At 36.7% G+C, this 111688-nt stretch overlaps 3 protein-coding genes and 1 pseudogene across 15 annotated transcripts; 2 read left to right on the forward strand and 2 right to left on the reverse strand.

Annotated features, from left to right (window-relative positions):
* Positions 1–7796: 7796 nt before the first annotated feature.
* LOC109447186 (guanine nucleotide-binding protein G(I)/G(S)/G(O) subunit gamma-5) lies at positions 7797–8013 on the reverse strand (annotated as a pseudogene).
* An 8308-nt stretch (positions 8014–16321) lies between these two features.
* Positions 16322–34739, forward strand: ABRAXAS1 (abraxas 1, BRCA1 A complex subunit). Of its 2 annotated transcripts, none has more exons than XM_019731318.2 (9): positions 16322–16453; positions 18354–18444; positions 20177–20213; positions 22668–22734; positions 24032–24225; positions 24978–25097; positions 25842–25926; positions 28195–28309; positions 28689–34739. In XM_019731318.2, the coding sequence occupies exons 1-9, from the start codon at positions 16367–16369 to the stop codon at positions 29120–29122; spliced, it is 1230 nt and encodes a 409-aa protein (XP_019586877.2). In that variant the 5' UTR covers positions 16322–16366; the 3' UTR covers positions 29123–34739. The 2 variants fall into 2 exon arrangements, with proteins under 2 accessions (XP_019586877.2, XP_019586878.2); XM_019731319.2 differs by having other exon boundaries at positions 16327–16453; positions 18358–18444.
* On the reverse strand, positions 31249–35835 carry MRPS18C (mitochondrial ribosomal protein S18C). Of its 2 annotated transcripts, XM_019731320.2 has the most exons (6): positions 35605–35825; positions 34763–34815; positions 33112–33195; positions 32032–32089; positions 31449–31508; positions 31249–31364 (listed from the first exon to the last, which is right to left on the reverse strand). In XM_019731320.2, the coding sequence occupies exons 1-6, from the start codon at positions 35702–35704 to the stop codon at positions 31288–31290; spliced, it is 432 nt and encodes a 143-aa protein (XP_019586879.2). In that variant the 5' UTR covers positions 35705–35825; the 3' UTR covers positions 31249–31287. The 2 variants fall into 2 exon arrangements, with proteins under 2 accessions (XP_019586879.2, XP_019586881.2); XM_019731322.2 differs by lacking the exon at positions 33112–33195 and having other exon boundaries at positions 35605–35835.
* A 28-nt stretch (positions 35836–35863) lies between these two features.
* Positions 35864–86157, forward strand: HELQ (helicase, POLQ like). 11 transcript variants are annotated; one of them, XM_074324035.1, is made up of 19 exons: positions 35864–36297; positions 37386–38100; positions 40060–40238; positions 40799–40999; positions 41418–41490; positions 44470–44567; positions 45710–45808; positions 47075–47220; positions 50607–50846; positions 54003–54144; positions 54499–54603; positions 61806–62064; positions 63305–63462; positions 64438–64536; positions 72529–72702; positions 75318–75431; positions 76304–76438; positions 79824–79899; positions 84389–86152. In XM_074324035.1, exons 1-19 carry the CDS (start codon positions 36112–36114, stop codon positions 84481–84483), a joined length of 3294 nt encoding a protein of 1097 aa, XP_074180136.1. In that variant the 5' UTR covers positions 35864–36111; the 3' UTR covers positions 84484–86152. The 11 variants fall into 11 exon arrangements, 10 of the variants coding, with proteins under 10 accessions (XP_074180136.1, XP_074180150.1, XP_074180156.1 ...); XM_074324049.1 differs by lacking the exon at positions 84389–86152 and adding an exon at positions 82417–84381; XM_074324055.1 differs by lacking the exon at positions 79824–79899.
* The last annotated feature ends 25531 nt before the right edge of the window (positions 86158–111688 follow it).

Consider the following 111688-nt stretch of genomic DNA (forward strand, 5'->3'; position numbering starts at 1 on the left):
ATTCGGCCATACACAGGTTGAGGCTCTAGGTTTGGTTTTCAGAAATCTTGGCCCATGGCTATAGAAGATAAGGGTTTATTGCAAAGCAGATATAGAAGCTTTCAGATCATTTATGTGGAGCTCAACCTGAGACTCTGAAGCCCTGAGTTTCCCCTTTCCTTTCCCTACGACTGAAGTGCAGTAAAGGCAACCGGCCAACCTTATTATAGTTCTCAGTTTGACTAAAACATTCTAAAATAGCAAATACTTGGTCACCCAGAAACTTGCCTTCTATTGATATTGATTAGGAGTATCCAATGACCATATTTTGCATATCTCTTACCACCTCCTGACATGGACTACCAGTGCCCTCTTTGTCACTGAAAATAAAGGCATTGGTGCCTTTAAGTCTAATCAGATTAGAACACCAACTCCAAAAATCTCATCCTTAAGATTCTGTTCCTCTATTAACCACTTCTGCTACCACAGTCTCTGTCAGGGTTAAGCCAGAGAAGCAGAGCAGCGAAAGATATATATTAAGAGATTATCTGCATGGAATCATTTATGCACTTGTATCTGAAATCCACAGGGCAAGATATCAGGAAGGGCAGCCTGAAACTCTCAGGCACAAGAAGCGACAGTCCACAGGTGCAATTTCTTCTTCAGAGAAGTCTCTCAGCTCTGCTTTTAAGGCTTTTGGAAACTCATTGACTCAGGTCCATGCAGGTTATCTAGAATAATCTCCCTTACTTAAAGTCAACGGACTGTGGACTTTAATCACATCTATAAAATAACTTCACAGCAACACCTAGATTAGTGTTTGATTGAGCAACTGAGTACTGTAGTCTGGACAAGTGCACACATCAGAAAGACCATCAATCACGTGTGAGAGAATAAGGGTAGGAAAGGAAAAGAACAACTTAGTATTATTATAAAATGAGTTGCAATGTCATGCACCCTCTGAAAGGGTCTCAAGACCTCCAGGAGTCCCGGGACTATACTTTGAGAACTACTGACCTATATAAAAGGTCTGCGTAAAAGTATTTCTCAAAAAAAAATAATAATAATAATAGTGCATGGAGGCACATTATTTATGGTAGTTGCCTAATACCTCATGCCTCATACCTCACGCCTCATTTAACTTACGTGAATTAAATTGTATAACTAAAAAAATAAAAAGAGCAAAAATGAAATGGTGGCCATTCCACTCAGGGAACATTTTGAGATGGGGAACAGAAATCTGCTTTTCCTTCTAGAGGTCTCAGTTGTTTTTTTTAGAAAATTTAATAGATTGCCCACATATTAAATATCCACACTAAAATTAGAATTTCTGGATTCTCTTATAATTAGGCAGCACTGAGCTCACATTCCTATAGGATATAACCTCTCCAATGTACTCTGTCTCCCTCCATCCCTCTTGTGGTCTTTTGTCATCACTATAGCATTGATGTATTTTTTATAGGAGAATAGTTACGAGGAAAATGACATGTACTTTGTACTTAAGTACTTATCAAAACTTTCCTTAATCCCAACCTGCTTCCTCATTTTTATTACCAGCCCACACTCTTTCAATAATATTCGGCTGTGAATGTAGATAAACCTCAGCAAGCCCCAGTTAGTCAGAATTTCTTCTACCAGAAATTCTATTACCCCATCACCACCAATACTTTAGATTTTCAGTATTCCTAAGAACTGGACTTTATGAAAAAGTAAGTTTTCTTTTTCTTTTCTCTTTTTTCTCCCCTTCCTTCCCTCCTTCCTTCCTTCCTTCTGTCCTTCCTTCCTTTACTTTTTATTTTTGTTAAAAAGATTAGAATAGGAGTCTGATGGCCAAGTTCCCTGTGTCGCCAGGACAGTACTAAGACAACAGACCCCACCACACAGTTTGGCACCTCTAGGGAAGGAGAGAGAGATGATGACAAAGGAGAATCAATTGGAGGATAATAAAAATGTTGGCAAAAATGTTCATTAGGGAACTGCTCACTTAGGGAGGGTCTTCTTCCTCAGGTAGTTGCAATCACTTTATCCCCAGTAATGTCTACTTTTACATAATTTACCAATCTTCCCAAAATATTTCTCCAATTTTGGAATAATCTTTACATTATTATAATAACCAATAAAACCGTTAACAGATTGTTTAAACTGACTTTATATTCAAATTTTCTGGATAATAGCAACATTTTGCTCAGATGCTGATACTATATCTAACCTTCTGACCTTACCTGAAAGTGGGCAAAGTCTTTACCTCTCTAGTGAAAGTAATGCACATATCTACACAAACACACACACACACACACACACACACACACGTGTGCGCATCTATATGTCTTGGTGGTTTGTGATTCCAGGCATGATTTCATCATTTATACTTTTCTAATGGTATAATCAATCACACACCAAAATTCATTCATGATTGGAAAACTTGTCATAGAGAATGATTTTCTGTCTACTGTCCTTAAAATATTCACTTTTCAGGGAAAATGAAAAAAAAACTTTTAAAAATAAAAAATTTTAAAGAGCAAATGCAGCTCTGAATTGTATATTAGGACAAGTGGTAATAAGTGGAAACTGGGATTTTAAGCATTATTTAGAGGCATACCTTCCCTTCAGTAAAGCAGAATAAAAATAAGAAGATTAATAGTTAAAGAGAACAGTCAAATTTATCCCAGGATTAGTTTTGAACTCTTTCATTCTGCAAGTTCATAAGTTAAAAACCTTTCCAAGTCAGGAGACTTGCCTTTATTTAATGGATTGCTGTCACCACCCTGTAATATATAGTGCTAAAGTTCACTTCATTTTGAGCAGAGAGCAAGTAGCTGACAACAACAATTAAAAAGAAAACAACCTGCTGACTAATTAGTAGCTTCAGTGTACTCTGGCCTCTGTAAAAAATAAAATCTCTTCAACTACGATGATGACGATTATAGCACACTCCTACTATTCTTTGTTTGTCCCCTCCCAGTAACTCCTCCCTGAAGTCCTGAGGAAAAACACTCCCTTCCTCAAACCAAGGTTTAGCTGAGCAAAGCTTGAAATATGTAATGGTGTCAAGTACTTCCCAGAGTGATTTTTAGGCTTCAGTTATTTCCACTATTCTTTTTGTTTTTTTAACAAACAAAAACTTTTTTGTTTTACTTACATTGAAATCCATCAGGTATTGTTCTCAGTAGAAGAAAACCAACAACATTTTGGGTGGAACCTCAACATAAATGCAAAGAAAACTGGTAACCCAACCTTGTCCATGAATAAATAGTCGGGTCCCTGGAACCACAGGGGACACAGATATGCTTTGGGGATCCATAAGTGCTCTGTGAGTAAGTATACTCTTTAAATTCAATATTACTTAAGTTAGAGTATTTAGATTTCTTAAGTTAGAATAGAGTACATCTCTTTAGAAATCTAACAATTCTCTGGGTTGAGCATCCCAGGAAGTTGGCGATATGGTTCAGAATCTGAGGAACTTTAAGCTAGAGGAAATGATCTTTGGAGCCAGGAAAATCCCAGGCTGAGTCTGTCACTGAAGACCTTACAAAACAGATGGTTCACCTACATATGTGCATTGAATGAATAAAGAACATCAGCTTTCTTACTGTCGACTGAAGTCTCAGCCTCTTAGATTTTCCTATCGACCTACCTTTACAAAAGTGTGTCTGGAGGACCTTTTCTCTGTGACCCCTCCCTGGAAAACACTGATCCAGTGTCCCCAGCACTCCGAAAGCCAAAGTCATGCAGGTGACTCCTCAGCAGAGATTCTGCAAGATTACCTAGGAATGAGCTACCCTAATGAGGCAGATTCCTTCTATAAAATTCCTATGGGGTTAGAGAAGGTGAGACAGAGTATAAAAAAGAATGGGAACCCACTATTTTCTTAGTGTGATCATCACCATTTGAGATAGCTAACATGGCCCTTGCTTTTAAGATCAAAGAACTTCATTTGGTCAAGCTTTTGTGACCAATTTATGCTAATCAAATTCACAGAAGACTGAGTTATAAATCAAAATGCCACGTGCCATATGTGATATTGTATATATTTTTCTAGTGACCAGAACATCTTTAAAATATTGTGCCTCCTTCTTCACTGTGCCTAAGGAATCGAAGGCCAAATTCACAAACAAAGGAAATGAGAGCAGGGAGCTGTACAGTGTCAAGGGTTCTTTCATCCAGGGCCAGGAGAAAGCTGGAGCAGGATGACTGCTGTGTGGCTAAAGGATTAGTGGCCACCACATGATAGTTGCCCAGGTCAGTCTCTCTGCCTTCTCTCTTTTCCCTGATTCTACCTGGAATCCCTGCCTTCCTTCTTTAAACAGGTTTCTACATAGTCAGTGAGATCACAGGTTCCTTTTGTGTTAATCATATTCTGGTCATTCTGGGAAATTTACTCTAGTCACCTTCGTGGGTGTTTTTTATGTCTCTTCAGTACACACATTTACTAGTCTTTTTGCTGATGGGGTTTTTTCACTAAAAATGACTCATTATGCAGTTTCATTCATCCCCTTAAATCATTTTTGGAAAAATGTGAGAAGAAGTTATTAAGAAAAAAAATGATGAGCAAGGAAATAAATATATACGTTATTCTAATTCTCCAAGAATGTTCTTATTTCCAAATTCTGGTGACTCAGGAATGTCTTACTCCATATTCTATATAATGTAATACTTAATAAGCAAATATATAGGACATACTATGTATATGCCAGATATTTTGATACATTTTGGGGATTGAAAGAAGAATAAAATTATGTAGTGCATGTGAAGAAATTAACCAAAGAAGCCCATAAATTCAGAATAACCTAGAATGAATCCACTTTTGCCCCTTCCAATCCATTTTTCTCTCTGCTATTGGAGCAATCATTTTGAAAGCAAGCATTGGTGCATTTTGGTTTATTCAGCCGTATAGTCATCTGTAAGATCCCAACAATCCAGGATAGATTGGTGTGCCAAGCCCAGTCCCATTTCTCGTTACTGTCTCTTCTAGAATGGTGAAGACTCTGTGTGCTCTGCTTTGGGAAAAATGTCTGGGACAAGGAATTCTTGAATAAGTCCACACCCACCTCCCCAAGGGTAAGCCTCTTTTGCTGTACCATGCACTCCAGGATTAAATAAACTCAAGAAATGTTTCTCACCACAGAAGCTAATGAGTCTCGTGTAGTAATGATTCAACTGTACACAACTATTTAGACTCCAAACATAGCACTGATTAAGGCTTATGTCAAAAACACCTACATTCTTATTTTTCTTTCAGTTTTCTCCTAAAAACAAAGGGTAAGTAAATACTTGTTTCACATTTGTGTAATTTAAAGGGTCCCTTTAGGTGATTTCCCAGAACAAAAAAACAATTCACACTTGACTCAAAATAAGATTCCAAAATACATTTCAGTTTTCTCTCTCAGCTCAAGTAACCCCTATCCCAAGTTTTGGTCAGAGATTCCAGACAAGGTGTTCCTTTGGCTGGGCATTCATACTTTCCCCACCACTTTTCTTCTCAAGAATTTAGGTCCTTGAGAAGACATTCCCTGATCCCAACACTAGGGGGAGTAAGTACCTTAGTTATCCTTGCTTCTAGCTTTTTATATTTTTCCTACAAGGTGTTTATCAGAATTGTAATTGTCATCATAGAAGAGATTATGTCTTTAATGTTTCTGTTTCCAACTAGATTATAAATTCCATCAGAGGAGACACTATATCTGTTTTGTTATTCAATGTACCTTCAGTAGCTAGCATGGTACCTGAATTAAAGCAGATATTCAATAGTTGTGAATTCATGAATACAAGGAAAGTATAAGGCAGGATTCCTGCCCTCCAAGAACTCAGTCTTCCTAAGAAAAGAAAAAAAAAGAAAAAAAGAACTCCAAGAAACACCTAACTATGCCCAGTAGTCAATAATTTAAAACCGAAATGTTTCATTCCACAAATATTTACTGAATGTCAACTTTGATCTAGGCTCTCTTCTAGGGATTGAAAATAAAATGGGGGGGGAGCAGATAAGCAATCTCTACTCATATGAAGCTCACATTGTGGCAAATTGGTTAATATTCATTTTTTTTCATTCTACAGGAATAAAAGTAACTTTCTACAATCGAGAAGGATTCAAAGAGAGACAGGAACTCTAATAGGTGGGATGGGGAGAGAAGACATGAAAGGGATTGCTATGGTCTGAGTATTTATGTGCCCCCCCACCACAAAATTTATATTTTGAAATTCTAATCCCCAGGTGATGGTATTAAGAGGTGGGGCCTTTGTGAGCTGATTAAGTCATGAGAGCACAGCCCTCAAGATTGAGAATAGCACCCTTATAAAAGAGATTCCAGAAAGTCAGCTCACCCTTCCATGTGAGTTTATGGTAAGAAGAAACCCTCATCACACATCAAATCTGTCAGTGTCGTGATCCTGGGTTTTTCAGCATGTAAAACTATGAGGAATGAATGTTTACTGTTAATAAGCCACCTTGTTTATGGTAGTTTTGTTATGGCAACCTGAACACACTAAAACAGAGATATAAAAAAAATAAAGTTCAGTAGAGAAAGAGCATAATCTTGGTGGGAAGTGGAGAAAAGTTTAGGGCAGTGGATTAGACAAGGAGGCATTTGTGGGGTTTTTTTTTGACAATTATAATTTATTTATTGAGGGCCTTCTATGTTAGGGAGGCTATCTCCTTGTATTCTTTTTACAATCTTCTAAGGTAGCCATTACTACTCATGCTTCCAAAATAATAATTAAAAAAATTAATAGTCAACAGCATAGAATAACCTGTCCAAAGTCAGATAACCAATACATGACAATTTGAGTATTTCCTGAAAGGTCTCACAGGTTGATTCTAAATGTTCTAAAATACTCTGAAAGAAAATGGCAATGTCCCTATAACCTCCCATTCTTTAATTGTCATGGGACACTTCAGAAATGATTGAAGTGTTCCGTTTGTTGTTGTTTTACTTTCAGGTGTACAAAGCAACGTAATAGTTAGAAGTTTACACCCCTCATAAAGTGATAACCCACCCCCCAAGCTACTAACCCTCTGATGTCTTATGTAGCTGTTACAATACCATTGACTATCTTCCCTATGTTGTACTCCACATCCCATGACTATGTATACCTATATATTTGACATTCCATACTATAGTTGACATTCAATATTATTCTACCTCAGCTCTTCAGGTGTACAGCGTATTGGTCAGGCATCTACACAGTCTATGACGTGATCCCCCTAATAAATCCAGTGCCCATCTGGCACCAACATGATCTTTATAACATTGTTGACGACAAGGGGGCTTTTAAGCAGCAAAGTAGTCTTCTCTTTTAGAAAACGTACTGAATTGCTAGGACTGCCTCAACAAAGTACAGCAGACTGGGCGGCTTAAACAGAAATTCCTTATCTCACAGTTCTGGAGCCTGGAAGTCCAAACTCAGCAGGGCAGGGCTCGTTCTTTCTGAGGGACGTGAGGGAAAATCTATTCTGTGCCTCTTTTCTAGCTCCTGGTAGTTCGTCTGCAGCCTGCGTTTCTTGGCTTGCAGCTGCATTACCCCATCTCTGCTTTCATGTTCAGGTGGTATTCTCCCCTGGTGTATGTCTTTTTTTTTTTTTTAATACTAAGTAATTTATTGTATGCTGCAACCAGTAAATATAAAATAATTTCCCTTATGAAATAGAAATTCATGAAAATTCAGAGAGGTAGATTTTAAGGATTGGCAAAAGCAGAAGTTTGTATATAGTATGGCACATGTTATAGGCAGAAGCTTTTTGTACAGGCATCAGATGTAACTCTCCTTTCAGTTTTCACTGGTCCATGAAAAGTGGTTTACAAAACCTCCAAAGATTAGTTTCACTACAAAAAGGAACAGACTTTCTAGGGTCGAAAGGGATTTGTACTTGAAGATACTCCAGTCAGCAGAGAGTCATGTTGAGATTTCTGCAGACAGAATTGTTTCAAATCTGCAGCTGCCTGGGAAACCTTCAGGCGGTTGAGCCCGCAACTGTTGAACTACTTTCCTCATAGCGGTGACGCTGAAGGAACCAGACACGCGCACGCGAGAGCCGGCAGGTTAGTCGGTTTGTAGGTCGGCGGGTCCTGGGTCCGCGGGGCCAGTCCGCGGGACAGCGAGGCGAGGCTGTGCGTGTCTCTTTACGTGGCATTCTTTTATAAGAACACCAGTCATACTGGAGTAGGGGCCCACCCTATGAGGTAACTTCACTTTCCTCGTCTCTAAAGCTTGGGTAATGAAAGCACTTCTTTTATAATCTCCTGTAAAGCAATGGTTTCCAAACCTGAAGACTATCAGAACCACCTTTTTCAAACATGCCAATGTTTGGGCCTCATCTCTGATGATTCTGATTCATTAACTCTATCTTGAGGCCTCGGAAGCAGTCTAAAAAGGAGCTCCAGAGGTGATGGGGGACAGAGATGGTAGGGAGACATGTTACTGCATACCTACCTGATAAAATTTGTATCATATGATGGTATACATTATTTTAAAATAGTAAACCAAATCTAAATGAAATAAATATAAATTTTAAGTGATTTATAAGATTGTAGTTTGGGAAGAGGTTCCCAGTGATGTGGGAACCTCTTGGCAGTATGCCTCTCACACAGTGAGCACTTTAAAACATCTATGGTTATGAATTATATATTGTATTTAAATGCATTTTTATAAAAACAAAGATTTGCATTTGTTTTCTCCCTACTTCATTTACTCATCAGTTTTGGTATATCTGTAGTATGAAATGGGTTCCCAGGAATGGAATTTGAATTTATGACATTCCATCTCTAACAAATAAGGATTGGAGAACTGCAAAAACTCTCAGCGTGAGCACTGCATTCAAATTCCTGCAGTAGGAAACTTGACTCAGCTTTTAACACAGCTTCTAGCAGCCTAAGGCGTGTCCCTGGGAAACTCCTGCCCCCTATTGAGTTACTGTCTAGAAAAGCTCAGGCTGTCCAAAGAATTTACTGTTTGTTCTAACAATCCCTGATGATAAGCCCCTGACTTCTCTTTCCTACAGCATTTCCTTAAAAAAGACCTGTAAATCCTTCCTCTGTCCCATTGAGATGTTTGTGTATTTCCTACAACTTAGGAAATGTCTTTTCTTTAGAATCTGAAGGCCATTCCTTTGAAATGTAATCATTGGGAAGGATAGGCCTCTATCTCCCAGTCTCTGTGGGAGGGTAGAAACCGAACTTCAGCTAATTCCAAACTAGCAGACACAGCTGGCCTGGTTACATGTACACTCACCAACCTTTTGTAATTTTTCACTTCCCTGGCTTTAATTGAGCCACCCTCCTTACGCCCTCCTTCTCCCTTTAAAGCACCCAGTGAGCTCTGCACAAATTAGAATGCAGCTCAACTCTTTCCACTGTCAATAGTTACTGAATAAAATCTATTATCACTGTTTTAATTAATGTCTGGTTTTGTTTATCTCTGATACCTTGACCTTAAGTTAGAAGTCAAAGGTTAAATGTAAATCATGAATTAAAACAACTAGTGTTACTAATGTAAAATAGTGTTGGTTATGACGAAGACTGATTTGTCCAGGCCTACTTAAGCTCCCCAGGGATTGCACTTAAAATCTTAACTCCCTTGGTGGATCTAAGTTCTGACCAGCTTTCCTAGCATTTCCGAGGATTTTCCAATGCCTGATATATTTCCCGTGTATAAGGCAACTTCTCTCTCAGTCACCTCTTTATTCTTTTTGGCTTAGTGGAAAGGGCATGGCGCTGGGAGTCAGGACCCCAGAGTTTCTGTTCTGACTATGCTTTAAATTAGTATTTACAGTTCATAGCAGCATCATTAGTCAAGATATAGAAATACCCTAAATGTCCATCAAAGGATGAATGGATAAAGAAAATGTGAGCTACACACACACACACACACACACACACACACACACACACACACGACTATTATTCAGCCTTAAAAAAAGAAGGAAATCCTGCCATTTGTGACAACATGGATCAAACTGGAGAACATTATGGTAAGTAAAGTAAGCCCGGTATAGAAAGACGAATACTGTAATGATCTATATAGTTGAACTCATAGAAGCACAGGGTAGAATGGTGACTGACAAGGGTTGGAGAGTGGAGAAAATGGGAAGATGTTAGTCAAAGGGTATAAATATAGTTATGCAAGGTGAATAAGTTCTGGAGACCTAATGTGCAACATGGTGACCATAGTTAATAATACTGTATTGTATACTTGACATTGCCGTAGAAGGTATATTTTAAGTATTCTCAACACACACACAAAGGTAACTATGTGGGATGATGGATATTTTAACTAGCTTGATTGTCATGATCATTGCACAATGCATTCATACATCAGAACATCAAGTTATATACTATAAATATATACAATTATACATTGCTACTTGTCAATCATACCCCCAATAAAGCTGAAAAAGAAGACAAAAAAATTTGATGGCTCTAAATAAATATGGAGCATATAAAATAATATTTTAAAAATTACTACTTACAAACTTGGATGGTTTAATTAATTGCTCTGGGCTTCAGTTTCTGTGTCAGTAAAATGAGAAGAATTGACCAAATGATGTCCAAGATTCCCTTTGACTCATATTGTTTGATGCCTGCAACAAGGAGAAATGCTTGGTAAATCTATTTTTAGCATAAAATAAATAAGTTCAAAGACTTTAGAACAAACCACCCCCAAATATGCTGCTTTGGCACATTGATTATTTTGAGCTGAAGACATTTGAAAAACAGCAGAGACAGGAGAGCATTCTGACTTCTCTCTTTCTACCAAAAAGCAGATAATAAAATTTCCCGTGAGAAAGATGCCCTCCCTGTACCAGGAAGAGAACCAACTTTTAGTTCTATTGACTTTTCTCTATTGTTTTTCTGTTTTCTATTTCATTTATCTGTGCTCTAATCTTCATGATTTCCTTCTTTCTACCAACTTTGGGTTTAACACATTCTTCTTTCTCTAGTTCCCTAAATTATAAAGTTAGGTTGTTGATTTCAGATCTTTCTTGGTTTTTTTTGTTTGTTTGTTTTTTGTGTGTGTGTTTTTTTTTGTAATGGAACTGTTTATAGCTATAAATTTCCCCCTTAGCACCACTTTCAATGTGTCCCATAAGTTTTGTTATGTTGGGTTTTCATTTTCATTCATCTCTAAGTGATTTCCTTTGTGATTTCTTCTTTGATTGGTTGTTTAAAAGTATGTCGTTTAATTTCCACAATTTTGTGAAATTTTCCTGCTTTTCTTGTTACTGATTGCTAACTGCATAGCACTGTGGTTAGCGAAGATATTTTGCATGATATCTATCTTTTTAAATCTTTTGAGACTTAATTGTAGCCTAACATATGGCCTATCCTGGAAAAATGTCCCATGTGAACTTGAGAATGTTTATTCTGCTGTTATTGGGTAGAGGGTTGTGTATGTCTGTTAGATCTAGTTGGTTTATTGTGTTAAGCCCTGTATTTCCTTACTTATATTCTGTCTAATTGTTTCATCTGTTATTGTGAGTGGGGTATTGAAGTCTCCAGCTATTACTGTAGAACTGTCTATTTCTCCCTTAAATTCTGTCAGTTTTTGTTTCATGTATTTTAATCGTCTGTCATTAAGCGTGTAAATGTTTATAATTGTTATATCTTCTTGCTGTATTGAACATTTTATTAATATATAAGGCCCTTTGTCTCTTATAACCTTTTTTTGAATTAAAGTCTATTTGGCTGATTTTTGTACAGTCACCTCTGCTCTCTTTTGTTTACTATTTGCATGTACTATCTTTTTCCATCCTGGCTCCTGTAAACTGTGTGCAAGCTACTCCAAGCACATCTGGCTGCCACTGGGCTAGAAACAGGGATGGGTAGCTGCTACTGTACTAAGAGCTGAAATTGACTGAAATTAACTCCAGATAGATAGTGTCAGAACTGAATTGAATTGTAGGACACCCAGCTGGTATCAGAGAATTGCTTGATATGTGGAAAACCCACACATCTGGTGACAGAAGTATTGTGTAGTAACAATATAAAAGGAGAAACACATAGAAGAGAGTGTTTTGTCTATATATGTAAATATTATGGGCTGAATTGTGTCCCTCAAATTCATATGTTAAATTCCTAACCTCCAGTACGTCAGAATGTGACTGTATTTAGAGAGTGGTAATTGAAGTTAAGCAAAGTCATTAGGATAGACCCTAATCTAATATGACTGGTGTCCCTATAAGAAGAAGAAACTAGAACACAGATACACAGATGAAGGACAATGTAAAGAAATAGGAAGAAGACAGCCATTTTAAGCCAAGGAGAGAGGTCTCAGAAAAAAAAAACAATTCTGCTGATACCCCCCTAGAATGGTGAGAAATAAATTTCTATTGTTTAAACCACCCAGTCTGTGGTATTTTGTTATGCCAGCCATAGCAAACTAACACAGCTAGAAAGCATCTTCCCACAAGAGAATGTGTTTGAGTTTAAGAAATGTATTTAAGACCTAAAATGTTTCATTCTAGTGTGTTCTAAGGCTGACTTCTATTGGTGTCTCTTCTTACATCTCCTGGTGGTTATGTCAAGGAAGGGTATGTCTGGTAATGTTCCTTTTGGAAGTGTATCTCATACTTGTTGAACATTTACTGTGAAAATGATATTTTGAAAATACTTGACAATATTTGAATGTACCAAAGAGGAATCTGTCATAGTAGGGATCAAAGCTTCATGAGCCTTCCTATAAAAATTTCACGTGGTGGGAGTTTATGGGGACTTTGAGGTAGAGACTGTGTTATCGTTACACTGGGGTAGAACTCTAGGTGAAGGGAGATTATGCTTTTTAGAAAATTTAGACTTTTTAATTTTATAATAAATAATCTCATTTTATCTTCTGAGAACTTGGGGAATGATATGGACAGTGACATTTCTGATTCATGAAATTATCTTGCATAGTTCCTTGAATATTTCACGTGTAAAATGCGGGTTTGTTTGTTTTTTTACATAGATCATATTAAAGGGATTCCTGAGGTTGGAAAAACAAAATCCACACTTTTTTTTAAAGTAAAGTTTAGAGCATGACAAGGAAAAGTTTCAATCTGGCCAGAAAACTTACAAATTATTATTCAAACATATTCAAAGCTTTGCAATTTGGGTAACTGAGGGAAATCTATTTGTAAATTTTTAAAGTACTTCTTGAAGTGGAGATTCCAGAGTTGCTTTATTTTTCAGGTTTTTCTGAGTTATATACTAATTATAGACAGATAAGGCAAAGTAAAAACGGGTAAAATTCTTTTCATCAATACTTCAGTATTATTTGAACCAATTTGTCCCTATCATTGTGGGTTATTCTACACAGCATTTAGTTGTCCTGTTTCTTAAGTTTCCTTTCATCTAGAATAGTTCCTCAGTCTCTATGTTTCATGACATTGACATTCATGGAGTACAGGGCAGTTATTTTATAAAATGACCGTCAGTGTGAGTTTGTCTGATGTTTCCTCATGAGAAAATTCAGCTTATGCAAGAATATCACAGAACTAATGTTGTGGTCTTCTCAGAGCACTATATCAGGAGGAATCTGATGCCCACTTGTTTCTTCACTGGTGACGTTAACCTTCATTATATGGTTAAGGTGGTGTTTATGAAGTTATTTTTCCTCCTGTCATTCATAAATATCTTTTGGGGAGATACTTGGAGACTACATAAATAGCCCGTTACTAAAACATTACACACTAGTTTTAGCATCCATTGCCTGTATTGATTATTATGGTAATAATGATAGTTACCAAAAGAGATTTCTTCTACATTCATTAGTTGATATTCTACTGTAAGGAAGAGTTTTCTCTTACCCCATTTACTCATTTATTCATGCATTTATATCAGTATGGACTCAAAGATTCCTATTTTATTCAATGGGACAAAATCCATTACTACTGTTGTTTATTTGATACTTAGATTGCCTAAGATTTGGTCAGTATCAGCCCCTTCCATGTCAAGTTGATATGTTTACATCATTCTTTGAACCCATCTTTACTTTCTGGCACCAAAAAATTATTTCTAAAAAGTCTTCCTAAAACAATTCTGTTGTTTGTATGGATCCAGTATTCAGGCTTTTGGTAATCAATCTCTGTTATGGTTCCATTCAGCCAATGGCATTAGTCCACTAGTCTTAATTAGTAATTGCCTCCTATTCAAGAATAATGGTTATTATCATAAAACAGGGAAGTCTTCCTAAACATGATACCTTAGACAGAAAGATTAAGGACATGAATAAAAGTTTTAAATACAAAGTTTTAAAGCTTCTGTATTAAAAATAATTGCCTTAAACACAATTAAAAGTTAAAAACAATCTAGGGGGAAAAAGGCACTTTCAATATTTGACAGACAAAAGGTTAACACTTTTAATATATACTTTTAAATCAATAAGACATAAAAAGGGGAAAATATATAAATTGAGGTAATTCACAAGAGAATAAATACAAATGACCAAAAAATATGTCTCAGCTTCATGAACAAGCCAAGTAGTACCAATTACATCAAATGAAATTATCCCAAAGAAAATTTGTGATCCATAACATTGGCAAAGATTCTGTTTAATGACATTTCATTTTTTCAAGGCACACATTTCTTATGGAATTGTAAATTAAAATAGCTTTACTATAGGGCAATTAGATGATATAAATTAAAAGCCTTGGTAGGTTTTGGTTTTATGGTAGGTTTTAGATAGAGGATATGTCCCCTAGTCAGATATAAAATCTATTCCCTTAAAGCATTCAGATAAAGGAGACACGACCTCTTCACCTAAATCCTGTTTAAACATTACAAATTTCATTCAAACTTTTACCTTAATCCTATTATTAATTCTTACACATTTCTATGGTCACGCAAACAGGTGTTGATACAGTGCATGAGACTCCTCTGTCAAGGAAGCTCAGAAACTTCTCTTCTTTATCCTCTTACCACTTTACTCCTGTGCATTAGGTTTTGGGTCCTCACCCAGGGAACCAGGGCCTTTTGTCAGTTCTTTATCTCCATTAATCTCACTATGGCTCTAGACCAGGGGTGTCCAAACTTTTTTCAACGTTTTTTACCAAGGGCCATATGCGGTAAAATACACAAACAGCTGGGCCACTCACTCAAGGTGAAGTACGTATTACCTCACCTGGTTAAGTAAACTAAATGTATTTTTGGAATTTGCTGCGGGCCAATTAACAATGGATTGCAGACCGCAGTTGGCCCGAGGGCCACAGTTTTGACACCCCTGTGACAATCCCAGGTTAGATTTCTCATTGTATTCTTTACTTTCCAGTTTTTAAAATTCCTCCAAACTGGGGTCAATAAAGCAGGACTTGTCTGGGGCATTTTAATGTTGGAGGACGAGTAAGGGGTCCATTGGCCCTTCCAAGCTTTGACAGTGCTGTATGAAGACCATTTTTCAACCCCATCAATATTTGTTTTATTCATCACTTAAGCTAGGCTAAGCTACAAAGTTTCGAAAGTTGGGTGTATTAAATGCATTTTTGCCCTAACATATTTTCAATTTACAACGGTTTTATCTGGATGTAACTCCATCGTTAAGTCGAGGAGCATCTGCAGTCTGATACTTTGCTGTCTTTCAATCATTTAAAAACCATAGTTTTGCATATCGTGTGTGGATAATTGTCAAGCTCTGGTTTTCCCACTCTTACCATTTATATCAAGTGATTCAACACAGTATGGTTATACCTTTCATTAAACTGTTAGAACAATGTTTAAAATCTATGTATTCTTTAAATTAATCTGAATCCTTAATTTTCTAAAAGCAAACACTGAAAGAAACCCAACTCCTCTCCTGCTCCCCCCACCACCATGGAATATCGCTGGAGAGTTCTAGAAGAGAATCGCTGAAACTGCTATAACTAGTATGCTAGTAGTTTCAGTGGGTAAAAGGCAGCATCATCCAGTTTGGAAACCATATTAAAATGTCACTAAGCCATACTTCTGTCAGCAATGTTCATTTTTGATTTTTGCACTTATGCTACGGATCCCTTAGCAGCAGCTGGCCATCGAAGCGCGCTCCTTGCCCTCCGCAGAAATGCCCAACGCCGAGTGTAGTTTAGAGCCAAGTGGTCAGGGAAGTCAGGGAGGCAACGGGAAAAACAAGCCTCGAGACACACGGCCAGCCCCGGCCGCCACAGCCGCCTAGACGCGCCCATCCCACCAGAGAGGTCCAGTACCTCCGCGGCCTAGTACCTCCGCGGCCTGTGCGCTGGCGCGGGCCCCGCCTCCTCGCTCGGCCCCGCCTCCTCGCTCGGCCCCGCCTCCTCGCTCGGCCCCGCCTCCTCGCTCGGCCCCGCCTCCTCGCTCGGCCCCGCCTCCTCGCTCGGCCCCGCCTCCTCGCTCGGCCCCGCCTTTGCCGGTGATAGCTTGGGATCCTGCACGTCCCGCCCCGCCCCCTCGTGCGTCGCAGCGGCGGCCAAAGTATGGAGGGTGAGAGTACGTCGGCGGTGCTCTCTGGCTTTGTGCTCGGCGCGCTGTCCTTCCAGCACCTCAATACGGACTCGGACACGGTGAGCCGAGGGGCGGGGCGGGATCCTGCTTCGCCTTGAAAGAGGCCCCGTGTCGGTTACCTCCCCGCCGCTGCTGCCCGGGACCCCGCCTGCGAGCTCCGCGCCGCAGCGCCGGCCTCAGTCCTCCGGGCTCTGCCTCCTCCTGCTCCTGGACGGCAAGAGATGTGCCTCCCGCCCGCTAAATCTTTTCCAGGCTTAGCCCTCCCTCTTCTGACCAGTGTTTATTTACGTGTCCCTACCCGGCTATCCCACTCTCCCCCATTTCTTTCAACAGTCCCCCTTTTTTTCTGGTTCAACTTGACTGTGAAAGGATAGAAAGTTCACCCAGCGTTCTCCCGCTATCGCTGTAAAGTTAGCGAGTTAACTTTCCGTTTTTCCTAACTACCGACAGACGTTTTCAAAGACAACTGAATTTTTTATACAGACCAGCTACTGTGCATGTTTGTCAAAATGGTGGGGTGTAAGGGAATAAGAGATGTTGCATCCAGTGGCTGTTTTCTGGGAAACTTCTGTGAATGAAAAAGCTTAATTTGGTCTCAGATATCTGACTTTTGTTTGCATTGATATTAAATTGTACGGTCTCACCTAGTTCCTTTTCTGATGCTTTCAGTTATAATTTTCCTCAAATACTAGATACTTAAATGCTTATTTCATATTAATTGCCCAGGTTTAAAACCTCTGGATAGTGAAATAGTTTTTTAAATACAGTGCCTATTTTATACTTTTATTTTTATGAAATTTTAAAAAACACTGTAAAATTTTGAGCCCAAGTAGTGTCTTAGAGTAAATGCTTAGTAACTTGCTAATATAGTTTAGAGAATACCGTTCTGAACAAAGTCTAGTTATTTAACCTTGTAGATTAACACCTAGCAAAGAGCAAATATATGACAATTTAAAATGTATGTAGCTGTGGAAATTATTTTGCAATGTCTTAGTGTAAATAGAAACAGAATGGGACCTTAAGTCCTCTGTAGCTTAAAATGTTAGCCCTTGGAAAGTACCTACTTACTTTTAGGCCCTTGTTTCTTAGATCTTTTTCCTAAGGTCTTTAAAGAGTGATTTTCTGAATAGTTTTACTTGCATTGTCCCTGCTTCTTTTCTCAGGGTTTGTCTAGAACACGACAGTATAGAGTTCTGGATTGTTCCTCCTTGATTCCAATAAAGACATTGTGAAAACATTCCTTTTGTGCTCCTCTTTTAATGAAATGGGAAAAAAAATTCTTATTTATAGAGATGACAAGATCTTCATTGTCAAGCACAATGGGTCTTTAAATGTGCCAAGAGAAATAACTAAATTCTCCACAATTCAAAGAAATCACCACTGTTGTGGCAAAATGCATGTATTTTTAAAAGAATCAGGACTCACAGCTCCCCTTTTGGAAAGCAGGCTCTGATACTGAATTCCAAATCTTTAATATTTTGCACAATTTTTAATCTAAAAACATCGATCATTGTGTCATTTCATAGCTCAGAAGCCTCCACTGGCTCCCAGAAGTACATGTCATTAATTCAGAGTCCTTGGCTAGTCACTCAGGATGTTCCATTATTGGTGTTATTCCTACCTGTCTATGATTTTCTTACAAAAGGGAGCCTTTAGTTCCAAGACAAACTGTTCTGCTCCTGGTTCCTCAAGTATCAGGTTCTCATTTCTGGCTTTAAGCCTCTTATGCTTCCAGGTGTGCTAAAATAACAGTGATATTTCCGATCTCTTTTACTCAGTTTTATTTAACTGTTCATTGTCTCCCACCTAACATGGTAGTGCACCTGGTCTTTCTTTTCTGTGCCCCCAGGGTAGCACATACTGTATACATTGTAAAATACTTGAGAACTATTGGTTAGTTAAGTGACTAAATAATTCTACCAGTGTATTCCATATACTTACTGCTTCTTTTATCCATAGGAAGGTTTTCTCCTTGGGGAAGTGAAAGGTGAAGCCAAGAATAGCATTACTGATTCCCAAATGGATGATGTTGAAGTTATTTATACAATTGGTGAGTCACTTATTTCTATGTCTCCTAGTTTTGATGGTTTATGCTGAAAGGGATAAGCATACGTTACTTTTAAAATGTTAGAAAAAGAAAATACAAATTTTTTAAAAGCAGATTTTCAAATTCTCAAAATTCTCAAAATTATGGTCATGGCGTAGTCTAAAGCAGGAAACAGCATGGGACATAAGCAGGTAAGATTATTGTGGGGAAATGAGGATGAAACAGCTCCTACATAGATTCAAATGGCAGGAAGATGACCCAGCAAAAGAAGAAGGAACCAATAAGAAGGAACCAAAACCAAGAAAAAAAGATAAAAGTTTGGACAAAAACACTGAATGCTGCAGAAAGTTAGAAGATGAGAACTAAAAAAACTTAGTGATTACATAATTAAAAATCTTATGTAATTTCTGGAGTGTATGGGGAAAAGACCAGACTGCAAGGGTTTGAGGAATGTGTGGTGAAGCAGCTGTAGCTGGTGGCAGCTGTTCTTTCAGGGGAAAAAAAGGAAAAGGGAGCTTTAAAATATAGGGAGTTTTCTGATTAACATATACAGTTCTTTCTACGCATATTTTCACAAAATTAGTGGTGTACTTTATTAATATTTGGCATCATGACATGTTGTAACATGACTATTTTCCCATGTCAAATAATCCTCTAAATATCCATTTTTACAACTGCATTGTATTCTTTATGGCTTTACTTAATCTTATGGCTCTATGTAATTTCGGCCGTCCTTTAAGTAAATCATAATCAGATTTATTTCCAATAGTTCATTATATAAGTTATACTATAGTGAACATCCTTGTACGTAAATATTTTTCTACGTCTATTACAGAAATTTTCCTGGGAATGGTATTACAATGTCAAAGGGTATGAACATTTTTAAGGTTCTTGATCTGTAGGGCAAATTGCTTTCCAGAAAGATTATATCAGTTTATACTCACACTATTTAGATGCCATTTTTTGTTTGCCACTTTAAAAGGTTAAAAATGAAAGTACGTGTGTGTGTATATATATATATATATATATATATATGTATATCCGTATATACATTTATGTATATAGATTACATATATACATAAATGTATACACATATACATTTATATATGTATAAATGTAAGATATATGTGTAAATATGTAAACTCACTGATTAGTCTCCTGTTGCAACCACTTTTGGTTTCATGAGTATTATTTTTACTCATTTACAATGTCTAAAGAGGATGATTGATCACTCTTCTATTTAGATGTATTTCTATTGACAAGAGAATAAAACTCACCTCTTAAAAGATGTTGGGGATTTTTTTCTTGATAGTCTATAGTTAACATTGATAAATCCTTTGTGAAACTACTTGGAATAACAAGATGATCCAATTAACAGTTCTTTTAATCAACTGAGTGACATTAGAGCACCACCTTTTTAGAACTCAATGAAAATATAGCAACTTTGAATTTATCTTTTGTGTTGTCTTTGTTAGACCTTTAGAAAGAATATAGCATTCTAGGTAAGAGTGAGGATCTGGGTTTGAATAATGGCCCTATGGCTGGCTTGGGAATGGCCACTTATTCTCTGTGCCTGTTACCTCATCATTAAATGGAAGAAATGATATCATCTGTCTCATAGGTTTGTTGTGAGGATTAAATGAGATTATGGTAAAGTACTTCATGGCATGAAATGCTCAATATGTTATTCAAATGGCAATTAATGTAATCATAACTAAAAATTCTTTTCTTCCAGACATTCAGAAATATATTCCATGCTATCAGCTTTTCAGGTGAGTAGTAGAGCAAGTAAATGATCCACTGTGAAAATTATTCTCTGTAAATGAAGTAACTTTTAAAACTAACAAAATATCTTAGTTACCAGTTATACATGATGGTACTGATTAAAATGAAAAGACTGTTCTTTAAATATATGAAAATTCATTTGTTCGTTTTAACTGTCTAATAATTCTTTCTCTGTAAATATATACTTGCTTTAGTTGATCTCCACAGCCTTTCCCAGGTACCAGTTATCTTGAGGATTGTTTTCCTTCTCACACCCACTCACCTCGTTGCGAACTATAAACTCAGTGACACATTCTCATATATCCATAGCAGCTCTTTTTCCTACCCTTTATTCCAGCTTATGATCTGTTTCTTCACTTACCATATTTTTTAATGTTATCTTTTGCCCATTAATTGGTTAGATTCTTTAACCTACTTCCTGTTGCTTTTCTAGGATGAAAATTTGTGCTTTTAGTCCTGCAGATAGTAGTAGTACTGTTAGCCCTAATATAAGCTTTGCTATTTTAAAAAACTTTTTATTGAGGTATTTAAAATCTATTATTACATACATACAGAAAAGTACACAAATACATGAAGTTTCTTAAGTAAACAGCTGTAACCACAACATGGTGGTTTTAATGAAATAGCTTTATGATTTATATAAACTGTACAGGAAAAATCAGATTATTGCATAGTCACATTGTATGTACACATCACTAAGGTTGTGTAAGTTGCAGTGGAGCCAATGGTTAGGGTGAGAAAGATCTGTGGTAAGGGATGATAGAAATACAGGTTGTGTAGTCTTAAACTACTGTACCAAGAAGAGGAACAGCTCCTATAGTGCCGATATACAATGGACATACAAAATATTTGTTGATGATTAAGGGATTCTTGGTGGAGACTCATAAAAAGTACTTCCTTGAAGGGACTCTGGACCAGCAAAGGATTAAGAGAAAGTAAAAAAAAAAAGAAAAAAGTGATTCAATGTCTTCTGGTAACTACCTTAAATAATTAGACCAATTTAATAGTCTTAAAGCTAAGGAAACAATCTGATCCAGTGATGAGAAACCCATGCCTCAGCCTTTTACCTTTATAAAATTAAGGGGTTGGGAGGTGGTCATAAGGAGAACCACCTGAAATGGCTCTCTTTCAAAAAGTTTTCTACACACTTCATTTTCCCTTAACAACAAAATAATAGGCTGAAAAATTTCATGATGTAACCAATGCCACAGAGCTGGTTAATGGTAGAAGAATCAGGATTTCTTGTGTTCTAATCCAGTAGCATATCACATTGTTTTTTCTTTGTTTTAAATAACATAGGTGATCATGTTAAAAACAGAGTCTTGTAATACCATACTTCTTGGAGTCCAAGCTGGATAAGTTTTAATATCCAGTTTTATGTTCTAATACAGAGGGAGACAAAGTATAGCCCCATGGCCTATTTTTATATGGCACATAGCACTCTATCTATGAATAGTTAATATAATTTTTAAGGGTTGTAAAAAAAAAAAAAAAAAAAGGAATATGCAACAGAGACTATGTGTCCAGGAAAGACTGAAATATTCACTTTCTGGCCCTTTGCAGAAAAAGTTTGCCAACCCTACTCTAATATATTGCTTCTCAGTTTTCCACAAAAATACACTGGCTTACCTCAGGAAGTTCCTGGAAAACAGTCCATTGAAGCCTAAAACTTAAAGCCACTTAAAAAAAATGCAATTTAACATGAATTCTATTGCACAATATATCTACTTCTATATTAAAATGCCCCCTCTTCCCAGAAACCTCACGTTTATTTCAGTTAATGTTAAAGGAGGAAAATATTGCTTGCAATCCTTGTTATTGGAAGGGAAAAAAGGGGCAGTAAACACTTTAGAATCTTTTTGAATTATCTTTTCATTCTCCCTGAGTCTTTTGACATTCCAACTACAGAACAAAGACCACTAAACTAAATCAGTACCTATTTCTTGCTCCCCCACCCCCTGCACTCAAAACCCCCGAAACCAACCAACTCCTAAAACACTTCTCTTCATGTGATGCAAGTATGGCTTTTGGATAAATTGTGTTTTTATTATTATGCTTCATTTCATATATTATTTTGTATGTAGCAATATATTTTTTTTAATTTTTACTAAGTAAATTGTGAATGAATTGTGAACTGGCTATGTACCTGTATTCAATGAGTAGTTTTTGTTTTAGGTTTTGAAAAAATGTGGTGCCTAAACTTGTCTCTTGAAGCTTCTTCACTCCTTTTCCTTTTTCACTGCTTATGGACCTCATATTTCTGCCACTCTTAACTCTGTTAATTTGAGAGCTTTCTCTATTTATTTTAGAACTTCATCTGACAGGCAAGTAGGTATACGGGTTTTGGTTGGGTAGTTGGGTTAGTGACTAAAATTAAAGGTGCTGATAAAATCCTTCATATTTTAGCTTATTTGAAATGCCTTTAATTTTGGCTTTTACAGCTTTTACAATTCTTCTGGTGAGTTAAATGAGCAAGCTCTGAAGAAAATACTATCAAGTGTCAAAAAGGTATTCCCTGATTAACTTTGTCTTTTATTTTCTTGGTATTATAAGTATTACTTTCAGTTCCTAAAAATATATTTTGACAGAACTTTTAAGCAGCATTTATCCTATAAAGCAGATGAGGAAAGGCTTGTTCTTTCCAGAAATTTAAAGGGGTTACTCTGAAAGCAAATTAGTCATTAAAAGTATTAATCGCGTTCTCATCCTTCCTTTGACTGTCCTAATTGATCTCTTCCTCTTCTACAGTCCCACCATACCCTTTCCCAGAACCATTTATTCTAGCACTTAGTCCCTGACTGTGTTTACTTAGCCATTTACAAGTTTTTATAGTGCAAGAACGGTGTCCTATACCAACACCTAATTTGGATCCTCCATAGCATACTTGCTGTTTAGTTAAAATTTGTTGAATGATCAAAATAGATTTATTTTCTTCCCAAAATACAAAATATTTTCTGGGTATTTTTTTCCCTCTTAAAACTTTTTGATCTCTGAGTTGACAAGTGAATTCAGTAAAAGAATTTTCTTTCAAAAAATCCTTTGTTGAAAATGCTTGAGCTTTTCCCCTAATTATATTTAGGTATTTTAAAATGTACCTGCAAAATGTTTTGGTTTTAAAAAGAAGTAATTTTAATTTCCTCAAATTAAATGAGCAAATATAAAACTTACTTGCTGAAACCGTCACAGACAGATCTTTAAGCATAGTTGTTTTTCTTTTTTATACTTACTAAGTTTTCAGCAAATGAGGTCTATTTTTCCAGTTTAAAAAGTAAAGGTTTAGCAATACAACACATTTGGTTAGCATGTTAACAGTTTACAAAACCCTTTCACATAATCTTATTCAATATCGAAACCAACTCTGGGGGGATAAGTGACACTCCCATATAAATATCAAATTTGAAAGCTACTGGGTTCAGCTTACTTATTTTCAAACCAAGTATCCATGCAGGAAATTAACTTGTTTTCATTGATATTTTCTTCACTTAAATTTTTACCAAAGATTAAGATTTTATGATAGCAAATGTCATAAAGAAACTAAAGTTAGTTAAAAATCTTTTTTTTTCTCTATACTGAGTAAAATTGTTCCCCTGTAACTGAATAGAAAATAATTTAACTACAGGTCAGTTTTCATATTTTACAAAAATGTAAAGTATATGTTTAAGTGTATGCTTTGTTTACATATACTTAAAATCTTGCTAAATACTAATAAAGCCATTTTTTTAAGGCTGTCAATTTTATTGACAGTAAAACAATAATTATAACCATTAAGGTATACTCCTGACATTTTTTCTGCATTTTCTTTCAGGATGTGGTTGGTTGGTATAAATTCCGACGTCATTCAGACCAGATCATGACATTTAGAGAGAGACTGCTTCACAAAAACTTACAGAAACATCTTTCAAGCCAGGAACTTGTATTTCTGCTGTTAACACCGAGTGTAACAACAGAAAGCTGCTCTACTCATCGGTTGGAGCATGCCTTATATAAACCTCAGAAAGGGTAAATGTTGGCCAGGCACTGGCTATCTTCAGCTAATAGAAAAATTATACCCAGTATTTTTATAGTACTTTTTGCAGCTTATCATTTTCATATATTGTTGCATTAGATTGTCATATCAATGCTCTGAAGTCTGTCTTACCATCTGTTCTTGATTTATGGGAAAGTGTAAGTCAGATAAGGAAATTAGAAGTCCAGTATGGAATGTTGACTTGTTTCTGGCACCAAGGGTTTTCTGTTATTTACCATAAGGTGGAAAAAAATGTGTGCTTTAGATATTAATTGCTAACGGATATAATGGAGAACTTAAGCCTGGGTATTTGAACAGCTTTTCTATAACCTCTGCAAGGAAGCAAGGTAGTTCTTAATGATCTACCAATGTGAGTTAACAGGACTCCCCAAAGTTTGTATCAACATTTCCATGGAGTATGAGAATTAAGTTAAAAGAGTACCAACTAAGGTTAATTTTATTATTTATGGAAGATAGGATAAATCTCAACAGGCTTATTTTCATATGTGCCAATCAGTTAAAATAGCCGTTAAAGTTTTTTTTTGTCCTACATAATTATCTTACACGATGTACATTTCACAACTTTTAAAAGCTATTTTCCTCAAGTCAGTAAATTCTATCTTGGGTCAGTAGTAAGGAATGGGTTGTTTTTTCATCTTGTAAGGGAAAGGTAGTCTATACTAATAAGTAGATGCTAATTTTTCACTTTATTCTAAATCCATGTTTTCAAATTTTATTTCTTCAGACTTTTTCATAGGATACCTTTAGTGGTGGCCAATCTGGGCATGTCTGAACAACTGGGTTATAAAACTGTATCAGGTTCCTGTATGTCCGCTGGTTTTAGCCGAGCAGTAAAAACACACAGGTGAGATTCCTCAGTTGCTTCCCCACTAAACTGAATCCTATTCATTTTTTGAAATTAATTTTTTTGTTATACAACAGAATAAAAAGGAAAATTGACTAATGACCACGTCACTCAAATAAACCAGACTGTTTCTACTTTCTCCATTTTTCCTTCTAGCATTTGTCCATTTATAAAAAGTAAAAAGGGGGTTGTTGCATATCCTGCATATTTTAACATATTTTATAAGAATAAGTAGCTAGCCTCAAAATGATTTTCTAAGGCAGCAGTTCAGATTAAAGGCATGAAATTCACTGGATATTAAATAAAGACAAAAAAAGGCCTTTAGCCAAGACTCACGCGTACTATAAGCTGCTGATCTTTTTGTGGTCGTTAGGGAATAATATCAGAAATAACATTGGTTCTACAGGTACTTACTAGCGTGTGAACTTTATGAGAAAAGGGACTAGATTTTATTTGGTTCTGTGTTCCCATAGTACTTAACAGTGTCTTACAGAAATTTACCACCACATTTCATTGATTCTAAGATGCAGTTTTAAATTGATCTCAAATTGGGATGTTTTACAAACCATGCCTTAGCATTCTTTCATGATATATAAAATAATATTGCCTCTTTCAATCAATGATGACTTAAAATCAATGAAATATGATGTATGATTCTTCTGTTGCTCAACCACAAAGGAGTTTTTCATCGTATCATTAAATGAGTTCTGTATACTTGCCTGAGGAAATTGTAATTTTTTACAGCCCTGAATTTTTTGAAGAAGATGGATCTTTAAAGGAGGTACACAAGATAAATGAGATGTATGCTTCTTTACAAGAGGAGTTAAAGGTAAGGTAACTTATCCGACACTTAAAGACCACTTCCAGAGTTCATACCAAATTGATCACTGAAATTTTTTAGGGATAACATGATTAGATTTATATTTTAGTTTATTTTAGCTTCAGTAAAAAGACTTCAATCTCAGTGGCCTGTAAATACAAGTTTAGTCTCACATTATATCTTGTCTGCAGCTCTGCTGCCATTCTACATGTCATCTTCATTCTAGGATCCAGACTGAAGGAGCAGCCTTTATGTGGGATAGGCTCTTCTCACAACAAAAGGAAAAAAGAACAAGAAAGCTAATGAAAATTCACAGTAGCCCCTAAATCTGCTGAGCTGGCATATGACTTCCACTCATATTTCAATGGCCAAAGGACATCACATGACATTAGGCAAGGATATGTAATCCTCTTACAAGATGAAAAGAAGCAAATATTTTGGAACAAAACAATCTACCACAGTACCCAGTTCTATCTTACTGGGGAAGGTCAGGTCCATTGAGAAGTAGACATCAAGATAAGGATTGGACAAGTAAGAGATTAGGCCTGAGAAGGATAAAGGGGAAGGAGCACCTGAATTAGGAGACGGAAGGGAAGACGATTGGATATGTAGGAAATGCTTTAGACTGTAGGGCCAGAAAAGTTTCAGCCAGACTGATGGTAAGTCTTGGAGCAAAGCTGTCCAATAGAAATGGACTTATAATAATAACCTCCAGTGTGCTCATTGACTAAGAGCAGCCTAGGGGAAGCCTGGCCTATACACAGACACAGTAGTGGACCCCAGAAGATGGTAGCTGGGGCTGTCAGTCAACTCTGCTTCCTTCCTTCAAACGGGGATCTGAGTAGTGTATGCTTATGGTCACCACACTCGTCAGTGTAGCACACTAAGAGAAATGAGGTTAATAGGTTTTACACGCTACTAATATGAATACAGGAATTTTAGAAAATAAAACATCCAGAATCCCACCATTGTAACATAACCATTTGCACTTTGCCATATTCTCCAGTGTTTCCCTAATATATATGTCCTTTTACATAGTTGACAGTCATGGGGGCATATAAATTTGTGCCATGATTTTTATTTGTTATTATTAAACATATTTCATGTTGTTACATATTCTTTTGTTCTTTTTAACAGCAGTGTATATCACAGAGTAGTATATTAGAACTCTTATTTTAAAAGTACCAACTTGGGCTAAAATAGAAAATGTAGAGGTATGTTACAGGAACTGTCGGCAGGAGGCAGCTAAGCTCCAGGAAGGAATTGGAACCAGGAGCTGGAGTGCCATCAGAATTCTTTTTCCCTTTGTGTGTGCATATTGGTTTCCTTCATAGTATCAATAGATCTGTCTATGTATTCATCCACTAGCCAATGAGAGAATGGCCAGCCCACAGCTCGTGCATTTAGATCTCTTCAAGAGCTTCGGGTTTGCCAATTTGCTATGTAGTATGTCTGCTTTGGTCAGCTAAGGTGAAGTTGGTGAAGGGATTACTGGTGAACTCTTATGACAGCGTGAACAATAGAAATGAGCTGAGCAGACATCCTAAAAAGTATCCACAATAATTGACTATAACAACCTACCATGTTTCCCCGAAAATAAGACCTAGCCGGACAATCAGCTCTAAGGCGTCTTTTGGAGCAAAAATATTATTTTTTGCTCGAAAAGATGCATTAGAGCTGCTTGTCCAGCTAGGTCTTATTTTCGGGGAAACACGATATTACCCTATAATTGGATAGTTACTTTTGATTTGCTATACTAACATCCTATATAAATAGTTTTGATACATACCCAAAGTGAAATCACTGAGTCAAAGGGTGTTAGTACTTCAAACTGATGACACATGTGGCTAGTCTGCTTTTCAAAAGTAGTTTCTTTTACAGGAATTAAATGAAATTCCTGTATGAAAATTCTTTCATAACAGTAAAATGTAGTCACTTTTTTTTAATGTTCAATGTTTGCAGTAACTATGCACCTCTCAAAATAGTACAGTATTCTTTGTTTCAAGATGAGTTAAATATTTATTTCTCTGTGTTATCAAGGAAATAACTAGTATGATAAAGCTATGTATAATGTGCAGTTAATATAGCTGGAAAGCATTTTATAACCTATAAAGCACCATATAGGTGCTTGTTGAGTTCCTCCAAAAATAGCAAAATTAAAATTTTTATAGAGGCAATATTTGATATTATGTACCATGAAGAATTTTATATTATTTGTGAACCTAGACTGTAGTACACAACTTGGAATTTTATCCATGCCCTTATTTTATTTTGCAGAGTATATGCAAAAAAGTAGAACACAGTGAGCAAGCAGTAGAGAAACTACTAAAGGATGTAAACAGATTAAAACAAGAAATTAAAAAAAGAAAACATGCACAGATTCAGGCAGCACGTAAGTAAAAAATTCATACATCACTACTTTCTTTGCTTAAAAAATTCTGATTTGAATTATAGATGAGCCAGCTGCACTAGCTGATGAATTTGTCCACTTTAAGATTAGAAGTAATTGTTTTATTAATACTCTTAAATCCCACTGAACAAAGAACATGGTAGTATTATAGCTATACTATATTGTTGATATTGAAGAATATAACTTAGTTTTCTCAGAATGTTGTGGTATATGAGTTGGAATTTGGGATTATGCATGTCATTTTTCTCACTTTAGATAATTTGTTAAAATTGTTAGTGTTTTTGACTCAACTTTACTAATAGATTATAAAAGCTTTGTTGAACAAATATTGTATGTTGAACTGTTATTTTATTTTGTTTAGGAGAGAAGAATGTCCAAAAAGACCCTCAGGAGAACATTTTTCTTTGCCAAGCTTTACAGACCTTTTTTCCAGACTGTGAATTTCTTCATTCATGTGTTATCTCCTTGAAAAACAGGCATATTTCTAAAAGTAGGTGTAATACCAACCACCACCTCAATGTGGTAGACAACCTGACCTTAATGATAGAATACACTGACATTCCTGAAGCTAGTCCAGCTAGTAGTGCACTGCAGATGCTGAAGCGTAAAGCTTTAGATACAGATGACAGGTGGCAATTCAAGAAGTCACGGCTGTTAGAGACACAAAACAAGCCATCTAAAACAGATATTGAAAGTAGTAACCAAGAAAAAGCATCCAGGAGCAGCCCAGAAACAGATGAAGAGATTGAAACAATGAAGGGTTCTGGTGAATATCCACAGTCTCCTACATTTTGAACCTTTTAGCTCCAAAGATTTTTGATTCGCTGAAGGATAAAAACCATTGTTTTTGCTATGTTCAGCCTACATAAAAAAGTTCTAGTACATTTATTTTATAAAGTACTTCTAAAAATATCAGATGCTTTTATTTTAAAACCAAAACCTTTTTTTGCTCCTTTTACTCAACTGTTGAGGGAAAAGCTTAACTAGATATTTTAAACTTGTACAGCATTCTTTAGAATTGGGAAAGACTAGCCTTATTTTCAGAAAAGAAAGAAGTCTAAAGTCAGTATGAAAATGTATTTAATTTTTTTTGAGTCATTACAATTCCTACTCCTTGTTATGATAAATAGTACATTATGGCTAGGGTTGCCAGATGCTAAACATCTAATTAACCTCCTACTCCCAAACTTACTCAGTTGTCCTAACCACACCTAATTTAACAACTAATTTTTTAAAGCTATTTTTGTTGTCGTTCCAAAGCATTTAGTTTTTATTGCAACAGGAACTTTCTTTTTAATGATGATTCTTCATCAATACAATAACAAATACAACTAACAGGTTAGGGTACAAAATAGCTGGCAATGCAGAACTCAACAGGTAGGAGAGTCACGGGCTTCAGTACAATTTTTAGGAACGATGTAAAACCCATTTGGTTAAGTGGAGGTTGGTTAAGTGGAGGTTGGCTAAAAGAGCTTTTGCTGTATTTCTTGTATTTGTCTTTTCTGTAATAGAATTTTCCATGAAGTGTACATATCACACGAAACCTTCATATTTCACTCACTGGATGAAATGCTGAACACACACTTTGACCACTGCTCTTCCATCTGTTATTTCCTAAGTGATAGAGCAAATTCAGAGCCAGCATCAAACTATTATCTGTGTGTTAACATGCATTAGTTACACAGTGGGGTGCATATGAATCCCACATAATACCAGGGATGATTTGTGCAAATAATGAGTTTCTGCTGGGATTCTTACTAGTTACATAAGAAGCACTGTGGTATTAGACAAAGAGCAGAAGGAGAGGAAATAGGTTGTCAGTCTAAACCCTAATTTTCAAATAACCCCAAACATCACCAGAGCACATAGAACTTACTACATAATGACTATATGTAACCAACAAACGAAAACGGTACACAGGCTAAACTAGGAATGGCAGAAGCAATAAGCAGCCAACATATGCAAATGTCTTCTCTACATAATAGCTTGGGATTTTTCAAAGATGCTTACCTACTTACTCAAACTGAAGTCATGCCTTCCATATAAAGTTCAATTTGCTAAAATGCTATAGAGGTACAAAAATATTTAGCTCATACTTTTTGAGCATAATGATCCATCTCCTTTGAAGAAATCAATACTAAACTTTCAATTATAGGAAGCTAGTTCAGGTTATTAGTGCACAGCTGAACTTCCATGATTGAGTTTGATGCCCAACTTTCAGGTATTCAATAAAAAGGAGGAAAAGAGTCCTTATAGGACATTTCCCCCAGTTTCCATCTTTTGGCAGTTTTATCACTGGAGTAAGATAAGATGACATAATAGATTGCCTATGGATCAGTTTATTTAAAGTATATTACCAGTTTCAGGACAGATAAGGTCCTGTGACAGCACCACTCTCCATCCAGTATAACATTTCTACAAAGAAGACCCACAATCGTAGCAAGGAATACCTTATTTGCTAGTTAGAAAATCTCCCTGAGCAGTTTCAAGTTCATAGCCTATCTTGTAGATTTTTACATTATACAAGCATTCCACTTTCCTGCATCCATGTCCCTAAAATACCATTTATAGAACAGTCTGTACCTAAAGTTAAATCCCAATACAAGTCACCCAATATTTTATATCCCACTATCAGTGGTCTATTATTGTATGGCCTATTAGTGGACTAGATGTAAGTGACAATCCTACAGCACCAATTTTTACATTCATCTATGTAAAATGTAATGAGTGTCAACATTTCAAATAATCTGGTTTTATTTCATGAACATTCAGTGGTATGGATAAGAAACACTTCTTTTTCACTCCTGAAACACTCTCTTCATAAGATTTCATATTAAGAATTAAAAACTTTATGGTTTGATAATATTCAGTCTATTAATTTTCTAAAGGTTGTTAAATCTTACAATTTGAGTCAGCAACGATTTATTGTAAAAATAAGTTTATTGATAACATTAGATAATTTACTCCCGATATCTGATGTTACAAACTTTAGGGTCTTTGAGATACACGGGATCCTTGTATGTAACTGGCATAAAACCTGTAAAGAGATAATTAAAGTTCTTAACAAAAGATAATGAGCAAAATTTTGATTAGCCCAAATCAGTTTTTCAAATGCTCTTACCCATTATTTGAGCTCTCTTAATCGCTTTTGTGATTTCTTTTTGTTTCTTCCCACAAAGCCCTACAAAAGAAAAGGCTTTCTTATTCATAAAAAGTGTCAGTATTTAAAATGCATAACAGTTGTCTAAGTCAAGGAACAGATGGCAAACCTGTAAAGAGCCAGACAGTAAATATTTTAAGCTTTGCAGGCCATACAGTTTGTTATAACTTCTCCACCGTTTTAGCTCACAAAGCAACCAACCATAGACACTAGCTACATAAACTATTTGCAAAAGTAAGGGGCAGATCCAATTTGGCTTATGGGCAATAGGCCCCTGTTTAAATAACAGTCTAGGTATGACTACAGGATACTCCAAAATAGCAACACAATTTTTTTAAGGCCAAGTTTTGTACATGTCATCTTATAGTTAGTTACCTCTAAGCATAAGACATGCAAAATACCCCTTTTGGCCTGAGATCCTTCCATAAATACTAAGCTTTCTAACTGATGTATAGCACAATTTGAAAATTTGCCGGTTTTAGTAAATAACAGATTTACATAATTCTTATCTATGTTTAAGTTGCTATAAGGGAGAACACAATACCTGTTAGGTGCCTTCCATAAATGCATCCAGTAAATGGAGAAATAAACTGGGACAAAAGCTGAGTTTTATTTGGAGAGGAAAAAAAAATTTGTATGAATTTGTTATTCAATCTTGACTGAATAAATTTCAAAAAAGCATACCTTATATGTCACCTTCAAGTTATGTAAAGGTTTATTAATGAATTTCAGACAAACTTCATAAAATATGAATAAAAATACTGAACTATGTTCATCTTATTAATAGGTCATCTTTTTTAAATAACTAATTATTAGAGTTAACATCTCTTATCCAGAGCATTCAAAAAGTCTATACAACAGATTAATGAGCATATTCTTTCAGTGCTAAAGCTATTGACTTTTTCAGAGGTACTTTTCTAAAATACTGCTGCTTACAAGGTACTAAACATTTCATCTAACATGATAGGCTATCACATAATACCAGACTACACTGAGGTCCTCAAGAGGTACAGGTACATCGGGCCATTTGCTATAATTTATGCTTTATTAATTTAAATTCTTTAGCATTTTCCAGGTGCCAGGCAGTGTTCTTGGCACTATACATAATCCTAATATGTTGCATTTTAAAATTTCTTGGTTTTTCTCCCTCTATGGCAGTTATCACTTTATACTAGTGTCAAAATACTTAACCCCAACATCATTCTCTACCCCAGATTTGCCACTTAATTCACTGAGTGCTGGACAACCAATAAAATTACATTTGAAGCAATGATACTGGTGAATTACAGCGATCAACTTTACCAGAGGAGCTTTTCCAAACTACTCAACTCCAGCAACAGAATTATGGCCATAGTGAGCTACTGTTAAGACAGTGGAGCAGAGAGAAAAGAGGAAGAAATGCTGAGCTGAAATAATAGTAAATGAGGGAGAACCAAGGGGCTCTTATTAGAATAAAGATGCCTTATACAAAGAAGTATAACCAGCTTTGAAATTATGAAGTTGCTCAAACAGTTGCCCCTACACAAAATCTGTTATAAAACTGACTTGATTCTCTTTAATTAGGACTAGTAACGAAGCAGAATCCTAAAATCAAGTATCACAGTGAAGTAAAACCAGATCTCACCTGCACATTCTTATAATCTACACGTTTTCCACATAAGATACACTTTTTAAGAGGTTCCTTATAAGGATTTTCCATTGGAGTGGGCTAGAATAAAGTTTAAAAAAATATGATAATATAGTTTAATGTGTTAATTTTGAATTAAATCCTAGATTTAAACATTTAAATCTATCCCAAGAATTAATCATACCTTTCTTACTGTGAAAAGGAATAAATACAAAAGCTTGGCTTATAAAGGAAAAATCAAGTAATTCTGAAAAGGATTCACCATTATAAATATTTCAGTGTGCTTGTCCATATTTTGTATGAGTTCTTTATTTTGTTTTCGTTTGACTAGGGAGGAATTAAGTCATGAAGGATTCTGGGATAAAATACAATCTTTGGAGAAAAAAGGGTTTATGGGAGAACAACATTCAAATCTGCAATAGATGATTCTCTCAAATGTTTTGTGCAGACTGTAGGTGACTAAAAATTCTTAACTTAGATTTAAATTAAGAAAAACATAGCACAACAGATATCATATGTAATGCTTAAATTAATATAATCCCTAAATCCACCCCCATATTTCTCTCAAATGTTTTACCACTATTTAGACAGTAAGACAATGCCCCAATGGCTTACTGTAAATACATAGTGCTTTGACTATAATTTTATAGCTCCCAGACTGCTTTATAAGTTTGTGTCAGCCTTTTTGTTTCTTTCTTCACTACTGCCTCTAATGCTTCTGTCACAATTCCTTCCTCCTACAATTAGTATAAGCATTTCCATATAGAGATTCTTAATGTAGAAATGGCTTTGAAGTCCTTGAACTCTTATAGTTGTATGTAAAATTTCAAATGAGTGGAACTGTGTCCTTTTTCTGAGAGCGCCCATAGTTTTCATTAGAGTCTCAGTGGGGTTTATGACCCAAAAAGGCACACAGTTCCTTTACTCTCTTGAACTATGGTGTGAATTAGATGACCAAGACAGATGGCTGAGAGGGACTAGGAGTTCTTTTGTTTTTTCCAACTCATCAAAGTTTCTTTATCCAATTTACATTCAGCTCACATGTAATGACTATATTCCTTCCTTATACTTTACTAAGAAGTGCTTTGTATGGTCTGACTGGTGTCAAATTATCTTTTGCAATGTAGCAAGAAAACCTATACTGCCTAAGTCCAATGCTGATACTTAAAACCGATTAAAAATACATCTACAGGTGAGAAGAAACTATTTAATGTCCTGGTATAAAACTTTCATTTTAATCCCTCATTTATTAAGACAGTCTCCCCTCCCCCCCACCCAAAAAATGATGAATGAGACAAAGAATTTGAAATGGGGAAGAGAGCCAACCTATAGAGGTAAGCTTTGTTGGATTATCTGCAATTAATCCATCCACCTTAACTACCTGATTAAATTCCCAAAGCACATATCCTTCAATTTAAGATCTAGGAAGAAAAATATGGTATTATAGGAGCTATGCTTCTTGCTAGGAATCTAGAAATGCTCTTACTTCAAAACTCAAGTGACTACTCATCAATGAATTATAATTTTCAAACTCAGACTAATGATTATTGTTCTGTCCTCCAGTTGAACTGTATTCAAATAGATAAAATATAAGAATTTGGTCATATTTGCACATGTCTTATAAAAAGGAAGAAAAAAAAATTCTTACCAGGTCCTCATTGCTGGTTACCTGTTTATATTGTGAACAACTTCTCCACAGCACTGCAATTAAACAGAAACAGCAACAAGCCAATTCTTTTTGTTAGGTACTCGAGTAGCTGAAGAAATTGTTTTTAAGGAGGCAAGATGAGTCAAGGGACACAATATAAAAGACAAATTTTATATTATACTCACATTGACTGGATAAAAACTTTTCGATTTGAGACAGAGTTAGGCTTAATATTGATGTGCCTTCCAGGGCTTTGGGAAAGGCACATACACTTTCCTCACCCATACAACTTTTCACCCCTCCCCCTTTTCCGAAATTTATTTTCCCTTCACTCCATGGTTAGAGACACTTTTAATGTGAATACTTAGGGGAGAAGCAACAGAAAGGCATTCGTTGTACCAAAGGGGAAATGAGTAACAGAACCCCTACAGAGAGTAGTTATCGATAGAGAAGCATACAGAACATGAAAATGCAGAAATGATAAATTTGAGGGCCTATGTCACAATTTCGCCCAGCTTTGGGACCCCAGACCTCTGGAATTCAACGGTGGATGACTCTGCAAATGTCCCTTCCTTACCAAGTTTACCCGGACGGAGATCTTAGGCAAATAAGTCCCTTCTCCTCGTATATTAAAAAGAAAAAAATACTGGGGAAAAAATCTCACTTCCCTTTCAGCTTTAAAATACTAGTCATGGGCCATTACAGATTCCCATCTATCTCGAAGACACACTTAAATCGCCTAGAAACCGGCGTCGTTTCGTTAACTTGGCGATTCCACCGACCTATTATGGTTAAGGCAACGGCTGCAATGCTAAAACTAGCATAGGATATGGAGACTTTACCCGCGTGATTTCCGGGATTTGGGATGCAGACAGTAGCCGTTACGAAGAGGGTCAACTTTTTCCTCCCTAGACCACTGCCAACAGCAACCAGAGCGGCCATGGTTCTTCGCTCCTTTTCCTAAATCGTCCCCACAAGTCCCTTCCGGTGCTCCTCCCCCGTTAGCCCGAGAGCTCCACTCAAAGGTTCCGCAAGCAAACCGGGGGTACTCCGGGCGGCTCGTGTAGGTGGGGTTTTCAATGTGCCTGCGCAGCACGTTCACGTTCTCACCTTCACTACGCCGCAAGCCCGCGACACTTAGGATTGGATGAGAAGAAGGCGGGCTCCTGCGCCTGGTCTCCGCTTCCGGTCCGAGAGCAATTAACTTGGTGTTTCCCAAAGGTGGATGGAGAGGCGAGCGGTTTTTTCTCCTTTTACTGCTGGCGCCCTGTCCTCCACTCACCCCTCCACTGGGGTTTGGCGGCTGGGTCCCGGGGGACGGCTTTCGGGCAGGGCCCTTGGCCCCTGCCATGGATGAAGGTGGTTCCCGCATCCGCCGGCGAGTGTGTGTCCACAAAAGGAACCGGCGTAGTCTAGAGATCATTTTTGCCGCCCCCACCGCGGCCGAGCTCATGCCGCGCGATGACGAAGAGGAGGAGGAGGAGATGGTGGCTGGGAGCCCGCGGCGGAAAACGGGGGGCGTGCAGCCAGTCGAGGTACAGCCCCATCAGCTCTCAAGTTCCCCCGAGTTCCCGGTTCCATTTGCCACCTTTGGGCAATGTACAAACCCAGGTCTCCTAGTGCGCGTAGCCACTGAAAGAGTGGGAGACCGAACTATAGAAGGCATGGTACTTGAAACTACAAAGTTTTGGCCTTTCGCTTCTCGGATGCAAACAGTTTACCAGTTACTCACTAGTCTTCATGTGCTTACCCTGGCTTTGTTACCACTGTGAATTCTCACTTGAGGGGTATTGTTTGGTTATCCTCGTTTTTATATAGGTATGAAACATAGATCCGAGACATAAAAGTTGTACGTGCAGCAAGGAAGTGGCATGACTGAGCCGCAAAGTTAGAGTTCGAAGTTATTGCTGCTTCTGCTGTACTAATAAAATCTACCATTTACTTGTTGCACACTCATTATTGGCTGGGTACTTGAAGCTATTTACATTATCTAGATTTTACAACTAAGTAAAATCTCAGGTCCTAAGTAGTAGTTTTCTTAGCTACTCAGGTCCTAAGTAGTCAAGAAACTACACTTCTCACTCCACATCTTGTGTTTTTAATCACTGACTATGTTGCTATCTCCAAATTTACAACTCTTCTGTTTAGCAGACCACCCTAAGTCAGTGTGCAGATTCCCTCTCAAGTCCAGATTCCGAGGAACAGAATCTCTTTGGAGTGCCCAGTAGTACAAGCATGTTTTTGTCACCGGTCACTCTGTAGGATGGAGTCTGGGAGGGGAAGGATAGTGCAGTTATCAGAACTTACAGTGAGATGACATCTCAATGGTTGCCTATCAGTCTTGCTACTGCTTTAAGGATTTAGCACTAGCTTAAGAATTAGGATCCCAGCATCACCATACACGAGGAGTGTAATTTTAGGCAAATCACGGTATTACCCTCTCTGAGCCTCCATTTCTTCATCCGAAAATGCAGATAATAGTATCTATTTTATAGGATGATTTACATTTAGGTTTATGATCTATATGTGGCCATTTAATTATATGCCTGGTATAGTTCTAGGCTGAAACTTTTATCCTTAATGAAGCTATAATTGACTGTAAATATTTTTGTTTTCTTTCCAGAATAATGATAGCGAAGAGGACATGTTTGGTGACTATGATAGTTTTGCTGAAAACTCGTTTTTAGCTCAAGTTGATGACCTGGAACAAAAATATATGCAACTTCCTGAAAACAGGAACCATGATACAGATTTTGCCACTGAAAATCTTTGCTCAGAAAGCAGCGAACAGAAACGCAGCATTACTACTGTGGGCAGCTTTACTGAATTAAAAACAGATGAGCACACAAAGAACCAGAGTGGGCATGAAGATGTCTCTGTTGAACGTGGAGCCGATCTTTTGTGTGAATTCCCTTCTTCACAGGTTTTATACTTTGAAAATTTGCAGAACTCTTCAAATGATTTTGGAGATCAGTCTGCTAAAGAGAGGAATTGGAACACATCCTCTCACAAGACGGTGAATGAGGAATTGCCCCATAATAGCATAGAGCAATTCCAGCAAATTGATCAGGCGTCTTCTCAAGTCAGAACTAGTTCAAATGTGAATAGGAGAAAAAGTCTTAAAGATCATCTAAAACGTACCATGACTGGAAATGCCAAGGCCCAAACACCAATATTTTCTAGGACTAAACAGCTCAAAGAGACTCTCCTATCTGAAGAAATTAATGTTGCTAAGAAAACAATTGAGTCATCATCAGATGACCTTGGTCCTTTTTATTCATTACCCAGCAGAGTGAGAGACCTTTATGCTCAGTTCAAGGGAATTGAAAAACTATATGGTAATGCTTTTTGCTGTAATTAAAAAAACTTTACCTTCATTAACATAGTATTAGTGCAAAGCAATAGAAAGCAGATACTTCCATGGTCATGCATCTTATCTTAAAAACAAATCAAAATGTCAGTCCTCTCTCCACCTATCCCTATCCGGCTACTACTGAACCTCTTTCCTTCCCTTTGTGGTCACACTTCTCAAACCTTGCTATCTCCCTTTTCTCACTCAAATAATTCCCAGCCCACTCCAATGCTGGGTTCTGTGCTCTCAGTTGAGATTAAATGACTGGAGTGTCTAAACCCAATGATGCTTTTAGTTCTAATCATCTTACCTGATTTCTCAGTAGCTGGCAGAATTGACCAGACCCTTTTATTGGGGAAGGGGAACAGGACTTTATTGGGGAACAGTGTGTACTTCCAGGCCTTTTTTCCAAGTCAAGTTGTTGTCCTTTCAATCTTAGTTGTGGAGGTTGCCGTTCAGCTTCAAGTTGTCCTTTCAATCTTCGTTGTGGAGGGCGCAGCTCAACTCCAGGTCCAGTTGCCATTTCTAGTTGCAGGGGGCATAGCCCACCATCCCTTGCGGGAGTTGAAACCGGCAACCTTGTGGTTGAGAGCCCGTTCTCCAACCAACTGAGCCATCCGGGAGCTCAGCGGCAGCTCAGCTCAAGGTGCCGTGTTCAATCTTAGTTGCAGGGGGCGGAGCGCACCATCCCTTGCTGGACTCGAGGAGTTTAACTGACAACCTTGTGGTTGAGTGGCCCATGTGGGAATCAAACCGGCAGCCTTCAGAGTTAGCATGGAGCTCTAACTGCCTGAGCCACTGGGCCGGCCCGACCAGACCCATTTTGAAACACTTGTTTCTTGACTTCTTGATACTCCACGCCTGTGTTTTTTGATTGTCTTGCTGCTCCTCAGTTTTCTTAGCTGGTGTTTCCTTGCTGGCTCTGTCTTCTCTACCGAAACTTGACTTCAAATTCCTTTGACTACGAGATGTCTGAAGTGAAATACGTCAGTAGTACTAATACCATTGATTAAAACTAAATATATTTAAAGACAGCTGAAGTTAAGATTTAAGTACAAAGAATACTGATAACAATGTATCGTGTAAGGTTTTTTTAAAAATCCTGGGTTCTTGCATATATTTCAAATATGTGTCATTTTGGACAAAGAAGGGACAGTTTTTGCCTTTCTGGAGGATCAGCCTATCAACCAATCACTTCATACGTATTTCTGAAATTCGTTTGTTAGTATCTTACGAATCATATGAAAACATGGGTTCTCATCTCAGGGAAAGGACGATCAGGTTGGAGAAGTAGGACTACAGGAAACAAAGTCTAATATAAGACTACAAGAGATTAATTCTAAATTGTGAGGTTTATAGTTTAAGAGCTAATGAATGGTGTGGATTGCTCTTGAAGTAGATGTTAACTTTCTGCCCTGTGCTTTTCTCCCAGCACCTTTTTCGTTTAATCTGCATCTCCTACCAGAATGAGTACCCTGAGGGCAGGGTTCTAACTCATCTTTTTATCTGTAACTAGTGCTATGCCTGGTACACTGGTATGTTCTCAACTACTGGAGGTTGTCGGCTTAGTTATGAATTCTGGCCTTGTCACTTAAACACAAGTTTAGCACTCTGAGCCTTCGTTCCGGATTTGTTAAAAAGGGATGATGATAAAAATAATAGTTGTCTTGCAAGCTATATTCTGTGTCAAGGACATGCCAAATTATACTTTAGTAGTAAGTAGTAGCTTTGAAGCATGAACTTTGGTAAATAACAATTTTTTAAGTTTTTACCTGTAAATCTGGCTTAATGACATGATGTGTGCTACTTTTCATTGAGCTAAAGCAATGGTTCTCAAAGTGCAGTTCTTGGACTTTGAAGGATTTTTCCTTCTTAGAAAACTTTCTTGAGATTGAAATTGTAGAAGGGGAAAATAATGTTTGTTGTTGTTTTTTTAATTCTACAGAATGGCAGCATACTTGTTTAACATTGAATTCTGTGCAAGAAAGAAAAAATTTAATATATTCCTTGCCAACGAGTGGTGGAAAAACCCTCGTGGCTGAAATTTTAATGCTACAAGAACTGCTTTGCCGGCACAAAGATGTTTTAATGATCCTACCATATGTGGCAATTGTCCAAGAAAAGGTGTGATTGTTTTTTTTAACAGGTGGTATTTGCTAATGTTATTTTGATGTTAAGATATAAAAAGTAGGATAAATATAACAACTTTATTGCCTGAAAAGAGGTACCTCTATTAATGATGCAGAATTAATATTTTTAGAATGTACAAAAGCAGTATGGAGGTACGTAACTGAAAATTTCTTCTGATACTGATTACCTATTGCAGAAAAAGGTATTTTTTCCTAAACTGGTAGATTAAACTCCATTATAAATGTACTATTGATATTTAGTTTGGTTTCAATTATTTCATCAAAGTAAATGAGTTATTCTGATTTTTTTTTACATCTGAGGAGACAGTTGAGTTATATTTTCTCATTATGTAGTTTAGAAGTTGTGTTCATTTTGCAGAGATCAACACATTAGTTCTGGCATTTCTTAGATATATATGTCTTATTTGTGATCTTGTTCCCACTGATTGGTGTTAAACACAGTTTTAGATTTTTTGAATCCCTGTGTGCACTTAATATTTAGAGTTCTTATTTATCTGGGATTTTTTTGTTTCTTTGTTTCGACTAATATTCTAGATTTCAGGTTTGTCAAGTTTTGGTATAGAACTGGGTTTCTTTGTTGAAGAATATGCAGGAAGCAAAGGCAAATTTCCTCCAATTAAAAGAAGGGAAAAGAAATCACTATATATTGCCACTATTGAAAAAGGACACGGTCTGGTCAACTCGTTGATTGAAACTGGAAGGATTAGCAGTCTGGGTCTGGTTGTTGTTGATGAGGTGGGTTGCTACCTTTATAACTTGCCAACATTTTTATTATACTAGCATTATTATGTGGATCTGCTTACTACCTCTATGAGAATAAATCATATATTTTAATACATAGACAGTACAGATGAAAACATTTCATGCTTGGTAATCTTAAAGTCAGTTTTGGGTCAAGTGTTTCTTGAGTAGTAAATATGTGTGTGTGTATTCAATTTTATAACAGTATTTATGAATTTCAGATGTGTCAAGATATTGCCCCCCCCAATCTCATTAACTTAAAATACAAGTGAAATAATGTTTATATATTCTAGTTGCTATATCCAAAGTACTTAAGAGTTATAAAGATTACTTCATTTCATAAAATTTATGCACGTTTGATATAGGCAATGTATGCAGATTTACTTTTTTTCCTTTTTTTTTTAATCTGAAGTTGCACATGATTGGTGAAGGAAGCCGTGGGGCTGTACTGGAAATGACCCTAGCAAAAATACTCTACACTAGTAGTAAGTATTTTTTTTTAACATGGTCACTAATTGATTTATAATCAAGAGACCTATAAAAGACAATTCTACCACTAGCTAGATTTTGTAACTTAGAGTAAGATACTTAAACTTTCTGCCTTAGATTTTTTGTTTCTAAGGTAAGCTTATAAATGTTTGTTAGAAGAATGAAAGAATGAGGATAATTGTGAAGCTAAATGAAATTAACACTCGACGACGTCCCTGTCATTATCCTTCACTTACTAGGTATGTGTGCTTAGGCAGGTGACTCAACCTCTCTGTTTCTTCATCTGTAAAATGGTCCTGACTTGATGGGATTGTTGTGAGGGTTTTATGAATTAACTCATGAGAAGCATTCAGCAGTGCCTGGTACGTGGCACTGAATAAGAGTTTGTTGCTACTGCCACCATCAATATCGTCATCATCATCATACCAATCATGCAGGATATTCAAATAGTCATTTTAAGGAACTATTTTTTAACATCAGACATGCTTTAAAAGTACATGAAATACTCTAAATGTTTTCTCTACTATTTAATGATATACTATTACAATAACTTAGCTTATATATGCAAAAATTATTTAAAGGTCAAATCTTAAGAATTATTTAAAAATTTTTAATAGCAAAGGCACTTAGACATATTTTAGCACTTTATAATCATTCATTCAAAAAATATTTACTGAGTGTGTGCCAGGCACTACTTTAAGTGCCAGGATGCAGCAGTGAATAAAATAAAGTGACTGCCTTCATCAAACATTTTAGTGAAAGTTTAGTGAACAGAGAATAAGCAGATAAACAAGAAGATATATGATGTATCAGATGGTGACAAGTTCTTTGGAAAAATACAAAGCAGGGATAGAGAGGAGAATGATCACCTATTTATCAAATCTAGTATGTGCTGACTGTTCTTGTCTCAACTTTTCTTCAGCATTTGACTGTTTATCATTCTTTTTCCCTTCGGGTGCTGCAACATCATTCTATCTTGGTTTCCCTATTATCTCTGTAAGAGGGATCATATGTTAGCATGGAAAAATAGCATAGCATAATGGCTGAGGATAGACTGTGGAAGTAGATTCAAATGCTGGCTCACTCTTAACTATGTACATGACCTTGGGCAAGTTATTGTAACTGCTTCTTTCCTTATGTCTCAAAAATGGATGATAGTAGTAGGACCTTCCTCACTGAATTGCTGTGAAGATGGCATGAGTTAATCTATGTCAAGAATCTAGCATAGTACCTACACGTAGTGGACATGTGTTTGCTATTGCTGTATACTTCTTTGTCTCACTATCACCAGTGCCTTACACTTAATAGATACTTAAATGAAATGAATCTCTCTAGTTTTTCCTTCTTGTCTCCTTTGTGACACCTTGTTCTAAGCATGCTCATTATGTACATTGTTGTTACCATAGATTCATCTTAGCCTCTTCTCTGGTTTCCTACTTTATACAGTTTCTGCTAATTCTCATCCACGCTCATGACTTCAAGTGTTTCCTGTGTGCAGATGGCTCCTGGTCTCTATTTCCAGCTTACAGTTCTCTTCTGAATAATATCATCTGCAAATTGGACACTCGACTTGAATATCCTGTGAACAGCTCAGTCACCATGTCCAAGTCTAACTCTTTTCCTTCAAACCCATTCTTCAGTCTGAATTCCCTGCCACCATTTGCCTGCCAGCCAAGCCAGAATCTTACAGTCTTCACTCTTGCATATTCTGTCGGCAACCAAATCCTATCTGGGCTACCTCATAAATACATTTTTAAATTCTCTCCCTCCTGTCCCTTTCTAACTACTAAATCTTTAGCTCAGTACCTCATCCTTTCTTACCTAGATCACCACAGAAATGAAGAAATCAACAAGCTCTTTCATCTGCCTTCACTCATGATCACTGCCCTCTCTCCGACCAAATCTATCTTATCTAGTGCAGTTAGAATATTTCCCAAACGCAAATTCCATTACCGTGTTTCCCCGAAAATAAGACCTAACTGGATAATCAGCTCTAATGCGTCTTTTGGAGCAAAAATTAATGTAAGACCTGGTATATTATATTAATTTATACCCAGTCATGTAGTAAAATAAGACCGGGTCTTATATTATGCTGTATACTGTACATTAATTTTTGCTCCAAAAGATGCATTAGAGCTTATTGTCCAGCTAGATCTTATTCCCAGGGAAACACGGTAGTTTATTTTACTATTTACAGTCCTTTCACAGCTTCCCTTTGTTTCTGCATAAATCCCAAATTTCTAAGGACAGCCTTTCTTTATTTGGCCCTATGCTCACCTCTTCAGCTTTATAGTCTACCCTCATGGAGTGAGAAGGGACAACACTTACTTCTCTTTCAGATAATATCTTGAGTGATAAAATTTCAAGACAAAAGACAGCAACAATGAAAAAGCATTTGCTAAGAAGGCTCCTTTGTTCTTTGATTCAATAGCTAAGTCTGTAGAAAGCAGCAATTATGTATTTTGCCTAAGAAGTCATGCAGCTTCATGAATGTTACTCCACCTTTATTTTAAAATAAAGAAAAATTAACCTGATAGCAAGATCCCATAAAGGAGTTTTCATGTGGCAAGAGCTCAGGACCCATTCAGCCCTGCATCCTACACTGTACATCTCTATATAACTGTACCTGTGGAACCTGTCGTAACTCTTCATAACGATGGTCCAGAGAGCAACAAGCATATTTATAATCATTGTTGTTTAGAAGTCTTAATAAAGATGCTACTTCTTGCCAAGTTTGAAATTTATATAATTCTAAATAGTAACTTACAGGATATAAGGAAGTTTTCATTCTTTGATTTCTAGATTAATGCTCTCATAATATGCTTGCATTTTTCTTACCTCCTCCCACCTTTCTCAAATCACTCAGAAAGAATTTAGAACACAAAAAGGTTGCTAAAATTACTATGATATACTAAAATTACTATGATATACTAAGTAACAAATTTTTCTCAATACTTTGTTTTTTTTTCTTTTAGAAACAACTCAAATTATTGGTATGAGTGCAACGTTAAACAATGTTGAAGATCTACAGAAGTTCCTTCAAGCAGAATATTACACCGATCAATTCAGACCAGTATGTACCTGAGGTTTGCACTGTATTGATTTGTTATGTATCATCTTACTTAGAAACAAAAGTAGCAAATGTACCATGTAAAAAAATTCTATGGAGTGGTGAAGAGCCATAATTCCACTCACCACTGTGGCTATATGCTAATAAGAGTTTCTGTATAGAGAATGTAAACTCTGTGGGGTCAGGGATCTTGCCTTGGGTCACAACTATATCGGTAGCACCTAGAACAGTGCCTGGCCCATCGGCCTTTAGTGAATGTTTATTGAATGAAATTTTCCAGACCCACTCTGTTTTTCCACTTCTTATTCTCTGAGGTGAAATTTTCCATTCAATCAAAATTTAGTGACTTACGTTTTGAGTTATTGGCACATTAAAAAAGTTATCTTAAAGTTAAAATATTTATGCTTTGGTAATTGTAATGCTTTTAAAATAAGTTTAGACTTAATGTGGATTTAAATTTAAACTCCCCAATGATAGCATTCCCAAAATTCTCAAAGAAAATAAATAAATGTATCTGTCTACAGTATTAGTATGCATGTTCTCTCTGTAGATGTATTTGTTGAAATGATTTTTGAGAATCACCAAATTTTAATTTGAAAGTTGATGTTTTTACGTTTATGTCAAATATGAAAAATCTTAAGGATACTTTCTAACCTTAATTGTCAAATTAGACACTATTCTTTTAAAAATATGAACTATATTTACAAACACTTTTTGTCTACAGATACTTAAATTAAAAATAATATGATGGTACTTAGAATGAAAACTGGTGACTAATAAAACAGTTTTAGGTCTTGAGGAATAATACAGGTAACTCAATAAAAGATAAAGAGTGTAAATACTTAACTCATTTGTACTTCTTGTGAAAAATAAGAAAGTGTATGGCTTCCATTTAGATATTGTGGCTATTCAATTCAAAAGTACTTTTTTAAAGGATATTCATCTGTTTTCATTTAAGGGAGAAAAGAGGTTTAAAATAAAAGAAATGGTAAAGAAAATACTTTTAATTAAAGCATGTTTACATACCTTAAAAAAACTAAAATTTTTGTGTAGGTGTCCTTTTTTACAACATATTTTATAAAATTTATAACTCTGGGTAAAGGATTTATATGTGTTATTAATTGCAAATGTCCTTTTAATTCAAGGTTGAATTAAAAGAGTATCTGAAAATAAATGATGCAATATATGAGGTTGACAGCAAAGCTGAGAATGGCATAACTTTTTCACGTCTCCTTAATTATAAGGTAACAGTAATAACCCTTGAACCCGAGGTTCCCAGACTTTGTGCCCAAGTGCATTGGGGCACATAGAAGATTCACATGGGTGCCATGGAATTGTTTAGATTTTTGAGAGAAACCTCTCATGTTTGACATCGGTTGGACACCACACAAACTACTGGTTCATGGGAATTTCCAGTTCAACTACATTCCTTTCTATGACATAATACTTTGTGAAGTAGGGTTTTTTGTGTTTTTTTTTTTTGCTGTTACTGTAAGCAAATACCATGTGAAAATCAATGTGGGACAGGAAATGAGGGTAACTATGTCCAGTCTTAATTCCAAGGTTTGAAAGACTGCAGTGCCCAGCTATACATACATCTCATTAGTGGGCTGTTGTGGTTATTTAAGAATGAAATAAAAACATTTTTCATTCAATTGAGGTATATTACTTATGCAGACAGCTACCTAGTTGTGAGGAAATATGCACTTATTAAATTGTTTAGACCTAACTCCCCAATAAATAAAACTGTTAGTTCTTTTGGCCTTGGGACTCCATGAACCAAAAAAATTTTGGGACCTCTCCCTAAAATGTTATTCGTTTGTCAAGAACGGCAAAAACAAACATTTGTGGGCTGTGTAATTCAGATATTGGTGTGTGCAAATGTTAACATCTACTATGTTAATATTTTGTGACATGGAAGATATTAAAAAGGACAGAAAGGGATTTTACAACACTTTTAGAATTCTACAACACTTTTCTAATTCTAATTCATAGTTTCAGAAAGTTGGAGGAAGTGAGATTTTAAATACATTTTTCTTCATGTTCTTTGAGTTCCTTGTGTCTGCTTGGTAAGTATATTTCTTATTTTTGAAACTACGTCTTGTAGTATGATTGAATATATGTTTTTTAAAACTATTAGTGATAGTCAAAGGTATATCTTATTTACACAGCCCTTTGACTATTATTAGGATCAATCTGTGTTTCTCTCTGTGGTCTTTTTTGTACTGCTTTGGTGGAGATGGGCATGTAGTGAAGTTATTAATAACATTACGTATTTTCACTTCTTTAATTTAAAGCTAAATATACCTAACGAAATCCTAATAACCGAATAGAACAGTAAGACTTAACATTTTGATGTTTAGTATAGGTTTAATTTTTTTTTAAATGATCAGATGCATTAAATCAGAAATTTAAAAGTATGGATGATTTGCTTACTTTTCAAAGCACACTGGTTAAACGACAGGCTTTTATGGTTGCTAACTACCTTGTTGCTACATCTTGTTGTGCAGTATTCTGATACTCTGAAAAAGATGGATCCTGATCGATTGGTAGCATTGGTGACAGAAGTTATTCCCAACTATTCCTGCTTAGTTTTTTGTCCCACTAAGAAGAACTGTGAAAACGTAGCAGAAATGATATGCAAATTTTTAAGCAAGTATGTTTATCTTTTAAAAGTATTCTGTTCTACTTTTGTCATCATATACATGCTGTGTATTCTGTTTATTTAACAAGCACTAATTACTTCTTGCAGAGCATTATATTACATTGTTATACTAGATTCTAAAGGCCTTAACCTTGAAGAAAGTTTAACAGTGAAAGTCACACATGTGAAATAGCCAGAGAAAATTTCTAAGGCTACATGTAAGAAAATGCTAATATAATGGCTTAGATCAATGGTTCTCCACATTGGCAGCACAGTGAATCAGGGCTTTTAAAAATGCCAGTGCCCAAGCTACATCCTAGACAAATCGGAATCTGTGGGAGTGGGACCCAAGCTTCATTCTGTGAAGCTCCCTAGGCAAATCCAGCCTGCATCCAAGGTCAACCACTGGCTTAGATGGTCAAAGGACTAATCATTGGGGATAAATCATATCTTCAGCTTAATTTTCTATTTAATTAAATATTGTTGCCATACAACACTTAAGTTGTATGGACATTTGAATTGAATTTCCTAAGTAATTTAGAAATATATTGATTTGTAATTTTATACTATTTTAATATTGGCTCAGATAAGTATAACATTATTTTAAGTATGAACAGTTCAGTTTTTCCTGCACCTATTTGTCCCATGTGTAGTTTTATCATTTTTTTTCAGACTTCGTTTTGACCCCTTAGCCAGTCCTATATCACTATTCATAGACCATTACCCTGGATTCTATCTAGTCATCTTCCACCTCCCCCCCAATTCTGCTGTCATGGATTGATCTAAAATGGAGTTAAATTAATGTCTAACTGTTACATTGTTTTGTACACCTGAAACTAATAAAAAGTAATAATAATAAAATAGAGTTAAATTTATTGAATTAGCATAAAGACACAGATATTTGGGATAAAATGTAGGAGTTTCCCATTTTAGTAACTAATAGTGTACCTTTACAGTGATGATGTTGATTACAAAAGCCTAAGGAAATTAAATTATCACTGAATATTCTCAGTAAATTGCTCATTTTCTTAGAATAATTTAAGATAATATAACACTGTCTAAGTTATATGGAAATTTTCAGACTAACAGTTGACTGGAAGAGATGAGATTTATAAGTTATACCCTTGGTTTATTTTGCTTTTTGATTATACCGTGTTTCCCCGAAAATAAGACCTAGCCAGACCATCAGCTCTACTGCGTCTTTTGGAGCAAAAATTAATATAAGACCCGGTCTTATATTATATTATGTTAGATAAAACCCAGTCTTATATTATAGTAAAATAAGACAAGGTCTTATACTAATTTTTACTCCAAAAGACACATTAGAGCTGATGGTCTGGTTACATCTTATTTTTGGGGAAACACGATAGTAGTTTATTTGGGTCATAAATGTTTGTGTTTAATATTGAAGCATTTAAAAATGTTGTTCTCCAGAACCCTTAGTTAATAAATTGTAATGGATACTTAATACTTTTTTAAAGAGATAGGAGTTAATACTTTCTTTCCAAAGGAAAATTTTCTCTAAGATATATTTTCCATATTACTTGCTGCTTTTGTAAGCTGAATGTTCTGAGTATAGTGTAGTCCTTGTTTTGTGACTGTTGACTAAAATGCTGAGTCATATTTAGAGAACACCTTTTTTATATTATTCTGTAATTTACATGTAGATGAGTAAAATCTAGGGCTAAATGGGTTCTGATCTCAGTGGCTTTAAAACATGATTTCTTGAAAGTGCTGGGATATCAGCTTGTATCTTAATTATTTTGCCTCCTTATCATAAATTTTGTGGGAAGCAGGTACAATAAAATCACATGGGGAGTAGAATATGGCTTTATGTCTATTTAAATACAAAGACCAAAGCAGATTTTTCTGAAGTGATTGTATCAGTCTCAAGAATATTATCTTTTTTGTAGCTGTTACTCCCTTTGACTTTTAGTCAAGAATTTCTTTTAAACACTATTTGCTGACAACTGCCAAAGTTCTGGTCACACCACTTTCCTAAAAATCTCCCTAAAAATGATACCTTAGTGCTTCTTAGCCTAGAATTCAGGCTCATATATGACTCAGCTTACTTTTCCATCCTTATTTCTTCTACTCTTCATTCACCCTGCAGTGCATTCAATCTGAACTCCTTCTCTTCTTTGTGCCTTGGACTTCCCATTTTTGTGCTTCAGATCATGCTTTACCCTCTACCAAGCTATACTGCCCTGAATCTTCATTGTCACCTCTCTAACACCTGTTCTTCAAGACCAGCTCAGATCCCAAGCTCCCACGAAAACCCTTCTCCATACAACCACATCTTATCTGGTCACTTCTAAATAATGTCGCCCTTCTCTAAAATTCTATGGTGATTATCCATATTCTCATTGCATATAAGACTTAATTCCTTGAGAAGGGTTCATCCTATATGCGTACATCCCTTTCAGGACCTTGTACACTGGCTGGGAAATCGTAAAAGAAAGTCTATTGCTCCCTTACTCAGCTGTCAATTCTGATTCTTGCACTGATGAGTCTTGACCACTTTCTTCCCAATTCTTCATTGTTCTTTTGTCTCCTTGCCTCCCATTTCTCAACTCCTTATGAAATTATTGGCCTTCTTTGGTGAACACCAGCCAGAGCTCTATTCTTTCCGTGAAGTAGACCAAAACAACGGAAGGCGGTGTGTGTCATATCCTGGACGATGTTTGTTTGCTACTGGTACTCAGAAGGTGTTGCTTTACACTCAATTGGTAATTAGTTATAGTCTTTCTTTTTTTTTTCTAAATAGAATTTAAAATAGGTGCTTCTTGATACAGAGACATAATAGAATATTATTGAGGCTTCTAAATTACTAGTGTTTAGACAGTCTTTTACAGATAATACATATGATTTAATAATATGTATGTTTCTATCTTAAGAGAAGAACATTTATGATTTAAAATAAAATCATCTTCAATAAAGATATATGATCTAGTAAAAAAAATAATTGTAACATCTAGAGTGGGGGTCTAAACCTGGTGTCCATGGATTCATAGGAAGTGCAGGAATGAACTTTGGGAAGTCCACGGACCCTCTGAAATTAAAGTGTTTATTTATGTGAGTATTTGTTTCTTTTCCTGAGCTTTAATCAAATTTTCAGTGCTCTGTGATCCACAGAAAGGTTGAGAGAGACTCCCTAATAGTTAATGAAATCAGAATCAAAATTCTAAGGACTTTTTATGTACTTATATTGATAACATTAATACTTTTTTTTTAATTAAAGTTTATTGGGGTGACAATTCTTAGTAAAGTTACGTAAAGTTCAGGTGTACAATTCTGTAACATTTTTTAAAAGAATGTTTACATGCATGTACTAATAATGATATGCACTTTGCTACTGTAAGATCAGGGTTCATAATTCTAACAGATCTTTTTCCTAGGGAATATCTGAAACACAGGGAGAAAGAAAAACAGGAGTTGATTAAGAACTTGAAGAATATCAACAGTGGCAACTTGTGTCCTATTTTAAAACGCACAATCCCACTAGGAATTGCTTATCACCATAGTGGTTTGACAAGTGATGAAAAGAAGCTCTTGGAGGAGGCCTATTCCACAGGAGTTCTCTGCCTTTTAACCTGCACTTCTACCCTAGCAGCAGGTGTTAACCTACCAGCTCGAAGGTGAGATGAGACATAAGGAACTGTTGGCGAGGTTCCAAACCTCAATTTCTAGCTTGCAAGGAGTTTTGTTGATTTATTCTTTCTCAGTAGTGGGTGAGAATTTATCAGGTATTTTTTTCAGTATTTGCTGAGTTGATTGTTGGTTTATTTCCTTGATATTTTTATGAAAAATAACATAGTAGATTTCCTGGTATTAGAATCCCTTCTTTATTGTGTGTTCTCTCTATCTGGTTTTCATGTCAGGGTTTATTATCAGACTTGTGTAGAAACAGTTAGGAAGCTTTCCACCTTTATAAAAATCATCTGAAAGAGTTTATTTGACTAGGGCTTTCCTTGAAAATTTAGGGAACTCATCCATAAAGACTTTTGAGTCTAGTATCATTTTTTTGAATAATAGATCCTGGATTACCTTCTCAGTTGTTATCAAAGCTATAAGCCTGCATAATTGATTTCTGTTCTTTATAATTTGTGGCAGTTTTTCAAATAAATGGTCAATTTTTATAAATCATCCATGAGTGTTAAAAAAAAGACATGTATTTTCTGTTTGGTGTGCAGTTTTCTGTGTCTCAATGAGATCACTGCTATTAATCATGCCATCAGCTCCTATTTTCTTATTACTTGTGATTCCTTGATCTGTCAATTTCAGAGGTGTGTTAGTCTCTCACTGTAATTATGAAGTTGTCAGTTTCTCGTTTTTGCATTTCTAGACATTTTTGCTTTGTATTTCAAAACTAGGTATACAAAGGTTTACTCCAAATATTGCTGAATTATATCTTCTATTAATATAATAAGTCCTTGTTTTTCTACTTTAGTGATTTTACTTGGAATACTAGGACTTTTTTTTGCCAAATACATCTTTTCCATTCTTTTATTTTCAGCCTCTGTCACTGATTAATTTTCCATTTTCCAGACAATTGGAGGGAGAGAAATAGGAAGTTACATATCCTATCTCTCTTATTCCAATTGTTACTCTTAAATTTTTTGTTGTTTAAATGGACACTTTTTTATATCCATAGGCAATAAAATCCCATAGCTTTTCCAGGACCCATCAGCCCCAAGTCAAGTAGTTGTTTCAATCTAGTTGTGGAGAGCCCCAGCTCACAGTGGCCCATGTGGGGATCGAACCGGTAACACCTGGCCACCCCACTCTTAAAATTTTAACAATTGTAACCAAACATGTTTTTTATCATTGTAGAATTAATCAATAATTATATTCTTCCCTGAGCATAAGAGTCTTAGCATTTGTATATCCTCCTACACTGCCTCATATATATATGTTGCAATTACCTAGAATCTTAGTTCCAGGTTTTTAATTTTCTTTCATCTTATAATCAATAACTGTTTAAACTAACCTGTGTATTATACTTGTGGTTTTTTTTGCTTACCCACTACCTCTTGTATCACACATCTTCTGTGATTCATTTTTTATTTTGCCATTCTTGAGTAATTATTGTTTAAATGCTGCATTAGGGATAAAAATTTTTTGAGTCTTTGCATAGCAGAAGATGTCTTTATTTTCACCTCATACCTTAACACCTTGCTAGGAAAATAATTCAATTTTTTTTCCTTTGGGGACTTGATAGTATTGTTTTATGTCTTTCAAGAGCCAGTGTTGCTCAGTTTTGTTTTTGCATAGGTTTGCTGTTTTTTCTTCTCCAGAAGCTTTTAGACTTTTCTCTTCAACCTTAAAATGTCATCATAGTGTATAATAGTAATTGCAGCTATTACACTCCCTCCCCCATGTCATAACAGCTTTACATGCATTGGCTTAATAGAGCCTCACAACAACTTTGTAAGGAAGGTCATATTTTATTAATCACATTTTATAGAAGGGAGAACTGAGACACTGAACAATTAAAATAACTTGCCCAACTTCGCACCCAACAAATGAGTTTCAAAGCCAAGGTTTGAACCTGGGAAACTAATTCTACAATCCCAACTGTTCCAATTTAGCTACTTTTCATACATAGGGCTTAACACTTGGGATATGCTTTCAATTTCAAGTTTTATGCCTTTCTTCATCTTAAAGTATTTGTTTGGGTTATTTCTTTTATTATTTCTTTCCTGCCATTATCTCTGTTCTCTGCTCTTGTAACTTCATGTAGACAGAGTTGGAACTTCTTAGATTGAACTTTTGTATCTCTTTTCTTACACATTTTTCAGTCTCTGAGCTATGTAATTTCTTCAACTATACCTTTGATATAACGAAATCAGTTTTCAGTTGTATCCCATTGACTGTGTGCATTCATTATTCAATTCTTCTATTGAATTTTTGGAATGAATTTAAGTTTTTTTCTTAATTTCGAAGAACTGTCTTTTATTGCTTTTTTTTTTATAGGAGTCTGCTCTCATATTGTGAATACAATACCCTCTAGAATTCTCTGTGGATACTAATTAGAATTTTTTTAAGTTCATTTCTGTTCCCTGTGTTATCTGTTTCTGTCAGACATTTTTTTTTTATGTTCTTGTTGTTTTTCTGTTATGTCTTTAGTTATCTTCAAGTGTTTGGTGATCTTGGCTGTCCAGTGAGATTTATAAATAAAGGAATAGGTTGATCAGTGTGGGTAAATGACAGGTTTTTTTTCTCACCTTTGAACAGGAAAACTGGATACAGACTTATATATACATGAGCAGGATTGAAATCACCATATTTGTCGGTCAAAAACACTTGAAATCTGCAATTTTATATAATGGACAATAATACAAATACGAGTACATAAACAAATAGATATGTGTTGCTGGTGCATGATTAGATGTTTCATTTGTGGAATATAAAATCAGAAATCTTTGGAAACTATTGCTATAATGGATTGGTCCTAAACTTTGCAGCTAGGCAGACTTAAGTTCAAATCATGGTGCTGGTAATTACTAATTTTGTGAGTTGAGATGAACCACTTGTCTGTTCTTTAGTTAGCCGCTTGGTAAAAAACTAAAATTTGATTTAAGAGAATATTATTACAAAGAGTTTTGTAAGAATGATAGATAATGTACATAAAGAACGTAGAACATCATAGATTCTTGGTGAATAGTAGCTACCTATTATTTTAAGTTACTATGTCATTAAATTTAATATTACATAGATATAATAAAATTAAGAATTTAAAAAATAGGTGCTGTTGTTATAATCACTTTTAATTAATTTTATCAATTCCATAGAGTTATTTTGAGAGCCCCCTATGTTGCTAAGGACTTTTTAAAGAGGAATCAATATAAACAGATGATTGGTAGAGCTGGCCGTGCTGGAATAGACTCTACTGGGGAGAGTATCCTTATATTGCAAGAAAAAGACAAGCAACAGGTAATACTCAATCTGGTTGTTGGTTGGTGGTTTTGTCTTCTTTCTTAGGTCTTTGGTCTAGCCCTTTTATGAGCTCATCTTTTAAAAATTCATTCTTAATATTCCTTTAAATAATATTTCCTTCTCTATGATTAAGAAATAGAATAGTTTGAATACTTTTGTATTTCAGACAAACAATGAAAAGTGTTATCCTGTTTATCTTCCATTTTCACGAACACATTTGCTAAATTCCTTATTTTGTCTTTGTGTTTGTCTCCCTCTGCCTACGCAAGATCTACGCAAAATACAAAATTTTATATAAAACACCATTTTTTTATAACAACACAAAACATAATACTGCTTTAACTTTTATAGGTATTGGAATTAATAAGCAGACCGTTGGAAAACTGTTATAGCCATCTTGTTCAAGAACCCTCCAAAGGAATCCAAACTTTGTTTCTCTCTTTGATTGGTTTAAAGGTATTTTTTAATATTTTTAAATCTTATTACTGTTACATGAGATAACAGAGGTTAAAAAATTGTGAAAACTGAAAAAATATTTAAAAATTGTAAATGTTAATTTCTAACCTAATGTGGAAAAGAACAGTCTGACATAAATCTGAATCTGGATTTATATGTGCATTTTTAATCTTCGAGTTATAAGGAATATGAGAAATCATCAAATCGTAACTGGGCCTCATCTAGAAGAAAGAGACTTTGGTGGATACCATGGGGAGACAAGGAGCTGTAAAGACGTGGTTCTGATGTGTAATGATCCATAATCTCTGCCCTTGATGAAGAATAAGGTTCACCTATCGTCTCATGAACATTCTAGGATATTATAAATATTTGTGAGATCAGTGTAGCCTTTATCAGGCAGAAAATTAAAAAAAAAAAAATAGGAAAACTTGCTTTTTCCTAAGATTAGAAATTAGCTCTCTTTTTTAGGTTACGCTTGAGTTAAACTTCTTTTTTAAGATTATTCTTAAGTAAAATTTAACTTTGTGCCCAAGGTCACCCTGCCACAAAGTGGCAAAGCCAGTTTGAATTCAGCTTTGTCTAACTACAAAACCAGTGCTCTTAACCTTTCATGCAGCCTACCTTCATTAACCCGAACAGTTTAAGTGAAAACACAAAAGGTGATTGATAAATAAAAGATATCATGAGAAAAGTTTTGATTACCTTGCAAATGAATGATTTATAACATCCCCTAGCAATTTGGAAGACTGAAAGGCTATGAGGAAGCAGAGGAATTAGTGTTGGATATTGAAGGTGACAGAGGTTTTAGATAAGCAGAGGGAAGGAATAAGTCATTCCAGGTGCTGCAAATAGAATGAAAGATGTGTCCCGGCCCCAGCTCTGTCTCTTATTACCCGGGGTAAGTTACTAACTCTGTCTTCAACCTCACTCAGTTGCCTGATCTGGAAAATGGGGATAACAGCATGCAGAAGTATTGCAATTGTGGTAACCCATGTGTAATGTAATAAAGACCTACAATAGGAGGGTTGCCAAGGAATTAATGAAGGAGGGAGAGAGATCATGAAGATCAAGTCTTCCACATTTATGTATTGGATAAAGTAACAGATTCAGAGAATTAGTGATAAGTTGAAGGTCGTTCAGTGAGTTATGGTTTAGATGAGACTATAATTCAGTTTCTTGCCTTGTCGGCCTACATTGTTTCCAGTGTGTCCTTGTGTATGTGGAACATTCACCAAGTGCAGATGAAACTTCAACAAAGTAGACCATATTCTGGGCCATAAAACGAGTCTGAATACATTTAGGACTGAAACCATATAGAGGATGGTATCTAATGACAACAGAATTGTAGTACATCAATAAGATACAAGAGAAATACCCAAATATTCGGAAACTAAATAGCATACTTTGACTGTGGTCAAAGTGAAAATCACAAGGGACATTACAAAATATTTTGAGTGTAATAAAAATGAAAATAAATATATCAAAATTAGTGGCATGTGGCTGAAGAACCGCTTAAGGGGACATTTACAGGCTTTAAATACTTACTAGAATATAAGAAATATCCAAAGTCAGTGATCTAAGTTTCACCTTAGGAAGCTAAAAACAAAACAAACAAAACCCCAAAGTAAGTAGAAAGAAGGAAATAGTACAAATAAAAGCAGAAATCAATGAAATAAAAAATAGACAAATGAGAAAAAAATTAATTAAACCACAAGCTAGTTCTTTGAAAAGGTCAGTAAGATTATTGGTTGAATTGATCAGGAGGAAAAGAGAGAACACATAAATTACCAATATCTGTAATGAAAGGAGGGTCATTACTAAAGATCCTAGAGATAGTAATAGGATAGTAAGGGATTATCCTTGAATAACTGTCCTTGAAAAGTGAATTCAACAATTTAGATGAAATGGGGAAAATTCTTGAAGGACACAGTTCCCAAATTGACTGACGTAGAAAATCTAAAAAATCCTGTATCAAAGAAATTGAATTTGTAATTAAAACCTTCCCGCAAAGAAAACTCCAGGCCCAACTGACTTCACTGGTGATTTCTGTCAAATATTTAAGGAAGGAATAATACCAATCATACACATATTCTTCCAGAAATTAGAGGACAAGGGAAGGAACACTGTTCATCTTATGAGACCAGCATAATTACTCTGATAACAAAACCAGGCAAAGATATTGCAAGAATTTCTCTGGTAAACATAGATGCAAAAATCGTTATCAAAGTATTAGTAATCCAGCAATACATTATAAAAACAATATATCATGATCAATTTGAGTTTATTTCAGTCATGCAAAACGATGCAAAGTTGGTTTAACATTCAAAATTCAATCTGTAATTACCCAGAATTCAACATTCATTCATGATGAAAACTCAGCATACTAGGAGTAGAAGAGAACTTCTTCAACCTGATAAAGAGTATTTATTTAAAAAACAACAACACAAAAAAACCTACAGGTAACATCACATTTAATGGTGAAAGGCTACATGTTTTCCGCCTAAGATCAGGAAAAGAAAAAATGTCTGCTCTCACCTAACTAGTCAACATATGTTAGAAGTTGTGGCCAGTACAATACGAAAAGGAATAAAAATAAAGACATACAGATAGGAAAGGAAGAAGTAAAGCTATCTTATTTGCTATAATAACATTAAGTTCAAGCAAAATCCAAAAGACTGTACAGAAAAACTAGAGTATAATTAGCAGTGTCACAGGACACGGTCAATGTACCAAATGCAACTGTATTTCTATAAACTCACTACAGTATAATTGGGAAAACATTTCTATTTATAATACCATCAAAAAACATGGAACACTTAGGGATATATTTAACTAATAGGTGTCAGATCTGCACACTGAAAACGATAAAACACTGCTAAGAGAAATTAAAGAGGACTTAAATGGAGAGAGACACTATGTTCATGAATTGGAGCCCTCAGTTTTGTTCAGATGTACTTCTTGCCAAATTGGTCTATAAATTCAGTGCAATCACAATACAGATCTCAACAAGAGTAGAAATTGCAGGCCAATACTAGAATTTATTTGGATATGCAAAGGAATAGAATAACCAAAAATAATTTTGTAAATGAAGAACAAAGTTAGAGATTTCACACTACTTGACTGTAAAACTTACTGTAAAATTTCAGTCATTAAGACATCGTGGTATTGGTGCAAGAATAGACATACAGTGAGTCCACATCAGTGAGTCCAGAATTAGACCCACATATGTATGATCAATTAATTTTCGACAAAGGTGCCAAGATATTTAAAAGAGAAAAAGGATAATTTGAAACTGTGCAAAATCTGGCACTCCTCTTGCATCCCTGCATGGTGTGCAATGCCTTTCCTCTCTAAGGGGAACTGTGAGTACTTTGAGCATTTTTGTTGTTTTGTTTTGTTTTGTTTTGTTTTGTTTTGTTTTGTTTTGAGAGGCATTAACCTCTGTATTGCTATTCAGTCACCTTTGTAAATTAAGACTCAGGCTTAGCCAAGTATTAGCGTTTCTGAACTCAGCCAAGTCTGAAGACAACAGATTTTTATTATGTTTTCCAAGAATTTGATCATTTCACTTATAAAAGGCGTACCCATGCAATTTCTAGTGCATATCCTGGTGACATTTCTCATGGTTAAGATGATGTTATTTTTGCCAGAGGAATTAATAACATATCTATCTAAAGGATGAGTCGACAACACACATAAAACCCACATGTACCTAAATAATTGAAATTATTCTTATGTTCCTAATGAGAATGATTGCTGCTACTGTGCAAAAATGCTTCATTGTGAACACTGAAAAAATTACATATTTCTTTAATAAGGAGCAGCTTCGTGAACCAATGTATGCAGATACGGTTTAAGGAAATTAAATACCTATAATTACATTTCTCTACACTGGAAATGATCAACTTAATTATCACCATAAGTTGAAAATATCCATACTTCTGCAACAATATACTAAGGTAACATCAATGGCTGTTGATGGAGGATGAAATATGAAAATAAATAATAAACATTTAACCCCTCCCACCCCAAAAAAGAAAAAGGACAATTTTTTTTCAATAAATGGTGCTGGCACAACAAGCTAACCATATGGAACAGAAAAATTAACCTCTACTCTTCTACTGTCCAAAAAAATTAATTCAAAGTGGATCACTGACCTAAACTTAAATGCTGAAAAAGAAGCTTCTAGAAGAAAATATAGGAGAAGAAATTGTGTTACCTTGGGTTAGGCAAAGATTTCTTATATGGGAAACAAAAAACATGAACCATGGAAGAAAAATAATTAAATAGGCTTCATCATAATTTAAAAACTCGCTTCAAAAAACACTGATAAAATAAGTGAAAAGGCTGGGAAAATATTCATAATGCATACATCTGACATACATAGTATATATATCATGAGTTAGGACTGAGCTAAAGGCAATGGAATTGAGAAGGAGTGGGGAATTCACTTAAAACTAGATCATAACAGAGAGACTGTGGGAACTAGACCACACAGGTTTGGTTTTTATGGGCCTGGTAACAATGCAAGATTGCAGAGCACAATAGTTTCATTTAAATTCTGTTTTAACAATTGGTGTACAGTAGCAAGAAGTCCAGGCAGCAGTCGGATCAGATGAGCAGGTAGGCAGCTCTTCCAAGCCTGTGCATAGGAGACAACTCAAGCTCCTGGGCCCAGTCCTGAGGAGATCAAGCCATCAGGGTTACTTCTACAGCTCGGGGTAAGGATTCACACCAGGGCTGTAGTTGGGGAAGGAGGCTGGAATATAGATGGAGCAGAGAACCAAGAAAATCTGCAGTTAGAGTTGATGCAGAAGCCAAGTCCTTTGGACAGAAACAACCAGGTGGTATAGAAGTGAGGGGCAAGAAAAGCAAGATCTGTGATTTGGGCGATGTGAGGTCAGGAGGCAGAAGGATAGAAGTGAGCATCCCTGGAGGGCTAGGTCCATGCTTTGGTGGAAGAGAAGGAAATTCCAAGAATTAGTAAAACAGCAGCCGTTGGGGCCATAGCATTCAGGGAGCGTCCAATTTTCGTTTATTTATCACAGCGGTGTTTCAGACACCCTGCTAGACACTTTATATGTTTTATCTCTGACCTTTGCATACCTTTGAATTAAGTAATAGAACTCTCCTTTTAGAAAAAAAGAATCTGAGGCAAAGAGAGGTAGGTTGTGCAGTCTGCTTTCCATCCTGTCTCTGCACGTGCACACGCTGGTCCGTGCTCCTGCAATCTGGTGCCTGGATCAGTTATTGTCTCCTGCCAGGTCTCCTTGCATTCATTCACTCTACCCTGCCTTCCCACGTCCCCTCCAAGTAATTCTTCTCCTAGATCTGCTCAGACTAAAATCTGCATGTGTGACCCCTTTCTGCTTAATATTTGTCAGCGGTTGTTTCCCATTGCTTTTAGGATTAAGCCCAAATTCCTCATCCTGCTCTACCACAATAGATTTGGCCTCTGCCTCCTCGTCTCTCATCAGCATTCTCACACCCTGCCCTCCAGACATACTGGCCTTCTGTTTTCATTTCTCAAACATACTATGCCCTCTCCTAGCCCAGGGCTCCCTATCCCTGGGACCCGCCCATCTTACCTCTCCATCTCCAGTTTCACTCTCACCCACAACTTCATCTAGTTAATTCCCACTGAACCTTCAGATTTTCACTGAACCATCACTTCTTCAGGGAAATCTCCCTGTGCCTCTGAATCCATTCAGTCTATTGTATGCTTTGTAGAACCACACTCCTTTCCTTTAATTAAACACCTATGAATTTGTAATTGTATTCTTGTTAGTACAGTTATTTGGCCAATAACTTTAGCTCACTGGAATGTAAACCCTGAAAGCAGGGTCCACACTTATTTTCCTTTATCACTGAATCCCAGTGCCTGGCATGTGGTTGGCACTCGGTATATACTTGAATTAATTAATGGATTGGCTTTGGAGTTGGGCATGGGTGAACTCGCAGGTTAGGGCCATAGTGGAGAATCCAGCTTTGAGACGCTATGGTGGCCAGAGGCAGAGTCTGGTCCAGTGGGTTTAAATCACTGTCTGAAAGTTTTTCACAGAGTGGGCAGAAGAGTAACATGATAGTAGCTAGAAGGATGAAGTAGATGTTTGTTTGTTTTCACCCCCCAGTGTTAACTGTAATTAACCAAGTAGAAAACAGTATAAAAACTAAGTATATTGATAATTTACAAACTGAATATCAGTTCTTGAATACCTAAAAAGTGAAATTTTAGCCCAATAGCATACTATATTAAAGAATGATTTGTATTAAAAGGAGAAGCAGTAGGAAATGTGTATACTCCATAATATTTTTTGTTATCCCTTATGTTGGTTTAATATGAAATGACTACTTAAGTTTTCCAGTTGAAATATCCCAATTGTGAGAGAAATATGCTTACCGATTGGCTGTATTTTAGTGTACTGATGATTTCATTGAAATTGGCTAATACAAAATTATTCTAATTCAGTCATCTCTGCATATGTATACCAAATGGAAAAAGAATAAAAAAGAGAATAAACAAAAAAGAAAGAAAAAGAATACCAAATGGAGGGATAATTATTACTTATGATTGCCATTATATGTTTGAAATAGTAAATGAGGGGAAGAGAAAAAGGCATAAAAGCAGAAAAAGGAAATGGGAATGAGAGAGACAGAGAGGTAGAAAACTGCTATTTATTTTTAGGTAATATATCGGGGAAAGTATTGCCTGATCCTGTTTCAGTGGAGACTTTCAGTTGTGTTTTCCATGTGTGTGTGTGGTTTTTTTTTTAATACCATTTTTAGAACTAAGGAATGCTATCACAGGTGGCTGGAAAGGGGTGAAGGGAAGATTTCTGAAGGAGGCATAGTGGGAATTAGTGATAATTGGTTAAGGAGTAAGCAGTGCACAGCTTTGGAGACACTGTGAAAAATTGTTCAAAAACCTAAGGAATTTTTAAATGAAAAATGTGTAGACGTTTTCACAAAAAGTATGAATACGATAACTATGATAACTGTCTTCCCCCTTAAAATGTTTTTTCTTCATTTTAAAATGCTGTTATCAAATTACGTTTATATATGCAACTATGTAGATTTTATACTAACTTTTTTGTTTAAATAGCTTTGAGGTATAGAAAAGAATCATCATCTTGATTAATGTACATTCAAAATGATGTCTTGAATTAAGGAAAATGCTCCAATCGTGTCCTGAATTGTTTCAGATTGCAACAAATCTTGGTGACATATATCGCTTTATGAGTGGTACATTTTTGGGTGTTCAGCAAAAGATTTTGTTGAAAGAAAAAAGTCTCTGGGAAATAACTGTTGAATCACTTCGATACTTGACAGAAAAAGGACTCCTACAAAAAGACACTATTTTGACAGAAAATGGACTTATACAAAAAGATGTTATTTGTAAATCTGAAGAAGAGTTCCAATATAGTTTTCATATTACAAAGTTGGGAAAAGCTTCTTTCAAGGGTGAGCGTTTACCTAATTGTCATTATTAGTCTGAGGAAATACGCTGGAAAAAATAGAAATTAAATTATTCTGTTACTTTAAATTGGATTTGTATTTCATATTAATAACATTAATCTTATTTTATAAACTCTAGACTACTTCAACTTTAAAAAGATGAAAAATGTTTTTAATTACAAATAATTTAGAATACTGCAAAAGTATGTAGAGAAAAAGATGTTCATCCCTCCTTCACACTCCCCTCCCTCAGCAATCACACAAAGTTTAATATCCTACCAAGAATAGCAGTTTGGTTTATATCTTTCCAGATGTTTTCTGTACATTTCATTTCAATGCATAACACATACATATAGAGAGGTTTAAGATTTTTTTTAAGCTTTTTTTAAAAAAACATTTTTTTTTATTAGTTTCAGGTGCACAAAACAATGTAATAGACATTTATCATCTAGGCTTTTGTTTTTAAATAATCATTTATATTATTCTTGAACTTGCTTTATTTATTTTTTTTTTCTTAATAAATCACAATAGAGATTGCTCCATGACAGGGAATAGTTTCTTTCTTAATGGCTACATCATCATTTATTTAATGAAAAATAATACATGTCTGTTGCTAAAAAAATCCTTAGAACTCAGAATTACGTAAAGGAAAATCCAATACTCCTGTCCCGTTTCCACTTTCCCAGCAGCTACCACTGTTAACCATTTGATATAGTATTAATATATATCCTTCCATATATTTGTGTGTGCATATGCACATAGTTTATTATTTTAAATGGAATCATAGCATAAGTATGTTTTAGCAGCTTGCTCTTCTCATGTATAAAATATCATGAACATCTTAACATGTCAATCTCTTTCCATCTATTTCATTTTTTCTAGTACTTTAGTCATCCATAATATGGGTACCTTATTTTATTTAACCGTTCCCCTATTAGTGGGCATTTGCACTGTCTCTGATTATTCTCCAGTGTAAACAAGGCTGCATGGGCATCTCTATTCATGTATTTTTGGACATGTGTGGAAATGTTTCGCTGGATTAACTTCTCCAAAATAGAGTAGTTGGGTCAGAAGGTAAATGTTGATACTGTCAAAATGACCTACAAAATAGCTGTGCTAAATTACATAATAAAAGATTTTGAAGACTTTTTGCTATATTTAGGTAACTTATAAACAAGACTTTCTTTAAAATCACCTCTTTCCCCCTTTGGTAACTATGAAAAATGGAATTATATCTTTCTTTTAGGAACTATAGATTTGGCTTATTGTGACATTCTCTACAAAGACTTGAAGAAAGGTCTTGAAGGCCTTGTGCTTGAAAGCCTTCTTCATCTAATTTACCTAACCACTCCCTATGATATGGCTTCTCAGTGTGACCCTGATTGGATGATATACTTCAGACAGGTGAGAATATAAGATTCTTCAGTACAGGCTACTTAGTCTATTAATGATGGTGGGATTTTTGTCAAGTGATTATTTACTCTTATTCCTATTAAAATATAGTATATGAAATTGGGCCTTTAGTTCTTTCCGTTTTTAAAATAATAATATGACAATAGCATTTTTGGTTTGTGTAACTTAAATATTACTTTTCCATTAAGTATAAACATGTTCATTATCAAAAAATATAAAGGTACAAAAAAGAAAAATGGGATCCTTGGTCCCATTCCCCCAAAGATAGTTACCGTTCTGATTTTTGTAACCACTACATTTTGTAGTACCTAGAATATAAAGAAAACTGTAAAGGCCATCTCTGATGATTGGGAGTTGAATTACATGAAAGCTCTATCAGAGCCAAGCATGATGATACACCAAACCTAGTAATATTAATACCTGAAAAGGAATATCAGTTTTATTGCCCGTAGCAGGGTGGAACTGGCCCTTCTTGTTATAAAAGCAAGTGTTAGAGTTTAGTCTATTATGATTTTACTGTGAACGGAGAGATGCATAAACACATAGTAGGAAAAAGCAGTATGCAGCTTTTAATTGCAAGAAATTAACTTTTTTAAATATCATATTTTTAAATTATTACTGTAAGTTTTCTTACGTAATACTGTATAACGCAGTTACTTTCAGAAGCTTTCTCTCTTCTCCCTCTCCACAGACATCTCCAATATTAAACATAATCACAGTCAATGGAAACCATACTCTCTGGTCACAGTACTTGTGACCATATCTTTGAGTAATTCTACTAAAGTATGTTATATTTTAGTAATATTTTTTAAATTCTCAATATTTGTAAATAAAATTTGTTGTTTTTTCATATCCTTTAAAATCATGAAAATGTGATATCACAGGAAATACTAGATTTGGTTCATATGGCAGTTTTTTTAAAGTTACTATTTGATTTTTCTGTATATTTATTATTTTTCTATATAGTTTAACCAGCTCAGCCCAGCAGAACAAAATGCAGCTAATCTTATTGGAGTCTCGGAAAACTATATTGGGAAAAAAGCATCAGGTCAAGCTATCAAGAAGGTACCATAGTCTTGTTTTCCTTCCTGAATAACTAAGTTCATTTAACAAAATTAATGCTGTTGTATCATCTCCTTTGTTGACCTTTTTTGTTTAATTTTTTCTTTAAATTAATTCCCATTTTACTACTTAAAACATCTGAGGACCAGAAATTTGGGAATTTTTAAAAACAGTGTTGATTTCTGGGTGGGGTGATGGCTTTTTATTTGTACCTTTGTATTTCTGAAATATTCTGTCATGCACATCTAAGGCTTTTATTGTAGGAAGAGGTAAACCTTATTAATCTATTTTTCTTCTGCTACTTATGATGTACGTTATAAAAATTGTAAAATGTTTCATCATATTATGTAATCCTGAAATAAGTTCAATTCAAGGGAGAAAAAGATATATATACATATTTTTTTAATTAAAGTTTATTGGGTGGGTGATGAACACACAATGGGATTTATAGATGATGTAATACAGAATTGTACACCTGAAATCTATGTAATTTTACTAACAATTGTCACCCCAATAAATTTAATAAAATAAAAAAATAAAAAGTTTATTGGGGTGACAATTGTTAGTAAAGTTATATAGATTTCAGGTATACAATTCTGTAATACATCATCTATATATCACATTGTGTGTTCACCACCCAGAGTCAGTTCTCTTTCCATCACCATGTATTGGATCACCTTTACCCTCATCTCTCCGCTTACCCTCTGGTAACCACTAAACTATTGTCTGTGTCTGAGAGTTTTTGTTTCTCATTTCCTTGTCTTGTTCTTTTGTTGTTTTGGGTTTATATACCACATATCAGTGAAATCATATGGTTCTCTGCTTTTTCTGTCTGACTTATTTCGCTTAGCATTCTAATCTAAAGATCCATCCATGTTGTCACAAATGGTCCTGTTTCATATTTTTACCACTGAATAGTATTCCATTGTGTATATATACCACAACTTCCATTTCTTTTAAAAATGTCCTATAGTTTTCCGTATATAGGTCTTTTATGTCCTTGGTTAAGTTTATTCCCAGGTATTTTGTTCTGTCTGTTGCAATTGCAAAAGCAATTGTGTTTTTTATTTCTTTTTCTGAGATTTCATTGTTAGTATATAGGAATGCAATAGACTTGTATGTTGATTTTGTAGCGGCAACTTTACTGTATTTGTTTATTGTTTCTAGTAGCTTTTTTTGGAGTCTTTAGGGTTTTCTATATATAGCATCATGTCATCTGCAAAGAGTGACAATTTAACTTCTTCATTCCAATTTGGATGCCTTTTATTTCTTTCTCTTGCCTGATTGCTCTGGCGAGGACTTCCAACACTATGTTGAAAAGCAGAGGTGATAGGGGACAGCCCTGTCGTTCCTGAACGCCCAGCAAAGGGCTTCAGTTTTTCACCATTAATTATGATACTAGCTGAGGTGTTTGTCACATATGGCCTTTATTATGTTAAGGTATTTTCCCTCTATACCTATTTTATTATGCATTTTAATCATAAATGGATGTTGTATCTTGTCAAATGCTTTTTCTGCATCTATTGATGTAATCATACAATTTTTGTCCTTTATTTTGTTTATATGGTATCACATTGATGGATTTGCGTATGTTGAACCATGCTTGTGCCCCTGGAATGAATCCACTTGGTCATGGTGTATAATCTTTTTAATGCATTGTTGCATTCGATTTGCTAGAATTTTGTTTAGGATTTTTGCGTCTGTATTAATCAGAAGTGTTGGTCTGTAATTTTCTTTTTTTGTGTTATCCATACTTGTTTTGGTATCAGGGTAATGTTGACCGTATAAAATGAGTTAGGGAATATTGTCTCTTCTTCAGTTTTTTGAAAGAGTTTGAGTAGGACTGATATTAGATCCTCTTTGAATGTTTGGTAGAATTCACTAGTGAAGCCATTTTGTCCCAACTTATGCTTTTGGGAAGGTTTCAGATGACTGATTCAATTTCCTTACTGGTGATCAGTCTATTTAGATTTTCCAGTTCTTCATGATTCAGCCTAGGAAGGCTATATTTTTCTAATAACTTTTCCGTTTCTTCTAGGTTATTGAATTTGGTGTCATATAGTCCTTCATAGTATTCTTGGATGATCCTTTGTATTTCTGTGGCATCCATGGTAATTTCCCCTTTTTCATTTCTGATTTTGTTTATTTGTGCCTTTTCTCTTTTTATCAGTAAGTGTAGCCAAGGGTTTGTCAATTTTATTAATCTTTTCAAAGAGTCAGCTCTGTCACATTAATTTTTTCTATTCTCTTTTTGTTTTCTATTTCATTTAGTTCTGCCTGATTTTTATTATTTACTTTCTTCTGCTGACCTTTGGTATCATTTATTCTTCTTTTTCTAGTTCTTTAAGGTGTAATGTGAGGTTATTTATGTGGGATTTTTCTTGTTTCTTGAGATAGGCCTGTAATGATATAAATTTCCCTCTTAAAACTGCTTTTGCTGCATCCCAAAAATTTTGGTAGGATGTATTTTCATTCTCATTTGTTTCTATGTATGTTTTGATCTCTCCTCTTAACTTCTTCTTTGACCCAGTTGTTCTTTAAAAGTATGTTATTTAATATCCACATATTTGTGGTTTTCCTGCTTACTTTTTGCAGTTGATATCCAATGTCTAAGCCTTGTGATCAGAGAATATGCTTGGTATGATTTCAATCTTCTTAAATTTGCTGAGGCTAGTTTTATGTGCCAATATATGGTCTATCCTTGTACACTAGAAAAGAGTCTGTAGTCTGGTGTTCTAAGATGAAGTGCTCTATTAATGTCAGTTGTGTCTATTTCATCTAATGTGTCATTTAGGGCTGCTATTTCTTTATTTATTTTCTGTTTGGATGATCTATACATAGTTGTCAATGATGTAGGTCCCAGCCCTACATCAATTGTGTTTTGGTCAATTGTTTCCTTTGGTTCTGTTAGTAGTTGCTTGGTATATTTCAGTGCTCCCTGATTGGGGGCATAAATATTGATGACATGTAGTACATGTCTTCTTGTTGTATAATCCCCTTTATGATTATGAAATGTCCATCTTTGTCTCTTGTTACCTTTTTTATCCTGAAGACTTTTTCATCTGATATCAGTATAGCTAAACCTGCTTTTCTCTGGATACCATTTGCTTGGAGTGTCAATTTCCACCCTTTCACTTTGAGTCTATGTTTGTCCTTATAGCTGAGATGTGTCTGTTGGAGGCAGCATTTGGTTGGATTTAGTTTTTTGATCCAATCTGCTACTCTGTGCCTTTTTATTGGTGAGTTCAGTCCATTTACATTTAGGGTGATTATTGATATATAAGGATTTCCTATCATTCTGTCTTTGGTTTTCTGGTAGGACTGTGTCTCTATTCTTTCTTTGTCTCTTTGTTGTTGTCTGTTATTTCTGTGTGGTGGTATTCTATGATTTTTCCCTCTGTTTATTCTTTTATTATGTTATATATTTCAGTTCTGGATGTTTTTTGAGTGGTTACCATTAAGTTTATGTAAAAGAAAGTTTCATATTTAGAGTATTCTATTTTCTTCAGCATGCTTACCTTCTCCATTCGCTTATGCCAGTTCAGACCTTTACTCTCCCCCCTTTTATGTTTTTGTTGTGACAGATTATCTCTATTTATGCTGGTTGAATAGCCTCTTTCAGTATTTCTTGTAGTGCAGGTCATGTGTTAGAAAATTCCCTCAGCTTCTGTGTGTCTGGAAAGGTCTTCATGCCTCCTTCATATCTAAAGGATATCTTCGCTGGATATATTATTCTTGGCTCATAATTTCTCTCTTTCAATAGTTTGAATGTTTGAGTCCACTCCCTCCTGGCTTTAGAGTTTCTGCTGAAAAATCTGATGATAACCTAATGGGCTTTCCTTTGTTAACGTCTTCTTTTCCTTGGCTGCCTTGAAGATTCTTTCTTTGTGTTTGATTTTAGACAGCTTCGATACAATGTACCTTGGAGAAGGCCTGTTGGAATTGAGGTAATTAGGTGTTCTATCTGCTTCTTGGATTCGAGGATCCAGTTCTTTCCACAAATTTGGGAAGTTCTTGTCGACTATTTGTTTGAATATACTCTGTGTTCCTTTCTCCCTTTCTTCTCCTTCTGGTATGCCCATTATTCTTATATTGCTCTTTCTGATATGTCAGAAAGTTCTTCTGGAGTTCTTTCATTTCTTTCAACTCTTAAGTCTCTCTCTTCTTCGACCTGTGTCATTTCCAGATTTCTGTCTTCGATGTCACTGATTCTTTCCTCCATCTGGTCAAATCTATTACCTACGTTGGCTATTTCATTCTTCATTTCTTTTATCGAGTTCATAATCTCCAGAAGTTCTATTTGGTTCTTTTTAAAAACTTCAATCTCTTTGATAAAATGTTCATTTTGTTTTTTGATTGTGTTTCTGAGTTCATTAAATTGTCTGTCTGTGTTTTCTTGCATCTCGTTTAGTTTTTTCAGAACTGTAATCTTGAATTATCTGTCATTTAAGTCGCATGTTTCTATGTCTTTAAGTTCATTTTCTGGAGACTTTTCATTTTCTTTCTGAACTCCCTTGTTACCTTGGTTATTCATGGCAATCAGTGAATTATTATTTCTCTACCTAGGCACCTACAGGAGTGGGTTCTGCAACAGGTTGGTAGGAAGAGGTCTTTCCTTTGCTTTCCAGTAGGTGTTGGTAGAATGTTTATTTTCTTTCCAACTGTAGCCTTTTATTCTCTATCACGCTGTAGTGTTATATTTTCACTGCACTGTTCTGGTTTCTTACACAATGGGGGGATTCCCTGGAAGGTGGTCTTCTCCTCTGTGAGTAGGTTGCCTGTGTCTCGGCACCACCTCCATAGGGGGATGTGGAGAGCTGCTGAAGTTTTAAAGCTCTTTCTGTACCAGATTCAGGTCTGTGTGTTTCAGTGGCTCTATTTACTCCTGCAGGGATCCACCCAGATAGGTAGGGGTGGTGGCAGAGTGGGTCGTGAGAGGTGGTGCAGAGCAATGGCGGCGACGACCACCACAGCCAGTCCTGCACCCAAGGCTTCATCCCCTTTGCAGGAACCAGTTGGGCTGCAAGTCCGTGTCTGCAGACCACAGTTCTCAGAACTGCAAATATTCTGTCTTTTTGATCTGACACTGCTGCTGTTCCACTTCTAGCACTGGGCATGTGGGGGCGGGGCGAGCTCTGAGAGGGTGGGAGTACCCAGCTATGCTCCATGCCTAAGCCTTCTATCCTCTGCTTGGCGGTGAGGGCTTAAACTGCCATTTTCACCCTTCTTCCCTCAGTCTTTGCTCTGAGGTCTCTGCCATGAGCGTCGGGTTCAGCGTATTATATGCTGATCCCTCAGACCGGACTGTGGGCCATAAGGGGAGTGCTAGCAGTCCGAATTGTTCCCTCTTCCGCAACTGCAGTAGCTCCGGAATGCAGGGAGCTCAGAGTTCCGAGCTCCAGTCTGCATCCTGCACCCTCCAGGCCCGTGTAGCTATACTTTCCGCTTCCCTCCTCCCCTGCTTGCCCAATTTGCCCACCTTTAGATGATTTCAGTTGCACGACTCTTAGTCTTGCCCGTCTGCTGCGCAAGGAGTCCTTTGTGGAATTATAGCTGTTCAATTTCTTGTAAATTCCAGAGGAGAGTTCAAGAGGCTCACTTCACACTGCCATTTCTATTACGTTTCCAATTTTTTTTTCTAGAAACTTTTTATTAGGCGTTCTGCTTGGTATCAGGGATTCTAAGATAGGAGGGGTTTGGGGGTTTTATTGTGCTGTTTGTTGTCCTCAAAGAACTCCCAGTCTAGTACTTGACATACACAAAGCATTCTAGAAGGTTGAAGTGGAGAGGTTAATACTCTTTTGTGTGATATCTTATATTTTGGTTTTTTAACGTTCAGTCAATAAGCATGAAGCAAGTGTCTAATGTATACACTAACACTAAGAGAAGTGGACATAATTCTTTGGTTAACATGCCTTAAAATTCCTTAAGTTAATATCATTTTCCTCCTCATAATTCCTTTTTTTTCATTTCTAATTTTCTTTGGTAATCTAATCTTCATTGAAACCTAATTATCTTACCTACTATTTCCCCCTATATCTTTTAAACTTGCATACATATTACTGATTCCATTTTGAAAAATGGAAGATAGTGTTTACTTTCATTTGAATTTGAATGGTGCAACTGTCCCATGATTGCTATATCACAGTTATCAATATCTATATTCAGCATTCATGTTATCACAATATTTAGAATGGGTCTTTTACCTCAGAAATGGCTATGCTGTTTAGGCCTTCAAAATGCTGAATAAAAATATTTCTTAAAACAAACTTTTTATATCAAACTCTAAAATATAAAATATAACCAAAATCATATTTTTAAAAAAATCGTATTAATTTGGAACTCATTACGAAATAATAAACACTTATAAAATCTTATTAGAATAATGCATCTTTTTAAACTTGAATCAGAATTTAGTTTTGTTACATTTTGTGAAATATAGTCAATAAATGTTTGTTCAGTTGATAGTTAAATATTTAAAATAGTATGATCATGAATTTATCTTAACTACAAATGTCACTAGTTTAATGTTTGGAAGTATCTTTTTTTGTAATTCTAGAGAACATGATATTTACTTAAAATCTAATTGATTTATCCACGTTGAAAATGACCCCCCACCTTTTCTTTAAACATTTCTTGTAAAAGATCTTGAAATTGGCATAAAGCATCTTATCTTACCATGTAATGTAATTATGTCATTTTTCTTGGCTTAGAAAATACATTCTAAGCAAAGTCTACCTTGACTTAAAAATTAAGGTACACTAAAATGGGGAAATTAAAAAGTGATATTTTCCTGCATGTTATTCAACTATCATGCTGTTTAGCTTAATGCTTTTAAAAAGGTAAATCTTAACATGCAGTATCAACATGCAGAAGGATGTAATTCATACATCTTTCAATATGTCAAAGTTCACAAACATTCTTTTACTGTAGTAGAGGATATAATTGTATATTTTATATCTACTTTTTCTCTTTCAAGTGCATCCTTTTTCCCCCTGATTTTAAGCATGAGTACTGAGTTTTTAAGTTAGCTTTATATTAACTATGAAATACTTTACATAAAAAATAGTCACTCGATATCACAGGGAAAAGCAGGTATACATGATAGAAATTGTCAATTACAGGAAGCATTTTTCTCTTTCAGTGTTTTAACTTTGGAAACATTGATTACTTATCATGATCATGTGGAAATCACAGAATCTAATATTTACTCTTTGTTTACAATATAGACAAGCTTATTAACAAATTTATCTAAATAAATGCATTTGTCTAATTTATAATCACATTCATATCACATTCATATGTATAGAAACTATAAATACCACAGGAAATGTAAAGGTCTCCCAACTCCTTCCCTTCCTGTATTCTTTTCCTAGGGCTGCGGTCACAAATTACCACAAACTGGGTGTTTTAAAACAGCCGAAATTTATTTTCTCACAGTTCAGGAGACCAGAAGTCTGCAATCAAGATGTTGGCAGGGTTGGTTCCTTCTGGAGGCTCTGAGGAAGAAACCATCTTGCCTGTCACCTAGCTTTCAGTGGTTGCTGAAATCCTTGGTTTTCCTTTGCTTGTAAATGCCTCCATCTTCATGTTGCCTTCTCATCTGTGTCACTCTGTGTTCTCTCCTTAACTAATTATATCTGCAAAGATCCTATCCCTAAATAAGGTCACATTCACAGGTACCGAGGTTAGGACTTGAACATACCTTTTTCAGGAAGGACACAATTCAACCTTCTACACTCTCTAATAGAAAGAAGTTTAATTTACACTTCTTTAAACAATTTGTCATATTTCTTTCTTATATTTTGAAAAATGATAATCAATATGAATTAATCTAAGGTACTTATGTTAGAACATAGTTTTATTTCTCTGGAATCATTCTCTCCTTGCTCTCCTGTAGTACAACTTCATTCACTTTACCTTTTGTCCAATTTGAATATAATGTACATTTTTAGCAGGTTTAATACATAAATTTATTTTATTGTATCTTTCTAGAAGGTGGACAAGGACATTATCAACAGACTCTACCTGTCCTTTGTTCTTTATACCTTGCTCAAAGAGACCAACATTTGGACCGTGTCTGAAAAATTTAATATGCCTCGAGGATATATACAGAATCTTCTCACTGCAGCTGCCACATTCTCATCTTGTGTGTTACATTTCTGTGAGGTAATTCCATTAAATAGATGATATATGCTTTGTGGATTAATTTTAACTGTTTCTAAACTCATAAACAAGTTGGTATTTTCTCATCATTGATTTATTACATTGTTATAAACCACTCAAAATTTATTTAAAATATATTTTTGTTTTTATCTGCTTACAAAAATACTATATACATACTTACGGTAAAGGTACAAAAATGACAGAATCAACTAAAATATGCAATGAACAAGTAAAAAGCACCTAGTTATCCCTACTTCTTAGAATCACCATTAATAGTTTCAAATATTTGGAATAAACTCTTAAAATGACATTTCTCCATTGATGTAGATTCTGTGTGAGGGTCTTTCTCATGAGTGATAACCATGTGAAGTGTTTGGTTAGTATGTTACCAATATCCAACAGCTACTTTGTAACTACTTAGTACCATGTTCTTTTTTTTTTTTTTTTTTTTTTTAAGATTTTATTGGGGAAGGGGAACAGGACTTTATTGGGGAACAGGGTGCACTTTCAGGACTTTTTCTCCAAGTCAAGTTGTCCTTTCAATGTTAGTTGTGGAGGGTTCTGTTCAGCTTCAAGTTGTTCTTTCAGTCTTAGTTGTGGAGGGCGCAGCTCAGCTCCAGGTCCAGTTGCCATTGCTAGTTGCAGGGGGCACAGCCCACCTTCCCTTGCGGGAGTCGAACCAGCAACCTTGTGGTTGAGAGGACATGCTCCAACCAACTGAGCCATCCGGGAGCTCAGCTGCAGCTCAGCTCAAGGTGCCATGTTCAATTTTAGTTGCAGGGGGCGCTGCCCACCATCCCTTGCGGGACTCGAGGAATTGAACTGGCAACCTTGTGGTGGAGAGCCCACTGGCCCATGTGGGAATCGAACCGGCAGCCTTCAGAGTTAGAAGCACAGTGCTCTAACCGCCTGAGCCACCGGGTCGGCCCAGCACCATGTTCTTTTGATTGCCTCAGTAATTTACCATGTTTGCTTCCAGTGTTAAGCAGCTACTTTAGGTTTCTATAACAAATGTTCATTTTGTAAAATAATTCAAGGAGAAAACTTTATTTTGACCATATGCATTTGGGCATATGGCAAACAAAATTTGTTTGTTTGAGACTTTATGAAAAGAAGCTTTCAGAATTTCCTTAAATAACACAACAAAGCTTACCAGACTTTTCTACTCAGATAATGTTTTGATAAATGTATAAGCCATTTTTGCTGCATTTAAATTTATTATTGGGTGGCAATGTAATCCTTTCCATATTTGTTTCAATACTCAATATTTAAAAAAATTTTTCCCCATGAATTTTATTTTTAAACTTAAAATCTATTTCATATTCTATGTATGTATACAGCAATTAATTCTGTCATATGTACTAATGAGTAAATAATCCAAATACTTGATTTTAGATTAAATGATAATTATTTTAGCAAATTTACCTTTCTAAATATCTCCTATTTCTGCTGATTTTCTAACATTAACTTACATTCCTTAATCACACACTAGCTAAGCAGTAGACAAAAATTATGAGTAATAAGAAGGTAGCCTTTAGAATATATTTTCTTAAGTTTTTTGTTTATTGCTCTTCATATTTAAAGATGCTTTCCCTAATATTCTGTGCTTTTGTTTTAATTAAGGCTATAAGGACTTCAGCCTTGGAGAATAATTCAAGTAAAAGAATCTCGATGTTGAACTTGAAAAACAACTACTATAATTTAATGTTTGATCCTAGAAAAAAATCTATCTGACAACTTGTGCTTTCATGAATGTACTATTTTCAATATTTTAAAGTGTTCTTTCTCTTTAAATATTTGCTAAGTGGTATAAAATAGTACACAATCATATTAAGATGCTTTTAACTACAAGTAACAAAAAAACAAGACGTTTAAACAATAGGAAAAAAGATTATCTTATGTAACAGGAAAGCTAGAGCCAAGGCAGTTCCAGGGGTGATTGCTTCAGTAGTTTTATTCAAGGTTATCTTCTTTTTACTTTGCTGTTTTTAGTGCATGAACTACTTTCCTAGCAGCCACAAAAATGGCTAACTAATGGTATCCCATGCATCACATAGTCTCGCAATGATACTGAAAGTTTATAAAGGGGCTTAAAAAAAATAAACTATTATAGAAAATTTCAAACTTATATAAAAGAAGACAAAACAATATAACAAATACCCATTCACCCTCCCAACTAACAATTACTGACTCATGGCTTCCCGTGTTTTTTTTAAATATTGTTCTGAGCATCATCTTGCACTTGAATCCTTCCATATTTAATATTTTGTCTTCTGGATAGATTCCCAGAGATAAGAATTGTGTTCAGGCATTTGGGAAAGAAAAACTACGCATTCACTTGCTGGTGTTTTGATAAAAATGAATAGAACTCTTCCTATTGACTTTAGTTTTCAGTTTTCAATCTATTTCCTCATCCCAAAACCACTTCATCAAATTCGTCAGAGTCTCTGCCATGTTTCCTCATAATAATTCTGCTTGGAATTATTGTTCAGCACTGGCTTAACCCAAATCCCAGAACTTACATACGGGAACATCCTCTCTGAGCCCCCTACCACGCAAACTAAACTTTGAAATAACTTACCAGATTTAACTTCTGTATATTTCTTTGTGTTCTGCAGGAACTTGAGGAGTTTTGGGTTTACAAAGCCCTTTTGGTAGAACTTACCAAGAAGCTGACTTACTGTGTGAAGGCAGAGCTAATTCCTCTCATGGAAGTGACTGGAGTTTTAGAGGTTAGTAGCTTCCCAGTTTCCCAACTGAGATGATTTCAATTAACTGAAGTCTTGTTACAGGGTACATGACAAAGCAGTCTTATTGCTTATTTGTCATGGCAGTCATTTTTTTTTTTTTTTAATAAATTGCTGCCCTAGCCTCCTAAAAATCCCATATTAATCCAGAAACACAAATATGAAAAAAAATAACAGTGATGACACTTCCCAAGTATATGGTGCTGCCACTCATCCCTAGTATCTCTCCCTTCATCCACAGTTTAGACACAATACTTGTTTAAGGTATTGGTGATTTGATGGTAAGACAGCTTATTTACGTTTTTTAAGAGTGAGAAGAAGGTATCTTCACCTGGTTTTTCAGCTTTCTGTTCTGATCAACCCTTAAGTTAATTCTCTGTTACTCAGTTCTTGAATTTGAAGGAGTTCTGCTTGGGAACACACATGCTCTTCTCTCTCTCCGTGTCCCCCCACCCCACTCCAGTAGATGGTGAGAACATTTTAAGGATATTGGACTAGAACTTTTTGATATGAGTAATGCACCTAGCCTAAGTGCCTTGATGGATTTCTCATTGCTGCTTGCAACACACAGTTGACTTAAGCTGCACCAAAGGCTATTTTTGCAGTCAGATTGGAACCACCCAAATGCCTCTTTTAAAATTCCTCAGGATTCTGATGTGTTATCTTTTCACTTTTACTTTATTTTAGTTTATTCTTCTCTTTCGCATGTGAAATTTTTAATTAAGATTAAGATATTTAATTTATTTAAGATATTTAATTTAAAAAATAAGATATTTAATTTTTTTTAAAAAAAGGTATTTAGTTATTTTTTCCTAATCCCAAATTCTGATCCTACTGATTTTTGTAATACTTTTCAGGGTCGAGCAAAACAGTTATACAATGCAGGTTATAAAAGTCTAACGCACTTAGCTAATGCAAATCCTGAAGTGCTAATAAAAACAATTGATCATTTATCAAGACGGCAGGCCAAGCAAATTGTTTCATCTGCAAAGGTAAGCAAACCATTTTTTAACCTTTATGATATTTTGTAGTGTGATCTCCTTATACCTTAGACATAAAAACAAAAACATTTAATCATAGACACAAAAGACACAATATGTGGATAAAAATAGTGCATCTCTTCTGACACAAGGCTTGCTAAAAAGAGAAAAAGGACCTCCTAAAAAATAGATAATTTCAAGAGTTTATTGAAGTATAGAGAACTCTGAAACTCATTCTCCCTCATCACATCCTCTTCACAAAAGGCATCTCCAACATCTGGTCTTCCCACCTTTGCACACCTTCATTGACAGTAGCTTACAACTTCAAAAATTAGGTAGTTCTATTTTTGGATGCCCTTAGTACTACAAAAAGCATCCCAATACAATGAAACTCAATTTTGCCTTCTTCAAATGTTGACCATTACATGGTAGTACTACCCTCTGGAACTATTCTATCCCTTTGTTCATCATTGTAGTTTTTCTCATGTTTGAAAAACAGCTCTCATTGCCTCCAAGGGTTTCTCTTTTCTGATTCTTTCATCCATGTTAAATCGTCTGTCATTGTCCTACTTACCATTGGCTAGATGCAATCCTGTTTGTCCTTACCCTCCTGCTCCATGTGGGTGAAGCCATTATGCAGCAGTTTGGGATTATTTCCTTCTGGGTTTCAACTATAGTTCCATTCTTTTTTTTTTTTTTTTTTTTTAATTAAATTTATTGCGGTGACAATTGTCAGTAAAATTACATAGATTTCAGGTGCACAATTCTGCATCACATCATCTATAAATCCCATTGTGTGTTCTTCACCCAGATTCAGTTCTCCTTCCATCACCATATATTCGATCCCCCCCACCCTCATCTCCCTATAGTTCCATTCTTGTAGCCTGAAATTGCTTAGCTTTTTTAAAAATTTCATTGTTAACTATTGTCATACACAGATCGGCATTAGCTAAAAAGTAAATTTCCACCTTATTTTTTTGAATGATGCTCACATTGTTTATATTACCTTCACTGATCTTTACAATAATCCTGGGCAGTGGTATGCTTTAACCGTTCTAAAATTATTTTCAACGTATTCTAGAATTCAACAAAATAGATAAATATATTGATGGAAATAGGAGTCAGGTTTTATTTACAGCTCTTTGTCTTTAGTCCGAGTATATATAATTAAAAATGTGTTCAATTGTTACTTTTTAAAAAATCTGCTTCAGTGTGGTTATGTTATTCACTTGAAACACAAATTCTGTTTGTTTTCAACTTCAGTTCTTTACCCCAATCTTCATGGGTTAGGGTTTTTTGTTGTTGTTTTTGAGTATATAAAACATGCACCTATTTTCTTTAGCTTTAAATTCAAATAGTTTTACTAGGATATATCTTCATTTTCTTTTATTTCTGGAAGTTTCCTTAGGTTATAGTTTTAAATATTAGCTCTGATGTTTTGCTTGGTTTTTTTTTTTAAGCAACTCAAGTTATGTGAATGTTGGATTTTTTTTGCCCATCTTCCATTTCAATTTCTCTGACTCTTTTTACTTCTTTCTTTATCTCATTTTCATTATCTGATCGTTTTCCTACTTCTTCTGCCATGACCCTAATTAGGTTTTTATTCAAATCTATGCTTCCTTGGACAACTCATTATTTAGTTTTTATTTCTGATATAATTTTGCCTTTTTCTTCTATTTCCTTTCTGAGCTTATTCAACTTTTGTTTCATTTTTTTTCCTGTTTTTGGTCCATTTCCATTCTTAATTTTTAGACTTCTTATTCAGTATGTGTTTCTTTGAGACTATTTAATTCTATCTGGAGTATCGAGTTACAGTTTTTCTGCTTCACGGTTAGCTTTTCAGGGAAGGAAATTTTTATAAACCAAAGTACTTTTATTGTCATTTCCTATTTTCTTTTTATAGTGTGCTCTTGTATAATGAGAACTGTGTAGGCCTCTGCATCGTAGACAGGGATGGCCACCTGGAGTGGTTTATGAGAAACCTAGTTCAAGAGTCTCTTTTTTGTCAGTACAACAAAAAGTCTAGTTTCTTTAATGGATGGCTTGAGGTGGGAGAGGAATGCAAGGAAGAATTGTATTCTTTGATGATTTTAACTTTCTTTAATTTTCCTACACACTCCTAAAATTTGCCCTCATTGTTTTTTTCTTCACTGCTCAGCTTCCAAAGGGCACCTCTCCCTTTTTACCCGTTCTCTCCCCTTGAAATACTGCCTTCCAAGACTGCCTTCTAGAGTACCACACACTTTAAGTCCCTTTCTATAAACAGTGCTTTAATCTACCAAGATTGTTTTCTCAGTATTTTTGTGCTTAGGGTAGCCTTTCTCTCTCTGGAGGTGATTTTATTTAATCTGAGACCATCTGTTTTCCTCTTCTCCTTTTCATGTAGCTTTTTCTCAACCTCACCTAGATCTCTACAGACTCTTGGATTGGGAGCTTGAGAAATGGTTCCGCTGGAAATTGGTGGATTTTTTTTTAACTCCAAGTAATTTGAGGTTGATGGTATTCTCTGTATTCTAGTAATGCTGACACGTGAGCTTTGTGTGATTTACTTGTTGATCTGTATAGTTTTAGAGGATGTGTTCAGAGATTCATTTCACATGGTCACCATTACCTCAGCTCCTGGAAAGCTTACTGAATTACATTTTAGTCTTTTTTATATATAATGCTATGTAGTGCTATGCTTTATATCAAATTGGTAGAGAGTGGGTTTTTCACTTTGTATCATGATTTTTTTCTTCTATGTGATTTTGCTAAACTTTTTATTGTAAAAATTTGTAAGAGAAGTACAAATACTTCAACCCAATATACATAAAACCCAGCTGCAACAAATACCAACGTTTTTATTTCTGGTTTTTAAAAGAAGGGAAAATCATTATTCAGCAAATATTAATGTACATCTACTATGTGCCATGTTTAGAAATATTTTCTTCGCTCATTATGTTTCTTTTGAAATTAACCATGTTAATTTTAGGAGCTTGAATAAAACTTTTCTTTGAAACAGTGATAGGGTTTTAAAAGATAGCATATTTAATTTTGAGAAATAATAAAATACATATATAAAGAATAATATTTTCAAGAGCTAATTAAATTTTTGCAAAATTGTCTTAGATTTTATAGATTAAAAGTTAATTTTTAAGTGGCTGAGTCTTTAATAATGCAAATCTTTGAGAGTATTACAGCTCCTTTAATTTTGGTACACCAAAAGGAGTGATCAGCTATAATGGCTTTAACTAAATGCTTCAGTTTCATTTACTATAATTTCTTAAGTGACCATTTTTCAATCTCGTTATTACTTTTAATGTCTAGGTTGCTGACGTGTAAGGATTCAGGGTGGTAAAATGTTAGCAGTTCTCTAGCAATGCATAGTTTGGCCTCATGTCTTAATTTTTTATTGTAGATGCTCTTGCATGAAAAAGCAGATGCTCTGCAAGAAGAAGTAGAAGAGCTATTGAGATTGCCTTCTGACTTCCCTGGTATTGTGGCCTCCCCCATTGAAAAAGCATGAAGCTATCTAATGAACGTTCTCATATATGAATTATTTATTGTACATGTGTTTTATTAAAGATTCCATATAATTTATAAATGAAAAAATACATTTTAATTATGCATTCAGAACTATGGATGGTGTTTGAATATTCCTCTCACCCATAATTTCAGTAACTTTCCCAGTAATAATCCATCTTCTTCAAAATCACACATTATTGCTCTGCTCAAAGATCTAGTGTCCACCACAAGATGAAATCCAATTTCCTCAACATCTCTGCAGCCTACGTTTGTAGCCAGATCTTTCATTATTCTCTTACCCATTTCTTTCATCAAACTGGACTATTTGAAATTCCAGAATTTTCCCTGATTTCTAAACCCTTCATTTCCTAACTGCTTTATTCTGTTCCCTAGGCATGGAGAATTACCTTTAAAATGTACCCTATACTCTAAATGTGAACTGAAAATACTCAAATACTGTCTCCTCTATGAAATTGTCCAAAGTTCATTCTCATCCCTGTCCCATACATGGGTTCTTTCCCTCCTGTAAGTATTGTGAGCCCCTCGTTTATGCCCCTGTCTCTTTTCATGCTACTAGTTTGAAGTCTGGAAGGCTGAGACCTTTTTTTTTATCACTTTTGTATGCTACCCAACACCTATTACAGTTCACTGCACAAAGTAGAAACCTCTGTGAAGAAGGAACACTACCCAAATTAACAATTTAAAGATTCTCTTTAAACACAAATATTGCCTCTCTTCCCTCCCTTTTCGGATGTATAGCTCAAATGTAGGTGACTGGTTACCTATAGGAAAAAAGGGTAATAACTAGCAATATTTATCAGTACTGAGCTGATTTAGTTCAGGTTTTACTCACCTGTCTGAGACAGCCATTGGGACTTTGCAAATAGATCCACTAAGTTCTTTGTGACTTGACATTTTAGACCATTATAATGTAGCAGTTGTTTACCTAGTAATTTCTATGTGCCAGGCACTGTTTTAAGTGCTTTATTGACTAATCCTTACAACAACACTATAAGGCAGGTACTAGTATCCCTATTTTACAGATGAGTAAACTGAGACACAGAGAAATGAAAGTAGCTTGCCCAAGGTCATGTGCTAGTTAGTTCCAGGGCAGGGATTCAGTCCCAGGCAGTTTCAAACTAAAGTCTGTGCACTTAACCATTGTACAATATTGTCTTGGTAGAATTTGCCCAATTTATCCCTTCCTAAGTATTCTTTTTCGCCTGGCCTTGATTTTATCCCTAGCATTACATTTCATTCACACCCACCCCTTCATATGAGTCAGAGGAGTCAAAGTATGGCATCCTAATGTCTTAGTAGAACCGTGGGCGTCATTGCAAATATTCCATTTGTTGTAGCTAAAAAGACTGTACAAGAGCAGCTGGCTAGCCTGCTGGCTACTTGGCCCAGCCACTGAGATGTATGCACAATGGTCCATAATCCAGTCTTCAGAGTTTTTTTGAAATCTAGAAACCCCAGTATTACCATGTTTCCCCGAAAATAAGACCTGGCCGGACAATCAGCTCTAATGTGTCTTTTGGAGCAAAAATTAATATAAGACCCGGTATTATTATATTATATTATATTATATTATATTATATTATATTATATTATATTATTATATTATATCATATTATGACCGGGTCTTATATTAATTTTTGCTCCAAAAGATGCATTATAGTTGATAGTCTGGCTAGGTCTTATTTTCACGAAAATAGGGTAGCAGTTTGCCCAAATAAGTAAGGTTGTAAATGAGCCCCGGTTCTTGCAAACCAATTTATAAAAGCCTGTTAATAATCCCAATTTAGGGCCGGCCTGGTGGCTCAGGCGGTTAGAGCTCCATGCTCCTAACTCCGAAGGCTGCTGGTTCGATTCCCACATGGGCCAGTAGGCTCTCAACCACAAGGTTGCCAGTTCAATTCCTCGAGTCCCGCAAGGGATGGTAGCCTGCGCCCCCTGCAACTAGAAATGGCAACTGGACCTGGAGCTGAGCTGCACCCTCCACAACTAAGACTGAAAGGATAACTTGAAGTTGAATGGCACCCTCCACAACTAAGAGTGAAAGAACAACTTGACTTGGAGAAAACTCCTGGAAGTACACACTGTTCCCCAATAAAGTCCTGTTCCCCTTCCCCAATAAAATCTTAAAAAAATAATAAATAAAAATAATCCCAATTTATTAGTTTAAGATTAGAGGTGGCAAGGTTGGGGGTGGTGAGTATCTTTATAGAAATTAGAATAGCTGTGTCTGTAGCCCACGACAGTGTCCCATTGCCCCCAATCAGTGTTTCTCTAGGTCAGTTCAACTGAAAGGCTGTGTCAAGTGTAATGGGGAATTAGCCCTAAAAGATACTAAAATGTAAAGAAAAAAGCAGTTTAGCTCTAGAGAAGAAGAGAAAAGTAGATCAGTGGGAAAAGAGTGGAGAATAAACATATACTCAAATACATGTAAGAATTGAATATATGTATGGTTTTTCTGTTTGAAGTGATGCAAACACAAGGATATCTGGCTTAAACAAAAAGGAATGTTTCATGGCCACATTTTCAAACCACAGCAGCAATAGGACAGCTTCAAGATCAAAGCAAAAAAGAGCTCTCTACTGCCAACTCCAGGTAGAAAAATCTGGGACGGATTCTAATTAGTCTGATTTGTCCTTTGCCTGCTGCTGGGGTTTTGTTTTAGTTTTTTCAGAAAAAGTCGGGGAGAAGGGGTGGCAGGCAGTGGAACTGATGGATAATTCAGTGAATGAGTTTGAACAAATGGCTACCTCATGTTTTAGAAAAATTGAAAACTGAATTTCGAAACTATCTCCTTAAAATTAAAATTTAGGTAAATGAAAAAATTTGAATGTGGAATTTCTGATGGTGTCATCTGACTACACTGAAGCCTCAAGAAAAGTACCTGCAGTTCCTTCATATCCGGCTTCAAAACATTAAAATTTCAGAAATTCCAATGGGATATCAGGTTTCCCCCCCCTTTTTTTTTTCCAAGCTCTGAGCCCTATTTTGCCCATTTCTAGGATGCTTCACCAACCTCTTTCTAATGTCCTAGCTTCTTTTGATTTGCACCATGAGTTTAAGCCTTTCAAACTCCACTGCCCTCTCAATGAATTTCCAAACTGATATTTTTTCAGGAAGGACTAATGTAAACCCTCCTTTGCCTTATGCTTCCATTTATAAGAACCTTCTCACACAAGAATCACTACAGGTTTTGAACTCCATCCCATTATAACAAAAAGTAACACCAAGGGTATGTAAACATTATTACACTTTTAAAAATAATTTCCAGTAATTTATAATCATATTGTTAAATGTTTATTTTCTTTTGTTACTTTCAATGATAAATAGTAAGGATAACGATATACTCCTATTCATTGAGGGCTCACCACATACCAGCACTCTGCTAAACATTTAATGTTTAGCATAATCTGGATGATTCCTTACATCCATCTGAGGTATGCGTTATATTTCACTCTGTTACCAATGAAGAAAATGTGGCTTACCTGGGATTACCCCATTAATGAGTGACAGAGCCCAGATTCACACCTGGATCACATTAATGCCTTTTTTTATTGTGTTTCTTTGCATTACGAGGTTCCTTATGTGTGTTTGGAAAGGAATCAATCAATATGGCAAACTGAGTATATGTACATGTTTCCCCCAAAATAAGACCTAGCCAGACAATCAGCTCGAATGTGTCTTTTGGAGCAAAAATTAATATATAATAATTTTTGCTTATAATAAAATAAGACTGGGTCTTTGATATGATGTGATATGATAGGATATGATATGATATGAAATAAATATAATATAATACCAGGTCTTATTTTACTATCATGTAAGACCAGGTCTTACATTAATTTTTGCTCCAAAAGATGCATTAGAGCTGATTGTCCGGCTAGGTCTTATTTTCGAGAAAACACGGTATTAACCTTTGCTCCTGCCTAAAATCCTATGAAATGATTAAAAATAATAATTTGATGCAGTGAATTAGCATGCTTCATTTCCTTCACTTTTCATTTTTAAATTAGCCTTTTCATCCTTTTCTTCCCAAAACAGTTTCCCAAGTGATATGAGGCCATTTGGAGTACTTGAAGATCTGATCATTGTCTTTCAGAACATAAGCATGTAGCATGTAAAAGTTTTGTTGTTTAGAATTATAACTGTCACTCTGGAGGAAATGAGTGGTTTTGCTCTAGCTGAACGAAATGTATTAGATGACTAAGCCTCCCCAAAATGAGATATGTGCACAGAGATGGCAGTAGAAGTGTAAGGTGCAACTCGGTAGGTCAATATAATTAGACTTGCCAGTTTACAGTTTGATTTATCCTAATATTCAGCTGTTTTCTCTTTGTTTCTCCCCTCACTAATTAACTCCATTTGTTTCCTTTCTCAAAGCAACCCATACCTTACTAATTAACATCCTAACCTGAAAAAAAGTGCTTCTTTAATCTTCAGGCCCCAGGACTCTGATCTCAACTCTCAACTCCGCAGTAGTGATAACTTTCTGCCTGTGGACGGTAAGATTTAAGATAACACTGAGACGGACCTGAGGCCTCTGAAGATGCCAGGGGAGGACATCTCAACTATCAGCCCTGAAGCCTGCTGTCCTTTGTTCTTTCCCATTTACCTGCCTATAAAACCCCTTAATCATTTTGGCTCCGGGAAGGTGGTTTTTTTAGACAGGAGTCTGCCATCTTCCCTAGCTGCTGGCATCTAGAATGAAGGACGCTTTTTCTCCTCACCAACCCCCTTGTCACTCTAGTGTTTTGGACTCTTTGGGCGGCAAGTGACACTGAACCTGAGTTCGGTAACAAGTTCGAAGCTGTAGTCTAAAGTCTGCACTAAAACAAATGAACTTGGTAGCCCACGTTAATACACTGGTGGTATTTGCTGTTTAAAATGTGGTACGTTATGCATTCAAGTGTATGTTTTGTTTCTTCTGAATATTTTAAATAATTTACCTGTTTTTGTTGTTTTAAGAATTTCTGACTCAAAGACAGAGTGTACTCATTTGTATGTGGAATCTAAATAAAACAAAGTCATAGAAACAAGGAGTAGATTGATGGTTGCCGAGGGAGGTGGGGTGTAAATGTTGGTCAAAGGGTATAAACTTCCAGTTATAAGATGAGTAAGTTCTGGGGATCTGTTTACAGCATGGTGACTATAATTAACAGTACTATATTGTATACTTGAAGGTTCATAAGAGAGCAGATCTTAAATTGTATCACCACAGACACAAGAAAGTGATTATGTGAGGTAATAGGTGTTAATCTTATTATGGTAATCATTTTGCAATATATACGAATCATCATTGGTGCACCTTAAACTTACATCTGTTGTATGTTAACATCTCAAAGCTAGAAAAGAAAGGAATTTTAACTCAATGATGTATGATACCTGGTGTGGTAGACAGAATAATTAAAACCTCCCCCCCAAAGAGATCCACCTCCTAATTTCTGGAAACTATAACTGTGTCATGTTACATGGAAGGGGGGAATTAGGGTTGAAGATGGAATTAAGGTTGCCAATCAGCTGACCTTGAGACGGAGAGATTATCCTGAATTATCTGGGTGGGCCCAATGTAATCACAGGGGCGCTTATATGGGAAAGAAGGAGCCTGGAATGTCAAAGTCATGATGTAACATGAGAGACTCAACCAGCCATTGCGGGCTTTGAAGCTGGAAGGGGGCCTATGCCAAGGAATGCAGACATCCTCCCGAAGTTGGAAAATACTAGGTAACTGTCTCACCTGGAGACTCCAGAAAAGAATTCAGCTCTGTTGACGTTTTTAGCCCGTTGAGACCTTGTGATACTTCTGACCTCCAGGACTGTAAAATAATCTACTTGTGTTGTTTTAAGCTACTAAATTTGTGGTAATTTGTCACAACATCAATAGGAAACTGATACATCTGAAGATAGCATGGAACACAATTGGAAAATTACCATTCTGGAGGACCCTTTCTGGATCTAAGCATATGAGCAATCTACATTAAATGTGTTATGCCCATTGAAAGGATTATATTGTATTCCTGAAAATATAAAATACTTTAAATGGGTATAAAGTATATATCCTGATAAAGAGATGCATAAAGCTATGAAAATGTAGGCTAACAGTAATGTGAGTATAAAGAACTAGCTATTATAATGCTACGTGCTAAATAATTTTCCTTTGGAAAAATATATTACTGTGTGATCACACATAAAATTGGGAAAAAAATCCACTGGCAAGAGTCTATTCACTCTGTACAAAGTACAGTAACACTGGTTTGACACTATAAGTTTGTAAGCTCTTTGAGAGTTATAATAACACAATCTACTGCCCATCCTACAAACGATGAAGGAATTCAACATTTTGCTGGAATTTGCCAAAGCCATTTGAAAGCTCACTGAAAATATTTAAATGCATTTTACTGAATAGTTTCAATGTGTTTAAACTGATGAAACAAAAGAGGTGGACTATTTGGTCCTTGTTTCTTTTAGGAGTAGTAAAGCATAAATACATAAACCATGAGCCACCGGTGGGAACACAATGAAACATACTGTACAGAAGATAAATATTTGTAGGCACTGGCAAGTGAGAAGTGGGAGGTGGCGTCTTTGAGAAAGAACAGGTGGAGGAGAATGACCATGAGCTAGGTGCTAAAAGGACAGGAGAATTGGCAATGTCTGAGACAAAGAAGGGGAAGGGTGTTGGGCGGGGAGAGCATGAGAGATGACACAAAGTTTCTCTTCTAGCTGAGGTTACAAACTGAAGGCCAAAAGCCACACCATCTGTATATTTGAGCTTTTAAAGCAGTAATGAGAAATGAAAAAAAGCAGCAGCAAATGGTTTGTGCTGAGCCATCTCTACTTTCTCATCTGGTGTCCCTTGTGATCATTGAACGGCACTTGTGAAACACCTGACAGAGGTATACACATGTGACATGGGCAGAGCCATATGGAGATCAACCTCATCACCTTGGCCTTGTTAGCACTGCAATCTGTCTGTCCAACCCTCCCTGGGGCAGATACAAATGTGGATCTGACCTTTGTCAAAGACAAGCTGAACACTAGTGAAAGTGTTATGGGTAGAATTTCTTCAGCAGTAACCATTGCCCTGGGAAGAGGGTCCAGTGTGAACTGCTGCACTCAACTCTGACTAGTGCAGAGGTGATGGGTGTTTTGAAAGAATGAGGAAAGACGTGAGGGCTCCAACAGAGCCGGGTTGGTCAATTGGTGCTTATCTGGAGGAGAAACCAACTTCTCATCTCTATAGCAGGAGGTGCGGTAGAGGTACAAGTTAGAGCCAGCTGCCTACAGCGAAGGAGGGAGAGCAGGAGGTGTTTCCCTGAATGTTTGCATTTCAGATAGAGGCTCTCAGGTTCCTGAGAAGGCAGTTGTGTGTGGTGGAAGATTCGCATCTCAAAGCAGGGGAGAAAAGGTTTACAACTGCTAAGCTTTTTTTTTTTTTTTTTTTTTTTAAGATTTTATTGGGGAAGGAGAACAGGACTTTATTGGTGAACAGTGTGTACTTCAGGACTTTTTTTCCAAGTCAAGTTGTTGTCCTTTCAATCTTAGTTGTGGAGGGTTCTGTTAAGCTTCAAGTTGTTGTCCTTTCAGTCTTAGTTGTGGAGAGTGCAGCTCAGCTCCAGGTCCAGTTGCTGTTTTCTAGTTGCAGGGGGCGCAGCCCACCATCCCTTGTGGGAGTTGAACCGGCAACCTTGTGGTTGAGAGCCCACTGGCCCATGTGAGAATCGAACCGGCAGCCTTCGGAGTTAGGAGCACAGAGCTCTAACTGCCTGAGCCACCCGGCCGGCCCTACAACTGCTAAGTTTTCTAAAGTAACTGCTCACAGGGGTGGGGAGTGGGGATTATGTGGAGGTGATTCAGGGCCTATCTGTCTAGTACCATGCTTTGGCTGGAACAAATAGTGATTCTCCTGGCACTTTTCTCAGGCAGACACTTTAAGAGTGGATGGGGTCGTACTAGGTGTGCAGCCTTGGGTTGTTAAAAACTGTGTTAGTGTTTGTTAGTGGGGGTTTGAGGAGTGGTGGATGAAACCATTTGTGCTGAGAGTGTGCCATTTTTTTTATAGGCCCAAGTTAAGGCCTGGTTAAAAAGAGGGCTCACCTCGGAGCCTCTCTGAAGTTTGGTCAAGAAGAGAATCTTTGTCACTTTCTAGCATTTGTTTAAAATGCATCCTTTAGCTCACTTTTTAAAATGCCATCACTAAGATTGATGTTTGGTTTCTTCGATCTGTATTATAACACCTATGTTTTGGTCTTTAATTTAATTTTAGTTCTTGGCTTTTTTTCTCAGCATGATCAAGGGGACTAGGAAAAGGGTTTTATGTAAGTTATCCTAGCTCTTTATATATCTCTTAAGTTCATCTTGCACGACTCCTGCAGCAGGAGGAAACCTTTGGAAACTGGGCCGACCTGCAAAGCTTCCTTTACCCATCAGTGGGGCCTGAGCAGGTGCAGTTCAAAATGACCTTAACAGGACTTGAACTTCTACAGGCTGTACTTTAGCTGATCCAGCCTGTGCAGACATACTAAATCCAAATTAAATCTTAATGATGGGGAGACTGCAATGCAGAGAAGCAAGGCTCTAACAGCTGTCTGTAACTGGGTCATGGCCTTCCCCTGTGCCCTGGCTTCCTAGATTTATGCCAGCACCTACTATCATGAATGGCCCTGCTGGCAGAAAGACTCATTTTTGCCCCAACGCTGGACTGAAGGAAGACATGTTCTTGCAGGAGAAGCTGAAAGTCCTTGAGAGAAGTGAAAATGGAAGACGTGAGTCCACACATAGGAAAAGGTAAGAATGACAGGCTGCCTCACTAAAAAGTACCACATGCAGAAGGCAAGCTCAGCAATGGCTGAGTCTGCCCTTCTCTTCCTGGAGGAACCTCAGAGCACAGGTGGAAGCACAGGGCTGAGGGAGATTCGGAGAGGATGCTAAGAGTGCAAAGCTCTTCCACCTCCACTTCCCGGATCCATTTGGGAAGAAAGGAAAGCATGGAGTCTGTGAGTGCTGCGTGATAGTTGTGTGCCAAATTCCCAGCCACGGCTTTGATGACTCACATTAACAAACTGAATTCAGAAGCAAAGCTTTCAGGCAGGGATAGAGCCAAGGCTCAAATTTTCTCCCCAGGATATTGTCTCCTTTTATCTGAATTCTGCTTCTCCCTGAATTTCTTCCATTCTCAGTTAGGCTCCCTCCCCCATGATGGTGGCCAGATGGCTGCCTTCAGGATCCCATCCTCACAGCTAAGAAAACCATTCAAAAAGAATTCTTTTTTCATCCTTTTCAGGGTTGCTAGAAGGATGGATTATGGTGACTGCCACGGCCCTGGATACAAAACAACCCCTTGAGCTACAATGATTTGGGTCATAACCCTCCTTCCCACATCACAAGCACTGAGAAAGGTAACCACGGTGTTGTTACCAAAAACAAAAACGAAGCAGACCGGCTGCTGGGCTGGTACAAACAGATGTCTTCCCCTAAGAGGACTGACTGAAAGTTCCTCTGAGAATAATAGTGTCCAATCCGGCATCAGCCAACATCACTGCCACAGGCATCAGACAAGCCTGGCTCAGGTAGTGGGAACAGAGGGCTGATTGGCATCCCAGCCCAGTTGCGGCTCAACTCTCTGTGTGGGCTATGTGTTCTGATCATTTGTCTATGCCAATGTTTTTCAACAGAGGGTGATTCCCACCCCCATCCTCCTGGGGTCATTTGGTAATGTCTGGACACATTTCAGGTTGTCACAGGTTGGGGGGAATTCCTACTGGTATCTAGTGGGTAGAGGCCAGAGATGCTGCTAAATATCCTGCAATGCACAGGACAGCCCTCACCACCATTATCTGGCCCCCGAAATGTTAACAGCCACAGTTAAAAAATCTACACAATCAGAAATGAGTATGTTTTCTGCTGTTTTGCCTAAAAGGAAAAACTGTATACTTGATATTTACCGTAGTACTTTCTCCCCTCATTCTCTGACACAAATCGAGTACCAGTTGATAGGTTACCCCACAGGATGTTTAAAGGCAAGTAAGAGGCTTAATTCTTCTTGTTTGGAAATAAGGGGCAAGACCCTCCCTCTCCCTTTTCTTTCAGAATTTCTTTCTCTGTCTTTTTCAAATGTATGTAAATCTTTTTAATGGCTAGCTAAGCATTTTGGCCAGTCTTACAACTCCGAAATGTTTCCTAAGGACCTGGGAGCCATTTCTAAGAAATCTAATCATCAAGGTAGATAGCGCCCTGTCCTGTTTCCTGGAAGGAGATGCCTAACTTCAGCTATCACGTGACTTCAACTGGCAAAACCCACCTAATGTCCTGGATTGCATCCACTCAGCTATAAGTGAGTGAGATTTTCTGTCTTTGCCATCTCTTTAGCTGATTGCCTGCGATATACATCACATTCTGGTTTGACGCTTATTCAATTATAAAATTGTTTTCTTTGTAGAGAGGTTTTATGTGTTGTGAAGAGATTTTGTTATTTTGTTTTTATATTCCCCCAACAAAAGCCAATTCATTAGAGTGCTTAAATCCAAAATCTATCGGAGATGTGGACACACGCATTTTTCCATGGTTTCCTATTAAGGCCATTTGACACTAATTTATTTTTATTTTTCCATTCATCTTGATTCAGTTCAACATTAAGTTGTCTGTTGTTTAACTAATCTTATAACTTGTCCTTAACCAAATTATAATAAACATTAGTAATGTTATTTTCAAATAACTTGTATGTGATCTTAAAATCGCCTTTATTTCAAAAGGAAATTTTGCTGTTTCATATTCCTTTCCAAAAAAACGTTCTATTCATTTTTATAAAATTTTTTACTCTCCTATTAATAGGCTTTTTTTTTTTCAGTTACAGTTGACATTCGATATTTATATTAGTTTTAGGTGTGCAGCGTAGTGATCGGGCATTTATATAATTTATGCAGTGATCCCCCAATTAGTCTAGTACACCCCTCCACTGTCATAGTTGTTGCAACTACGACTGTTGTTGCAATTATTGACTATATTTTCTATGCTGTCCTTTATATCCCCCTATTTTGTAACTACAATTTGTACTTTATCCTTTCATCTTTCTCACCCAGCCCTCTAAACCCCTCCATCTAGCAACCATCAGTTTGTTCTCTGTATCTATGAGTCTGTTTCTGTTTTGTTTGTTCATTGTTTTTTGTTCGTTTTGTTTTTAGATTCCACATATAAGTGAAATCATATGGTGTTTGTCTTTCTCAGTCTGACTTATTTCACTTAGCATTATACCCTCTAGGTCCATCCATGCTGTCACTGGAACTATGTTTAATAAAAATAATTCCCATAGCTGAGCCCTAGTAAGAAGTAGTGATTAACTGGGGTATTTTTTGCAAAAAAAAAAAAAGTAAATAAAATAAAATGAGTTCTGCTCTCGCAGATTGCAAAATCCCAGAGGAAATGAGTTACCTTCTGCTCCCTCTATAACTGTGCAAAAAGAAAGGAGTGCTGAATATTTAGTAAATGCCTAAAAAGCAATGTCAAATCTGGATTGAAGGAAAAAAGAAAAACCCAGAAAACAAGAATAATATAGAGGATATTGCCTATCTTGTATTTTTAAGGTTTTTTTAAATAACATTTATTGTGGAAGAAAGAACTTTTTTATTTTAAAACTAATGTTCACTGCTGAAAATTTAGAAAACAAAAAAAGCCCAAAAAGGAAATTTTTAAATGTCCCCACCAGAAATAATGCATGGTGACACTTTGCTATGTATTTTTTCCTTCTGCCCTGGCAAACATACATTTTAACAATATAATTGAATGTCATGTTGCCTATTAGTCCTGCGTAAGGGAGAGAAGGGTTGCTGTGGACATTTGTGGTTCAGATAGAGTTCAGCAGTTGCCAGAAGCTGATGAGAGCAGTGGTGATATCACGCCTTTTTTGGCAGAATCATCCATCCTTGTTCAGATAATGTTCCAGGATGTTGTATTTGTACATAGTCAAGTCATAGCCATAAATGGGGGGGAAAATAGCTCTTTTTCTAAAGCCTTTGTAAGAGAGGAAAAACTTTTTCCTCTACCCTCTTAGATTTAGTGCCTGTAGCCTGTGAATTAAACTAGCAAAAGACAGATAGATTAACAGGAGAAAAAGGTTTATTGGTATATACACATGAGCCAGTAAAAGAAGCAGTTGGCTAGTTAAATGGTGAAAGTTAAAGGCTTATATGTCTAATAGCTTCTATGGGAAGAACAAATACATTTATTTAGGAAAGGGTAATAGATTTTTAGGAGAACAAATGGGAGATAAGAAAGTTTGTCATAATGCTTGTTTATGCAGATGACAGTGGTCTTTCCATGAAACACCCCTGGAGAGGAGATAATATGGTAGTTTATTTTTCTGTTGGTCTCCTGGGAGAAGAAACCACCCCACAGAGAATTTATGGCAGCCTCATTTCTCAGAAGTTTCTGCTTTTAATCAGATAAGGGAAGCTCCAAGAAAGCTTTCGTTCTTTTGAATCTGTTGAATCTCAAATGTTTTCATCTTAAAATAATCTTTATACTAACTCTGGGGATTCCAAGTGGGTCCCCACACCTTCGAAGAAGGAAAAGCAACAAAAAGGATGAAAGCTAACACTTTTTGAATCAGGGCGCTGGGCTGAGTCTTTTACTCATATCAATTCCACTGGGCTCGTTTTTATTAATCCCATCTTACCAGTAGCAAACGAAAGGCTCAGAGTGATACAGGAGAGTTAGCATGTCCCTAGGTAATACAGGGAGGTCCCTGGTAGAATAAACAAAGACAGTCATATCCTAAAACTTCAGGTTTTGAAATCACTCCTTCATTCCAGGACATAATGTAACAAGGCCTTGAGGCTAATCATAAAATTCATTTTAGCCTGACAAATGGAGCAGATCTGACAGATAAGAGTGGGTTATTTCGCTAATTCCTTTAGGATGGGCAAGCAGAACAAACCTGGTAGATGAATTTCATTAGAAGGCACCAGTTCCCTTCTTCAAACAGCTCCCCTTCCCCAAGCAGGCAAGAGAAGGTATAAAAGTAAGAGCTTTTGCCTCAGTCATGGGGCACCCCCCATTCAGGACCCTCTCCTGCTCAGGAGCTGCAACCTCTTCTCCTGTCTCTAATAAACTATCCTCTTTTTAAAACTCTTTGCTTCTCCCTGGTCTGTGTTTCCATTCTTCGGCTTCACAAGACACGATCCCGGCCCACACTCAGAAACTGCCGGCAAATCCAACATCACCTACATCAAGAGGAGTTAAGTAATGGACCCAATAATCTGAACCAAATTGTATTTGAGGATCTAGAACCATTCTACTTTTATTCAACAAACATTTGATGAGAAAATTCAATCTAGCAGATGTTATGCCAGACTCTGAGGACATCATATAATAAATAGCTCCTACCTTCAAGGCATTTGCAGTCTAAGGAAATCAAAGCAGTGATGATTATTGTACAACACAGCAGGTGCTGTGATAGAGACCGGAGCTCTCACACAGGTAGAGGCAGGTGCTGTGCAAGCACAGAGGAGCAACTCTGCATCAGCCAGCTGACTGCCCTTTGGCTGAACCTGGTTCTCCCATGGATCTTATCTGAGCCGTACGTGTTATGGGATGAATTATGTCCTCCAAAGAGATATGTTGAAGTCCTAACCCCAGTACCCAGAAGTAATTAATGAAAATGAGGTCACAGTGGAGTAGTGTGGGCCTTAAGTCTAATATGACTGAAGTCCTTATAAGACACAGGGGAGAGGCCAGAACAAAGGCAGAGATTGGAGTGGTGCATCCACAAGCCAAGGATGGCCCTGCTGACACCTAGATTTCAGACTTCTAGTGTCCAGGATCATAAGATAATGAACTTCTGTTGGTTTAAGCCCCCAGTGGTACTTTGTTCCAGCAGTCCTGGGGAGCAAATACAACAGTATAACATTTGAAAAATAATAATTTGATGATGTCAGTGGTGAGGCTTCTTCCCACTCCCGGTCTTCTCTTTGTGTGGGTGGAGGGAGCTCTGCAATTCTAATTCTCCTGAATATGCCTGGCTCCTCTACCCCTTCACTCATGTGGCTGCTGAGTTTGGGATAAGGAACAGAGCTGGTATCCCAGGTCTGTCTTCTCTCAGTTTCCTCTTTGGAATGATCCTGCCCTCCGAAGGCCTCCATCCTGTTCAGCTCTTTCTTTTTTCTTTTTTCTTTTTAATTGAAGTTTATTGGGGTGACAATTGTTAGTAAAGTTATATAGATTTCAGGTGCACAATTCTGTAATACATCATCTATATATCACATTGTGTGTTCACCACCCAGAGTCAGTTCTCTTTCCATCACTGTATATTGGATCCCCCTTCACCCTCATCTACCACCCCACTCTGTTCAGCTCTTTCATGCTATGAACGTTATTGAGCTGACCTCCCTTTGGGGTGGGCCTTTGGTTGGGTTCCCCAGAAGCAGAATTCATGTTCAGGTGCTTTATTGGGGAGCATTCTCAGGAGAAGCAGAATGAGGGGAGCCGGACAGGAGAGTGGAACAAAGTGAAGCAAGCACGTGGGCTCCCTGCAGCCCAGCTCAGTCTGATCCCATGGAGAAGCTCTGGAGTGCAAACTGCAACACAGAGTTAGTCTCCTTACCCTCCTTCATCAGTCAGCCATTCGACAACTCAGGCGTGGGTGAGAGGGTGGCAGAGCCTCCTGGGCAGGAAAGGTAAGGCAGTACCTATGTGGCTGAGAGCAACTGTCCAGCAAAGGCAGCAACTGTGGGATGTGATGTGCCCCATTCACAGCAGCTGGAGGGTGGGTGCTCCCACTGGCAAAGGGCATCTGTCCCCCTTAACCTTCCCCCGTCCAACAACCACCTGCACCACAGGGAGCCTGCTGTGTCTGGTGCTACTTCTGCCTGGCTCAGCAAATGTGTCTAATCCTGGGGAATGCATAGAAGAACCAGAACCAGAAGGCGAAGCCCCTTCCTCTTGCAGTGTCCTTCTGGAGCCTTCTATTGACAAAGTCTAACAAAGCGTTCGTTGCAAACGAGAAGTGCTTGAAGGGTCTGGCCCATCATCATGGAGCAGATAATAAAGGGTAGATTTTGAGCTGAGCAGCAATACATTGATAACTGGCGCATCTACTAAGATCACGTTTAGACAGTAAACCTTCCTTGCATTTCTTCTTTGTCTCCATGCTTTTGGGGTATTTATAATAGCCACCAAAAAATTAGCAAAAAGCCTGTGCTGCCTCACTCTTTTGCTCAGGCCAGCGGTGCTAGAAGGATGGGCAAGTGTCACAGTGTTCATCCTGCCAGGAAGCTCTGAGCCACTGACAGGACCAGAAGTGGCATGATCGACTGTTAGAAGCAACCCCATTTGGCACAGCCCCGCCCTTTGCAGGGACGGGAGAAAGTAGGGTCAAAGTCAAAGCGCCAGATCTGAGGAAGCTAACATGGTAGTAATACATTTTCCTAAAAAATGTTTATAATTATATTAAAATATATTTGAAAATAAAATTCCCCCCCCAAAAAAAAAAGAATTAGCAAAAGAAAATAGAATTACATCGTATTTTCCAAATGCTGTCTTTTTCATCATCATAAAGAGAACACATTGTCATCATTATCCTCCGGAGACAGAGGAGACTGTGCAAAGTACTGTGTAAGGTTTCGTGCGGATTGACCTCCAAAGTTAATTTCAAATAATGTGCTCAGCCTTAACTTATGGCTTTGGAGCTGAGTGAGCCGTCAGGCACAGAGCACATTTGTACTCCCCAACTGGCAAAAAAATCCGACTTGCTCACCAGTATTACACACTTCCTGTTCCTATATATCAGAAAATAGCTTTATATTACTAGTGTTGCTGGAATTTTTTTAGTGTTTTAATTGTGCATTTACGTGTATCAGAAAAGCTATTCATTTTTCCCTGTGATCAATAAGAAAATGTCCTGAAAGTCAGTAAATGCCTTCATCTTTATGGGGTGGTTTTAGAAATTATGATAATGTTCTTCCAATTCTGGAAACATTACCATTTAGAGGATTAATGATAACTAGTGAAAACTATAATACAGTATATTTAATACAAGATGTTATTGATGTTATTCAATTTATTTATGTCTACTTCTGTGAATGAAACAAAGACTTTAATATATTTGTCAATTTGATGGTATAGCTGTCTGGTGAGTAGATTGGGGAACGTTGTGGAGTGTTTGAATACTAGTGACTTCTCTTAGCCACATCCAATGGCCTGTTCTCAGTCCTCGTTCTGTTTACCTTCTTAAAATGTGCCTAGTTCTGTCAGTCGCTCCCATGCTCTTATTTAGTCCCAGGTGTTGTAAAGACACTGATTGTCTTCTCTGTGCACGACTCCATACCCTCTGTTTGCACCTCTTGCCCCTTTGAGCCGGTATACATCAGATAGTCCTTACTTTCCTCCTCTCCACTATAATCATAGTATTAAAATGCATGTTGCTAGTCATAAGTTCCACATTCCTGCCCCCGCATTACCTTTCCCCAAAGGTTTCCATGAACACCCAATGAAACTCATTTATCTGCAAGCTTATAGCCAGGGCTCTAGGAAAGCTGGACCATGAATCAAAAAACCTGAACTTAATCCCCACATTTACTCATTTCTTGTGTTTGCTCGAGGGCGTCACCTTGCCTCCCTGCACCTCAGTTTCCAAACCTGTAAAATGGGGACCTCCACCCTGCCCTGTGTAAAGCTAACATGAGATTCTGAAAGCATTTTTTTAAGAAAAGAATTCTTCTTTATCAAGATCCTACAAAATGCAGGTATTATTAAGGATATTTTACACTTATTATATCATTTGAGTCTAACAACAACTCTGTAAGATATATATTCTTATTCTTATTTTACAAAATAAGAGAAATGGGGGCTTAGAATACTTAAGTTTCTTGTTCAAGGCCACAAAGCTACTACCAGGACTGAGATTAAAACCTCTGCTTAGTTCTAACGTCCACCTCCGAGCAACAGTCAGGGTTCTTAGTTGCAGGCGACAGAAACTGACACTAACAATTATAGGAGGAGAGTGGAGGTATGCAATATTGGTCTGATGCCTGAGGACCAGACTTGGAAAATCAGCTGGAACCAAGGCAGCTCCAGGGAACAGAAAAAGAAGTATATACACTTTATCTTTTAGCCATGACGCTGGGACGGATGCTGGGACACCTGGCACTGCTGCCATCTCAACAGAACATCACTGCAGTTGCCAAGAAGGACTACTTGTTCCAGATTCAAAATCCCAGGTGAGCATCAGATTGAGGGAGCCTGGCGCATATGACCTGGCCCTGGTCCAAGGGGTGGGAGAGAGGCATCCTCCCATTTCCTTTCCACGAGAGGGAGGGCACTGTGACGTGTCAGGCAGGGACTCTTCCAGTTTCTGCCCACACCTCCTCCCCAATTCACACACACTCACACACACACACACTTTCTTTTCCTCCCTCCTCAGAAGGTGAAGTGTTTGTTCTCTCGTTCAAGACTAATTTTTTAAATCTCTTTTTGAAGCAGATATCTTCTCAGTTTCTCCATCTCGCCTCTGATTTCAGCCTCTCCACTCCTCTTTTCAATCCCCATGAAAAGGAATTCAGATCTCCCCAGTCTCTACCACAGAGACTCACAGAATGGAGCTGCTGGATCCCACCATAAATTCATCATCACCAGCCTTAAATGGGCCCCAGCCCTGCCCAGAAACATACTACGTTTCTCTGATCACCTCCTTCTTCCACTCATCAGAACAGCTATTTCACACCTCCACACTCATCAGATTTCTGAGGGATGGAAGGATCAGTTGCCCTCTAAGGTGGAGAGAAAAGTCTTTCTTACCTGGCTCAGATGCAAAGGGCAAATCATTTCACAAGCCTCAACCACTAGGAGTCAAGCAAAATGGCGTCTGGACCCTGGGGGACAGCAGAAAAGACCAGAGCAAGGATGGAAGTAGTGACAGTCCTAAGCTGCCTCCAGGCAGGCAGACTGAGGGATGAGCCAGCAGAAAACATAAAGAAATATTTTGCTGTTCTTTTAGTTATGGTCTGAACCTATACATAGGTCTTGGGTGCAAAGCAACAGAGTTATATAAAAATACAATTTTAAAAAGGAGACATGATCACACATCAAATGAAAGGAAGGCATAATCGAAAGATGATGTTGGAATAATTAAAAACTTAGAGAAATAAAAACTATGTAGGTTCTCACTTGAATAATACCAAAATATGCTCCAGATACTTTAAAGCTATATAAACAAATAGAACAAAAATTAAGAAAGTATATTTGAAGAATTGAAGGAAGGCTAGGCATATTTGACTACACAAAAAATTTTAAGTCCTATAAGTAAAAATAAAATTAGATTGGGGAAAAAAATATATTTGGTATGAAAAATGCTGAGCGCATGATAGTTGGCAAAGGACATTGTCATGGGCTGAATTGTGTCCCCCTAAATTTATATGTACCTCAGTATGTGACTGTACTTGGAGATAGTGAGTTTAAAGAAGTAATTAAGTTAAAATGGGGTACTTTAGGTGGTTCCTAATCCGATATGACTTGTGTCCTTATAAGAAGAGATTAGGATACTATAGACACAGAGAGAAGACCATGTGAAGACACAGAGAAGGCGGCCATCTGCAAGCCAAGGAGAGAGGCCAAAAGAGAAGCCAACACCTTGATCTTGAACTTCTAGCCTCCAGAATTGTGAGAAAATGAATTTCTGTTTTTCAAGCCACCCAATCTCTAGTACTTTGTTATGACAAAACTAATACAGACATGTATAGATTTCTTACAGAGGAAAGTATAATTATAAACAAAAGTACTCAAATTCAGAAGGGAAATCCTCATAAAAGAAATGACTTTTGAGTTTGGCCCTGAAAAATGAAGAGAATTGTTAATGTCCAATGAGTTTAGAATCAATATTCAGATTTGGTTTGATCATTTTTAAAGAAAAATACTTTATATTTTTCCAAAAATGAGTAAATTTGAAACACCAAATTTAAGTTTGTAATTTTGTATCAAAAGATAAACAGACAACAAGCTAAGCCTTGTTCAAACAGGACTGTGTGTCACACACAATCTAGAAACTGTCTGTATTGCTTTGATAGGGCTTTGTGGTGAGCTAATCTTAGGGTAACAGATGACACATAGATTACCCTGTTTCCCCGAAAATGAGACCTAGCCAATCAGCTCTAATGCGTCTTTTGGAACAAAAAATAATATAAGACCCGGTATTATATATTATATTATACCCTGTATCATATCATATCATATCATATCATATCATATCATATCATATCATATCATATCATATCATATCATTATTATACCCGGTCTTATATTATAGTAAAATAAAACCGGGTCTTATATTAATTTTCGCTCCAAAAGACGCATTAGAACTGATGGTCTGGCTAGGTCTTATTTTCAGGGAAACATGGTAGGTGCATTGAATCTATTTGCATTGAATCACTGTTGCCGTAGCATTTTTGCCGTGATAAGCACTCACGTGTGGCTGCCTCATTGGGATGGCTGTGGTAGACAGTCACGTAGCCACCATCCTGACTCTCTTCTCGGGTGCTGTCGAAAGCTGCAGAGGTGGGAAAACAAAAACCATGCTTTGCTTCCCAAACTTCCTTGCAGCTAGGGTTCTAGACATGAAATAGATGACGCCAATAAGATGCATGCATATCCCTACTGTGTGAACTGGATGTGCTGACTCTCTTTTTACCTCAGGTTCCTTGTCTGTAAAATGGGCCTAATAACAGCATCTGCCTCATAGGGTTGTTATGAGGACTGAGTTAAATCACATAAATTGCTTAGTCTGACATATATAGTTTCAGGAAGTGTTAGCTTTATTACAACTATCGTTGTTGTTATTTTGAAGGTGGAAGTGAGGTGGACGCCATCTTCCTGCTATGTCGCTTTATTCCTCTGGTAGGTACTGTCCTGGCATTTTCTGTATCAGGCCCCTGTGTCTATCATGAGCTTCATGAGTCCAGAGGCAGCTGGTCCTAGATCAAGGCTATGGAAGTGTGTCTTGGAAGTCAGCAGGTCCTGCTTTAGCCTCTGATTCCCTGGTGAGCCAATTCTGCAACATGTTTTTGAGAATCATGCCAGAGATCTAGGCTAGAACCCTCTCTTCCAGCCCCTGCAGCAAGTTTGTAAGTGTTTAATCCCTTTTTAAAAATCCCTTTCTGTATAATATACGTGGCGGGGCATCTGTTTCCTACAACTGAATCCTGGGTGATCCACCCACGTGAGCCCCTTCCTCAGTTTCCCTTCAGTGATTTTCTGCTGGATCAGACTCCAAGAAAGATGGTCTGTCTAGACCAGTTAACTGATCCTGGTGATGACGCCCCATCTCCCGCGGAAGCTCTCATAGCAGAGACGGGGAAAAGGGGGAACTTTTATTTATTGACAGCTGCTCTTTATGTGTTGGGCCCTCCTCTAGAGGCAAGAGACCAATCTTATTCATCCTGTATCCCCAGTATTGGCACAATCTATTATGTGCTCTTAACTGTCTGTAAAAAGATCTGAGCTGTTGAACAGGGTATATTACAGAATCTACAAATCTCCACTGGAAAATAAAAGTTTCTGGGAAAATCCAGGCAACATGACAATGTGCTTATTTCTATGTTCACGTTGATATTTTAGGCTGAGCTTACTGTGCACTGTATTTGCTTTAAGCTGGGAATGGAAACCCTAACACAGTAGAACCTATTAAAACTGTTTAGACCATGATCCTTCTTTCATTTAAGATTACATTACTTTTTTCCTAAATTATTATTATTATTATTATTAAGATTCAGATTCTGTGACTACTATTTAGTAAGAGGCCTTTATTTCTTAGTCAAAGTTTTTTGGGTTACAAGCAAGAGAAACCCAAGCAAAGTAACCTAGAATTATTTATTATATTTATGTCTTTATTATGGGAGGATTTACTATAAAATGCAGGGTCACTTTACAGATTTCAAGGAGAGGATGTGCACTCAAGTTCACAAGGGACTGGAAGCAGAAAGTTGTCAGAAATCAGCGGCTCTGTCTATCCTGTGCTGCCCAGCCCTTGTTTACCTTTGCTTTGCTGCCTCTCTCTCCCTCTATCCCTCTCTCCCCCTGCAGATGGCCCCCTGGGTTGTACAGACGTGTGGTGCAGGCTGACTGTCCCACAGCAGTAGCTTCAGAACTCTGTTCACAGGGCCTCCCGTTTGCATACCAGCGGACACTCTCCCCTATCTCTAAGTCTCAATTTCCCAGACAGGAATGACCAAGTTTAGGTTGCATTCCTATCCTTGGTCCATCAACTGTGGCAGGAAACAGTGGCCATCACACAGTACAAATTTACTGCACAGAATCAACTCTGTGGATGGGTGGGAGGCATGAAGAATAGGCAAATGCCCTGTAGTATGTACGTAACAATATCCCAGGAAACAAATGCTCGCTAACTTTAACGTGAAATTAACATAACTGTTAAACTGCCTGCATTTAGGACTATTATGACCTTCACATTTTAAAAAATGATGCTTTTTGCATATGACTATGTAACCCACATTAGCTCAGAGGTTTTAGAATTTTGCTTATCCAAGTCAATATCATATGGCTACTCTGAGAATAGTTATCAAAATAACTAGAAAGTTAACTAATGAGATAAATAAAAATATAATTCTAGATTTTGCTGGGTGGCTATATCATGCTCGGAATGCAAATTAGGTCATGTGGACGAGGCAGCCATTTATTCAGGCCACCAGGGCACCATTTAAGGAATTATTATTCTGGTAAAGGAAGGTAAATAGGACCCTAATGACTGAAAAACTTTGAGGCTGCTTCCAAAAACTTTAATTTGCACCCAGGGAGTACAAAGGGGAATCTGGTTGGAATAAATAGCCAGATAAATAATGCAAAACTGGAGCATCTGGGCCAAGGTGGAAGCTATATTTGAGAGAGCAGGTACTGATGGAAAGACTTAAAGTGTGTTTTGTAGGAAGGTGACCATAGCAAGTTGATTGACATAGGGCTTTGACATTGGGGAATCGGTATCTAGGGCATATGCCATGTGACTTCATAGATACATGTTTGAGCTTGGGACTGAGGCCCAAAAATGGCAAATAAGAAGTTTGGGTAAGAGAAGTAGGTGCCTACTTTCACTTGGTTCCTGGTATCCCGCTTTCCACAACCTGTTCTCTTTACTACTTATCTAAAGCAAAATGGTTTCCTCCATTGTGCTGACATATATCACCCAAATGCATTTCTTTATGTCCTTATGGGTGGTTTTTGTGCACTGAGAGAAAGTTATTTTCATTTTAAAAATTAGTATTCAAATGATTCAAAACCTAATTATTTCTTGAGCTTTTAAAAAGTAAGTCACAGGGTGTTTTTTTAGATTTTATTAAAAATATAGCTGACGTACAATATTGTATTAGTGTCAGAGGTACACCATAGTTATTTAACATTTATATATCTAAAGAAGTGATCACATAAGTCCAGCAGCCATCTGACACCATACCACACTATCACAATATTATTGACTATATTCCCTATGCTGTACATTACATCCCCATGACTTACTTGTTTTATACCTGGAAATGTGGACCTCTTATTCCCTTTCACCTATTTCTCCCCTTTTTTAATTTTTCAATTACAGTTCACATTCAATATTATTTTAAATCACAGTAATTCTCTTTATAAACCCGGAGAATTTTAACACTCACCTTAAAGAAGGATTTTTTTTTAAAAAAAAGAATTAATTGGGGAGGGGGAACAGGACTTTATTGGGGAACAGTGTATACCTCCAGAACTTCTTTTCCAAGTCAAGTTGTTGTCCTTTCGATCTTAGTTGTGGAGGGCGCTGTTCAGCTTCAAGTTGTTGTCCTTTCAGTCTTTGTTGTGGAGGGCACAGCTCAGCTCCAGGTCCAGTTGCTGTTGCTAGTTGTACGGGCAACCTTGTGGTTGAGAGCCCACTGGCCCATGTGGGAATCAAACCGACAGCCTTCGGAGTTAGGAGCACGGAGCTCCAACAGCCTGAGCCACCAGGCCAGCCCAAAGGAGGATTTTTAAAGTGAGTAGTAGATTCCTTTAAATATTTCCAAACATATTTATACATTTTACATATTTGATTTTCCTTTCAAGTACTGCTTTAACAAGCAAAACCTTCACATTTTCTTAGATAAATTAAAACCTAATAAAATAAACATATAACCCCTCAACTTAAAATCATGAGCTAAATCAATTGCTCAATTTTACATTTAATTGGTAATTACAAAGCTAAAATATTACTCTAATAGGTCAAAATTTTTAAACACTTAAAAATCAAATATATACAGTTTCTTTAACCCAAAAATATTCATGTATAAGTGTGATTTTTTTAAATGCTACTACACTGGATGCTTTGTGAGGTTGAGAGATGCTTACTCACCAAGAAAAGATGTCATTCCATGCACTTTGGGAATTACCGTGTTTCCCAGAAAATAAGACCTAGCCAGACCATCAGCTCTAATGTGTCTTTTGGAGCAAAAATTAATATAAGACCTGGTATTATATTATTATATTATATTATGTTATATTATGCTATATTGTATTATATTAAAGATCCGGTCTTATATTAATTTTTGCTCCAAAAGACACATTAGAGCTAATGGTCCAGCTAGGTCTTATTTTCGGGGAAACACGGTCCCCTCTCAGGTGCTTGAAAGGTTGCTGAACAACCTGATGCTTCAGCCTGGATGTTCGGCCTGGACTTCAGACTTCCAGGCCAGCTTTTCTGACAACCCTGACCTAGGTTGAGTTTCCCTTTATAATTCCTATAGTTTTCTTATGCCATAATTTAAGGAAGGGATAGTCAATAACAGGGCGGATTTATCCATTAAGCAGAGTGGCACAGTGTCTAAGACCGATGGTACTTTTAGGGGCCCACAACATGTTTTAATTTTAATTTCTTCTAAAATCAGAATAAAAATATTAGTATAACAATGATGACTATATAATACCAAATCTGCCTTGGATTATATCCATCTTTATACCAATGCAGTAGTAAAATACAATTTCAAATGTCTTTCCCCCCACCCCCCCAAGACAAACGTGCCCTGGGGCCTCTGAAAGTCATAATAAGACCCTGGTCACTCAGCCCACATTCCCGGGTGTGAGTTCTATCAGGCCCTAATTCTTAAATCAATTTACAGAACTCTGGCACCCGACCTAGACTGGTCCATCATACCAATATATTTTGTACTTCTTTGGTTCTAAATAATTACCATATTTAAATATCTGAATTCACGGAATTCTGCATTCTTTTTTTAAATTTTCACTATCTTGAAGGACATACAACCCTTACATATGTTAAAATGCTACACAATTAAAAATTTGGACAGTCATTATCATAAAGGAAGCTCTTCAAATGGCAAGTAAGAACATAAAATAACATCATTAGTCATCAGAGAAATGAGAATTAAAACCACAATGAGATAGGATTGTATGCCTCATATGGTCACGTAATGGGTACAGTTTTTACAACTGACAGTGTAAGTTCTTGAACAACCAGAACTCTGATACACTCTTCATGGGAGTGTGAAATGGTACTATCACTTGGGGAAAAGTTCTGGCAGTTTCATAATGACCTTATGACCCTGTCATGTGAGAAACATACAAACCTGTAGAGAATTTGTATGAGTTTATTTGAGCAAAATGGATGACATATGCCAGGAAGCAAGATCTCAAATGCTCTGGAAAATGACAGTTTTGTAGCTTACTTTATATATTAGAATCAAAGGAGAGAAGACGAAAGGAAGGTGTGTGAAATCCATTGGTGGTAGGTTAAGAAGGCAGGAGAAAGCATAGTGGGAAAATCTCTAGGATTGGACACAAGACGAAATGGAAAGACACATACTTCTTTTACATTGGTGGGCACAGGATAGTTAATAATTAAAATTGATAGCACGTAGCGATAATATAGGGGGAACAAGATAACAATGTGGGGTCCTGTGATTTCCTGCTCTGATGGTCTTGTGCTCTGATGCTGGAGATTGTGCCTTCAAGTGAGCAGTAGGAAAAGAATTACTCTGACATTTCAAAGGTCTGTTATCCTAGATGCATGAGAACAAAGGACAGAGCTCACTTAAGGTAAAGATCAACCTTTGATAAGGAATGTGAGTACCTGCTATAAACTGCCCAGTTAGGAATTTGTGATCAGACCATCCTGTATGGTTACGTTTAGTCACTGAGCTTAGGCCTGCTATGTGGCCCCCCTGAGCTTGTCAAGTTTATTGCTTAGCCCCTTTTTCATTCACAACCCAACAATTCCATTCCTGGCTATTTATCCTAGAGAAATGAAAATATATGTCACAAAACAACTGAGATAAAAATGTTCTTAGCAGCTTTATTCATAATAACCCCAAATTGGCAATAAACTAAAATGCCCATCAATAAAATGGGTAAACAAGCTGTGGTGTATTCGTACAATGGAAACTACGTAGGGAAGAAAAATGAACTCTGATATGTGAAACAACCTGAATTAATTTAAGAAACATTATGCTGAGTAAAAGAATGTTACACAAGAGTATGCAATGTGTGGTTTGTGGTTCTCTCTCTCTCTCTCTTTTTTTTTTTTCAGAGCAGGCTAAACTAGCATATGATGAATAAAGTCAGAACAGTGATTGCCTCTGGGAATGGGAGCAGGGATTTACTGGGAAAAGGTTTGAAGGAACTTTCTGGAGTGATAGAAGATTGGGTTCATGCATTTGTCAAAACTTACTCAGTGTTAACACTTAAGATTTGTGCATTGTACTTGTTAAAAAACAAAATTCAACTGAGTAAATTTCAAAGATCTTACTGGCTTTATTCAACAATTAGTGAATAGGGCAGCATCCAATCTAACTGATAGATAGGAACTCTGGGGGAACTGTACACAAGGAAAGCCTTTTTATAGGCAGAAGGGAGTAGGAACAAGGAAGTCATACCAGGCAAAAAGGCAGGTTGGTTATTGCAAGATCACTTTCTTTTAGGGGTTGACAGGGGTTTATCAGGCAGATCACCTCACTAGTGCTGGTCAGGTGAATCTTGATTGACTGGTTTAAGGTGCAATTTCTGGGAGAGCTTAGACCATAATTAAGTCTCAGTTTGGTGACATGGCACTTAGCATAAGTGACTCCATGTGGGGCCTGTTGTCTTGTTTTTAATGCATTGTATGCAAATTTTACCTAAAAACAAAAAGAACTATAGGCAGGCCGGCTTGGTGGCTCAGGTGGTTGGAGCTCCGTGCTCCTAACTCCGAAGGCTGCCGGTTTGATTCCCACATGGGCCAGTGGGCTCTCAACCACAAGGTTGCCAGTTCAACTCCTTGACTCCCGCAAGGGATGGTGGGCTCTGCCCCTTGCAACTAAGATTGAACACGGCACCCTGAGCTGAGCTGCCTCCTGGATGGCTCAGTTGGTTGGAGCGTGGGCTCTCAACCACAAGGTTGCCGGTATGGCACCCTCCACAACTAAGATTGAAAGGACAACAACTTGACTTAGAACAAACAGTCCTGGAAGTACACACTGCTCCCCAATAAAGCCCTGTTCCACTTCCCCAATAAAATCTTAAAAAAAAAAAAAGAACTATAGGCAAATATTGAACTTCAGGTAATAATATGCATGTTGAAGTCTTTAAGACGAACATATACTGTCTCAGCTTATACTGCAATGTCAAAAAATAAGATGGGGGAGAGGGTTTTCACTTTGCGAGGGGTGTAAATGTCAAACTATTATGTTGCTTTGTACACCTGAAACTATTAAAAAAAAATAAGATGATGGGCAAAGAATTTAAATAGACATTTAAATAGATATTCACTTTCCAAAGAAAATACACAAATGGCCAATAAGACCATGAAAAGATGTTCAGCATCATTTATCATTAGGAAAATACAAATAAAAAACCACAGACACACACACACACACACACACACACACAAAATAACTTTTGGCCATAATAAAAAAGACAGACAATAACAAGTCTGCAAAGATGTGGAAAAATTGGAACCCTCATCTATTGCTAGTGGGAATGTAATATGGTACAGTCACCATGGAAAATAGTTTGGCAACTCTTCAAAATGTTAAATGTAGAGTTATCATATGATTCAGAATTCCATTCCTAAGGTACATACCCCCAAAATTAAAAACATATGTCCACACAAAAACTTGTGCATGAATGTCCACAGGAGCATTATACCTGATAGCCCAAAACTGAAAACAACACAAATGTTTGTCAACCAATAAGTGGACAAATACAAGTGGTATATCCACACAATGGAATATTATTTAGCCATAAAAAGGAATAAAGTACTGATTCATCTACAACATGGATGAATCTTGAAACATTGTGCTGAGTGAAAAAGGCCACATTTGTATGATTCCCTTTGTTTGAAATGTTTAGAACAGGCAAATGTTTAGATGGCAATATAGAGTGACTGCTTAATGGGTATAGGATTTCTTCTGGGGGTGATGAAAAGGTTCTGGAATTGGATAGTGGTGATGGTTGCAAAACCTTGTGAATATACCAAAAACCACAGAAATGTATGCTTTAGAAGTATGCTTTTATGATATGAGAATTTTATCTCAATTTTAAAATAAGATGGATTGATTCATAAGATAGAGGGATGGTTAGATGGATAGACACATGATAAACAAAGCAAAATGTTAATTGTAGAATTTAGGTGGTGGTTATATGGGTGTTCACTGTATAATTCTTTCAACTTTTCTGTATATTTACAACTTGCACAGTGCCAAGGTGTGGTATATGCAGGGAGCAGGCAAGTGATGGGCGGGACTGGTCCCGGCATCTATCCACCCTGATGTCTGCTGGAACATCTATCGACTCATCTGCCCCTTGGTCATCTGCAAGCTCTTTCTGCCCATTGCAGCTTCACCATTATTTTGAAATACTGTAAAAATTTTCTATTGTATCTAAAAATCCATTCACTTTATCATAGGAAATTTCAACATTATCTTTGTCATGAAAGAAAGGGAATTTCTGTGAGATTCTTTTAATATAACTGTTAAAACTTTTTAAATTGTTTATTACCTACTTGTGTGAGCAAAGTTTTTATCAAGAATTTGAAAAGGTCATCATTTAAAGATTTTTATCAGAATGGTGGCCAGTCACTTCAAGCACTACACTGGATATTAAAAAGTTTTGTTTGTGGAATCAAGCTCAAGTCTTTTGTTAAGAAAATGGAAGAGACAGTATTTGGAAGTTGTGTACAAATCAAATATTTGGCAAACATATGCTCTGTATTTCATTTTTCTTATCATAACCATACAGTATACAAAATGGAATGATTTTTCACCAAGTGTATATAGATTCCCTCCAAAGCACTAGCTTTCCCCAGAGGCCTACAAATGCTGTAATTTTCTATGTATGTCAAGATGTGTATAAGGTTAGGAAACCACTATGGCAAAATGTTACCTCTGATGCACCTCATATAATCTCCTTAATGGATTTAGTTTTAGTCTTTTGGAAATGAAAGGTTTTTCTTTCTTCCTTTTTTCTGCTTTGTTACATCATCCCCTTAAGCAGTGAGCCTGGCTGTGCAAAGGGAAAACTACACACACACACACACACACACACAAAAGAACATAAGTTGGTAAAAGCATATATAAACTTTCAAAGGTAAGATAAATAATGTCTAAGGCTATAATGTAAAACAGGCGACTGTAATTGATAAAACAGTATTGTATAATTGAAATTTGCTTAGAGAGTACAGCTTAAATGTTCTCACACACTTACACACGAGATAAATATGTGAGGTGATAAATGAGTTAATTAACTAGACTGGGGAATCCTTTCTCAATGTACATATGTTTCAAATCACCGTGATGTACACTTTAAATATCTTACAATTTTATTTGTCAATTACACCTGAATAAAGCTGAAATTTAAAAATATTATTATAATTTATTTATTAATTCATTTAAAATAAATATAATAAACACATTTAATATTAATATAAATAACATTTTAATGAAATATAACAATTTTCTAAAACAAGAAAATTAGTGGGAAGGGTGGCATTGTTTTACATTTCTGCAAATCCCTTTCGTGTCTGACTTAATAAAAGACAGCTGGATTCTCATATCAACTTCTGTAGTCAATCTGTTACATTACATTTGTAGCTTCTGGAAAACTGCACTGTACTCTCATGAGAGAATGAAAATGAAAACAGCAAGTAACATGTTGGTATTATTATGAAAAGAGTTTTGACCTTGCAGATCCCCTTGCAAGGGTATCTGGGACCCTTCATGAACTGTGGACCACATTTTACGAACTGTTGTTTTATAGATATACTCTACGTCCTTTAAATTTTTTTAAAAAATATTTTATTGGGGAAGGGGAACAGGACTTTATTGGGGAACAGTGTGTACTTCCAGGACTTTTATTTCCAAGTCAAGTTGTTGTCCTTTCAATCTTAGTTGTGGAGGGCGCAGCTCAGCTCCAGGTCCAGTTGCCTTTGCTAGTTGCAGGGGGCACAGCCCACCACCCCTTGCGGGAGTCGAAAACGGCAACCTTGTGGTTGAGAGGATGCGCTCCAACCAACTGAGCCATCGGGAGCTCAGCGGCAGCTCAGCTCAAGGTGCCGTGTTCAATCTTAGTTGCAGGGGGTGGAGCCCACCATCCCTTGCAGGAGTTGAGGAATGAACTGACAACCTTGTGTTTGAGAGCCCACTGGCTCATGTGGGAATCGAACCGGCAGCCTTCAGAGTTAGGAGCGTGGAGCTTTAAATGCCTGAGCTACTGGGCCAGCCCTAAACTTTTTGTTTTTTTAATTTTAGCTTTATTTATGTGCCCCTCACACACTGATCCAGCTGCCCCAGCCTTCTCTCAGTCCCTTACTTCCATGCTCTCTCACCTTTGTGCATGCCATCTCCTTAGCTTCAAATGATCCCCATCCCCACCCTTGCTTAGTTGTTTACTCATCTTTCATATCTCGACTTAAGCATGACCTCCACAGGAACTCCCCCTGCCTCACATTCAAATCTTCCAACGTACATGTGTAAAGCACCATGATCATCTTTGGAACCCCTACCACACTTGCAATTTTACTTTTATGGGATTTTCAAAAAATACCACCTGTACGGGTGGCCAGTTAGCTCAGCTGATTATAGCATGGTGCTAAAATCACTAAGGTTACCAGTGCGATCCCCACATGGGCCACTGTGAGTTGTGCCCTCCTTAAAAAATAAATAAATGAATGAAAATAGAAAAAATATACCACCTGCCTCTCCATTAAGACTGGAAGCTCCAGAGTGCAGGGACAGTTCCTGCTTGCTGTTTACCCCTGCCTAGCCTAGCTCAGTGCTTGGCACAGAGTGAGCATCCAATAAATATCTGAATGACTAGATGAATAAACAAATATGTAAAAGCACAGTGGGGATCAGCATGCACTCAATACATATCAACTTTCTTCTTTCTAGCCGATAGCACATATTTACATTTCATGCCCCTTAAAAATGTAGAGTGTCTAAGTATAAAGTATCTCTGAAATGACAATTTCTATTATTATCAAATAGTCCTGCTTCCCACGTGCCCATATATTCTCTTTACTTGGCATCGTGGATCAAACCAACTTAGATCCAGGAGCCAGAAACTCATCTGATCTCAAGCAACAGATCATCATGTGTGCAAGTCACTTTTCTTCGCTTCCTCATTTATGTTTTCCCAGTTTCCATATTAGTAACTCACATGTGGACCACACTGGCCCACATCTGAGGATGTCATGAGGATTCACTATTTAGAAAACTCACAATGATCCACTTTTCAAGTATTCTAAAGAAATGGGTGTGACTTTTGCCCCACAAGGGCATGGTGTGGGATGAAGGGTGAGTGTCATGACAAAGGCAGAAAAAGAGCTGAGGCATCTGCTTTTCCACCTCCATGTCTATTGTCATATGATCTCCTGGTAGCTTGGGCTTTATATATGAATTTTTTTCTTATGTTTAATTGTAGGACATGAACCCAGTTTCCGTTGCAAAATAGTAACTGATACATGCACAAAATCTCCAAACTGTAACCTTCCTCAATGAACTATCCACTTAACTTTTAAGTTGCTTAAGAATACACAGATCTAGGCAAACTAGATATAAATTTCAAAAGAATTCATTTTTACTTATTGCTTTATTTATTTGATGGTGCAATCTAAGTGGAAAATTCTAAAGGGTTAGATGTTGTGTGCTTACTCAACAAATATTTATTGGATGCCTGCCAAGTGACAAGCATGGTGAGCAAGCTTTTGTGAGTGCAATAGTCAAGACAAACCCCCTCTCTGCTTTCATGGAGCTTATCATCTAGCTGATGAGGCCAATGTGGAGCAATACTCATCATGCTAACAAATGTGGTGAGTTCTAGCAAGTTCAGGATGCTGTGATGGTGTGTCATAGGGACATCAGCTGCCTGGACTTTCAGGTAAAGCTTCTTTGAGGAAGTTACATTTCAGTTGAGACAGGCTGCCATCTGTTCCGGGTTACGTAACTACCTTCACATCCCAATTCTGACACTCGGACTTATTAAGGTCTCAGAGTTTGGGTCCTGCGGTAAAATGAGGATAATATGCACCTGTGGTAAAGCACAAGTAAAGCACAGGTAGGTAAAGCAACCTCTCATGGTTTCAGGCATATGTAAGCCTGAGGTGCATGGTGCTTGCTGTAATTACACATCAATATAGATATCAAAGGAAAACCAAAGAAAGGTTTAGCTAAGAGCTAAAGATAAATGTACAGAGGGGAAATTTGTCAAAGGCTCTATATTCAAGGGACAGTCACTACCTCCACACTTATACAG

This window comes from Rhinolophus sinicus, linkage group LG02, assembly GCF_036562045.2.
Source record: "Rhinolophus sinicus isolate RSC01 linkage group LG02, ASM3656204v1, whole genome shotgun sequence".
Classification (NCBI taxonomy): domain Eukaryota; kingdom Metazoa; phylum Chordata; class Mammalia; order Chiroptera; family Rhinolophidae; genus Rhinolophus; species Rhinolophus sinicus.

Bases quoted from the DNA above. Each gene is read 5' to 3' on its own strand.
- ABRAXAS1 (XM_019731318.2), top strand. From the start codon at position 16,367: ATGGAGGGTGAGAGTACGTCGGCGGTGCTCTCTGGCTTTGTGCTCGGC. The intron at 22,735-24,031 runs GTATTCCCTGAT...ATTTTCTTTCAG, and splicing joins TACTATCAAGTGTCAAAAAG to GATGTGGTTGGTTGGTATAA. The intron at 24,226-24,977 runs GTAAATGTTGGC...TTATTTCTTCAG, and splicing joins TTATATAAACCTCAGAAAGG to ACTTTTTCATAGGATACCTT.
- MRPS18C (XM_019731320.2), bottom strand. From the start codon at position 35,704: ATGGCCGCTCTGGTTGCTGTTGGCAGTGGTCTAGGGAGGAAAAAGTTG. The intron at 31,509-32,031 runs GTATTGTGTTCT...TTTCTTTTGTAG, and splicing joins TTATGGAAGGCACCTAACAG to GGCTTTGTGGGAAGAAACAA. The intron at 31,365-31,448 runs GTAAGAGCATTT...ATCTCTTTACAG, and splicing joins TAAGAGAGCTCAAATAATGG to GTTTTATGCCAGTTACATAC.
- HELQ (XM_074324035.1), top strand. From the start codon at position 36,112: ATGGATGAAGGTGGTTCCCGCATCCGCCGGCGAGTGTGTGTCCACAAA. The intron at 40,239-40,798 runs GTGTGATTGTTT...CTAATATTCTAG, and splicing joins TGGCAATTGTCCAAGAAAAG to ATTTCAGGTTTGTCAAGTTT. The intron at 79,900-84,388 runs GTATTGTGGCCT...TTTAATCTTCAG, and splicing joins ATTGCCTTCTGACTTCCCTG to GCCCCAGGACTCTGATCTCA.